Consider the following 105,066-nt stretch of genomic DNA (forward strand, 5'->3'; position numbering starts at 1 on the left):
GCCTCGTGGGCCAGGGGGCAGAGACTTGGTTTTATATCCCAAGATCACAGCCAGAAGGGGTCCTAGGCAAGGGAGGGGCCAGAGCGGGCCTGTGGCCTTGTCCAGGGCACAGGTGGTGAGGTGGCCCAGACCAAGGTCAGGGAAGGGGGTGGAAAGAGGCACAACCCACAGGTGAGCAGAGGTGAAGGGGATTGAAAGGCGCCCCCCATCCTTACCCATCAGGATCCTGGGGCCTGATGCTCAGACACTATTCCTTGGAGCCCCAGAACCCCCCAAATGGGACTCTCTGGAACCTACAGAAGGTCCTGAGGCCCAGACCTCTGTCTGGCCGAGCGGAGCAGGCAGGTGAGTGCAGCAGCCTCCAGGCCTGGCTCCCCAGAGCGCCAATTCCGAAAATGACAACGGGAGACCCAAGAAGAAGGTTGGAAAATGGGCACCTCGGCGTCTCCCTGCGTGTATTGCAGGGTTTGGAAATAGCTGAGATGAACGAGAGCCACAGGGAGGGGCGGCCCGCTGGGCAGGCAGGTGAGAGGCCCTGACACAAGCTGCCCGGGAGCTGCGCCACCAGGCAGGGAGCTCGAGCCAGGGCGCAGGAGGACCCCGGGAGGGGCGGGGGCAGGAAAGTCTGGGGACAGCAAAGGTACGTTCAGAGGAAGAAAAGACACACGTCAAAATGGACACACACAACACGGTGAGCTGTGGTGCGGCCGGGGATGTGTGTGTGTGAGATGCGGGCTTTGAGGAGCAATTTGACAGCCTCCGGCCCTCAGCCTGTCTGAACACCCCCCCTTCTCTCTTCACCCCCAACCACCAAAAAAAAAAAGAGAGCGAGAGAAAGAAGGAAAACAAAATATCTACAGTTGTCGAGACAAGAGGAGGAAAATAGAGGCAAACATCCGTAATTTTCTCTGTGGGGCTTTGCGGTAATTGAGCCATTTGGGTAAAAATAAAGGCAGCAGGCCGCTAGGTAAGAAGAGCTTTGCAATCTAAGAAGCTGGAATTATGCGTCTTGTGTCACTTGAAATCCCCCGGCCTCCCCCTTCCGCGGGCGACCCAAACCACTCTCCCTTTTCTTATTATTTTTTTAAGCACCCTGTCAAATGCAGTCTGCAGAGCGGAGAATTTCAGCTGTCACAACTAATTTCAATTTTTCCACGTGCTTCCCCCCTCGGGGTCCCGGGGAGGGGCCCGGCCAAGCCCCCTTTCCCTCGCTCGGGGATCTCGCATCCCCGTGCTCCTTTTATTTATCATTGTTGTTATTTCAAAACCAGATTTATATCATACGTTCGCGGAGTGTTTAAGGGCCTACGGTGTGCTCCTGTGGGAGGCAGGGTCCGGCCCTGCCGGGTCCCAGCTTCCCTCCCCCCACAGCAACCCCCACCCCACCTCCATGGCCCCCCCTCTGCCACCTGAGCCCGGGGACTCCCACCACTCTCTTCCTGGCCCCACCCCAGCCACCCACCCGGGAAAACCCAGACCTCAGACACAACAGTGGAGGCCCTATCAGTTCCAGGGGGACTGCGTAAGTCTCCTCAGTAGAGGGTCGGCCCGAGGGGGCCAGTGTCATCGATTGCCGGCACCCCTCCTGCCTCGCCGTGGTTTCCTTCATCTTCGTCTTTATTGACTTCTCAATTCATGCCTTAATTCAACGGGCATCGATCCAGGGCACCCTCTGTGTGCCGGTCCCGTCAGGGTGCTGAGGCACGTCCACTGCCCTGGGGGACATACAAGCTAATGAAGACAGAGGCAGGAGAGCATTTGACGTGCTGGCCGGCGGCTGGGCAAGGACAGTGTGGCCCAACGGAGGAGGGTCCCTTTGAGCTCGGCTGCTAGCTGTGAGGCCTTTGCCAAGGCGCACGCTTGAGCCGGCTTCCAGGCTTGAGGCAATGGCTGCTGCCTGCAGACAATGTGAGGAAGGGAGTTCCAAGCAGAGGGAACAGCGTGGGCAAAGGCTGATGTTAGGAGTTGAATTGTGTCCCTCCCCCCAATTCCTTCATTAAAGTCCTAGCCCCCAGCACCTCAGAGTACGACCTCATTTGGAAATGGGATCACCGCAGAGGGAAACAGACAAGATGGGATCGGACAGGAGTAGGAGGGTGCCCTAAACCAAAGTGACTAGACAGACACACACACAGAGGGCGAGGCCCTGGGGTGAGCCGGGCTGCTGTGAGCCCAGAACACCGGCGATCTGCAGCAAACCAGCAGACGCTGGGGAGGCGCAGAACGGGTTCCCCCGCAGCCCTCAGAGGGAAACCACCCCGTGGACACCTTGATCTCAGTCGCGTAGGCTCCGGGGCTGGGAGGCAATAAATTTCTGCTGTGGAAGCCGCCCAGTCTGTGGGCCTTTATTACGGCGGCCTTGGCAGCTGACATGCGTGGAAACGAGAGGCAACATGTTCTGAGAGGCGCGTGTCACCGAGCGAGGGGGTGCTTGGAGCAGGAGAGGGTGAGGCTGGGGTGCCGTGGGGCCGGGCCCTGCAGAACTGGGGGCATTACGTGGAGGGCCGTGGGCGTGGGGGGGGGGCATGGGAGCATTTTAAGCAGGAGGGAGGTGGGACTGGCTTGGCTTCCTAAAATGCACATGCTGCCTACAGAGAAAGCACGGGGGGGGGGGGGCTCTTTTCCTTCCCAGCCCCTTGTTTTCCTTTTCCGCACACACTCTGTAGGCTCAGCCTGGCCTTACTCATCAGTGGGCTCTGGGGCCCAGGACAGGGCCTGTCTCTTGTGGGCCACAAACAGGGCTTGTTGAGGGAGGAAACAGGTCAACAGCTCCTCCTTCCTTGGCGCCCCCCACTTTCCCCTGGTTAACGTCCTCACGGAGCGCTGGTATACAGAACACCAATAAACGAGGGGGCTGGGTGACTGTGTCCATGCTGGGCCACCCCCGGCCCCTCACCCCGCCCCGCCCAGCGTGTGAGCGCGGAGGCCAGCGGCCCTGGCTTGCTGACATGTCGGAGCTCCTGGGGAAGCTGAGCGACTGCACATGCAGCTGAGTGTCAGAGCCTCAGCGGCCTGCCTGGCTGCTCCCAGGCCCAGCCTGCTGGTCAGGGCGCACAGGGGAAGGGCCCGGCCGCTGCGCAGGGGCAGGGCTCTGCCCGCCCTTCTCGTGGAGCAGAAACTGGGCGGATGAGTCTTGAGTGCCCAGGAGCTCGGAGACAGCATCTCCACAGTGGCTCCACGGCAGCCCTGGGGGGCGAGGGGGAGCCAGGCCCCACCAAGCCCTGGGCTGCATCCGTGCCGGGACTGGAAGTCATTTGGCCGGGAAATCGCGTGTCCACAAGCCGGGCCCACTTGCGGCGCTGCACGGCCATGAGGGAAATCGCCCTAAATGTGAATCCACCTGTGAGCCTGGGGAAAGTGCTTTTGATGCTCCCGAGCGGAGAGCGGCAGCCCTTCCTTGCACAATGTTTTCAGCTCGCCTGCCTTCCAATCACTCCTAAATAACACGTTTTATGTGGCGTGACTGCGCGCAGGGGCCTGTTCCACCCTCGCCGGCAGTCAGAGCTCAGCATTGAACGCTGCATCTGTTTTTCATTTGTGATGAACAGAACGGGTCACGGACTCGCACAGCAGCTCTCCGGGCACCACGGCGGGCGGCTGACAGGCCCGTTGGCTCGGAGGACAGGGCAGGCCAGTGGCTGGGAGGTAGCGCCTCGCGTGGCAGTTCTGGGTTCAAAGCTTGACTCCGCCACTTCCTGGCTGTGTGACTTCAGGCTTGTTGCTCTCCCTCTCTGGGCCTGGTTGCCCCAGTTGCGGGAGAGATGAGAGAGTCTTTCCAGCCAGTGGTTCTCTAATCCTGATCCCCAGCAGGAACCAGTAGTGGGAGCTCTTGGCTCGCCCGCCCCCCCCATGACATTGGCTTTGAAGGTCAGCTTCTCTATTTGTACACCGTGCTCACAGTCCATGCTCACAGAAGCATCATTCCCAATGACCACAGGGTGGAAACAACCCCAATATCTGCTGATGGATGGTGGATACAAAAATGTGGTCTATCCAAACAACGGAATATTATTCAATCTTTTTTTTAAAAAAAGATATGTTGTTATTGATTTCAGAGAGAGGAAGGGAGAGGGAGAGATAGAAACATCAATGATGCCCGGCCAGGCGTGGCTCAGAGTTTGAGCGTCAACCTAGGATCCAGGAGATTGAGGCTCAATTCCCAGTCAGGGCACATGCCCGGGTTGCGGGCTCAATCCCCAGTTGGGGGCGTGCAGGAGGCAGCTGATCAATGATTCTCTCATCATTGATGTTTCTATCCCTCTCTCTCCCTTTCCCTTCCTCTCTCTGAAATCAATAAAGACTATATATATATTTATTTATTTTTTTTAAAGAGAAACATCAATGGTGAGTCATTGATCAGCTGCCTCCTTGGGTTTGAGCTCCAAACCCGGGCGTGTGCCCTGATCAGAAATCAAACCACGAGCTCCAGGTTCATGGGTCAACACTCAACCACTGAGACACACCAGCTGGGCTATTCAGTCTTAAGAAGGAAGGCCAGGCCGGTGAGGCTCAGTTGGCTGGGTGTCGTCCTGTGCACTGTAAAGGTTGCCGTCAGGGCCCAGGCCCGGCTTGCAGGCTCGATCCCCAGTCGGGGGCGTGCAGGAGGCAGCCGATCGATGTTCTGCTTTCAGGACGATGTTTCTCTCTTGCTCTCTCTCCCTCCTCGCTCTCTCTCTAAAACGTCAATAAAAACATATTTTTAAATAGAAAGATATGTCTTATATTTAAAAATAAAAGATGAAAGACAAACAAAGGAAGGAAATTCTGACACCTGAATCCTGAGGACATTATGCTAAGTGAAATAAGCCGGTCACAAAACGATAAATACTGTATTGTTCTCCACGTATGAGGTACCTCGAGTGGTCCGATTACTAGAGAAAGCAGAGTGGCATTGCTGAGGGGAAGGGAGGTCAGGGAGCTAGCGGTTAGAGGGCACAGAGTTTCAGTTTTGCAAGATGAAAAAATATTCTGGAGGAGAACAGTGGCTGTGATTGCAGGACACTGTGAGTGTACTTAATGCCCCCGAGCGGTGCATTTAACAACGGTTGGAATGGTGAATTCCACGTTATATATATTTGACTACAATTTAATTTTTTTTTTAAGTTACAAAGAAAACTCAGCTTCTTTTATAGATGTTGAAAGGAAGCAAAGAGGAGAACAAATATACAAGGTTGGGAATGCTGAAGGGAATACAATCATGGGGGCGATTTCAAACATCAGCGGAGGACTCTGCCCCCGCCGCTGTGGCTCAGTTGGCTAGAGCGCCGTCCCATGAACCAGGGAGTGGCAGGTTCAATTCTCAGAAGGGCACATACCGGGGGTGCGGGTTTGACCCGTTTGGGGCACTTGTTGGGGAGCAGCCAATCGATGTTTCTCTCACATTGATGTTTCTCTCTCTCCCCACCTTCCTCTCTCTCTCCCTCTCAATTTGAAAAACTGCCAACGGTCATGTTTCTCTGATGGTCCATCCTGTGTAGGAGCAGGCGCTGCTGTGGAGGCGCCTTGCTGCTGGGAGATCAGGCCAAGGCCGCCGAGATAAACCAGAAAATAGATTTACAGATTTACCTTGTTGTCAGCGGGAATTGCTGAGACCTCCGGAGAGAGGGGGAGGCTGTGTGGACCCGGCTGCCTGGAGGAGTCTTCCTTTATTTACTCATATATTTATTCATTCACACATGAACATAAGAGAGCACCCACCCTTTCTCCTTTGCTGAAAATAATGACTGATCCCCTGTTGTGTGCTGGGCACTCTCCCAGGCACCGGGCTCCAAGGAGAGCAAGCAGGCAGGGCCCCCACCCCCGGCTGGGCACCAAGAGGGCAGTGGGGACTGAAGACCCCTAACCTTGCCCATCAGGAGCCTCCAGTTCGGTTGGGGAAACAGGTGTGCAGGTGAATTTGCAAAGCACATCTTGGAATGTGACCCGCTTTCATGACCCTGGGCAGGGGCTGGAATAGTCACGGACTGCCAAGGATGGGGGGAGGGTAGTTCTGGGGTACGGTGGGGACAGGCTGGTCCTTGTTTATTGATGTGCGGCTCTATTATGCAACACATAAATGTCACAGAACAGCTCCGGCCTGCGTCCTGGGCCTCTCATTGTCCCCATGGGAGTCTAAAAGCAGGACTGGGCTCCCTGGAGACAGAGAGTGCAGGGTTCAAATCTGATGCCATTGCCGAGCAGCACTGTCTGGCCAGCCTGTACCCATGGTAAGTAAATGCATAAGCAAAATATGGTCTATGCATCCAATGAAATATTATTCAACCTTAAAAAGGAAGGAAATCCTAACACCTGCTGCAACACGAGTGGGACCTGGAGACATGATGCTGAGGGAAATTAGCCAGATTCAAAGGGATAAACAGTGTCCGAGTCCACTGGTATGAGGTCCCTGGAGCAGTCGAATGCATAGAGACAGAAGGGAGAAAGGTGGTGGCCAGGGCCTCGGAGAGGGGGAACCAGGGAGTTCCTTTTTACATGGGGACAGAGTTTCATTTCAGAAGGGTGAAGGAGTTCTGGGGATGGATGGAGGTGGTGGCCGCACAGTAATATGAGTGCACCCAAAGCCACTGAACTGTACACTTATAAATGGTTAAAATTGTAGTTCTTATGCTATATCTATTTTACCACAGTATGAAAATTTAACTTTAAATTTTATTTTTAAAATTTAAACTCATTAGTTCTCAAAAAAAATAAAAATTCTGTCAGCAAGGAGAAGGAGTCGCGAGAACTCATGTCCAGCGGGTGGGATGTGAGCCTTACTTGGAGGTACTGTCCACGCTGGAGGGCAACTGGCTTCTCCAGCAAAGCTGAGGCGGCACATTCCCTACCCACTCTCACCCCGGAGCAACTCCACCCCTGGGTATAAATCCTAGAGAACCTCTCCCGCAAGGACACAAGACAAGCTCAAGAAGGTTTGTTGCAACATCATTTGTAACAGAGAAAAAATGGAAACAATCTAAATGGTTATCCACAGGAGAAAGAATACATAATTTCTGGTTTATTCAGATAGTGGAACAATGGAGTGAAAGTAACTGAAACATGGCTACATATGTGAACTTAGATAAACCTCAGAACAACAACAACAACAAAGGCTCAAATTACAGAAGGATGCAGAGTCTGACACCATTTATACACTGTTTAAAGTATATGCACACAAGAGCAACTACTAAAAAAAAAACATACACAAGAATATAGCCAAAAAGCCAATAGATAAATCAAAATGGAGTACTAAAGCTTTTTCAAATAATCCCAAATAAGGCAGAAAAGAGAAACAGGTGACAAAAAAAGAGGGGACAAATAGAAAACAAACAGTAAATCGGTAGCCCTAAGTCAAACCAAATCAATAATTACATTAAATGTAACTGATCTAAGCACACCAGTTAAAAGGCAGAGATTGTCAGATTGGATTTTGAAAAATTTGTAGTTAAAACCTTCAAACAATAACAACAATAACACAAACAAAGCCTTCTGGGCCCAGATGACTTTACTAGCAAATGCTACAAAACATTTTAAGGAAGTAATAAGACAAACTGCACATAAGCTCTCCCAGAAAATGGAAGAGAAGGTAATACCTCCTGATGCATTTTATGAGGCCAGCATTATTCTGACACAAGCCAGACAAATACAAGTGAAAAAAACTACAGACCAATATCCCTCATAAACGTAAAAATGCTCAACAAAATATTAGCAAATCGAATCCAGCAGAGGGGATAGAAGCCAACAAAGGGGATAGTCATCATGAGTAAGTAGGATTTATTATGGGAGAGGCTGATTCAACATTTGAATCAACATTCAGTCAATTCATCATGTGAACAGACTAAAAAATAAAACCCTTATCATCTCAATAAATATGGAAAAAGCACTTGACGATATTCAACACTCATTCATGGTAACAGCTCTCAGCTAAAAAGGAATAGAAGGAGTATTCCTTAACTTGGTAAAGGATGTCTACAAAAAATGTACAGCTAGCCAGCCGGTGTGGTTCAGTGGTTGAGCGATTCCTGGTCAGGCATGCCAGGGTTGTGAGCTCGATCCCCAGTGGCGGGCGTGAGGGAAGCAGCCGATCAATGACTCTCAACATTGATGTTTCTGTCTCTCTTTCCCTCTCCCTTCCTCTCTCTGAAATCAATAAAAGCATTTTTTTTTTTTTTAAAAGTTAACTCAAAATGGATTAGTGCCAATAAAATGCCAGGCATTGTACTAGGCACTAGGGAGAGCAATGATAAAGGCAAGCACAGCCCCTGTCTCAGAAGAGGTTTTACCCCAATAGAAAAGACAGATAATAATTACATGGTGACTTAAAAAAGTTGTGATAAACATTAAGATGATGATGTCCAGGGTGTTAGTAGAACATATAACAGTGGACTTGAAGAGGTCTGGATGATCTTCCTCTTCTGTGGTCCAAGAAATAAGTGAGTTGCCCAAAGTTGGTCAACCAATAAAAGAGGGAGACCCAGACCCTTGTCTTCCTACTTAGGCATTCTGTGGTCTCTGGACCAAACTTTAATGTACCTTGTATTTGAGCCAATAATCCTGATTTCACTATTTATACTCAGAGTGAGAACCAGCTGGAATTTGGATGAATAAACACATGTGAGATTTTTAAAAATATTCAAAACACAAGTATCACTAAAATTGGGTCAGTGAAACCATCCCTGTTCCTGAAGGCCGATGACATATCCTTGATTTTTACGAGCATAGCCAAGTTAAAAGCATCAGCGCACCCAGGCTGGGCCACAAGCAGATGTGTTGGCGGGTGTTGGTCCCGCCTCAGGATAGCACAGTAACAGCAACAAGCCCAGTGCTTTCCTACATGGGTTGAAACCTTTTGTCTGCAAGTGATGCTCTTCAGTGTTGCAATTTTCCCGGAATTCTTTTACTTTCCCATAAGCTAGGAACTATTCTAACTCGGCATTATTCAATTTTAAAGAAGTTTCCTGCCTGGCGGGGTGTGGCTCAGTGGTTGAGTGTAGACCTAGGATCCAGGCGATCGGGGTTCGATTCCCAGGCAGGGCACATGCCCGGGTTGCGGGCTCGATCAGTGACTTTCTCATCATTGATGTTTCTCTCTCTCTCCCTCTCCTTTCCTCTCTTTGAAATCAATATATATTTTAAAAAAAAAAAAGAAGTTTCCTACGCGCCTGCCGTGTGCCAAACTTTAGGGACGCAGGGGAAAAGAAAACGCAGACTCTGCGCCTGAGGCATTAATTCCCAGTCTGGCAGTGAGGTCGTGAAGAATGCAGAACCGCTCTTGACGACGGGCCAGTTAACTGGCCTGGATGCTCACACCCATCCAGAGAAGTCGCACTGCATTTTACTTCTCTTCCCCTTCCTAAGCGCTTGTCTGCCTTCATAACCTCAAGTTGGGCATAAAATGCTTGACGACTCGGCTCTCCATTAAAACCCACCTCCTTGGCACCCTCCCTGCCTCCGACAAGGCGTGTTCAGCAGCCCCCAGGCCCTGTTTCTTTCCCGGGGGCGTTCGCTCTTTCTCAGGTCCACCGCCAAGGCTCAGGTGTGTCCCGCCCTGACCCGCCTTCTCTTGCCGACAGTCCCACACCTGGTTACTACGGCGCAGAAAAGGTCAGGCGTGCCCAGCAGCCCCCCGCCGCGCGGCCGGTCTCGCCGGGGCGGGCGGGGAAGCGGAGTTGGTCCTGCGGGTTTCCCGCCTCCTCGGACCGTGCACGAGGCCCGCGGGCCGGCTTTCCTTCCCCACCCCCGGCTGGGTCGCTAGGCAACCGCAGGTGTGGCGCTGGCCCGTCCTCGCGCAAACTGATGACGCCGCAAGCGCGCCGGCCCCGGGCGCCCCCCGCAGACCCCGGCGCTGAGTCGGGGGCGCTGCCCTGCGCCCGCAGCCGCCCTTTGCGTCCTCGCGGTGCGGCTTCCGAGCGCTCAGTCCCAACTTTCCAAGCCCAGGGCCGCTCCTGGGAGGGCTGCCAGGGGAGCCAGCCCTGCGCGGGGGCTGCCTCGGGAGGAGCCACGTGACTCCTCTCCCCGGTTCCCAGCGCCCGACGCCCCGACACCTGGAGCCCCACCCGAGCGTCGGGAGCCCGGGGCGGTGTCCCGGCCCCACCTGGACCAGGTCACGCCTGGGGAGGGCGGGGCCTCGCGCGCTGGCCACGCCCCCACTTCCGGCCGGACCGCGGTCACGTGCCCCGAGCGGTCCCGCAGACGCGGCTCCTCTCGCGTCGAGTATCCCGTCTTCCCTTCCGCCGGAAGTGGGGCGACTTTCCCTTTCCGGCTACGGGTCCCCGAGCGGAGGGGCGGCCGGCCGGGAGCGGAGCGGGGCGCGGGGCGGCCATGGCGGAGCTGGTGCAGGGCCAGGGTGCTCCGGGCGGCATGAAGGCCGAGGGCTTCGTGGACGCCCTGCACCGGGTCCGGCAGGTACGGCGCGGCCGGCGGCGCGAGCCCGCAGCCCGGGAGCCCGAGGCGGGGCCGGGCCGGGCCCGAGGGGAGGAGGGTCGGGCCCCGGGCGGGCGGTCGCCTCGGCGGGCTTGGCGGTTCCCGGAGCGGCCGAGGGCGAAGGCGCCACGCGGGGCCCCGGCCCAGCCGCAGCCCGCCGGCCGGGCGTCCCGGGCGCCTGCAGCCGCCGGGGAGGGTCTGCCCGGGGCGCCTGGCCCCGGCGCGCGAGGCCCCAGCCGGACCTGCGAGGTTCGCGAGGGGAGGGCTCGACTGGGGGCTGGCGGAAGGCCGCTGTCTCAGGCCCCAGTAGCTTCTGAAGACGGGGAAGCGTCGCCCTGGTTCGAGAGTATTTCGTTCTGGAGGGTCCTCTTGGAGAGGGGAGAGGGTTAAGGAGGTGTGGGTGGTCCCCGAGACGGGGACATTCATGATGGGCGACAGTTTTTCCCCTGTTGGGGAGAGTGGGATATGGACTCGTTCCAGCAGTGAAACTTACCATCTGACAACATCCTGCATTTTGTCCGAGTTAAAGAAACTGATTGTTAAGAGGTTGTTGCAAGTTGCCCTGCAGAAGGACCATGGGGCCTGCCTGCGCGGGCCTCCTGGCATGGTGCTCTGAGCAGAACGCCTTGCCTTGTGTGTGAAAGCGACGGGCAGGTAGCTTTAGCACCGCGCCTTCTGCCGAGTGCCTGGTGTTCGGCATCTCTTCCTGTTGCCTTGTAGGCGTACTGCCTGATATTTTACAGGTCGGGCTGTAACTAATCACTGCTTGATTCCTAACAAAGCCACGGGACCCATGGTATTCGATCCGCTTGGTCGCTTGAAGTCGGGGGTCTTTACATCTCTTTCCAGTATTCCGGGGGAGGGAGCCCTACGTGTTTCCCAGATACTGGCTTTTCGTTGTTATACTGACGCTCCTGTAGACATTATGTTGGGTCCCAGAACTTTCCAAACCTGTGGTTCTACCTAAAGTTTTATCTGATGACTTGTTACTTACTGCCTAGGCACCAACCGGTACAGCAGTGAGTATCCATCTTAGTTAGACTCGGGAGCCCACCAGTGGCTGTAGTGGATGAACTTGCCATCCAGATCCCCTCCTGCCGCTCCAGGCCTCTTACACTGCTCTCCTCAGGACAGGGTCCTGGACCTTGTTTCTCATTGGCTACTAATATGTAATGGCTTTCGCTCTGTGCTGATGTGTGACAGTCGCCTCGTTGGCCTTTTGTGCCCGGGAAGAATTATAGTCACTACCCTAAAGAGCTCAGATCCTCAGTTTGCAGAAGGCCCGTAGTTGAACATAAAATGAATTTTGAACCATTGGGAGGACGTTCTGCTTCTCTTGAGCCAATGGTTGGACTTGTGCTCTTGGACAACCTGCTTGAGGGAGGGAGACCCTCGCTGAGTGCTGACCCGATGTGGATTGTTGGAGCAGTGGTGTTGACTACTAGCAGAGAGAGCTTCTTTGGAAATGTTCCCAGCTCTGAAATGCACCACTGACTAGAGCAGTAATGAGCCCAATGGAGACACTCCTGTAAGTGCATGACTTCTGAATGTTAACCACTGGAGGTCGATACTATCTCCAAGGAGTTGATGGCCTTCAAAAACTAAAGAAAAAAACAGGTTTGTGAGTAATTTTAGGTTTATAGATTTACATTGGGCAAGAACAGAATGTTACAAGTCTAGAATATTGTACACGTATAGTAAAACTTACCTAAAAGGATCTTATATTATTTGGGTACCTGGACGATGGTGGATCTACTTCTCGCTTGTATACACAGCATGCTGCAGAGAGGTGATTCTTCCCCAACAGTGATTGAAAGTGAATGACAGTGTTATTTATTTAAATGAATGCAAAGCTCTCCCCCCTCACATATGTCCTCATAACACCAGCAGCAGTCTACACAGCCCTCATCAGTTTGTCTAGAGGATCATAACAGCATCTGAATTGACCCTGCTGGGATTTGAACCTGCAGTTTCTGTTAAGTCTGGTGCCTGGAGTCTAGCACCTAATCTACTCAACTTCCCTCCTAGCATCCAGAAACCTCCTTGTATAGCCTTTGAACTTTTTCCAACAAAGGGAGCCAATTGTTGCTGTTGGTGTTTGGCACAAATGGATGATCCAGCCATTCTGTAGGGAAGCACACAAGTGTGGAAATGTGATCTGATTCCGCCCCATTGATGAATATCTAATACTGCTGGGTACTGAAAAACTATCATGTTCTGTTCTGTCATTGGCAGGTCATTAAAGTACTATTTCTTCAACTTGTTTAGAGAGTGCAGGATCCTAATAAGGGTGGGATGTGGGCTCAAAGCCAAAATAGGTCATCCTGCTCTATGGCCACACTGCACCTCTACCCTGACTCTGTCTAGGTTATAAGGGGACCTCATGGAGATATGATGAGTAGAAAAACATCTGTTTTATTTTGTTTTCTAAACATGTAAAAATGTTAGAAAGCCCACTGCTGGTGGTTTAGTACCATCGGCCATCAAGTGCATGCACATTTGCATGTTAACAAGACAGTGTGTCCCCACTGTGTGTTAGAGGTTCCCCGCAGCCTTCCGTAAGCAGGATTTGCTGTTTGCCAGTCATCAACTAAACAGAAGAAATTGTCTGGCCAAACTGCTAGTGTTGTTTAGGACTTGAAGGTTCTGTTTTGATCTAGACTCAGTCGATGCCTCTATGTTGCATAACTCCAGAGTAGTCTATCCACGTAAATACAGTGTGATTGGTGCCTTGTGGAGTCAAGCATTATGTTGATTCTGCACCCAAATGATTGTGTGATGAAGCCACTGTAGAATCAATAGGAAGTAACCTATTCTTTACCAGCTCTGTTGTTTTGAAATATTAATTAGTGAGGGGCCTCAGAAATTTCACAGTACTCCAGAAGATGCCTCCCCGTGCTGTTGTTTCAAACTCAGCCTGAGCAGTAGGTGATTTGGCCCAAGTGCTGTATATAAGCACCAAATTTCCTTCAAGGGAAGGTGCATCCACTGTTAAAAGAAAAAGCCTCTGTTCGTTGGCTGCTTGGTACTCGCTGAGAGATTTGGCTTTTGCCTTCTTAATACATGATGTTTCTGGCTCATAAAGTCAAGTGTGCTGAGTGCTCAGTTTCAGTTACACTCCACTCCCCTGAGATCACCTCATACCTGTTCCCTGCTTCCGTAGCTCAAGTCACTTCGCCAGAGACTTACTCCTGTGTGTATGTTCCTTTTAGCTTTCTCAGACACTTGGCGAAAACCAGTGTCTACAGGAAACCTGGGGCTGCTTCTGTATCTTGACAGGACCCAGTAGAGTACCGTGCAAAGAGCAAATCCTTGTTACAGGGTTTTAGTGATGTGACCGAGTCCATTTGAGTCACCACACTTGAATGGAAGTGCTGAACCTCATGTTTGGCTTTAAAAGGTAGACACTATAAATGAACAATGTGTGTGCCTCTAAGGCTTTTCTCATTTCCAGCTGAGACTTCTTTATCTTTCTTTTAAAATCTGATGGCCCATGTGTATCATCTGAAAATGTGGTTCCTCTGAAGTCCCAGTTTTGTGCAGATACAAATTTTCCTAGACCAGAGTTCTCAAACAGAGGGCCCATGGGCTGGGGTGGGCTGGGCTGCAGGCATGCTTTGTTTTACCCACACCGTGCCGACACTTGGAAACTAGAACGATTTCACATAAAGGTGGAGGTTTCTAGCTTCTCTAGAGAAGACCTGGCTGCATTCTCCTGCATTTTGCCATTGCCACGTTCGGCAGGAGGCGGGCAGCCTCTCCCTCTGCATAGCATTGACTCCCTGGCTGCCGTCATTCCCACCACTTTGCTCATGTTTGCACTGTCCATTGGGGGTCCTGGATGGAGAGTTGGGCAATCTAAGGCTCCTACAGGCAGCTCTGTGACCTTGGGCTACCTAGGTTAGTCTTTCCCAACATTCGGTCTGCAGGCTGTTACTATAACTTCCATGGGGAATACAGGTTTAAATCAAGGTGAGTTGGCTCAGAGCCTTTCATGTGCTTGTGTGCTTTAGGGCCTGTAGGGCGTGGGTGTTCGTCGTGAGGATCCTGGAGGTAGGCCATCTCATGCCCGCTTCGTAAAACCAAAACCCGGCCTGTGGCTCGAGCTTCAGGAAATGAGCTGGGTAACTCACTGGTCCTCCAGGCCGTGGGCGCCCAGGGCTTTCACCTGGCGGATTTGAAATAGAACCTCGGCCGTGTTGCTTTGGCCCGTTTGCTTTGCGGTGTGTTCTACAGCAGCTCAACGCTGCGTTTGCATTCGTGTCGTCTTGTTACAGCAGCGATGAGGTGCGTAGGAACGTGACCCTTGTCTATATCAGTTAGCCTGTGGTGAAATTAGTTTCCTGTTGTTTCACTGCAGTGCCAAGAGCCTTTTGATGACGTTAAGTGAGGACTTGCTGTATTACAGGGTGTCTGTTCACACTTTCCTCTCCCTGGCTTTTCTGTGCAGTCCTTTACTCTTAGGAATGGTCCCTCTTGAAAGTGTTTTGCATTTGGAGTTTTGTTATAAAGGTACTTGGGGAAGAATAGCCAGCACTTGTATTGGAGGCATGAACTGCACTTTCATCCTGATCCCAGATGCTGACAAATCAGTCGGGAGACCGAGGAGTGTCAGTGGAAGCGATGGTGCGATTCGGGCTACCTGCCATGGTTTGGGGATCTGCGGAGTCCGAGGCTTCTTGCTGGATGCCAGGACAATGCAAAGATAAGACAAGTTTGCTGCTGGTTTTGTCTTACTGTGCACTAGGTCCTCACAGTGCCAGGTACAGTGTTCAGGACGGGGTTATGCTCCTCGTTTTATATTTGAACGTAAGCCCAAGGGAGAGGAGGCAGTTTCTCAGAGTCAGACAAAGACTGTATGCATAGTTCTTGGACCCTTGTCTTCTGCATTCTGAGAAGGACTTGGTTCCTTGCAGAGGTGGTTGGGTAGTTTTCCACCTCAGTGAGACATCCGCAGAATCTTTTTATTTTAATTTTTTTTAACCCTCACCCTAGGATATTTTTCCCATTGCTTTTTAGAGAGAGTGGCGGGTGGGGGCGGGAAGGGAAGGAAAGGGAACCATCAATGTGAGACACATGGATTGGTTGCTTCCTGCACCGGCCCCGGTCAGTGCCAGGGATCGAGCCTGCACCTGAGGTATGTGCCCTTAGCCGGATTCAAACCTGGGACCCTTCAGTCCATGTGCCGACTCTAATCACGGAGCCAAACCATCCAGGGCCTGCAGAACCTTTGAACAGAGCATTGAAGGGACACGGGTGGAATTAGATGGAATGGAGGGGAGAAAACTAACATGTCATCTTTGGGCTTTTGGGGGGGTACTGTGCTGGATCAGAACTTCAGCTGCAGCGTCGGCTGGTCCCCTTAGCATTTTGCCTACAAATGGGCTTCTCCATATTCATTTTAAATTTAGATATTTAATGAGTACCTTCTGTGTGCCAAGCACTTTGATATGCGTTAGGGAAGTTGTTCTTTAACTTTTTTGGAACATGGGCCTTTTAAAGACTCTTGAAAACTTTGGCCGTCTCCTCAGAAATACTTAATAGTTTGGTAGATGAATTCAGGAGGCTCTAAAGCTGAGCCCTGGAGCTCCCAGCTAAGGAATCTTTGTCCCAGGGTTCCCGAGGTGATTGAGAAGGTCCACTCTTCAGAGAGCTCCTTATGAGGAGACAGTGTAACCAGTCACCTGCTCGGTGAGGTTATGCTATTTAGAGCTAGGTTAGAAAGTGCTTTCTTTGCAATCACAGATAAGGGAGTATTTAATTCGCCCCAAATGTGAGTGGCGTGGAGTCAGGAAAAGCTGCTAAGAAGAGCTGATATCTTATTTGATTGGCATATAGAATTCCGTGTTTGGCTAATGCCGGTAAATAGGGCAGGGTCAGCCTGGCCCACCTCTGATGACAACTGTCGCTACCATTTGTTGAGCTTGTGTTATGCTCTGTGCCAGGCAAGCACTTTCATGTATTTCTCTCATTTGATGGCCATGCAATTCCCGGGGGTGGTGTAGTGAAGTGGTTAAGAGTGTGGAGTCAGACTCTACGAGTTCAAGTCCTGCCCCTTCACTGGCTCAATCACTGGACAAGTTGTCTGCCTCCTTTCAGCCCGTTTCCTCGTGTGTAAATGGAGGCCACTGATGGTGGTAATGATGAAAGGCAGCTAATGTTAGAGGTTAGGAGGTTACCCTTGGGAGGTGGGGTTGGGTAGTGACTGAAGGGGCCTGAGGCAGACTTCTGGGTCCCCGTGAGGCTCTGTGTCTTGATCTGGCTGCTGGTTACACAGGCAGTTTAGGATGTGAAAATCTAGGGCGCTGTAAACGTGCCCACCTGCTTGTCTGTGGCATGACAGGCTAGGAGGGCAGGCGCGGATCCTTGCAGGCGCTGCCGTTGTCCTGGGCGCTTTGCGTTGTTACTCATCTGCGCGGGTATGATTCCAGGCAGGCTCCACATCCCACAGGAGTGAGAATAGCAGCTGCCTGGCGAGGTCACCGTGACGGTCGCACGCGGGCAGCAGCAGGCTTTTGGTAGGTGTGCAGTGAGTTTGGTGACACGCTGCTGTCTTCACTGCAGCCTCCCAGGTAGCGGGACGCAGAGCTGGGACTTGCCCATGCACTGTGACTCCAGACCCTGCCCTCAGGGACTTCCCTTAGCCCCATCTCGCCTACTCTGGCCATGTACTGTTTCTTCCTGCCATGGGGAGCAGACTTCAGTCCAGCCCGCGCCTTCTCCAAGGCCCCAGCAGGCCACGCTGCGTCACTGTAGAGCAGGAGTTCCAGGGAACAAGTTCGGTTCCTGCTCCGGGGTGGTGTGAGCTTTCACCGCTCCTTGCCGGATCCATGGAAACCATCAGTAGCTGCATTGATGGCATGGACATAGTATGTGGGTGACTTGATGGCACGTGATGGCTTTGCCTGTTTCCATTTAGTATAAAGTTGTAATGAGTGTAGAGTTGTGGAAGTAGTCACAGCTTCCTATTTGATTACAACACCTGTCAGCAGAATTTTAGTTCTAAAAGGGTGCCTTGGGAGTAATTAATCGCCATGTTTAGGAACTTCAGATTTTTTTTCAAAAGGAACGAAATCATTATTGTGAGTGAAAAACTTTTCCATGTATTGAAGGTAACTGTAAAAATATATATATTCATCCATGCACCTTTCAGAATCACCTGTGTACTTGCATCTGTTTGGAAAACACTAGTTTAGTTCCTTTCTGCATGTCACAGGTGTGTGCACCAAGGGGCAAGGCCATTGAGGGTCTTGCCCAGGGCTATGCACTGGAAGAGCCAGCTGGAAAACCAAGCTCTTGACCGACTCCTGGTCCAGTGCTCCCTTCCTCCGCATTCCCACTGACTACTGGCGGGGAGATTAAGTTAAAAGTCTACCGCATTGATTTATATTTCATCTCTTACTATGCTTAAAATAGCCCAGGTAGTGAGATGACCCATTCTCCCCCACCTACCCCTAAAGGGGGGAAAGTAACTGAAGTCGTAGAAAATCAGTAGCAGAGTCCCCTCAAGGTCATGCTTTCAGATAAAGATGGAGTGGCCTTGGCTTTGTTGGAATATTCTGGCTTCAGTGACTCTCACTTTCTGGCCTGTGCCATGAACTGAGAGTGTACCTCACCTCCCTTAGCAGCTGCTGCTCAAGATGATCACTTGCGATGTGAGGAATTGCTTGAGGTCTGTGCACTGTGAATCACTAGGTTTTAAGTCCTCGAGAAGTGAAATGTGGTTAAGAAAGTTTTAGGTGGAGGAAAGGGAGGGAGCTTAGTGCTGTGTTTATAGATTCGATATTCAGGCGTACCTAGGCTTAAATGCCATTTCTGCCGCTTGCAAGATGTGTGACTGTGGACAGGTCACTCATCTGCTCCGAGCCTCACTCTTCCTTATCTTAGAAAAGGAACTAATAATACCAGCCTCCTAGAGAACCACTGTAAGGAATAAATGAGATAGCATGTTTAAAGTGCTCTTATAGTACCTAGCATGTAGTAAGCACTCATGAAATTTCAACTGGTTAATTTAGTAGACATTTAATACCATTTCTTAGAATAAGGTTACATTTATATGACGAGAGCAATACATTGTTTTTTATGGTGTATTGTAATATAATGCACAGTGTAATATTAATGTAAATTATGATACAATAGTATATGATAATGTTAAACTTGTATATAGCATTTGGTTAGCCAGAGTTTAAATGCAGTCTGTTGATTTCAGAGCTGCACATCTTAACCATTGGAAATTTCCCATGTTGTAGATACCTGAAGCAAACATGACTTAAGAACAAATGTGGCCCTGGCCGGGTAGCTCAGTTGGTTACAGCATCATACTGACGTGCCAAGGTTGCCAGTTCCATCTCCGGTCAGGGCACATGCATAGATAAGTGGAACAACAAAGTAATGTTTTTCTCTGTCTCTTCCCCTTTCTCTAAAAAAATCAATACATTTTTTAAAAAATGGATTAAAAAAACAAATCTGAAAGTCTCAGTCACATTTTTGGAAGAACACTTATTGATATCGATATTAGGAACATGGAACTATTGTGACACTTTTAGCATATTGACTTTGGGGGGAAAATAAGGAAGGCCAAGGACTCGGGAATAACATTTAGCTACTTTGGCAGGAAGGAAAAAGATCTGGAAGCAAGAGGCATCAGAAGGGAGCAGGGAGAGCGCCTAATGTGTAGAGCTGATGTTTGGGGCCCTGTCTTTGAGAGTGACGTCACATGCACACTGTTGGGGGACTCCACTGATAGTCATACCCTTTTGTGTTTTGGGGTCATCTTCATGTCTTCTGAGAATGCTTTGGTCTCTTTTTTTTTAAAAAAAAACCCAGCTAGGCCAATAATCTTGCATTCCCTTACATCGGCTATTGCCTGCTCAGTTTATTGTGGCAGACGAATTTTGGACACAAGCCCTTGCCATGTTCTCACCTTTCTAACCCACCTGCTTTACCAGCTGAGTCCTTACAGGTAACTTGTGCGTCTTAAGTAAGTAGCCAACCTCCACAAACTTAACAAATATGGGGAGCAAGCTTGCAAGCAGGTGGTAGAATGTTGTTAGGCAAGATTTATATGGCCTTTTAAGAGCAAATGGCCACTTGCCCTGAGAAACTTACCTTGGGTATAGGAGGTGGGGTTTCTGTCAGCAGTCGAGTATTTGGGATCAGCGAACTTTTTCTTTAAAGGTCCAAATAGTAAATTGTGTATGTGAATGTGTTTGTGCGCAGTGCGTGTGTGGCTTTGCACACTGTATGGTCTCTGTACAACTCACTGATAACAGATGGGTGTGGCTTTGTTCTCATAAAGCTTTCCTTACAAAAGCCGGTGGTTCACCAGCCATGGTTTGTTTACGCCTGGCCTAGAACACCTTCGAAATGGTGTTCCCACTCCAATTGTAGAATCTCTGGATTTTAAAAGCAAACGAGCACATTACTTCCCTTGGTAAGCCTTGTACTTGCTGCTGACCACCCTTCCTCTAAAATCCGAGCCCCTCACCATGACCAGCAAGCCCTGTGTGAACTGGCCCTGCCCACCTCTTGGAACACATCTCATTCCTTTTACGATAATGACTTGACTTCTCTTTGAGGATTACACCTACCAAACGTGCTCCTGCCTCAGGGCCTTTGTACAGCTGCTCCTCCTGCCGGGACAGCCCTTCCTCAGTTTTTTGTGTAGCCAGCTCCTGCTGATTATTTAGGTCTCAGGTTACATGTCACCTCAGTGTCCTGCCCTGACCACCCTATATGAAGTAGCTCTCCTGAGCTCTCTGTGTCATTGTCTTCTCTTGTTAGTGTCATGCTTATTGCCACCTGACCTGACCCGTTTGCTGTGCGCCTGACTCCCAGCCCACTGCTGACTCCAGAGGGCAGGGCTTGGTCCTTCACTGCAGGAACCCTGTGCCTGGAGCAGCCCGCACATAGTAGGCAGTCACTGTTGGTTGGGTGAATCGCCTTGTTTTACAGCCCTGGTGTTTGTGAAGTGCGTTTCAGTGGACAGAGCTCATCTGTCTTCAGAGTGTGGTGGTGTCTTTTCAAGAACCATGAAGCAAATGGTGTTATACCCAGAGGGTCTTAGGCAGAGAAGAAAGGGGCTTGCCCAGCATCACAGAACGGAGCTGGTAAATGAAGGGACAAGACCTGACCCAGGATGCCTGACATTTAAGTCTTCCCTTGCGTTTTCATAATTGTCTTTGGCTGTTGGTTTAAGGTAGTTTATCTCTCTGTCGGTCCCAGAAGGTCTCAGACTTCTGGGCACATTGGGAACAAGTTCAGAACTTCCACCAAAGATTTGCTCTGTAAGACAGGTGTGCCAGGCTTAATTCAGGGACTAGCATCATTTATTAAGAAGATCACATTTAATTTCCTAATAACAAAGTAGGTAAGTAAGAAGTTCTATGTAGCATTTGCTCCTGGGGGAAATTTTTTTTTTTTTTGCTTTAAAAAAATATTTTTATTGATTTCAGAGAGAGGGAAGGGAGAGGGAGAGAGAGAAACATCAATGATGAGAGTCATTGATCAGCTGCCTCCAGGAGCCTGCACCCGGGCAAGTGCCCTGACTGGGAATCGAACCAAGATCTCCTGGGTCATAGGTTGATGCTCAACCGCTGAGCCACACTGGCCAGGCTCTGGGGGAAATTTTTAATAGCTGTGTTCTGTTCTTTAATTGATAAATAATAAAAGTTGAACTAGCTCTCAGAGGATCTTAACTTTCTTGGGTGCGGGAACCCTTCTGCAGTAGGCTGGACAGATGTCCCCCCGCTGCACGGCCACGCAGTGAAGAGCAGCTTATTGCTTTATATTTATAGACATTATAGTTAATAGGGTGGAAGATTCCTCCAGGGTTGTCACTTGAGCAAACACAGCCTTGTAAGTGTTGTTGGGGAATTTGTCTCTTACAGGAGCCCTGTGATTAAATGTTTTGAGCAAGTTTCTCGTATTGCTGGCTGCTTTTTTTTCCTCAAATGCAGTACACCTGTATTTTAAGTGATGACTTAGAAACACTAATTTGCTTTTAAAAGACACATTTTTGGTACTATTTTAACTCTAAAGACATGTTATTATTAAGACTGAAAGGAAACTTCTTGTCTTACATTGATGCAGGTTGGGGGAGAATTGGGACAACAGCCCTTTAAATAGGACTCTTGTCTTTCCCTGAATATAGCCATGATTTGTTCCTGATCCTTAAATCTGCTTCGTTTTATAGATCGCTGCTAAAATCGATTCAATTCCTCACTTGAACAATTCCACGCCCCTCGTGGACCCCTCAGTGTATGGCTATGGCGTGCAGAAACGGCCCTTGGATGATGGAGGTAAGTGTCATCCCTGCCCTTCGCGTGGCAGCAAGCCTGGCGGTCAACTTGGCGTTTGTGTCAGCGTTTCCCTAGCGGCCCTCCCCCAGCATCGCTCTGCAGAGGGGTGGTTGCGGGACAGGTTCAGGATGATTTTTTGCAGCAGTGCCCCAGCATTGAACCCTCTTTTCCTTGATAACACGGGCATCTTTTTAGCTGGGCTCGTGGGTAAAGACTTGGGTTCTGAGCATGAGCTTGGAAGTAATGGACATGTGAGGGTTTTGTTGGATTTAGCCCTCTGTGCTTCCAGTGCACGTGCAGGAATTGAAGTTCCCACTTTTCACCAAAGGAAAGCTAAGTTTTGGTGTGAGCTGTGAGGCAGTTGTGGCTACATCTTGACGCTAAAGAGAGGAAAGGGCTGGTGGCCTTTCTCCACTCTGTCTGCTGGTGTTTCACCATTCCCATTCATGACAGGTTCTTTCTGGAAACGTTCAGTTTTCTGTCGTTCATTCTTTGTTGGTTTGTTTATATACTCGACTCCACCCCATCCCCAGATTTGAAACCAATAAGACATGCCTTCTACCAGCACCCTGGCAGAGCATCCATCATATGTGTTTCTGCAGAGAACTTGGACTTCCTTTATCTTATTTTGTCTTCCACAAAGTATGGCTGTAACAGGGATTGTGAAATAAACTGGATGGGACATGAATGTTCACATAGTAGATGGGCAGTGTCTTTTCCTCCTGTCTTGTCATCTGCATATGCATCCAACCACGGACATGTGTACATGTTTCTGTGATGTATTATTAAGTGAAAAAAATCAAGGTGTACACCAGGATGTATTGCGTCTTTTCCAAAAAAAGTGCATGTTTTTATGTACATAGAAAAAATGTAATTTGGTGCGACTGATTTTTCTCTGGTCTCCTTGGGGACTCTAAAGGGGGGATTGCCTTTGTTTTTAGACGGAGCCTTTTTGGAGTAATTATATAGATGCACACTGTGGAGATTTAAAGGGATAACGTCTGGGTGTAAAGTTCTGGTCTGTTTAAAAAAGTGGTTTATGTTTATGATCACACACACGGAAAGTCTGCTCCAGGCCATTGGAACCAAGGTGACCATTTAAACTGCTGCTCCCAAACAGTACCCCACGGTCGTCTTTTATTCGACTGGTGCTAGTGATTCCTTAGACCAGATATGACTGACTAACAGCATCATCTGCATCTTTGCCTTAGCAAAAGCTTTTTACCTTTTCAAGGCAATTATGCTTCTGCTCCTCCTATGAGACATGGATGGGAAAGTAGAACTAAGTTGTCTGGCTCTGAGCACGTATCTTGTTAATGGACAGAGTTTCTCTCGCCCACAATTCCAGAAATTGAGATCAATACGTTTCATAACTCTCAGCCCTGTTTTCACCTGCTGTGTGGGTCCAGTCGGAGTGACACGGCTCCCAGTGAACAGTATCCGCTGTGTCCTCTGCACGGGGACGCCCAGACACTTGCAAATGTAACTGGTGGCATTCTGCAGACATTTTCCTCCTGTTAATACTTTGCATGCCTATTTGAAAGAAATTAGGAAAAGGTTCTGAACTTAAAGAGACCTAGGGAGCCAGCAGCAGTAGCTAGTCAGTCACCAGGGAGTCCGGGGTCTCATCTGAAACTTCAGTTCATTGTCATATTGTATTTTCACCTCTTTTTGTTCTTGTTGACACTATTACAAATATCCTTCATTCCCCCCTTCTTTGTCTCCCTCCAGCCAGCCCCCTCCTCTTTTGAGAACCGCCTTTTGGGGACTAAGTCCTTGTGATCAGGAAATGAACACGGTTTCTCTCTTCTAAGTAGGAAGCCTGCGTACAGGGGTAAAGGGCTGAGAAAGGACCTTCAGCAGCCTGCTGGGCCTGGCATCCCTGGGTGCCCGTGTCTTACATAACAGGCTGTATCGGGAGACAGGAAATGCCCTTCAGGCTCTTCACGTTCTCATTTCAGTTGGGGAATCAGTCCTCTTTTTCTGAGCACTGTTTGAATAGCAGAATCACAGGAGTCCTTTCCTCAGTGTTGGTCTCCAGGTGTAGAGTTTGAGGGTTGCTGTTGAGCTTAGCGAGGACCCTGGGCAGGGGGGCCTGCCTTGGCCTCCTGTCAGCTGTCTCCTGACAGGATAGGTCACTGGGCCAGTTCTGCTCCCCTGAATAATTACGTGAGTTTACAGGTCCTGTGGAGGAAAGTGTTCATGTTTACCGACAGCTCTCTCAGGGTCACAGTCATGCTGTGTGTGAGATGAAAGTTTAGAAAAGCGGAGGCAAACAGCAGGCAGGAGTTCCGCCACCTTTTCTTTGCAGTAAAGATTCCCAAGGTTGCAGTCTTGTTTGTTTGGTTTGGCTTGGACAGGTTTGCCAGCTCACGTCTTTAGCAATGTGAACTTTCCAACTTTCCTGTGCATCTGGGTTCAGGAGGTTGAAGTTCAGCTCCCTAGGAGTTTTTTCAGGTGTTGCTTAGTTCTGTTTAAAAGTACTTCGACTCTTACATCGACCAGAAAAAACCTTAACACAGGTTTATTCAGGCCATTGAGATATGCAAACAAGCATAGGACTAGGAGGATCAGAATAGTGCCGGGTGGGAAGAGGAGGGGAAGATGTATTCCTGGGTGGGACGGGGCTTGCGGGCCATGTTCCCAGGCAGTTTTGCGCTGTCTGTGACGCGGCGGCTCCGGAGCCTGCCCTGGTGCCCTGCCCTCCAGCTTTGGGTCACGTAACTTTAACTGTTGGCATCTTCAGTCTTGGCACCCATGCTTTCTAACAGTCTTTGAGGTGTAGAGTCTCCAATTCTGGAATCTGCGTCTGGTGTCGGGTGTGGCAACCTTCCCATCCAGTACTTTCTTCGTGCCACAGCTGGAGCCAGTCTGACTGGTTCCAGTCCTCAGCTCTCAGGCCTGTGGCAGGTTCCAGTAACCAGGGAGGTCCAGGCTAACCTGCCTGCCACTTGCCTGCCCCTGGTCTCCCCCCCCCCCGTTCAGCACCCTGCAGCATCTTCACTTCTGTTCCTTCTCTTTGCTCTCCCAGAAACCTCTCCCCCTCCTAGCTCTTTACGTGGCTGCTTCCTGCTCAGTCCATAGGTCTCAGAATTGATAGACAAGACTTCCTCCTAGCAGCCCATCCTCACCCTCATCTTTTGAGTTCCTTCAGTGCCCTCTCAGGTGCCACCCAGCCTCTTTATTTTCTCGTCTCCTGTTCTCCCTTCTCTGTCCCCTCTTTTCTTCTCTTTTCCCCTCTTTTGCCCTCTTTTCCCACAGTCCCCTCCCCAGGGAATAATCACAGTCTGCTCTGAGCTCCTGAAGCAGTTCATTTGTCCCTCGGGGCACATGTCATTTCCTGCTTTATTCTGCAGATACCAGGTGCCTGCATCCCTCCGGCCTGATCTGTGTGCTCTGACCGTGGAGATGTTCTCTGTCTCTGCCGGTCTTGTAGCACCAGGGCATAGATGCTCATGCTTAATTCCCTTCCTTTGTGTCCGTGCTTAGCGTTCAGAAAATGTTCCGAAAAGTAAGCTCCACATTTAAGAGAATAGCATTAGCCAGTGGTTTAGAACCATGAGTTTCAGTTTAATCTAAATCGGGGTTTGGCACGTGTTTTCTTAAAGGACCAGATAGTAAATATTTTAGGCTTTCAGGTCTTATGGTCTCCATTCCACCTACTCAGCTCTGTCAGTTGGAGCTTGGAAGCAGCCATGGACACACGTAAACAAATACGCGTGGCTGAGCTCCAGTAGCTCCTTGTTTACAGAAATGGGCAGCTGGCCCTCAGGCTCAGTGTGCCAACCTCTGATCTCAAATCAGTCAAATGATTAACTGAAGCTTGTTCTTAATCTGCAGTTAGGGAGGTGTACTGAGGATCCCCCAACCCTGATTTCCTCAAACAAGTCTCCTGCTCAGGCTCCCATCTGACTGCCCTGATGAGGGAACGGGGGCTTTCAGAGGCCCATCCCAGAGCTGGCTGACAGGTCACTCTTGTCACCTGCTCTGTATTCCTAGGGGCGGTGAGAGCATCTTCTCTAGGGTTTTACCGGGGGGGAATTGGAGCTTTTTATTTGACTTGAACAAACCTTCCTCTCTTCTTGCCCTCTCTGTAGAAGGTGGCGCCACAGCCAGAACTTTGGTGACTACAGCTCTGTTTCTGCCAGTGCTTGGGGGGAAGAGGGGTGCACACAGTGACTTTGAAAACATGCCTCCTTTTCTATGAAGACCTCTTTGCTATTGCTGCAGAACCTTTTCAGATAGTACCACCTTCTCATTTTATCTGGATGATGTTTTGTGGGGTGAAGGAAGAATTTTGGGGTGTACTGTCAAATTATTTTAGGAAAATTGGAATATTTCTTTTTCCCCTTTTTTTAAAAAAAATTCCTTCTGCATTCTGCACACTGACAGATAAAAGAAAATGACTGAAACTTAAATATGAAAGAACTTTTTACAGTTAAAGCCACAGTTTTTTGTTTTTTTTTTTTTAATATATCTTTATTGATTTCAGAGAGAGGAAAGGAGAGGGAGAGAGAGAGATAGAAACATCAATGATGAGCAAGTCATTGATCGAGCCCGCAACCCGGGCATGTGCCCTGACTGGGAATCGAACCCCAATCTACTGGATCCCAGGTTGACGCTCAACTGCTGAGACATGCCCGGCCGGGCTAAATCCACAATTTTTTACATTTATCTTACATGCCCAGTGAAAAGTCACCAACTATTATGAAACATGACAAATTATATACTTTAAAAAGCCACGAAAAGATCTCATAAAAAATATATCCAGGTATGAAAGCACTCTGCTCTTGATGCTGTTGCGCCTGCCCTCCCTGCTGTGCGTGCCTGAAGAGCGCGCTGTTCCCCGGGAAGTGTGCTCCGTGCTCTTCAGCTGTCCGTTGTAGTCTCTGTCTGCTGCAGGGCTGTGTTCATGTAGCCACTGGGCAGGCCAGGGCCCCTTGGCAATCCAGTTCAGAATGCTTTGTAGGCAGTCGTGGGAGCATGGCTCCCACAGGCTCGTAACTATCCTGATGAGAAATTGGGGACTCGGGACACCTAGTTCTAACCCCAGCTCTGTTACTTAATGAGTTGTGCGCCTTGAGTAACTCGTTTTACCTCTCAAGGCCTCAGGTTCCTCATCTGGTGCTTGGGACCCCAAATCCCAACTCTAGGTGCCTTTTGTAAATTCCAGACTTTCAAGGAGGAATGAGGCATGCGAGGTGCCTGAGCCGGGTAGTATGAGAGCCAAGGTCTCGCTGCCGACTAGCAGGGGCATCCAGGCTGCCTGCAGCCCACACCACTCAGGCAGGAGCCCACAACTACCAGGGGCTCTACCTTGGAAAGAGAGAAAAAATGAATCTCAGATGTTGATACTTCCCCTAAGTGGAGGGTACTGATGGATGCTGCAGAGATAAAGAGCCAGGACCAAAGCTCAGTTCCTGAGAGGGGGAGGGAGTAGGAAAGCGGGGGGACAGGCCCCTTTTGAGGCAGGTAAAATGAACCAGGGCACTCTCAAGCAGCAGTTTTCAGGCTGGGTGACTGAAGACCTGCTGGGGGTGAGGTGGGCCGGGCAGGTTTAAAGCAGCCCTTTCCAGCTCTCCACCTCTGGGCACCCTCTTCCCTAGGGAGCCCTCTGAGACTTGTGTCTGCACTGGAGACACTCCTTTCCATGCCCTTCTCACTGGTATGTCACCTGGGGAGGTCAAATGCCTCAAAGGGGGTGAGTCCAGAATTCTGGGTGGGGAATCCCAGGGTAACAAAGCATGAGAATCTTGTTAAATACGGGAGTGACAGGACCTGGTTTTGGTTTTATCCAGGTGACTCATGGCAAAGGCTTATGCAGTCATCACCTCTCCATCCGTCCATCGGTCCATGTCAGGATTATACCTCACTGGGTGCATAGTAACACTTGTGTGAGTTGAGAAAGGAAGTGAGGCTCTTTTCCTTGGTGAAGTGTGATCTGACTGGTCGGCCTGACGAGTGGCTTAGCCAAGTAGGTCAAATAGTAGACATTTCCCACAAAATGAGTGGGCTAAGCCTGTTTGCAGCGATTAGCCTGGGGGAAACTTTAGATGTCAAAGTAAAAGGGAATTCCTAGTTTTTTCAAAATCCTTTTAGAAAATGTGATCCAGAGTGGCTTTCTGCCCTGGCTGGATGTTAGAACCACCTGAGGAGCTTTTAAAACGCACCTGATGCTGCAGCCTCTCTAGGAAACTTGTAAAACTCAATATGCACTTACATTCAGCCCACAGGTCCACTTCTGGGCACTTAGTCCCGCGAAAAGAAAACTTACACCAAAACCTATCCAAAATCTTCATAACAGCCCCAACCTGAAACAGCCCAGATGTCCTTCAACAGGTGATGGTTAACAAACGGGTCAGCAGTAAAAAGGAACAAACTGGTGACCCACACAACAGCCTGGCCGAATCTCCAGGAAGTTGTGCTAAGTGAAAAAAGCCAGCCCTAAATGGTTACGTGCTGTCTGAGCGCATTTATGTAACACTCTGAATGGAGAAGAGGTTATGGGTTTAGAGGTGGAGCGGTGGGGCCCCCGTATAGATTATGAGTAGATTGCTGCTGGAAGGACCTTGCACCTACACTCCTTACCGTGTAGCCAAGGGAACTGATGTCAAGAAATGGTCTGACCAAGGGCAGATACCTGATAAAAGTGCCAGAAGAAAGGCTTTGAACCTGGGGTCTCTGTTTCATAGGCCATAATAGGTTATGTTTGAAAATGTGGACTCCAAAGTCTGGTAGGTTAGGGTTCCAGTCCTAGCTCTGCCAGTTAACTGTGTGACCTTGGGTATATTGCTTAACCTCTCTGAGCCTCTGTTTCCTTACCTGTGAAATGGAGATAATATCTACTTTATGAGATTATCATCAGGATTATAACAAGTTATTTTCAAACTTACAAAACACTATTTACCACATGACAAATGCTCGTATTTCCACCAGAACTATTTAGTAAACGTGTTACTGTCTACTAAATATTACACATATCTTACTCTATATGGTACAGTTTGTTTTTTATTTTGTTTTTTAACAAAGCTGGTCATGACCCCCTAAATTAACTTCATGACCACTGGATTAAAAGAAAATAAGGCCTCGTGCTATGAATAGTATTGGAGACTGATTTTCCCTCTTAATTTTACTCCAGAGATCTTTGGGCCAGGCCTTTGGTAGGCACTTGAGTGGGAAGGGGTGCAGGTGGGGCTCCTCCACATCCCTGGAGTCCAGGTCAGGTTTCTGCTCGTCGCGGACTCTCTGCTTTCCTGGCTGGACCCAAGCGGCTTGTGGGCAGCGAGGACCTTGCTCACCATTTTGTCCCTGGGGCCTGGCACGGTGCCCCGCACCTGAAAGGCATGGTGGATACGACTGCACGTGGGCACAGGCACTCACCTCTGCACTGCTCTGAGGGGGATCACACCTCTCTCGTGGGTAAATGGGACTGGTAGCAACAGCATCTGCCCCTCGGGCTCTGGAGGACTGAGTGGGGTCATGCAGGTGCGGCCCCTAGAAAAGCACCTGTGTGGCTGGTGCTAGTCCTGGTCACTCACAGGAGCGTATTAAACTGCAAGTGAGGGGACATTATTGAGATAAACTTGAATTTGCTCTCACTTTTAAGAGCATTAATTTGCAGAATTGGTGACAGTACTTGGCTAGGGCCTTCAGCTGAACTTGGTGTGTCAGTGTTTGTGGCCCTGGGGAGAGAAGAGAGTTACTGCGTAGGACACAGGAAGCCTTTGTATTGTCCTTGGGAAAAAGCCTTTTAAAAACGCTGGGAAAACTGCAGAAATGGCTGCACAGCTTCAGAGTTTGAGGAGGCTGGACTCCAAGCCAGGGCACAGGAGGATTGTTTTCCAGACCCGAGGAGGAAGGCCCGGTGTATTTGTTTGCCAGCCCTGCAAAACAGCTGATGTTCCTCTCCCCGCCTCTCTCTCCCAGCGGCTCCCTCACCTGCCTCTGGTCCCTGCTGCGCGAGGCCAGCGTGTGGTCTGGCTGGCAGAGGCCTGAGGGGGCTTTTGTTCCTTGGGCCCTTTTGGGGAGTGGGGGTTAACTGTTACAGTTGATGTTTATTATAAAGTTGGGTGTGTTCCCCAGTGACAATTGGTTAGCATTTCTTTTGGGGGAAGAAAAACTACTTTCTCCTCACCGGTGGGTAAAACTGTCCAGCGGCCTTATTTTTTTCCAAAAATCATTGTTGAAATTGGCAGAGTATTAACTCCACAGAAAGAATGTCTCATGTTGTGGTGTGAATATTTTCTACGGGGAGCTCATTTTTCCATAGCCTGGGGGCTTCCCATCTCATAGTGTGCAAGATGAATGACGGTACACTTGGGCGCGGGCTAGCATTGGGCCAAGGGGAACCTTCGAGGCACGAGGAGCCGTTGTCCACCAGCAGGCACCATTAGGGGAAATAGCACTGATTTTTCAGCATTTTTTCTTTTTTGCAGTAAAATGATGGTAGTTACCATTAAATTGAGCTTGATAGGTGTTCCCATATGCCTCCCTCATTTAGCCCCTTCATCATGACGACTGAGCAGACCCCCCCACCCCTCTTGAGTGGAGTTGGACAGTATCAGTTTGCTGTGTGAGTGCCCGGTGCCCCTGCCGACCGCTGCTTTTCATTTGAAGGCACCAAATGGAAATGTGTTTGAAGGGAAGGCAGCTTTAAGGCAGGTGTTCAGCCTTGGGTGCAGCGGAGGGCAGAGACCAGTTAACCTCAGTGGTCACTGACTCCGAGTGGGCCTGGGTGTGAGCTGATCCTCCTTCATTGGTGCTGGGGCTCCCGCAGTTCATCTTTTGTGCAGTGGTGACCTGTGCACTTCTAATCTGGTTTGTGAGCACCTCCACTTGTCAGCAGAACAGCTGCCCATCAGAAGTGGTACCGTGCACGTGGCACCTGTGATGAGCACATTTCAGATGGCTCTTGACCAGGAGCCTTCTGCATGTTGTCCAGGCCTCATGGAGTTCTTTATGGCAACATTGCCTTCATTCTGGTTCTGCGGCCCTTCTGTCTGAAGGAGCTGAGGATCGTCAGCCTTTTGACAGTTCTCGCTGCACAGCACAGCTGGCCAGGAGCCACAGCCTGGCCATGGTGCTCTGTTTGGGGAACAGGTGCCTCTGTTCTATGTTCTCGTCATTTCCAGGCATCTTAGTTCCTCTGTCTTCAGCGGATTCTGTACCCAGGAGAAGAATTCTGGGCGGAAGCAGGGAAGCTGGGCCTGACCCTTCAGCTGGGGCAGCTAACCCAACCCGAGGGCAGTCCATCTGGACTTTTCTCTTTCATGCCCACCCCCTTAGGTGATGGGTCTTCCTCTCACAACATCCCGGCGCCGAGTGTGTGGTGAGGATTTCTTTCTTGAGCCGGTAGTTGTCCAATTTTTACGTGGAGTGGGAGTTGTGAACACCACCTGTCCTGAACGAGAGCATTTGTCGTATTCAAACTGGAAGTGCAAAAAGGAAGATTTAAGAGCCAGTGAAAAACAGTTCCTTTGTCCCTGAGCTAAGCAGGTTAATAGTATATAATGTCAGTGTTTGGCTGCAGACCATTATCTTGCTATTGATCCAGAAGAACTACAGTATTGACTCCATAGCTTCATTTACTTTTTTAGCATTATTTCTCTGGGCTCTCTCTTCTCTTTTTATTTATTTTTATTTCTTTTTAAGGAAATTAAAAAAAAAAAATGTCTTTATTGATTTCGGAGAGAGAGAGAGAGAGAGAGGGAGAGAGAGGGAGAGGAAGAAAGAAACATCAGCGATGAGGGAATCGTCATTGATCGACTGCCTCCAGCATGCAGGCATGTGTCTTGACCGGGACTCGAACCCAGGTCTCCTGGATCCTAGGCTGATGCTCACCTGCTGAGCCACGCCCAGCCGGGCTCTCTTTTCCTTTTAAATCAGCAGCATCTGGCTCCTTCCTGTGACCAGTTTCTGTCCAGTAAGAAAGGCAGGGTTAAGTTTAAGCAGAAGGAAGAGCAGCTGGGAGTCCTGTATTTCAGATGCTAAACTGAGTCACTGTTTCTGAAGTTGATGTTGATCCTTCCCACTATCATCTCCTGTCTGTCCCGCTTATAACTCCCAGTCATGGTTTTGAGCGCTCTTGTTGGCATATTGTGAGATCCACTCAGTTTCTTGTGATACCTTTAGGACTCGTACTTTCTCGTTGTCTGCTGACTGGGTTTCCTGGTCTGCGTTTGCCAGAAGAGAAACACCAAAGTCGTTTTGCTGATGGCGGTGAAGGAGACACTCGATAGCTGAAAGGAGGAACTGAAACAAAAAGCAGAGCTAAAGTGGTTTTGTGGGAATGTGATTAGAGCTGGTTTTCATAGTGAGAGGCCGATTGGCACTGTTGTCTCTGTGAAATGGGCTTACAGGCTGCTGTGGGGTCAGTACAGAGGCCCGAGGAGGAGGTGGCCAGGTCCTCTCCTGGGGGTAGGGAGCGTGGGGGCTGCCCCAGGGCAGGCAGGAGCTTATGTGCATGGTCTCAGGGACTGCAGCTGCTGTGGAGCCATCCTTAACAATGCTTCTGAGCTAGGGGGCAGGTCTTCTCCTTTGTTTTAAAAAGAGAAAGAAGGAACCCTCAATATCTTTGCATTGAGTTTGAATCCAGAGCAAGAGGGAGGGAGGAAGCGAGAGGGATTTAGGCAGCAGGATTTTCTCCCAGGCTTCTCAGCATGTGGACACACAGATCAATTTCTTATCCTGCCTTCAGCTGGACACTGGGTTAGAGACAGTGTTGATCAAGATGTCCCCTCCTGTTTCATATCATGTAACGCATTCATTTCAGCCATTGAGCCTAAATTACTATTTGCTTTCTCTCTGCCTTTCTTTTTTCCCCGTGAAACGGTAAGAACTGTGTAGGGATGAAGTTAGTTTATCCGTGCTAATGCTTTGATTTTTCTTTTCTCTTTCTCTTTGCCACAGTAGGTAACCAGTTAGGGGCCTTGGTACATCAAAGGTAAGCAGTGGGTTATGTTTTATTATTTATTGATCATTTCTAATTGTTTATTGATCCACCATCTGTACTAGAGTGTTAGAAAGTCAGAGGTTGAGAGTGTGAAAAACCATGGGCTAGATTTCAAGACTCAAGTTTTTTGTAGCAGTTTCCAAGACAGTGTGAGCTCAAAGGGTAAATGAATACAAGGCATTAAACAGCCATTAGTGTAGGTAAACTTAAAAGACTTCTAGATGTTGGAGCTGCTCTTCTGCCCCACATACATTTAATCTAAAATGAGAGAATGAATTTTCCCTCCTGTTTTGATGTTTCCCCAGTGCTTTATGAATTCTTAACCTCTTCACTTGAGAACATAGGTCCTTTCCTCAAGTCAAGATACAGTGTTTGGTCCTCAAGGAATCATGAGCCCGGGAGGCAGGGAGCCTGAGTTTCACCCCTTCCTTCACAACCTTCCCCTAAACACTGAGGATTAGAAAGATACAAAGACCTCTGGGCTTTAAAAAGACCAGTCTGCAAGAGGGTGTTTGTAGCCATAGTGTTACCTTTGGAAAGGACAGAATACACAGGAAACTGCCTCAGGTCTCCTTCATGGACATTCCTATAACATCTTCAGCCTTCACCAGCAACCACGCAGTTAGGTCCTCTCGTGTACTGTGCAAATGTTTTGGAGTTTCTAGAAATCACCAGGCATTAATCAATCAAAAGATTTATCCTGTGTTTTTTTTGTCATTTCCTTGTTTGTTTTTAATGAATTAAAGTAATTTAAATGAGGTTGTTAGTATCAAGTGTAACATCTTATTAGGTCATAATTAATCAGGATTTTCCTTTCCAAAATGTTTCTACTTTGTACATTACACAAGTTTCAGCCTTGCATTTAAAGTGGAGCTTTGTCTTGCTGGAGGCCCAAAACAGTTCATCTTAATATGAATCTTCCTCAGTGAGAATCCGCCTAAATTGTTCCTGAGTGCAGAGGAGCTGCCTGAGTTTTGTGACATTTCGTATTGTGATAGTGTTGAACCTCTTCTGGTAAATTTCCCAATATTTTCTGAGAATAGACAGCAAGCAGGCAGTCTTGTAGCTACACAGACAGGAACAGTGTTACCCTTCACCATGGTCAGGAAACACATCCCAACAGGGACCTACGCCTGCTGCAAGATGTGCTAGGCCAGCTGAGGCTTGGCACCTTCATCCTCAGTGTTACTGGTTAGGAAGCCCGGACTTGCCTGAGATTGGGGTGAGGCAGAGAGAATCCCTGGGAATATATAAGCCTGAGGCCGTCAACTCCACGGGAGTTGACGGGTTGCTCTCATCATGATGATAAGCTGACAAGTGCTACTTACGCCATTGCATCTCTTCTAAGTGCAGCACTTTCCTAAAACATGCACTTTTTCCCATTCTTTCCATGATGGGGGAAAACCCAGCTGTGCGAGAGATGTTTAAAAATGCTTACCTTTTTTTTTTTTTAAACTACTTGCATTTAGCTTCCTCCTAAGATAAATGTTTAGATTTAATTGCTTCCTGGGGTGTTGGGCAAATTGGATATTGTCCACAATACACTATATGGCAAATTTGAAGGTTTGTTTGAAAGAGCCAGTACAGTAGTTGTTTAAAAGAAAAGAAAGAAAGCACATAATGGATGGGATAGCATTTGACAGAAGTACCTTGCAGAGGAACTGAGGTCATTATTCTGTCCTGGTCAACACTGATTAGGCCTCCGCTGGATACTGGCTCCATTTGGGGCACCTCACCCTAAATGACAGAAATCAGAGGGAGGCCAGAAAGGAGCACAAAGATAAGGAAACAAGGAGTCTGAGAAAAGTTGGGAATTTCTGCGTCTAGAATGGACACTGGAAAGAATTCTAATCCCCCCTCCTCGTTCCAAGGGATCTTTAAGGGTCCTGGGATTGGTGACCATTGAATGCTTAGCTGGCTTCCGGATAGCTAGCTGTGTGAAGAGAGGCAGCTGTGAGTGGAGTTGACAGTTTTAATGAAAACCAGAGGTTTCTTTCTCTGACAGGTGATGGAGGCTTGGATCTTTTTTTTTTATTTCTTTATTTGAGAGTGAGAGAAAGAAACATTGACTTGTTCCACTTAGTTATACATCATTGGTTGATTCTTGTATGTGCTCTGACTGAGGGTTGAACCCCCAACTTTGGCACATCGGGTCGACACTAACCAGCTAAGCTGCCTGGCCAGGGCGAGGCAGAGACCTTTTCAAAGAGTGAGTGCCCAGGAGCTTCATTAGACGTGATCTTTGTAGGTGGTTGTGGACATGTTGGCCACGTTGGCGTGATTTCCTTTAAGGCTTTATCTTCCAACATTGCCAGAATGGGGAATTTGGGGAACTAAAATGGCTGCAGAATTCTCGTATATAGTTTCCCAAAATGTTCTTTGTTTTTAGGGCAGTAATAACAGAAGAATTCAAAGTGCCTGACAAAATGGTTGGATTTAGTAAGTATCCTCTTTCGCGCTGTCCCCTAATTCCTGCCTGCCCCTTTTATTTCCCTCCCAGTGTGAGCGTCCCCCCTAGTAGGTGCTGTAGCACAGTGCTCTGAGCCTCTGCACTTGGGTGTCCCTCCAGGCTGAGATCACCTGTGCACTACCCCACAGCCCGCTCTCCTCCCTCTGTCTGTGTTTCATACGATTGCTGTGGGCCCCCGAGGCCGACCTGACCTGTAGAGCCATGAGCCCCATGTGAATGTCCGTGGAGTTAAGTCACCCATGCATAGTTGAACGAGGAGTGGGGGGGCGCATTCTGACCCTGTTCAATCTGTTTCAGTTATTGGCAGGGGAGGTGAGCAGATTTCACGGATTCAAGCAGAATCTGGTTGCAAAATTCAGATTGCTTCAGGTAAGGGCTTCTGTTTTCATAGATCTCCCTCGGGTTGGTAGAAACTGGTATTTTGCAAAGTCTTCCAGATTCAGTACTTTGCTTGTTGCTAGAAGTGTAGAAACATGGTAAGTATATGTGATGGCTGTTTCTCTGCCCGTCTGGAGCTGGCCTCCCAGATGAGAACCAGAGCAGAAGCAGGCTTAGCCGAGGCTGCCCCTCTGACCTCACGGGTTCCCTCCCCAGCTCTGTGGCCCAGCGTGGCCCCACCCAAACACCTGCCACTCTAGACCTGTTTTCTGCACCAGAATGTTATGCCAGATACAGTGGGGCCTGCAGGAGTCCTGTGGCTTTGGAGTCACTCCTGGGGATCGCTTGCCCGCTCCCCAGGGTCAGACCCTCCCTGCTCATTGTGAGAAGAGGCCAGCTGGGGGCTCCGGCTATACTAGCACATGCCGAGCACAGCTCAGGACCTTTCCCGCTGAGTCCATTTGACTGCCCTATGGAGAGAGGCAGGTTGAGGGAGCAGAGTTTATATTTTATTTATAGTTGTATTATCTAATTGGAGGAGGGCGTTTGAACATTTGACTAGAGAAATGTTTGTCATTTTAAAAGATACTACAGTGTCTCGAAGGCAGTAACTGCTGTTTGCTATTTCTCTTTTTTGAGTAAGAATCTTAAGAGGCAATATTTTTATGAACATAGTATCCTGTGTGGTGTTGGAAAGTAAGACTTTCCTATCAAATGGCCGGAACCAGTTCTATGTGGATGTCACTGATGCGGGGGTGATGGTGCAGTAACTCTGTGCATACCGTGACATTTCTTATTAGCGTGCCTCAGAGCTGTCTGCAGACAAGTGACCAGTGAACTGCTATGCGCATAGAGGAGCTGAGGATAGCGAGTTAGGTGACTCAGGCACTTACTAGCACACAGTAGGTCAGAAGTGAAGCTGGAACTGGAAATTAGGACTAGCACACAAACCTCTGCTGCAATCCCCCACCTTCCCCTGGGGACTTGTTTCTACTCTGAGAGCCTTAGGGTAGAGCTGCCAGCTTAATGTTCTGTCCACGAGCGGAAGCAAACTGTCTTTTTCTGGGAGCCTGGGCTTCTGTGGGGCTGGTGTAGGTGCCAGCCCAGAGCAACAGCCTTCCGCAGAGGCAGGTGCATGGTTGCCTGATGCCCACCAACACACCTCACTTTCTTGGTTCTTCTTATAGAGAGTTCTGGGATTCCAGAGAGGCCCTGTGTACTTACCGGAACCCCAGAAAGTATTGAGTAAGTTTATTTTATTTACTTTTTCCTTTCACTCTTCCTCCTCCTTCCCCACATGGGGAGAGTGGAAGGGCAGGCTGTTACTGGACACTCGATCTGCGCTGCAGTCTGGCCACACGGCAGGTGCTTCTGTAGAGAAGGACTTAGGAGGCTGCCACACCAGGGGAGTTTTCCTCTTACCTTAAACACATAGGTATCACCTTCTTAAAAAACCCCACAGAACTTCTCACAGCTGTCAGAACACCTACTTTATAACCCAGGTGCTGCAAAGCGTACAGCGCCCCCCCCCCCCCCCCCCCCCCGCCCTAGTGCCCTCATGACCCTTCTTCCTCATCAATACTGCCTTTACCTGAGAGGGGTGGATTAGTGCGCCTGTCACGTTGTGAGCCATCGAGAATCCTGGTACCGAGCCTTTGCCTGGGGGTGGTCCCACTGTCCTTTTGATACTTGTGAGCCAAATGAATCGGCTCTTCCTGGCCACTGCTCCACTCAGGACCACATGGACCGGCCAGAAGGTGTTTCGACTTCTGGGATTCTTGTGACAGCCTGAAGACTAGTGCTGCATTCCTGCCCGGTACACGCGCTCAGAGCCCTGCACCGGGGGAGGCCTTGTACACTCAGGAGCCTCCTGGGGAAGGGGATGCCCAGCGTAGCTCCTGCTTACTTGCCCCTTTCAGTCCACTGGGCAGCGCTGCAGACGGGGGTAGGGCGCTTGAGATGATGTCTGGCTCAGTAGGTAGGGCTGTTTTATTGTTTCCATTTCTCGGGGAATCTGGATGAGTTTAAACTCTCTTGTTTGCTGTAACATTGAAAGCAGTGAACCAGAATAAGTGACTCTGGCAGGTGTGCATTACAGGGCAGGCGAGAGGGTTTTGCTGGAGTCCAGGCATTTCTTCCAGCACAGGTTAATCTAGTACACAAGCAAAATATTAAAACGCCGCTGGCTGAGAAGACAGGCTGATTCTGTGCACGAAGACTCAGGACCACGAAGGGCACCGTCTGTTTCCTGCCTCTTTCTTTCCTCTTCTCTCCCTGCTTCCTGTTGCATCCTAGGCGGATTGTAACTTGAGGACGAAACAATGTTGCTTTCTCCAGTGCGCCGGGCAGCCACATGTTCAGTAGCCAAATTGTTTTCCTATTAGAGGAACCAAAAATAGATTGTACCCCGGGATTTGAAGAATAAATAATGCAAGTCACAGCCAGGGGAGATTCTGGTGCAGAAAAGGAAATTGGCCTGACAGGTGCCCCCGGAGGCTGCGTGGTACAGTTTCAACGTCGTCGTAGCGTTCCCTCCTCCTCCCACCACCTCCAGCAGCACAGATAGCATCCCGAGGAAATGCAGGGCCCTGCACGTCCAACAGGAAAGCACGAAGCGGGTGTGTGACAGGAGCTGCGCCAGGGTGCTGCCGCCTTCCTTTTCCACCCTTTGAAACCCAACCAGTGATTCGTGCCTTAGCTCAGGTCACAGCAGTCTGATCGGCTGTGGAGGAGAAATCTGGAGTTGGGGAATCCAACGAGAACTACTAACCCTTGCTTTCTTCCCTCTTTTTCATACTCTCTCCTGCCCTTAACAAATGTCTGCTGAGTGTATCACGCTCTAGTCGGGAACCGTGGGCTGCAGAGGGTTCAGAGGTGGTCTCTTCCACCAGGCGGCTGGCAGTCTAACAGGAGAGGCGTGTTTGTGGAGTGAATGTGAGGCCCGAGCTCAGGCAGAGGGCAGGCTTGGAAGGGGCTGTGCCCGAGTGTTGGTCCTGCGTGCGTTGCTTTTAAATTCCAGCCCAGTAGCGTGGCGATGGCAGAGACCTCCCGGGTATGGGGACAGGCGCTGGCGCTGGACGGAGGGCTGCCTTGACTCCTTCATGTGTCCCCAGTACTGTTCCCCTCTCGTGGGTGCCTGTGGCATTCTTTTAATGCTGGTGTCCTTGTGGTTCTCTTCCTTCCCAAAGACAAGCCAAGCGGCTCCTAGGGCAGATTGTGGACCGTTGTCGGAACGGACCTGGCTTCCACGGCGACATGGACGGCAGCAACACAGTCCAGGAGCTCCTAATCCCCGCATCGAAAGTGGGCCTGGTCATCGGCAAAGGCGGGGAAACCATAAAGCAGCTGCAGGTACATGCACCCTGAGCAGAGGTCATCACCTTTCTTGCCGTGCTGGTTTGGGAGGTCTTGTCATAGCCCTGAGGTCCCCCAGCTGACTTGGCTGTGCTGCCACGGGCCTGAGTGCCCTCAGAGCCCCATCCACATGACTGCGTGGTTCCTCCATTCAACAGCTATTTCCTGAACACTTACTGTACCAGGCCTGACTCCAGGCATGAAGCCAATCCTGGGACCCTCATGAACTTGTAGCAACTGTTGTGGCAGTGAAGCTCTGTTACCATCACATAACATCTCATAGAAATACTGCGTCCAGAGCCAGCAGCACTCCCTTCATTAGTTGTGCGAGCTAAAGTGTGTGTGTGCACTTTTCAGAGGGCCCGGTCCTCGCCTGTGAAAGCAGGGAGGGCCAGCCTCGCATGTAATGAAGCTGAAGTAACACCCATTATTTTACATGTTAGTAAGACCCTCAGCCCTGAACCTGTCCCTGAGCAGATGCTCTGTGAACATTTGCTGCTAGTTTTGCGGCTGTACCCTATAACCAGATGCAAACTTCCATCGCTGAACAGAGTAAACAGTCACACTTGGTGAAGGGGACTGGAAACCTGCTTCTGTGAGTTCAGGTTAGCTTTGCTGCCAAATTAATTATGAGCAAACTTATTTCAGAGCTTTGCTCCTTTTGAAGTTGCAGGTCAGGGTTGTGCCCTGCCTTTGTACTCTCCTAGCCCATTCCTCAGACTGTGAATGCACTCTGGTGTGGGCTCGAGGAATTCAGGGTTTGGACTCGCAGAATCCAGATTTTGGCCCCACTCATCAGCTCTGGGGCAGCTTACTCTCCAAGCCCTCCAAGCCCTCCGAGCCCGGGGATGCAGCAGAGGCCCCACGCGGCTGTGCACAGGCCCTCACCAGGTGATGTTCCTGAGTGCTCAGCTGAGGGCCTGGCGTCTCATAGGAAGAGCTCATGTATTTATTTAGATGTTCTGGAGACAGAGGAGAGTGTGGAAAGAGGTTTCTGTCCCACTTGGAAGCTCTAGCATGGTTTGCACATCAGCAGTCTCAGGCCAGCTTCATGGCCAGGTCAGAGGGCGGTGCCTTGTGGTAGGTGGTACAAGTCTTACCATGGACGTGGCCCGGCCCCTGCAGTGTCTCGTGCCCTCCTGTACGCTCCTCCATGGTAGTGAGGGCTGTACCGGCGTGTGTGCCTCCACAGGAGCGGACGGGCGTGAAAATGGTCATGATTCAGGACGGCCCGCTGCCCACAGGAGCAGACAAGCCTCTTCGCATCACTGGAGACCCGTTTAAAGTACAGGTAGGAAGGACACTGGATCCCGCAGGGCCTGGAAAGAATGGAAAGAATCTAGGGTTGCGTTGCTCGATGCCAGAGCCACTAGCCACGTGGCTATTTAATTCAAATGAAGCGAAAATTGAGGCCCTCATTTACACTGGCCGTATTTTGAGTGCTTGAGGGCCACATGAGGGTGGTGGCTACTGTCCCAGGCATGTATGTTTGGAGCATTCCCGTGAGTGCAGGTTTTGTTAGATGGCGTAGCACTGATCAGATGCAGTTTTTGACTTGTTACGTGTGGTCAACTCAGACGCAGGCTCCCTTTGTCTTTTCTCTGCTTGTTCTCTCAGCCCATTTTTGCAAGAGCTACAGCTGGTGTGGGAGGTCAGCAAAGGTGCCAGCGTCCCATGAGGCATGTGTGTGCCCTCCTAACAGGTGTCCTGTGTTCTGAGCTCCTGGCCACGGGACAGTCCCATTTGCTGAAAGCAGTGAGGGGCTTGGTTTTACTTCACCTGGGTGGTTTTACCCTCCCGCTTTTGCTGTTAGCAGGAATCTAGCTCTTGCCGTTAGCAGGAATGTGCTTGACTGTGGGTGCAGGGCGTGTCTGTGCCCGTGAAATCCCAACACCCTTTTCCCTGCCCGCTGCAGCCTGCCCTGCCTTTGGTGCGTTTAGAGCTGCTCCAGGACTACGCTCCTTGGTGACCAGTCTGTCAGCAGCTGTTCTCTGTAGGAGTTTTGGGGCTTTGATGGAGTGGAGGTTACCAGCCTCTGGCAACACATTTCCCCCAGTTCTTAACACTTTCAATCTGCTGAACTCAAGTTGATATCAGTGTTGCTTTTTCAAGGCACAAATGTAGAACAGTGGTTTCAAAACAGGGTCAGGGCCGGTGATTACAATGGCTCCTTCCCTAAGGCGCAGTCAGCACTACAGCCCTTCACCCCTTCTGCAGCCCTCCCTCAGACCCTTTGAATGTGAACAGGTGGGCTTTTAAAGTCAGATGGCCTCTAACCTTGCCTCACTTGGCTCATCCAGCCCAGTGATGGGCTCCATGGGATGATATCGGGGACTCTTCGTAAGAAACTGCCTGAGAGTGCTGGACAACAGAGCGCCTGCCTCCTGGCAGCCCTCCCCGCTGCCTTCTCTTCTGGAACTTTTGGTTTTATCTGTGGTAGAAAAAAATACCCGAGCAAAGAGCTTATCTCATTGATGTTTCATGAATTTGCAGGAAAATAATTATAATGAAAGGTTTTTAGTGTTTTGTTTTGTTTTTAATGTATTCCACATTTTTTATTTGGGAGAAGCTGTTGTATTTAGGGTAAATTGTTGTTTGGGGTGTTTCTTGTTTCTCCAACTTTTTATTATGGAAAACTTCAAATGTCTAGAAAAGTTGAAAAGCTAGTACAGCAAACACTCCCCACCCCACCCCCCATATAACCTCATCCTGCCTCTCACTTTGCCCTTCGTGTGGGTGCATTTGTTTGTTTATTTTGCTTTACCACTTATAAGTAAGTGGGAAGTATTATGACTCTCCTCCCCTAAGTCCTACAGCAGGTATCTCCTAAGAATAAGAACTTCCTGCTATACAGTCAGGCCAGAGAAAATAGCAGTAACCCCATAATATCGCCTTGAGCCCGTCCATGTTCAGAGCTCCCTACGTGTCCTGAGACTTGTTGCTGTTTGGGGATGGGGGGAGGGTTGTTTTGGTTTGTTTTTTCCGGAACCAGGACCCGGTCTGGCTTCCCTCATTACCTTGAGTTGTTGGGTACAGTTGATTCTTAGCGCAGATTCCCGTGGGGCCGGGGCTGGGGCTGGTGTGGGCAGTGTGGACTGACAGGTGTGTCCTTTGGGGAGAAGACGCTGAGTGTGCCTTGGAGACAGTCAGGTCTAGGTAGTCTTGCCAGTCAGTAATTGGGGTATTTGAGCTCTGAATGCTAGAAGGTACTCTCAGGCTCCAGGGCTGGCCTTTTCCCTCTACCTTCCTGGAGCTCTTCTGTTATAGGACACCTGGTGTAAGGCCACCTTTCTCCTGGAACCTGCCCATAGAGCCCTGAGAAAAGCCCTTCCCTCGCTCAGGAAGGGTGTGCCGGAAACACCGTGGGGTGACAGGAATCAAGTTCAGACCCTGCACAAATGTGCTGACCCTACTGTGGCTTTCAAGAGGGTGGACCCTTATCTGGGCATTTTGGGCAATATAAAAACAGGCGTCATTTAAGATTTGATACATGCGACCCTTGTCAGTGGCCTGCCCCTATGCCATACAGTAAGTGTAGAAGGGAGTTCTCCCACAGCTGAGCACTTCTGAGTCGTCAAGCCCAACGTCCAGAGGGTGTGGTCTGAAATTTCACCTGCTGCCATGTCTTCTTTAGGATTTTGTTTTCCATAATGTCTTTTATCTGTGTCTGCGCAGCAAGCAAGAGAAATGGTATTAGAGATCATCCGGGAGAAAGACCAAGCCGACTTCCGAGGTGTGCGCGGCGACTTCCCCTCCCGGATGGGAGGGGGCAGTATAGAGGTACGCTTGATTGCAGGTAATAAGCAAGTGAGGTTAGGGCGCAGGTCCCAGGCCACACATCTGTTGGCTCTTTAACCTTGAGCAAGTTACTTCATTTTTGTTTTACCTGTGAGGACAGCCTGGGACAGCCAGCCGTAGTGAGCAGAGCCAGTGCGTGCTTTCCAGGGCCTGGGCTGGGCCGTTGCCCTGGTTCTGCAGTTTTACTTTGAAGCTAATCCCCTGCCCAGGTGAGGACCAGAGGCCACGTTTTCTTGGTGATATGTAGTGTAATTGTATCACACTTGGAAGCAGATTTATCGGGGAGGTGGAATGGAATCAGAATGTACCCTTGAGTGTGGCATTTTGATAGATGCCACAGTGTGCATAGACCTTGTAGACATGCTGGTAAATGAGCCAGGTACAGAAGAACAAATGCTGTGCGAGTCCACTTATACCCAGAACAGGCAGATCCGTGGAGACAGGACGTAGAACGGAGGTTACCAGGGACCGGGGAAGCAGGAGTTACTGTTTAAGGGACAGTTTTTTGGGGATGATGGAAGGTCTGGGGTGTGGACGCAGTGTTGTGAGTGTATTCAGTGACCTGAATCGTGTTTCAAATGGAAGGTGGCAGATACTGTGTTATGTGTAATTTACCACAATGAAAAAAATACTTTAAAGGACCACTAGTCTAATGAATGTGTATGATATGTTTATGCTTATTTCATAGAATTTAGGAGATAAATTTGTCACTTTAAGTTTTTTATTTATGTGTGAAGTTTATTCTTGCTTTACTTCATTTTTATAACTTTTGATCAAATCCCAGACTTACTGCATACATTTGGTGGACAGAAATGCAATCATTAACCACAAAATTGTTTTTAAAAGGGAAAAAATAGGCTTTATTTTATCCCTTCGAAGAATGCACTGTAACACACACACACACACACACCCCTTGAGGAAAGGCAGGCTTGCCCAAAGCGCTGATGAGGTTGTTTCTCATTGCTTAGGTGTCTGTGCCTCGGTTTGCTGTTGGGATTGTAATAGGAAGAAATGGGGAGATGATAAAAAAGATCCAGAATGATGCTGGCGTGAGGATTCAGTTCAAACCAGGTTGGTTTCAATTGTTTTCAAAAACCCTTTCATTAGAAAACACCTCCCAAAACAAGGCCTTTGTAAGTAGCCCCTTTGCCTATGCTCTTTTCTCTCCCCCTGCTCTAGCTCTGTCTCTTTCTCTCTCTCCTGTATTCTGTTACCAGATCACCAGCCTGGGTTTCCCTCGGCCCCCGTTTCTGTCCTTGGGCTGCTGGCCTAGTTGCCCTTGTTGTGCCCAAGGCTGTGGCCTGGGTTCCCAGGGCTTCCTCCAGACAGTCGCATTGGGGGGAATCAGCGTAGCATTTCCAGTGTGTAGTTTTGCCAAGTAAAGACTTGTCTTTAAATTTGTTACTGTGATTTCATAAAATTGAACACGACTTAAAGGCGTGAAAAAGGGCGAACGTCTTGAGTAAAGACAAGCTCTCTTCATGAGCAGAGTTGTCTACAGTGTTGCCGCTTCGTTTCCCTAAAGACGGAGAAACACGGGGGGCTGATCTGGGGGACTGTTGCCATAGCTCACTCAACTCTGTTTTCCTTGGTGTGTGTTGTTTGTTTTTGGTTTTGTTTCTTTAATGATACCTCCTCTAAACATCTGTAATTGCGTGAGTACTGGCACGGCCGTGCAAAAGACGTGGCCGTACACCTGTCCCTGCCAAGCGATGCCCCGAGTCTGGTAACGTTATTACCCCTTTGACACTGGTAGGAATAATCAGACTAACCCTTTGTCTTTTGTAAATTGGGCTTTCCTAATCCCACCTCTTGCCTTGTTCCACAGACGATGGCATTAGTCCAGAGAGAGCTGCACAGGTCATGGGACCCCCCGACCGATGTCAGCACGCGGCACACGTCATCAACGAGCTTATTCTCACAGCCCAGGTGGGTCCGGCTCTCGATTCGCCTCACTCGCCATAGGGGCCGGTGCCACATAGGCTCTGGGGCAGCACACAGCGCGGCCCCTCCAGTCATCGTGGGAACCGGTGCTGGTCAGTTATCTCCCTCCAGATGCACAGCCAGGGGCTGCTCTGCAGCTGTTTCTTTCCTGCTCATTTATTACTTTCTGCCTTTGTTGTCTTAGAATGTAGATTTTCTGATTATTTAACTATTGGTGGGAACTACAGTGCAGATCGCCAAGTTTCAAACAGTTGCATGTACTTAATTTACAACTATAAGCAGAACATCGTCTTAGCTTTAGAAAGCTCTCCAGGGCCCGTCCTCCAGGTCTGAACGCTGTCTTCATGCACTGGCTTCGGTGCACATCATTCGGCACGTGGGGGCCTGTGTGGCGTGAGCATCTCCACCTGCCCCGCTGCCGGCAGCTCTGGGGAACAACTGTAGCTGCCGGCAGGATAGGTTGGTGCGTTCCCCAGGAATACAGGGCTGAGGAAGCTTGAGAATGATGGGAGGTGAAGAAAGAGGCCTTGGAAATTGCTGCCTAGCTCTGCCATTAGCCGGGTGACCTTGCACGAGCCTTTGAACTTCTCTAGGCCAAGTAGTCTCAGCAGCAACCAGGGTTTTGCACTGGATGGTCCCCTAAGTCATTTGGGAGAACACACCAAAGTAGCACATTTTTAGACCCTGCCAAGATGTACTGCATCCAAATATCCAGGACGGGCTTGGGTCTCAGCTAGAGGTGCAGGCAGTTCTTAGGATTAGACAAGTTCCGAACAGTCTCTGATCTCCCATCCTTTTTAGTAGGGAGAGGCCATGAACCTAGAACGGTAGAGGCTGTGAGATGATGGGAGGCAGCCCTGTCCTTGGGACACTGCACACACAGCAGATGGCTGTGCATGTGTTTACCATGAGCCTCTAAGTCACCCGTGTACTATCATTTGTCCCATTGAAGCGGAGTGCGAGAAGATAGCCTTCCAGTTACCTGTCTTCTGCTGGTTAGATTTGGGTAAACATTCCGTTGTCCCCTAATCGACGTGGGCAGGTTTCGCCAAGCGTCTCTTCACCAGGTTGAACTGTTCAGCTTCTCCCTCCCATTGAAAGGAGCTCTCAGTCCCACTAGGTTTTCCCTCCATATTTAAAAGGTTTAAATGCTGCAGCTCCAAAGGGACTCGGGGCAAAGCCTGGAATGGGATGTGTTGCCCTCCAGTGAAGGGAAACTTCCTCTGTTCGGTGCTGGGTGTGGTTTTGCTGTCTGCGGGGGGACTGAGAATGAGTCCAAGCCTTCTCCAGCCCAAGACCCTGCGCTCCAGCCTGGCCTGTTCCCTCCCTCTTTGGGGGGTGGGACAACCTGTTTTTCTTTAAAATCCTCTTACCCTTTGTGCTGGTTGGATTGCAAGGTATTCTGACTCTCATGTAGCGGTATCTGAATTGTTCTTTATAGGAGCCTGGTCAGGGCAGGGTCAGAAGTCGTACATTGTCACTCTTACGTCACTTCAGATGGTCGTAGCTCTTCCCTAGTTTCTGGATTCTGGTGGGCCCCTCATGTGTCAGCCCCAGGAAAGGGCAGCCTCGCTGAGAAGAAAATCAACTTCTGACCCTGGAGATTGGCGCCCAGTAACGCAGCCCCAGGGAGAAGAGCACTGGGCTTCAGACCCAGGAGTTTATATCTGGCTGCCTGTTTTTTCAGGCTGTTTGTGTTGTTATGTAACCACATGCGTTTATCTGCACGTGCTCCGTAATTCACGTGTGATATTTGTAAGGTCTGTCTTTAAAGAGTACTTCACATCTGAACTGTGGAAAGATGCTTGGGCTCTGATGTGGTGTTGATTACATCCTGTCACCATCGCCTCCCTGGAGATGAAGGGTTGTGCTCGGGGCAGTGGCAGAATCCTCACATGAGCTCTGCTTCTTTCCCAGGAAAGGGATGGCTTTGGAGGCCTCGCAGTGGCCCGAGGCCGGGGCCGAGGCCGCGGCGACTGGAGCATGGGAGCTCCTGGTGGCATCCAGGAGATAACATACACGGTGCCAGCAGATAAGTGTGGCCTCGTCATTGGCAAAGGTAAGCGGCAGCTGCCGGGGTTTTACGTTCACTCCCTAGCTATTGACCTGAGAGCATGTGGGTCACATACCTCCATAGCATGATGTGGAAGCTGTTCGCTGCACTTGAGTGAAGGCACCAGGCCTGTGGCATCAGCTCCCTCTACAGGAGCCCATTTGCATGGGTCTTCTTGGAAGGGGCAGAGCATGTGCGCTGACCACATGGAGGGCACTCTGTCTGTTGAAGCTGCTTAGTTGTTGAAAAGGCTGAGTGTTTGTCGATGGGCTGATTAGAAATTAACTCGCTTCCGAGGAACTTAGAGGGACAGTTAAGATCATTTCCTCCAGTGAAGGTTGCATTCTGACAGGTGGGCCACTTTTTTCCTTACTGGATTTGGGTATGCGGTCTTCATTGACACAACATGTGAAAATAGATTTTATCTTTTCAACACATTTATCATGAGCAACAGACACTGCGTGGAGGGAAGTAAGAATTGATTTATTAGTTTCCAGGCATTTTAGAGAACATGAGGTAAACCCTCGCTACTGGCTGGGGTGCTCCTTCCCACCTTTCAGTGAGAAGCAAGGTGGGAACAGGCAGGTTTCTAGGCCATCAGGGCTGGCTTATCCGGGCTGGCCTCGCCTTGGAACCAAGAGGCGGGAGGCCGCCAAGAGCAGGTCTGTGGCTCAGCTTCTGTCTGCTCCACGTGGCCTTGGTGCCGGCAGGAGACTCACAGTCTTCTCCCCGGAGTTTCTCCAATTTCTGTGATCAGCAGGTATCCCTTAGCTGGAGGAGGGCTGCTAGCATTCCATGGCATGTGATTCGGGAATGTCTCCACCAACAGAAAGCTGAGACCGCTATGCACGTCCCCACGAGCTGGCGTGGGGGGAGCTCACCCTGCCGTGGACAGTGTGTGTTTAGCTCTTTCCAGATGTTTATCTCCTGTCTGTGTCGTCTTTGAGATGCTCAAAGGCGGTAGGAACAATGTGGGTTTGTTTTCAGTGCTGGCAGGGTGCCATACTGAGAAGTGTCTGATGGGCCTTGTTAGCTGCCCATGTGACAGGTCAGACACACTACCCAGCCCAGCACCTTGACTGCGTGAGTCAGTTCTGTTGATGCCCGGAGGACAGTGAGATCTAGGTCTCTGCCTGTGAAAGCTGTTTCATCAGCGGAGTTTTCATGTGAATGTGAGTGCCTGGACACTGGCAGAGCTGGCTTACTTCACTGGGACAGTCGCATAGTCAGTGAAACCTCGGTGTTCACAGGACAGCCTCTCAACTTTCTCCACTGCAAAGTCATCCTGAGTGATGCCTAGAGGAAAGTGTGACAGCAGAGGACACAGCCACTGCTGCTGTGTCCAGTGCTCCAGTTTGCGGCGTGGACAAGCCCAGGGAAAGTTCCTTTGGGGGGGTAGGGAGCTTTCTGTACTCACCCAGGGGCTGGATGTGAGGTGCTCCTCCTCCTTGGGAAAGATGTGGGGGTGAGGGAGAGGGGAGGGAGCCACACGCAGCCAGGCCCTGCTGCCCCTGCTCCGGCCCTGGACAGACGCTGTGCCTCCTGGGCCCCTGCTGGATTTCCATGATAAATACAGCAACAGTGACAGACAGTGCGGCCAGCCCTGCTCCTGTCAGCCAGGCCTTTTAGCAGGTTTGATTAATTGCTTTACGATTTCACGACCAGCCGGGGGGGCCACTGGTGGGTGGCTTCTGCCCCCATCAGGTGGAAGAATGGAGCAAGCTGCTGAATGAGTTATATAGACAGCCACCATGGGCCAGGCTGGTGACCTCATTTTGAAGAAAGATAAACTTAAATTAACTCCTTCTGGCCCCCCGTGCAGTTTTGTGGGGCCTCCTCACATTAGCATGCGCCCAAGGCCTCGGAAGAGGGGCTGTGGGGCTGCGGGGTCTCAGTCTCAGACACGCGCACCCTTTGTGCCCTATGCCACAGCTGAGTGGTGCCTGAGTGCAGGCCGGGGAAGGTCTCCGCCGAGCCTGTGCTCTTCGTTGCTCCCCAAAACGCTGTTGCCAAGGAGCAAAGTTGTCACTTTTCGTGGGGCAGGGATCTGATGCACCTGTGAGTGAAGGGCAGCAGCTGCGGGCCTGGGACTTTCTGCTCTAGTCACTGCTATTCCCAGACAAGGGTAGTTCTCAAGGTAGAACATGTAAGGACACTTAAACTATCACAGAATTTTAAGAAAATCATGAGCACAAGGTTTGCTCAGTTCTTTTATTAATTTACTTTAAAATTTAAAACCATCCTCTACTAAACCGGCACACTATCCAAGCCAGCGTTGAACAGGGCTTATCGGAAGGCCCCAGTTTCCTTCACCTGGTGTGAGCGCTGCTCTTACCGGCTTGAACTGCCTCCAGCAAGGATGCTAGACCTAGGCTCCAGTTTTGCTTCCTGAGCCCTGTGGAGTCCTGTGGTGGGGTGCGGGGTGTCCCCTACTCAACTTCCTTCTCGGCAGGTTGTTCAGCCCAGGCCTCCCCTCAGCGGGGATGCAGGGCAGGTGGTGTGTTTGAAGGGTTGTGGATGTGTTACAAGGAAATGACAAATGTCATGTGAGATTAGTTTTGGCTCCGGGCAGGGAGGGGTGACACTGAGACTGGCCTTTAGACATTGCTTTTGATAATTTGGGGCTCCCTGGTCCCTTGCACTGGATTTTTCACAGATTGTCTTTTTCCAACTTTGCAAAAGCTGCTGCAAGTTTCCCTTGTATTCTGGCCCCCCCTCAAATTGAGCAGAACTGATCTGTAAGTTCTGAGAGATTTCAGACGAAGAATAAAACTACTGTTACGCTGGTGGAGCTTTTGTTACGCAAATCTCATTAAGAGACTGGGACTGTCATGGGTTTTTCAAAGAGTCCAAGTAAATTTTCATTAGCCTGGTCCACCCAGGCCTCTGTGACCCCCATCCTCCGGCTGCCTCTCTGTCTAGACCTGTCCCCCCGACCCTCCCCATGGAGGAGGCAGGGACTTGAGAAGTGACAGGGTGGGATATTACAGGCCCGAGTGGGCTCCAGGCATTGTTGGGGCCTGTGGCTGTCTGTTTGACCTGCGGAGGGAGGGAGAGCAGCAGTGCGGTGGCCACGCCAGGCTGAAGGCCCCCATTGTGCCATAGAGGAGCCATCAGGTCGCTCGCGGCTCTTGTGCTGAGAAGGATGGGGAGTACCTTTTCCAGGCTGGGGTGGGAGCTGGGACACCGAGATGGAGACCAGCAGGGGCCACATGGTGTCTGTGGTGTCAGCCTGGCTCAGAGAAAAGGACCAGCTTCTCATCCTAAGTCTGGCTTTGCAGGTGAGAGCCCTGAAGTAAATAGAAGGCAGTGAGGAAATGCCCTCCCTTGTCTCCTGGAGCAGAGTATTGCCCAACGTGCGGGTTTGCCACCGTTACCACTAACCCTTCTGTCTCATGTCCTCCTGCCTGCAGGGGGTGAGAACATCAAAAGCATAAACCAGCAGTCAGGAGCACATGTGGAGCTGCAGCGGAACCCCCCTCCCAACACCGACCCCAACCTGCGAATATTCACCATCAGGGGGATTCCTCAGCAGATCGAGGTGGCCAGACATCTCATAGATGAGAAAGTTGGCGTACGTACAAGGTCCTTTCCCCACCTGGCTTACTAATAGCTGGATTTTCTGGTGGGCGTCCAAGGTACCTGTTTCCCCAGAGCCTTGTACCTCCTGTACCTCCTTACTCCTTGCATCATGTGCGGGCACCTCCCCTCACTTTGCTGAGGGGAAGGTTGGGGTCCAGGGGTACCAGGGCCAGGGCCAGGCCCAGGCGTGACGAAGGAAGCCTTCTGGCAGAACTCACCAAGGCCACCAGCTCAGGCCCTACAGCCGTGTCCCCTGCAGGCTTAGATGAGCAGCTGGGGCAGCAGCCTTCCCCCAGCACTGCCCCGGGACCCCCACTGGTGTAGCCCTGGCAGCCAGCCCTGCAGGCAGCTTTCATTGACTCTGGCTTTAGTTTCAGGCACCTCAAAGCAGATAAAGAAAGGGAGTGTTGATGGAGGACAGATTGGCCACTGCTCACCTCAAAGGGGACGTAGAATGGCAGAAAGAGCCATGGGCCAGCCTAAATTGACGGCAGAGTCAAGCAGGTTGGTCCCTACCCCCAGGGTGACATGCCAGGGCAAGTGTGGTGGTGCCAGTATTGGCTGCTGTGTGGTGGTATTGGTCACTCAAGGGGCAGAAGGCGTTTCTGCAAGTCAAGTCTGCTGTGGGGAAGGAAGGCTAGTGTGAGTGCCATAGGGGTGTCTTTCCTTCACTTGACTGTCTCCCCAAAAGCTGTGGTCTGCCTTGGGGAGCCTGGGCAGAGGGCAGAGATGCATCCGACAGGCAGTGAGAGTTCCCTCTGCGCCCTGACAGGGTACCAGTCTTGGAGCACCTGGAGCCTTTGGACAGAGCCCCTTCAGCCAGCCACCGGCCACACCTCATCAAAAGTGAGTCTTTCACATCAACCCTGACTGGATGAGGTCCTCCCTCCCAGCCACTTCTAGGGAGGGCCAGCCAAAGCCTGGAGTTCTGGGCGTGGGCAGGACTCCTCTGTACCTCTCACCATGGTCCCTCTGGCTTGTTGTAGCTCACTGACCAGTGTGGGGGTGAGAGCCTTCCCAGGAGCAGAGGGTCTTCTGGTTGCTGCCAGCATCCCTGAGGGCTACTCCCCATCCTGGGGCTGAGGGGAGATTTTGCAAAAGTCTTTCCATTGCTGGGTCCTCAGCCCTTTGACTTGATTTTTCACTCTGTCAGCACCTTTCCTCCAAGGAGCTCAGGGTGCTTCCCCAACATTGCTGCTAAAGTGAATGGAAACCCCCACAGCGCCCCCGTGAGGTAGGTGACCTGCTCTTATTCTGTCCCTGGGGTTCTCAGTCAGGACTAGGGTCGTGGTCACCTGGCCACTGCTAGGGGAACCATTGTGCTTGCCTGGGGTGGAGGGGGTGAGCAATGAAGACAGACAACGGGATAGGTGGGAGGTGGCCCAGGAGCGGAGGGGATGTGTGACCTACAGGAGAGTAAGTGGTACTTTCATTGTCCGCAGTGGTCCTCCGGCCTTTCTGACCCAGGGCTGGGGCAGCACCTACCAAGCGTGGCAGCAGCCCACACAGCAAGTCCCAAGTAAGTTTCTCCAAGGAGGTGGACTGTGCTACCCCTCCCCCACGGGCAGGCTCGAGGGGGTGATGGGCTTGAAATGCTCTCCTTCCAGCTCTGCCAACAGGCCCAGGGTGTCCCTTCCCAGGGATCCAGGGAGCCTTCTGGCCCATCGGGAGGTTTCTGTGCAGTGGCACTGGCCTCCAGGTGTGTGGGCACAGAGTGGGCTGCCTCTCTCCTCCTGGCCCACCTTCTCAGACCTTTCTCACCTGCTCTGTCCTCAGAGCTGTGGGTCAGAAAGGCCTTTGGACATTGCAGGCTGTGGTTTGCTGAGTCCCTCGGTTTCTCTTGCCTACAACTCTACCCCTCAACCTGCACTCTCCTGAGCAGTTTCCTGCTTGCTGGGTGCCCTTCCCACTCTTCTCCTTCGGCCACAAGGTGACCATCTCCCTCTCTTCCCAGCACCGTCTTAGAAAGGGACTCTTTGTGTCTCCTGAACTTTTCAGAAAGCATATATTAGAGAATTAGCTCTGCTGAGTGGCATCACTGAGAAAGCTGATTGCAAAAAGAGGAAGTTCTGTGGGAATCAAACCCATTCCCACTCTCCAGCCCCAGTTGCTTTAGGAGTCCTTGAGCCCTTTAGAGTCCTCATTGCTGGTGGAGCCCATCTTGGAAGCCTGTGAAACCAAAACAGAAACCTGACCTTGGGTCTCTCCAACCCTCCAAGGGCCTGTGATCTGTCTGGGAGGTGGTCTTCAGTGTGTCTGCACAGTGCTCACTGCATGCCAGGCTGCAGGGCCAGCGTCACAACTCTGTGCATGGGGACCACCTGGGGTCTGGGCTGCCACCTCTTTGCCCTTCAGCAGAGCAAAGTGCTGCCCTAGGACCCTGGTCAAGGTCACAGTTAGGTGAAACCTGCAGGGTCTGGAGACCAATGCTTTGCAGCCTCGGGCACATCCTCCCTTTGGGCTCTGGTCTGTTGTCTGAAATAAAGGGTTTGGATTTGATTTTTAAAGTAACAGCAAGCTCTGACCGTGTGAATGGCGAGCTCTGACAGTGCATGGACGGGAGCTCTGACAGTGCATGGACGGGAGCTCGGACAGTGCATGGTCGGGAGCTCGGACAGTGCATGGACGGGAGCTCGGACAGTGCATGGACGGGAGCTCGGACAGTGCATGGACGGGAGCTCGGACAGTGCATGGACGGGAGCTCGGACAGTGCATGGACAGCGAGCTCTGACTGCGTGAATGGCGAGCTCAGATACTGCATGGACGGGAGCTCTGACTGCGTGAATGGCGAGCTCGGACACTGCATGGACGGGAGCTCTGACTGCGTGAATGGCGAGCTCGGACACTGCATGGACGGGAGCTCGGACACTGCATGGATGGGAGCTCTGACAGTGCATAGATGTGGTTTTCCTTCCCTTCTGTAATATTTTCTTATGAAGCGTGTTAAACAGTATTTTAAAGAGCTTCACTGTGGACACCGGCACTCCACCCGAACCTACCATTCCCGTTTCACTAGGCTCACTTCATTCCAGAGCCTGTCCTGTTTTGTTTCCTCCTGTTCTGACAATTGGAGGGCAACCCCAAATGTGAGGTGACTTGGGCTGGGTTCACATTTGTCCCGTGGTCCAACACAGGACCTCGACTTGGGCAGTGTGTGTTTACACTGAAATGCCAGGGAGCACGTCCTCCTGCCTGAGGGACACTGACCCTGGAGGCTGTGGCTCTGCAGAGGCCGGCCTGCTGCTTGCCCACGGCCAGCCCACCAGGAGTTGGGAGGTGCCCGTGGTGAGGAAGAAGACACGGCAACGCCTGCTTTCTCGCCTCTTCTCACCAGCCTGCGTCTTGTGTTGAGCTTTGTTGGTTTACTCAGAGGACTTGGGAATTGAGAATTGGTTTTGGGCATTGAAATCTTTTTTGAAAGAGAAGCCCTGCTTGCCCACACTGTCCACGACTGAGGGAAGTGTTTGCTGCCTACATTCCCCACGCCCAGCCTTCCCCAAAACCAGGTCCTTCTGCTCCAAGCATCCTGGTCTGAGCTCCTTCCTGCCCTGGGGGTGGGGGGGGGCACTTCTCTCCTCTTTACCCTCCTACCTGTCTCTTTCCCTGGCCCACACCCAGACTGCCCACGTCCCCACACCCCAGTCCTCAGTGTGTCCACTAGTGGAAGACTTTGCTGAGAATGTGTCTACTGGGGGGGGGGTCCTTAGTGCGCTTCAGACTGGGTCTCACTGAGCAGCGACAGTGGAGGGGCCTCAGCAGGCGGGGACACAGCCAGCCTGGCCTTGGCAGAAAACAAGGTCCTGACTTGTCGCTGCGTTGTCTCTTGATGTATGGATGACTCTCCAACCAGCTGAGGCACCCGTCCAGGGCTCTCCCAGTTGTCTTTTAACACTCTTTATGTACCTGGGCAGGCGGAGGCTGCTCTGTTCCTACCCCGTCTTTACTGCACATGCCGCATGGAGAAGGGGCTGGTTAGTGTAGGAAAGCAGAGGGCAGGAGCAAGCCCACATGTCCCTCCCCTGCTCCTGCCCCAAAGGCAAAGGGCTGGCTTGTGTTGGGTGTGTGGACCTTGTCTCTGTCACCACTTTGAGCTCAGGCTCTGGACAGGTCCTCAAGTGTTGGCTACAGCTCAACCTGTGCAGAGGGAAAGCTGTCAGTCTCTGCACAGAAGGCCCAGTTCAGGGAAAGTGTGCTCGGTGCTATTTGGACTCTGTGTCCCATTCGAAGGCCCTTCCAGGCAGCTTAGATGACAGTCAGTGTGCCTTGGCTCTGCACACCCAGCTCCAGTCCCTGTTTAAAGGGGTGGAGGCTGTTCCGATGGTTGCCCTTAAGGGGCAGCAGTCTGTACAGCCCTTGCCTCGCAGGGTCTTGGTTGCACACACACCCCGGCCTGGGCAGAGACCCTCTTGGGTGTTGCCATATCTCCACAGCCGCTTGCTGCCACTTTCTTCCCAGGCCTCAGGGCTTGGAGCAGGCTCCAGGTGGGCATGGCCCAGGGTGAGCAAGCGAGTGCCCAGCAGGGCCTGCAGCCACCGGGCTGGCGCTGGGGCTGGGGAAGGGGAAGCGGAAGCCCGGAAACTGACTGCTTTTGTTCTTTGCACAGGCCAGCAGAGCCAGCCGCAGAGCAGCCAGCCCGACTACAGCAAGGCCTGGGAAGACTATTACAGAAAGCAGAGTGAGTCACTGGCAGTCCCACAGTCAGGTCCCCAGCCACAGAGCCCCTGCACTGGCCAGCAGCCCTCCTTGTCCACGGCTCCTTGTCACCTTTCTCTTTCACCTTCCCGTCTGCCCTTCTGTGTGTGTGTCAGAAGAGGTGTGGTGCAGCCATTGCCTGCCTCCACTTCCTCCCCTGTCTGGACTCCAAAGGGTGTGACACCTCCTTGGAGGACCAGGGACTGCTGTCCTGGTGCACTTTAGAACTGTGTGGCCAGGACGCAGGCCAGCCGCTTCTCGTTCCCTGCTCTCTTACCACTACCTGGCGCTTCCTGGCCATTTCCGAGCAGGTGAAGAGAAGAGCAATGGGGGACTCGGGGAAGGGAGCCTACGCTTGGAGAGGGTGGTGAACTGTTTAAGAAAATGAACCAGTCTTCTGTAAAAGGGCAAGGAACACTGACAACGTCAACCAAACCCCGGCGAGTCATTCCAGATGTGGACTAAGTCCTCGGTGTATGTTGCAGAGCTGCTGCACTGGGGGAGGAGGTCTCTCAGGTGGCTTGAGTCTGGTTGGAAGAGCTCAGGTCAGAGGCCATCAAAGAAACAGTCACCTTGTCACTGCGTCAGGGGGCAGGGAAGTCATCCTCACCTGGAGCACCTGCTAGAGGTCCAGGTGCCTGGTCTTCCCCAGATCTCCCAAATCCAGGCTCCCAGACACACTCAGGCCTGTGTTTCCAGTCCGCCATGGGACTGGCTACCCTGTGCAGTGCACGCACCCACGCCAGGCACCCTCTTCCCTCTTTTCTTGCTGGGAGCTGCTGGTCACGGGGACCAGTGCAGACCAGTGCAGAGAATTGGACTCTGAAAAGAGTCCTGAAAGTTGCAGGGGTGGAGCGGGGGGCTCCGAGCTGCAGCAAAAGGCTAACTGGGTTTTTTGCAGCCAGCACTCAGGTCCCGCCTCACTGATGAGAGCGATGGGCACTTGTTCCGATGCCTGCATCTTTGGGAAGGGATTTCTCCGAGCATCGTCCTTGTCCCCTCAGTCCTTCCCTGCCCCCAGTAAGCCTGTTTGTCGCTTTGTCCATCAGGTCACGCTGCCAGCGCTGCTCCTCAAGCCAGCTCCCCACCGGACTACACCATGGCCTGGGCGGAGTACTACCGACAGCAGGTCGCTTTCTACGGGCAGACGTTAGGGCAAGCGCAGGCCCACAGCCAGGTGTGTAGCCAGTGCCAGCCCTGCTGAGGCTTCCTAGACCATCCCTAACCTCCAGCCCTTCCTCCCGGGTTTCTGGGTGTGCCTGCGCCTGGGGCACGAGCCCCAGTTCTGGAGGGCCCAGCCCCTGGCCCCTCCTTGCCCCGAGAGAACAAGTTTGTGCCAAGTGGGAGAAGAATTGGTTGGGCAGCCCCTCCAAGAAAGTGCCCGATCTTCCCTCAAATCCAAGCTCCAGACTGCAGTGCTGAGTGGCACTTAGTTTCTCCCTCTGGGCCTCAGTTTCCCCAACTGTAAGTGAGAGTGCCAAGCTTAGATGACTGGGCGAGCTTCCCACTGTGGGTAGGGACTGTGGAGCTCACACCCCACTATTGCTCTTGAAGAGGGTGGTGTGGCCAGGCTGTCACCCTCACCCTCAGTCAGCAGTGAGAGGCAGGAGCAGGGCCAGCCCATACCCTCAGAAGGCTGGGCAAGGCAGAGCGCCAGATCTTCATCCTGCACAGAAACCTGGAGGGCTCTGTCCAGGCAGAGGCCAAAAACGGATTTCTTATTAGCGTAAGGAAGAAGGCCAAATGCTCCCACAGGGCGTATTTTAGGTGACCTGGGGCAGGTCGGATCCCCAGGGACAGCATGTCCAATACCCGAAGCCCTGGACCAAAGCTCATTGGCCACCTCACTGCCAAGTTGGCCTTTTGTGCCTGGGCACAGTAGAAATAGGTGTCCAGGCTGGTGGGTGACCGAGAAGTATCGAGAGCTCACTCACCTCTCTCCTTCCCAGTATCCCCTCCTGAAAGTGGTGCCTAGGACCTGTTCAGGAGAGGTTTTTTTCCTGGCCAGAGCCCCTCATGGGGAGGCCGGGGGATGTGCTGAGACACTGGCTGGCTTGTGTGTGCTGGCGCCTGCCGCAGAGCCAGAAGGGAAAGGGTGACCTGTCGTCTCCCACCGAGCCCTTGAGAGTTTGCTGCCACACGCTGACTTCTCCCCTTCCTTCCACAGGAGCAGTAGGACGGCGACCTGTCCACCCCAAAATCATTGTGAGCAAAAACCTGTTTGTAACAGAGGTTTTTAGATTTGCAAACCTTTTGATGAAGAACCTTTGTGTTGTTCTGTGAAACACTATATTTAGATTAACAGAATTTTTCTAAAAATCGGGAAATTAGTTACTAAAAATTGCTGATAATTTTTTTTTTTGTTATTTCAAATGTGGAAGCTCTGGGATTCTTTTTGGAGCAATATCTGCAAATTCGGGCACCAGAATGTGCCTCATAGCAGTGACATTTCAACTGGTGTGTTTTTGTTTTGTTTTGTTTTTTGCGTGTCTTTTTATTTACAGTTGTTTCTGTTGCAACAGAAAGTGGCTTGGAAGTCTTAGGTGGTATGTAACAAATTATTTTTAAAATTTTTTAAACAGTATTTAAATGTTCTTAAATGTGTCAATTCATTAAATGTTTTACTTCTAATTTCTTGTATCTTGGCTGTCTGGTTTTATTGCATTTTTTTAAAAAACTGAACTATTATGTATTGTAATTAATTATGTGAATTCTGAATTGAGACAGAGAATTGTATTGCTGTCCCGTCGGGGATCGGGAGGGGCATTTTGTAGGATTTGTATAATTTCTAGAGTTCTAAAGGGTAATATAAAATTGTGTTCATGTGTCTCGTATACGTTTTTTTCATGTCTCATTACCAGTTGCAATTGTGTATCTAAGACCTCCAAGCTTGTTTTAAAAACAAAACAAAAAACCTTTCTCTATCCTCTCAGAAATATAAATACTGTTATTTTTAATATTAAAAAGAAATTCGATATAACTTTTAACACTGTGGAACATTAAAAGGCATAAAAATGTAGTAACTATTTTTAATTCCGAGGTGTTCTTTGCTTTTTTCTTTTAAATATTTTTAATATTTGTCAAATTAACTAGATGAATAAATAAATCTAGTATTAACCACAATATGAATTAAATAATTTTGATTTAATGAAAGGGATGCTATGATTTTCAGTGTTTACTGTAGCGTTTCTTGTACAGATAACATGTATTTTTAAAGGAAAGAAAAACGGAATTAAAGCTATTTTTTCTTGCATTTTTAATTGACCTGGGGGACATTCCGTTTGAAATGTACTGAAGTTACAGTTTCTGGTTTTTTCTCCTTATAATGCTTGAAATGTCTAACTATTAAAAAAGGCAATTGGAGAATGTTATGCATGTTGTTTTAAAAAAAATTTTTATTTGACTGACAATTCATTTTACACTCTATATAATAAAACTTCCACAAGACACCTTGTGGGTGAAATATTTTGAGTCTGCTTCCATTCACTTTTCCCTCCCTCCGCCCCCTGCCCACTGCCCCTGCCCCCGAAATCCAAAGCGAGGGTTCTCTGCAGGTCACCTTGCTCTGTGTCAGCCCAACTTGGTGCACAGCCCAGGTTTCTAGCCCCTTCGTTAAGCTAATTTTATTATAATGGTTTCGTATAATTTGACAGTTTGACTTGAGAGATCAGCTGTGGTCAGCCCCTCCCTTTCTTACCTGTCACATCTAAGCATCTCTTGACGCGGGTGTGACTCGAAGTCAATAGCCGCTTCCTGGGGCAGAGGCGCCATCATCTAAGTGGAGCTGGAAGATTCATGGAAGGAGCCGTGAAAGAAGCTGCGATCAGGTCAGCGCTTTCCCGTAACTGAGTCAGCACGGCTCCCCTCACCCCTCCACAGCCTGCGCTTCCCGCCGCCTGAGAAATTAGGGCTGCTGGGCTCGGGCAGCGCACATGCTAAACCGAGCAGCTCCCACTCAGGGATGACACAGCTGTATTTAAAAAATAAAACGAAAAGAAATTAGGACTGGACTGGTCTTGGCCTGGTGCGCAGGCTGCCGCCTTCCAGGACGGCTTGGTACGAGCTTCTCTGGCTGCGGCTGCCTGTGGCCCGCTCCCTCCCCGCCCCGCCGCCTGTGGCTGTGTCCTGGGTGGCATTTGCTCCCGACCCTTGCCTGCTGTGGGGCACTGGGTTTCCGGGAGAGCTGGAAAGTGCCAGCAAAGATGCTCATATTGTTTTGTTGATTTCAATAAGGAAACAGAAAGGGGGGTGTCCTTACCCAGGGGTTTAAATTCTGAAGGGCCCTGTGGTGTCAGGACATGTTACAACAGTGGGCCCTGGACCAGGGTGTCAAGGAGTAAAGATGAGCCTCCAGCTCCTTTTCCCTCCTCCCTCCCTCCCTGGTCGTGGAAGCGATTGGCCTTGGACCCAGCTCCCCACTTGCATGTCAGCCACGCCCTGCCTCTGCTGCTGGCCCCCTGCGCAGCACCCCTTCCTTTAGAAGCGTTTGCTGGCTTCTCGGGGCTCCTGCTGCTCGTGCTTGTGTGTTTCCAGGCCTGGTCCTTTACCCCAAGCTGGGGGGGCGAGCATCTGTAGCTCCTTTAGGCCAAAAAGGGGTGTGGAGCAACCCATCTGCAGCCTGTCTGAGGCCCGTGAGAGCCGGAAGACAAGGAGATAGGGCATCTTTAACTACACCTCTAGAGAATCGAGTTGGACGTTGAGAAATTGAATAGTAAAAGCCACTTGAAGAGGGAGGGGTGAGCAAGAGGAGGGCATAAACGCTGATGATGGGGATGGGAATTGGGGAGGGCATTACAGACAAGACTTCCTTCTAATTCATCTTCCAAGCTCTGTGCCAAAACAGCATTTGGCATGGTTCACAGGGAGCGACTGTGTGATAATGAACCCTAAGGTGTCCCTTAATTGAAGACTGAGCATTGCGGTTTGTGCCAAGAGTCATAAATGGTGCAGGCTTGTGGGAGGGTGCATTTTCTTAAATGTATCGGTAAGTACAGATTAGCACTTGTCCCCAGTGAAATGCCCATACTATAAATTATGGAAATCTCTCTCTGATGCAACCTTTTATTGAGGGGGGAGGGGGGTGTAATACAGCAGGAGGCAGGGGGGAAAGTTTGCAAGCCTATGAAATTTGGCCTCTCATTAACATGGCGCCCACGGAGGACGGATTTCATCAGCAGTCTGCTGTCCTGGAAGCTAAAGTGCTTGAAATGTACCAAGTTCAGCGATTGTGTTCCATTAGGGAAGCTGCATGGTCATCACTGAAAGGACAGTCTGTGTGTTCGGGGCGGCAGCGGCGGGGCGGGTGCCCAGCCTGTCTTTGGAGTTCTTGCCCCACCTCCCACTCTGCGCCACACATGCTCACTTGGTCTCTGCCAGCTGCCCAAGTTCACTATTCAAGGACCCAGCTGGGCTGTTTCCAACCCACCCAAGAGTTTGGGCTGGGGGTGGGGAATTCTCCAGCCAGCGTGCCTCCGTCAGTACCCATGACCCACCCTGAGGTAGGAGGCACTGTCTTTGCAGTGTCCCCCTCAAGTGGTGACTGTCCATGATGTCCTACAGCCCCCACAGTAGGGTTGGCTGGGGCACAGATGGCACATTGCAGGGCCTGGTCCACGAGGGTGTTGGGACACCACAGACTCAGCTTCTAGCTGGCTTCAACGAGTGGTGCAGATTCCCGAGCCCCACTTCTGGTCTGCTAGGGCCCAGCTGGGGTTTTTTAAGATGGGCTAATGCAAATGGTCCTGACAGACTCTCAGAGATTAATGGCCAGAAAGTGGCCTGACACTCAATTCCGCAGGGGGTGCGGGCCCTGGGTCTGTGTCTTGTGTGGGGTGGAAAGGGAAGTGAAAATGAGCCGTGAAGACAATGGGAATCCTCGCTGGCCATAGTCCTCAGGGCCTCTTAGGAGCATCTAGGGAGTTCTGGCCCTTTGCAGGCATCTCCTTTGGGGGGGTCTCCACACCTTGGGGGGTAGACGGGACTGGTCTTACCATCTTACAAACGAGGGTTCAGGGTCAGGGGCTAAGTGTGTAGGAGCCAGTTCTGTGCCAAGTTCTATGTAGCACTTCGTCCAGGGGCTTCCGTCAAGAGCATAACAGCTGCCCACAAGGAGCTCGTGGTCAAGCATGGGACCCTGCAGTCACCACCAAGTGAAGTAGTTGACAGGACGGAGAAATGGCCCTAAAATTTAGTGTCATGCACCAACCACGGGCCAGGCCCTGTAAGTGTGTTGCGGTCAATCATGTTTTTTATGGAGAAACTATTTATACAATGGAATATTATAGCACAGGGAAAATAAATGGACTACCATTGCATGCTACAATGTGGATGAGTCACACAAAGTGTGGAGCTGAAGAAGCCAGAGTACATACTGTATGACTCCATTTTTATAAGGGACAGTGACAGAGGACAGGAGAGCAGTTACCTTGGACACACGTGCAGTGGTTGGGAAAGAGCAGGAGGGAGGCTTCTGGGCACTAGTAAGATACTGCAGCTTGGTCTGAGGGGAGTTACACGATTGATTTGAGAAAATTCACTGGTCTATACTTGTAGGATGTGTGCACTTTTCCATATATGTGTTATGAATATACTTCAATGTAAAGTTTAGTTTTAAAAATTGAGGATCTAGTCTGGTCAGTGTGGCTCAGTGGTTGGGTGTGGATCCATGAACCAAGAGGTCACTGGTTTGATTCCCAGTCGGGCACATGCCCGGGGTTCAGGCTTGATCCCCAGTAGGGGCACGCGCAGGTGGCAGCCGATTAACGATGTTTCTCCCTCGTTGATGTTGTTCCTTTTTAAAAAAAAAAAAAAGTCTTTGTTGATTTCAGAAACAGGAAGAGAGATAGAAACATAGATGATGAGGGTCATTGATCCGCTGCCTCCCGCATGCCCCTCCCCACTGGGGATGGAGCCCACACGGGCATGTGCCCCGACCAGGAATTGAGCTGCGATCTCCTTCCTGTGATCTCCTGGGTTGTAGGTTGATGCGCAACCGCTGAGCAGCGCCGGTAGGGCTTTCATTGATGTTTCGCTCTCTCTATCCCTCTCCCTTCCTCCCTCTGAAAATTAATAAAAACATTTAAAAAAAATTTTAATTGATGATCTATATAGTTTTCTCTTAAAAATGTGATCCATGGGTCTGACACTCAATCATGCGAGGTGCTTGTTAAAAGATGCAGGTTCCTAGACTCCACCCTGAACCTACTGAACCCAGCTGCCTGGGAGAGGGGCACAGGACTCTACATTTAAGCAAGCTCCCTGGGTAATTCTTATGTAGGCCGAGGTTTGAAAGCCATGCTTGTGAAAAATATTTAACAGCAGGAAGACAGCAGTTAAGAGTGGACTCTGGAGTCAAAATGCCTGGGTTCAAATCCAGCCTCTGCCATTTAATAGGGTCCCTGCAACCCGCACGGGTGCGGGGGGGCCGAGGCCGCGCGGGAGCAGCTCAGCCGCTGGACGGCCGAGGGGAGCAGACGCCTCTCAAGGGCGGCTCGTTCCTCGGGACCGTGGGAACCCCCAGGCTCCCCGGGAATCCCCCACATTGGAACCGGCCCACGCGCAGCTTCTGGAAGCAAACACGCCTCCGGGTACGTGAGGTCAGCACTGGCACCGAGGGCGACGAAGCCGACCCGGGCACCAGCGTCGCTGAGCAAGAGCCAACTCGGCTCGCATCTGCTTAGGCAACCCTGCCTCGTGTTTCCTTTTTCCGGCCTCTTCTCCTCTCCTTCTCCGGCTCCTCTCCTCGGAGGATGAACGAGCCCCCCACCCCTACCCCCACCCCCACCCCCACCCCGGGTGTTCGCGGCGCTCAAATCGCACCTGGTCCTGTCGGGCTCCAACGTGAGGACCGCAGCCGGCCAGGAACGTCCAGCCTCTTCCTTAGTTCCTCCGGTTTTCAGGCGCAAACCTGGGGCTCGGCCGAGGCCTAAGGCCCCCTCGCCACACCCAGGCCTGCACAAGCGCCTCCCGGGGCCCCTGACAACACACTCCCCCGCGTTACAGAGCTGAAGCATCCGCTTGCAGATGTCCAATGGACGGCAGGTGAGGACGCGACACAACACAAAGGCCGGAGGGCTCCTCAACAGCGCCGCAAACGGGGGTGAGCGCGGCGCCCCGCTGGGGACCCGGCATCTAGCCGAGCGGAACTCCGGCTTCCGGTGTGATGTACTGGGGGGGGGCACTTCCGCCCAAATCTGTCTCCTTAGAGGGCCCTGAGCGCAACTCATCTCCTTAGGCGCCCAAAGGCCTGCCACATGCACGTGAAGCCTGTCCATGGCTCACACCCATTTTATTTCGCCGTTTTCATCCGCGGGGAAGCACCGGCAGGGAGGGCAGCCGCGTGCCTCCAGCTGTTTCCGCCACGTGGGCCACCGGAACCGGAAATGCGCCTGCCCCAGTCACGTGCTCGGCCGCCATATTGGCTCTGGAGGCGGCTGGGACCGTGGGTCGGGGGGAAGGTGTGTGGCGCGGGCGCTGCTTCTCTGGGCTGAGTTGGTGTCCTGGGGGAAGGGCCCACGGTCGTGAGGGCAGGTGGGGGAGACGGCGGCGTCCACGAGGGAAGGCGGCGCCCAGGCCCCGAGCAGGGTGGCGGGGCTGCGAGCGTGGGGAGAGAGGGTGGAGAGGGGGTGTCTCCTGAGGGGACGGCCTCACGGGGCCCCAGGGGATCCTTAGCTCCCATATTGGCCAGCCCGCCCACTCACTGAAACATACGTGTAGCGCTAAGATCAGTACTGGCGACACTTCTGTGGGCATTCAAGGCAAGACGTTGAGTTGCCCGAGGCTCCTGTTCCTCCCTGAGGCTCCTGTTCCTCCCTGAGGCCCATGTCCCCCCCCCAGGCGCGTGTCCCCACCTGAGGCCCGTGTTCCTCCCTGCGGTGCATGTTTCCCCCCAGGTGCGTGTTCGCACCCAAGGTGCGTGTCCTCGCTCATGTTCCCACCCGAGGCCCATGCCCCCCCCCAATCGAGACAACTCTGCCTTCTTTTTTCAGCTCTCACACGGGAAGCCAGTGTCCTCGCAGAGCCACGCTTTCTGTTGGTACTTTTGCTGTTTACACAGCGCCCCACACACAGTGCCCCCCGGGGTCCCTAAGTGCCAGGACGCTGAGATGGGCCTTGCAGGGAAAATACAGTGTCAGGTAAGCTTTGTTTGGACACGAGCTGTCAAGCCCGTTGGCCGTGAGTTCAATGTTAGTGAATTGACAACATCCATTAAATAAGTTGTCTTTAAGTAGAAGCACAGGGGAAGCCAGGTTATGTACTGATAGAAGTCCAGATACCTTCTATTCATGGGGGTGCTCTCAGCTGCAACTCTGTTTAAGAAAAGGTTGACAATAAAGCTTGGGTGGTGACAGAACTGGGGTAATGATTTTGTTTCTCGGATTGATGTCATCCCCCTAGGTCACCTGAGCGTATAGGTGGACAGGTCCTTTCCCATCCCGGACTTTTCTTGAGTCAAGGGGGGATAACAGTCACCTGGGGAGTCCAGAGCCTGCCTGTTTTTTCCCTACTTGGGCGGCTGGCTTCCTCTGTGACAGGTCACATCTCTTCATGTCAGCTTCCCCTCCTTGAGAATTGGACCACAGCAGTGGTTTCCAAATTGTGTTACGCTGGGGTCAAGGGTTCCACAGTTGTTGGATTCAAATTCCAATAAAATACGGTAAATGTTTTTAAACATTTTAATTATAATTTTTTTTTTAATCCTCACCCAAAGTTATTTTTTCCATTGATTTTTAGCGAGAAAGAGACAAAGGGAGAGAGGAAGGGGGGGAGAAAGAGAGAAACATCGATGTCGATTGGTTACCTCCTACATGTGTCCTGGTGGGGACTGGGGATCACACCTGTAACCCAGGTATGTGCCCTTAACCAGGAGTCAGACCCTCAACCCTTTGGTGAGCAGGCCTGTGCTCTAACCACTGAGCAACACAGGCCATGGGTAATTATAATTTTCAATCTGCTTGTCTTTGTGCGAATACAACACTATCTTAATTACTGTACCTTTGCAGTAAGTCTTTCAGCTTTTTTGTTCTTCAGGATTGCCTTGGCTTATCTCAGCCCTTTGCATTTCCATCTAAATTTTAGAATCAGTTTATCAATTCCCTACACCCGACAAAAATGTTTTTAATCTGAGGTTTTTATTAGGATTACGTGGAATCTATTGATCAATCTGGGAATAATCGACGACCCGCCAATATTGAGTCTTCTAATCCATGAATGTGGTATATCCTTTCTTTAGTTTTTTTATTTCTCTCTATAATTTTAGTAGTTTTTAATACAGAGATTGCACAGCTTTCCATTTATTCATGGGTTATTGCTGTCTTGCTGTTAATTGAAAATGGCATATTTAAATTTTTCTTTTTCTTTTTTCGTTGTTGCTGGTTGTAGAAACATAATTTATTTTTATATAGTAACCAGATTCTACTGATCTTACTTAAATTCCTTTTTAGCTGTAATAGCTTATAGAGTCATATGGATTTCCTATATTAAGAATCATATCAGTCATGAATAATGATGATGCCATTTTTTCTTCCTAATCCTTATGCCCTTTGTTTCTTTGTCTTGCACTGGCCAAGACCACCAGTACACTGTTGACTGAAAGTAGTGAGAGTGGGAATCTGGTCTAATCTATCATCTCAGAGGGAACACTTTCAATAATTCACCATTAAGTATGTTTCTTGTACATACCTTTTATCAGATAAGAGAGTTTCTTTCTGTTTCTAGTTTGCCACAAGTTTTATCATGAATGGGTGTAGAAGTTTTCAAATACTTTTTCTGCATCTACAGAGATCATTGCACGAATTACCCCCTTTTTTTATTTTAATATAGTGATTACAGTGATTGATTTTCAAATATTAAACCAGCCTTGCATTCCTAGAATAAACTCACTTGGTTGTAATGTATTACCTATCTTTTTTATATATCATTGGATTGATTTGCTATTTTTGTTTAGAATTTTTGCATGTATATTCATGAGAATAGTTGGTCTGTAATCTATACCATAATATAACCCATTGAAGACTTGCAACATGTCGACTTGTGTTACTGGCTTCACTCGTCACTGTTCATATATAACATCAGTGTTCACATTCCTGATAAGGAATGTTCTAACTCTTGACTGGTATTTGAATTCAGGCCTGCTTGCAGGCATCTGCTCCAGTCAAATTGTACCAAAAAGTTCATTACTCTGTTCATTACTGAATTTCCTGCTTAGTTAGATGCCATTGTGCAGTTAACACCCACAATAATATGGCTGGAGCATCAGCTGTGGCCAAGGCACTGTGCTCCATGCTGGGGAGGATGGGGCAAAGCCACTTCTTGGCTCATAGAGCTTGCCTTCCAAAAGAAGGGCTTGCTTATGCTTGAGAGTGGTTACTTAATTCAACTTTGAAATGAAAAGCTCCTTCTACCTGTTTGCTTTGAATCTTTGGAATTATTTTTTTCTTTTAAAGTATATAACAAGATAAGCAGTTCAAATACTGTGGTCATTTACAGCTGCTGAATTGGGATCATACCCATACTGTGCAACTGATTTAGAAATAACTTGGATACTGAGGCTCATGTGAAACTGTCACTCCCAAAGCCCTTGTTTTGAATCTATCATCAGCCTCACTGCTGCCACTGATTGGCTATCTAGCAAGTAGACACTATCAATGTGAACTTATAAATCTGTTGCTATTTACTTTTCAGTGTATTTTTATTGATTTCAGAGAGAGGAAGGGAGAGAGAGAGAAAGAAACATCAATGATGAGAGTCACTGATGGGCTGCCTCCTGCATGCCCCCCATTGGGAATTGAGCCTGCAACCCAGGCATGTGCCCTGACCGGGAATCGAACTGCAAGGTCCTGTATCATAGATCTATGCTCAACCACTGAGCCATGCCGGCTGGGCTCTGTTGCTATTTAAATGCCACCTGTATCTGTTTTCTTTTATTTTCTGCAGTTTGAATATAGTATGCGTAGATGTGGTACTTTGTGTGTGTTTGTTTTTTATTGTTGTTTGTCTTGTTCTGGGGGCTTTTAAAAATTAGTATTATTTATCCTGCTTGGTGTTCTCTGAGATTCCTGGATCTGTGTTTGCTGCCTGTCATTAATTTTTGAAAGTTCTTGGCCATTAGTACTTCAAATAGTTCTTCTGCCCTGTCTCTGTTTCTTCTCCTTCTGGGATTCCAATTACATGTGTGTCACATGTTTGACACTGTCCCACAGTTATGGGTTACCCTGTTGTTTCTTTCATCCTTTTTTCTCCTTGCACTTCGGTTTGGGGCATTTCCATTGACACATCCTCAGGCTCATTGATTCTTTCCTCAGCTATGTCCGGTCTATTGATCAGCCCATCAAAGGCATTCTTCATTTCCATTACAGTTTTTGATTTCTAGCATTTCCCTGGATTCTTTCTTAGTGTTTCCACCTCTCTGCTTACATTACCCATGTTCTTGCATGCTTCCCACTTTTTCAATTAGAGCCCTTAACATATTAATCATGGTTACTTTAAAGTCCCTGTCTGAAAATTCCAGCATTGATGTCATATCTGAGTCTATTTCTGATCACTGCTTTGTTGCTTCAGAATTTTTTTTTTGTCTTTTATCATACCTTGTAATTTTGGTTGAAATGGGAATGTGTTGTATCAGGAACTGTGCTAAATGATTTGCCTAGAAGTTAGGCTGTGTGTAATTCTCACTGAAGCTTTAAGTGCCAGAGACTTCAAAGTCTCTTTGGGTGGGTCTCCGCTCTTGACTTTGGGCTCCCCTGAGCACTTCTCAGACCGAGTCTGAGTCCTGCAGCTCCCAGCTGTGATCTAGTGTTAGCATACTGGAGCCCTGCTGCTGTGGTGGTAAGGTACGGCAGATGGACAGCATGGTGGGCCAGTGGATCTTACCCCACACATGAAAGCTGTGGGGATAGGAGGACCTTCCAGCCAGCTGGAGAACCAGGATGGGAGGCTTCCCTCCTTGAAATCCCACAGAGAATTCTGTGACTCCAGCTGACATTCTGCAGTACAGCCTGGGTGTGGTGGACATGCCTGGCTTACTCAGGAAATAGTGTCTTGAAGATAGAGACCAGATGGGCCCTCCTTGGCTTCTCCTCAGTGCTCAGACAAGGCTGGCACACCACAAGCTCTCAGAAGATGCCACCTGAACAGATTCACCTTCACCTGATGTTCCCTGGGACCAGAAGCATCCAGGGCTGGGCTGGAGGTTTCAGGGCACTACTTACCTTTGCTCCATGCCCCCAAGCTCCAGGTCTAGCCTGGCACACTGTGGGTTTGCATTCAGCATTTGCGTAATTAAAATAAACATGTGATGATCTGAGAGCCTGGGGTGTCCCAAAAGCTCCAGAATAAATGCAACTTGTTGCTTGTTGGACATTTGGAGCAGCAAAAATTTCCCCTTCATTGTAACTACAGCTAATTTAAGTGGTCTGTCCATGAGCTTGTCTTCCCTGATTGTCCAAAGTTTGCTTCTGGACAGAGGAGGGGAGAAGTAGGCATAGGTAAAGGTAGGAGGAGGTAAATGAGTCTAAAATTAAAAGTCTTTATTGAGCCCAGTTTAACACACATTATCTGACACATCTACAGAATTGGGCTTGTGTAGGGGCACATGGATATGACAATACAGTGTCTGAGGGTTTTCTTCTCTGGCTGTAGAGAGTCAGGGAAGGGGTGAAGAGGAAGTGCACAGGTGTAGAGGGCTTTCATTACTCTCACTGGGCCTCAGTTTCCTCTGTTATAAAATAGGGTGGATGTTGGAACATATCTTGCAGACTTGCTATGAATTGTCAGTAGTCTACATATGCATGTGCATGACCCAGTGCTTGGCATGGGAGCAAAAAGGGGCTCTCAGCAGGAGCCATCACCACTGAATCCTTGGTGCTATTGGCGGTTTTGGAACTAGGACTGCAATGATGATAAAGGTGCCAGAGGGTTTGCAGTGTGGATGGCATATAGGCTGGAGGCAGGGAGGCCCAGGCAGTCTGAGGCCCTGGCTGAGGCAAATGGGAGGGAAAGAAAGGCCTTGAGTGGGCCCAGCCTCCTGCATTGGGGCCTTCTGGCTCTTACTTTCAGGTCTGAGGACATGTTGTCCCACTTACTTGTGTCGACTCAGGTGGGGGCATTTGTAGCTGGGCCTCAGCATCTCTTTCTGCACCTTTACTGGGCCCCAGGGTTTGGAGGATCTGGGCTCCCCTAGCCTACTAGCTCTGCCAGGTTGATAGCAACAGGAGGTCCCCAGATGCCACTTAGCTGGGACACAGGCTTCCTTGTGGCACCCAGAGAAGGTAGGCAAGTCCAGAGGCCTCGCTGTCCTTCACAGCCTGTTCGTGCCCTCATGCCTCTATCCGTCCCATTGTTCGTTCGCTGGCTGAGCACCCACTGTGTGCCAGGCCCCAGTGCTGGCCTTGGAGACAAGGAAAATTAGCGCAAGGTCCCTGCCCTTGAGAAGCTCCCGGACCAATCACCATGCTGCTGAGATGGGTCAGAAGGGACCACAGATTTCATTTCTGCACACCTTATGCCTAATTTCTCCACAGCAAATGAAAGCTGCTTCCCTACCCATTGGAACAGCCTCTTGGAGTTGGCAGGCAGTGCACAGGCCCACCTGTCATAGGTCCATTAGCCTTAGCAACCCCAACCAGGGGCTGTCCTGGACAGTGGGTAAGGCCTTTTCCTGGAGTCAGGTTGCCTGGGTTTGAGTCTCAGCTATGCTCTTTGCTCACTGTGTTGTTACCGTGGAATGTCAATGAAACTTTCCCTTTCTCCTTCCTTCCTCGATTGTGATGATAGGGCCACAGCAGCCATTTTGTGAGCATGAGAACAGAGGGAACCTCAGGCCTCTCATCCTTGAGCTGCTGAGCCAATGGCCACAGACACATACCTACCTCTGTAGTCTTTTATGTGAGAAAATAAACCCCTTTTAAAGCAGCCCTTGAGGCCTGGTTCACTGTTGCTTGGGGCCAGGATTGCTCCTGAATGAGACACTTAACTTTTCTTCTTCTGAGAAATAGGAAAAATTATAGCAGCTACCTCAGTGTGTTGAGTGAGGAGAGATTGAGAAAATCCTTGTGAAGTACCTAAAAGTACTGGTATTTAGTGAATGCCTAGCAAATGTTAATTTTATTATTATTATTATTAGGGTTTTTTCCTTCCAATCACTCTTTTGTAAGACATGGACCACACTCTTTAGCATACTGGTCAACTTCCTCAGCATATGGTTTTCCTTTTCAGTATCCCTTTGTAGGCAGTATTTGGTACCCACCTTTGTTCATACTTTCATATTTCACAAATTTCCAAGCATGGCCATGTGTTAATTTTTAAATGAAATGACTTGCTGGTATTTTCATATATCGAGTATGTTCACTATCCAATGAGTTTTTCATGCATTATGTATTTTTCCCTCATGACAGCTCTCCCAGTGGAGGTTCTACAGTTATCCCTGTTTTGCAGATGAAGAAATTGAGGCTCAGAGAGGGGGACGTAGGTGCCTTGGCTTTCAGCAGTACCTACTGGAGCCAGGACTGGACTTACATCTTCAGGTCTCTTGGGCCTAGAGTGTCTCCTGATGGGCTCAGGAGACCTGTACATGTGGAGCTGAGTGTCTTTGGAGAGGGGGCAATAATAGGAATGACAGCCCCGGGTATCCCTTCAGTGTGAGCTTACTCACCGGGCATATCAGGCCTTGCAAGACAGGCAGAGTGATTGTTTCCACTTCACAGTGAAGTTGAAGCCACTTGGACAAGAGTCCTCAGAGGCTGGCCTAGGAGAGGCTGTTGCCACCTCTGGCCCCACGGGGATGCACCCCTGCACTTCTGGAGACTGGTCCGAGAGGGCAAGGACTGGGTCTGCCCTGGTCACCCTGGTGCCCCCAAGGCCTTGTACAGGGCCTGGAACACAGTAGGTACTCAATAAGGATCTGTTGAACAAAGGAGCAGCCAGAGCCTCCAGGATTCCCTGAGAAGCAGGTGATGGTGTAGGTGGCAGCAGGTCGTGGTGGGGAGCAGCAGAATTAGGGCATCACTCCCCGTGGCAGCCCCCTCTGCTCTGGGGAGGTGAGCAGGTGGAAGAATGCCAGGTAGGAGCTGGGAGGCAGGAAGTAGGAAAGTCCAGGCAGTGGGGATGGGGAGGGGGGAAGACCAGGCAGGCTGAGTGTGAGGTGGGAAGGGCCTCAGGAGGGAGAAGCGGGTGTGAGTGGTCGGAAAGCTTCCCTCGGGCTGCTCCTAGACTGGCAGGAGGGGGCGGGGAGGGGCGCGCCCCCCACTCCCCCCACTCCTTCCCTCTTCATCCTTCCTGCTTTCTCCGGCCCCCCACCTGTGTCTGAAGCACCCCCACTCCCTCTCCCTGCCTCTCGGCCAGCTCTCTCGGAATCCGTCTGATTTCTTCATCTCCCGGAGGCTTGTGTCTCCATCTCAGACGACGATTTTCATCTGGATCCTTCCATCGCGGCCTCTCTGCCTCAGTCTCCCTCTCTTTCCGCCCCCTCTGCCTCCAGAAGCGTGCGCCCGTCTCCCGGATGCCGAGCTTTCCAGCGTCTCTCCCCTCTGTCCCGCCGCATTGATCTGCCGCGACTTTGGCGCTGGCCTCGGAACCCGGGGCCCCGGGCGGGGGCTGGGGGGGGGTGGATTCCGGGAGGCGCCTGGGCTCCCACAGAGGCTCGCGTGCCAGTCCCCTGCGGGCCACGGAGCAGGCTCTGTGCCGAAAGCGTCCGACGTGGGCACCCCAGGGCGCGCCTTTGTCTCTGCGGGCCCGCAGGCCAATTAGCTTGAGGGAGGGCGCTGTCCCCACGCGCCGTGTTGCCGTGGCCTCTCCGCCCGCAGACCGCGGCCGCCCCGAGTCCTGTCCGTTGAAGCCCGTTGGCGGCCCCCGCCCGCCCCCACCCAGCGCCGCAGCCGTCGAGCCTTTGTGCGCGCCGGCTGTGGACGCCCTGGAGCCCAGAACCGGCCCGGGAGCGGGGAAGTGGGGACCCACGAGAGGAAGACATCCCCCTAGGCCAGGGCGGGAATGGGGGCCAGGAAGATGTGAGACCCTGGCAGCAAGAGAGAGAAATGGGAGTGGGGAGCCAGGAGGGTGTGAGGACGCCTGAGGGGGGCTGGAGTGCAATCGAGGAGGAGACGGTGCGCGCAGGGCAGGGGGGCGAGGAGGAGGAGATGCCGAGGTGTGGGCGCGACGGGGCGAGCGGGCGGAGTGGGGAAGCGGCGAGGGAAGGCTGGAGCCCCGCACGCGGCAGAGAGTGGGGGTGCCTGGCGGGAGCAGGGAGAGCCGGGGAAGGGGTGGAGAAGCCCCAGAAGCAGCCGGATCACAGGGCGCAGGGGCCCCGTTCCTGCCACAAGGTTGGGGCGCAGGGGGCCGGGGCGCATCCGCATCCACCGCCTTTTCCTCCTCGGGCTCATCCCGGCCGATCGATACCTGCGCGGAGCCGCCCCCGCCGCTAATATCTTTTTAATGAGTTCGCGGGGCTTAGAGCGAGCGCGATCTGCCCTCCAGGGTGGATTTTCCCCCAGCAGATGTTTGGTGAGGAGGAGGCTAGTGGGGGCCCCCGGGAGGGACACAAATCTCTCCCTCCGAGGGCAAGGGCAGAAGACTTTCTTCTAAAGTTCAAAAGAAAGACCGGCTTTCACTCGGCCCCCAAAAATGTATTTCCCAGCGGACAATGGGCTCCTTTCTGCGCCTCCGAGGGCCAGCGGGGCGGGAGGAGCGGGGACCGTGCGCCTGGGCCCCCCCGGCCGCCTCGCGCCCTCTCCACCGGGGAGCCGGGAGCCGGCCTTTCTCCCGAGCGCGGTCCGGCTGGGACACTGGCGGGAACGAAAGCGCCCTGCGGGGCCGGCCGCGGGCCCGGGGACCCCTCCCTCTGGGCGCCGGGCCTCCGGGCGCGGCCCCTGCCTGAAGGGCGGCACCGCTGCCTCGAGGGAGGTGGGACGCTGTCTGGATTTAGGCCGCGGCCCTCGTCTCGGAGCTCCGGCCCGCGCCGTGCAACAAGTAGGCGTCACTCGGCGCGGTGTCCGCGGGCCCCGAGTTCCTGTTACCCGGCCGAGGCCCGGCCCGCCCAGGCCGGTGCCGCCCTGCTCCCCGCCCCGTGTCCCCCAGTCCTAGGGTCCGTCGGCCTGCCTCAGCCTCCCTCTCCACTCCGTGGGCTCGGCGAGAGGGGGAGACGGGCCACGAGGATGACCTCCGAAGAGCCGCGGCCGATTGATTCGTTCTGCCGGAGAATGGGGGCCCGGGCGGCGGCAGGGCGGCGGCGATAAAGATGTTCTCTCCGCGAGGGGGTGGGGACGCGGGGCGGGAAGCGGGCCATTCACTCCTGGCCCGGCCCCTCGGGAAGCCCCGCGGAAGAAAGGGGGCCGGGGCCTATTCAAGCCCTACGAGCGGCCCACAAAGGACAGATATACTGGGGGCCTCTCTATTAACGCCCATGAATATTAAAGAGATGGCAGAGCGGCGGCCCGGGCGTGGGGGGGGGGGGCAGCGCCCGCGCTCGGGCCCTGCCGGGGCCAGCGCAGGGGCTTCAGTACCCGCGCGCCGCGCCTTGGCCCCGTGGAAAAATATACCGTTCATCCGCGGAGAAACCCCTGAAGGTGCAGTTTTCTCCCTCGCAGTGTCAGCGAGGGGAGATGAAAACGCAGGGTTCTTGGCTCCCCAATTTCAGTGGGCCCTGAGACTTGGGCTCTTCCTATGGGACCCCCTTCTCCTGGAGCCCGATCCAGGTGGGGCTATGGCCAGACCAGAAGCATGAAATTTGACCTTACGGTGGAGACTCGTGGGGCCAGCGGGCGCACGAGTTGGGAGGCTGTTCTGGGCTCCGAAAACACCCCACCCCCAGCACCGCTGGACTTGGGGAAAGGAATAGGGCTCCCTGGCGGTCATACCCCTCGGTCCTTTCACCTTCTGACCCCTAGCTAGGGTCAGGACCCAAATGTTGCTCGCCAGAGGGCTTTTCTTAGTGAGGTGTGGTGCGGAATTGGCAAAATCCTCAGGGCTTTCAGAGGGAAGTCAACTGACCCGAAGACACACAAGGAGAAAGAAACCTCAGTTCACAAAGTACAACCCAAACAATTGCACAGAAGGGACACGGTAGCCTAGAGGAGAAGGGCCAGCCCAAGAGCGCACAGAAGCCCTCATCCGCCTTGGTCTCCCAGAGGCCTTGAGGTTGGCGGCCGGGCTTGAGAACTGAGCTCGTGGCCCCTGGCCGAGCTCCCCGATGTAGTCTCCTCTTCTCCGGGGTGCATTTCCTCCTCACCAAGTCTTCGTAGAAGCAGGGTCCCCAGTGTCGGTGTGGCTCCTGTGCCGGGACCCTGCCTGCCCCTCGGCTCAGGCCAGAGCCAGTGTGACAGCTGGAGGCCTCTGGAAGGGACCCTAATCCGCGGGCTGCGCGCTCTCCTCCGCTGCGCTGCCCTCTGCTGGCCTAGGCCCGAAGGTCATGCCTTCTGCCCGCTGCAACCTCTCCAGGGTTCAGCCAGGAGGCCGCCGGGGACCCTGGGTCTGAAAAGCCGGGGGTTGCCCAAGTCCTTAATCTGCTACCGGATGGGGACCCTGGGATGGTGGAGATCACTGGCCAGAACCCAGCATGCAGAGGCCAGGAATCCAGGGCTGCCAGGTGTGAGGCTGTTTAGCAAAGGCCGGACCTCCTTGGTGGAAGGGGATCTTTGCCAAGGGTCCTGAGGCCGACTCCTGGTAGAAAGGCTAGGAGCCTCTCCACCCAAGTTTCCACCCTGTGGAGGCCTGGAGAGTCGGCTTCCTCGAGCTAACGCGGTTCTGTTAATGGAAACTGAAATAACGGGTGGGGAAAACCTACTGAGGAGTTCTGCAGGTGGAGGAAGTGTCCCCAAGTCTCCCTCCCTTGTCTGGCGCTGGAATTGGGGACCTGCGACTAATCCCAGGAGTCAGCAATGCCTGCAGGAAGCTGTGTCCTTCCCGCTGAGGCTGTGGGCTCAGCAGCTCCGGGTCTGCGGAGAAAGACCAAGAGAGAGACGGCGCTGGCACTCCCTCCCTGCCTTGGAGCCTCCTAGCAGAAAACCTCCTGGCAGGATGGGGAGCAGAGGAGTCGGGAGGAAAGGGGAGAAGGTGGAGGCTGGAAGAGAAAGGGGTAGAAGGCGAGAAGGAAGGAGTGGGGGATGCAGCGCTTTCCCGGGTCGCACCTGAGCAAAGGAGCGGGGAGGCCTGACTCAGTGTCGGTAGCTCGGGGGCACGACTGCTGCCGCTCAGTACAGGGAGGACCCCTCTCCGTCTCCCCCGCATCCGGCAGGAAAGCCTTTTCCGAGCAGCCGGGGGCTAGTGTGGATCTCCGTCTGCCCTTCCCGACCTAACCCTCCCGGGGCCAGGAGCCCATTGGCGACCCGACGGCCACCACAACCCCACCAAGCGGCCCTGTCCGCCCGGGACGACTTCGCACCGCCTGCGCGGCGAGCGGGGGACTGCAGCACCCGTTTGACGCGAAGCGCCGGCGGCGGCAGCTCCGTCTGCGCAGCGGAATCAGCACGGACCGCGCTGGGCCTGCGGTTCCCGGGCGACTGCCGCGGTCCCGGGCGTGCAGCCCCGGAGAGCCCTGGGTCGGGCCAAGGAGCTTGGGACCCGTCCGGCCGGGCCCGGCGCAGATCTGGCCTGGACAGTGGGCGAGCACGGGGCCTGCGCCCGAGGCCAGCGTCCCCTCGCGCCCGGTCCAGTCCCGGGGTCCGAGCGAGCCTCGCCGAGCCCCCTCCCCAGCTCCGTCCCCTCCTCGCCCGGAGGCGGGCCGAGCCTCCCTCCCAGCCGGGCTTCCCGAGGGGAGGGGGGGAAGGGCCGGGAGGGGCGGGAGGAGCGGCGGGGGGCTGTGGCGGCTGAGGCTCCTCGAGCCAGGCAGGGTACGAGTCTGTCCGACGTCAGGGCGTCATTAATAACCAATTAGGAGGGTCACTGAGGCTCCTATAAAGGCGCGGAGATTTCGCCAAGGCGAAGACCGCCCCGGCCGGTGTGCGGGAGGCCAGCGCACGTCCGAGCCCCTCGCCGCTGCCGTTCCTCTGCAGCCACCCGCCCGCCCCCGCCCCCGCCTCCCCCCGCCTGCCGCCCTCCGCGCCTCCTCGGCCGCCCCCACTGCTCGCTCCACCGCTTCCTCTCCGCCTCGCTCCCCTCGCTCACTTTCCCCAGCACCCCCGTCTCCCTCCTGCACCTCGGCCTCGCCCTGCTCCCTTCCCTCCCGCCGGCCTCTCGCTCCTCGCTCCCCTCTCGCCCCCGACCCACCCCCGGGTCTGCTCGCCGTCCGTCCCGGCGCGGCGCGGCGCGCCCCGGGCTGCCCATGATGGGCTCCGTGCTCCCGGCCGAGGCCCTGGTGCTCAAGTCAGGGCTGAAAGCTCCGGGGCTGGCGCTGGCCGAGGTCATCACCTCCGACATCCTGCACAGCTTCCTGTACGGCCGCTGGCGCAACGTGCTGGGCGAACAGCTCTTCGAGGACAAGAGCCACCACGCCAGCCCCAAGACAGCCTTCACCGCCGAGGTCCTGGCCCAGTCCTTCTCCGGCGGTGAGTCGCGCCGTCGAGGCCGGTCGCGTCCCCTCCTCCGGGCCGCCCTCGATTCCCCGCCGGCGACGCTCCGGCTGCCGCAGAGACGCGAGGCTCTGAAGCTGCTGGCGCCGCCCTGGGCGTTCCCGGGGCCCCGCGTGCCTCAGTTTCCCATAAGACGACTCGGGGCGCGAACCGCTGAGGCCGGCGGGGCGGAGGCCAGCTCCCCACCCGGGGCTCCGAGAAGGCCCGCGCCCCGCCGCCCGCCCTCGCCCCTTTGAGCTGGCGGGTTCCTGGCATTTAAAGCCTTACTAGGCGTGTAATAGCAGTTGACTCAGAAAGAAGGGGTTTTAAATTCATTTAGTTAACTTGGGCTTGACCCGCGAAAGTTCCCACTTAAACCGAGAACTTTAAAAGGCAGCGGGGGCTGGAGAGGGGGCGGAGGGCGGACAGGCGGGGAGAGAGAGCCGCGGAGAGGGCGAGGGAGAGAAAGAGCGAGAGGAGTTTCTTTTCTTAAGATGTCTCAAGTTCTTATTCGTCGTTCATCAACCCGCAAACAATATCCCCCCCGCGCCGGCATCTCTGCCGTCGCCCTCTCTTCCCCCTGTACGATTTCTGTTCCTCCTTAATTTACCGTGCAGACTAATTCCACTTCCATTCACGCTATGTCAACCATCTAATCCCCGCTTTTTGTAAGGGGAATTCCTCGGCCCCTTTTAAACAAGTCCCCTCCGCATTGAGCTACAATTTACTGCTACAGCATTCTTCCAGGGCTAATGAATTTAGAATTAGCAATTTCTTTCGAATGGAGCCGAATGAATGCAATCACTTTAACAGCGTGACAAATTGCCGGCTGCGCCGCAACGGACACCGTTTAACCCCCCCTTTCAGCCGGCCAGCTCGCCGGGTATTTTCCCAGGTAGCTTAGAGGGGAACCTTGTAAGACATGAAGGCCGCCCCTGTGCGTCTCGCCGCTCCCACACCCGCTGCCAGGCCCAGCAAGGGGACCCCGGGGGATTGCGGGCGCCCCAGCTCTTCCAGGCCCAGAGAGGCGACTTCAGGGCTCATCTGTGTGGGTTAGGGAGCCGCCCTTCCTGGCATCCCGGGTCCTAGGTGCATGGAGGGACACAGGCGCGGCCCAGGGTCACACAGAGAGCGCAGAATCCCTCGTTTCTTTTGAGCCCTCTTGGCTTCGCAGTCCAAGGCCTGTTCCCAGCACTGCCAGCCCATCCCGGGAATGGGGCCTCCCGCACCCCGAAAGGAGTCAGAGTCCCTGACCGCACCTAGGCGCCTCCGACAGTGCCCTGTGCTCCACGCAGATGCGCAGTGAGCTCAATCCAAGTGGCCGGCGGAAGAACCCAAACCTGGACTGGGCAGTCTCAGCTTGGCCATCACGTCCTCATGGGAGCTGGCCTCAGTTTACCCATTTGTAAAACCACTCACTGTGGTTGGTTCAGTCGTTCTTAAAACTTTTCCGGGGTGAGGTCAGGGGAAATTGTGGGTCCTTTGAGAATTCGTGGAGAGACCAAAAAAATAAAAATAAAAATCTAGAAATAAGCCTCAAAGCACCGCTTTCAAGACACTGAGGGTTCCTGGGTTGCAAACAGAGGGCACGTGGTCGCTGAGCCTCCACAGCCCCCTTTCCCCAGCCAGGGCACTCAGGGGCATCACCCAGGAGGTTTTGGAGTTGCTCAGTGGGCAGGGCCAGTGGCTCCTCAGGCACTGACCCTGCCCCCCTGCCCCCCTGCCCCCTCCCCTCTGGCTGCAGAGGTGCAGAAGCTGTCCAGCCTGGTGCTCCCAGCAGAGGTGATCATCGCGCAGAGCTCCATCCCGGGTGAGGGCCTTGGTATCTTCTCCAAAACGTGGATCAAGGCGGGCACCGAGATGGGCCCCTTCACAGGCCGCGTCATTGCCCCAGAGCACGTGGACATCTGCAAGAACAACAACCTCATGTGGGAGGTAGGCCCTGGCTGGGAGAGGGCGTGGTGGGACCTCCGGCTGCCCTGCAGCTGCTCCTGTCCTTGCTGGGAGCTGTGGCCATTCCCATTGGGACCCTGCCGCTCAAGGCGGAACCCTATGCACCTGGATCCCCCCAACCCGCCCCAGTAGCTTCCAGGTCCCCAAAGGCTTCATTCAGGAAAATCTGACCCTCTTTGCTCTGGTCAGCTCTAGGGAGCAGGACTGTTGTTGGCTCACTTCACAGAGGGGGCACTCTGAGACCCAGAGAGTCCATATGGCTCCCAGGCCTTGCCACTTGCATTTCTCCTTCATCCAGAAGCTGTATGGAAAGTGACAAATACTGCACCTTGTCATAGGAGCAGGAGGAAGGAAACGGAGTGGCCCAGAGGCCTCTCCTAACCTCACCTCCTCCCTCCCCTGGAGGCCCAAGCCAGTGGTTACTTTCTCTACTTGTTGCTGGGCTAGGAAGTTAGGATCCAGGTTGACCTCTGAATATCCTTGGCAGCTCCCACAAAGGGGCTCAGGTGGGGCCAGGTGCCACAGTGAGCTAACCTGACCTCTCCAGGCTCCTGTGTACCTTCTGTGGTTGTGGCTAGTGCCCTCCACTGCTCTGGGGAGCACCTCTCCATCCCTGGAGAACCAACTGGATGCTGCTTTGTTCTATTGGTGATCCCTTGGAGACCCTTTTTTTCCTGGGGATGGAGAGGACATGGCATTTGGAAGGAGCCTGTGGGACCCAAGAGACTGAATCCCTGTTGGTCACTTCTGGCTAGCTGGCCTCAGGCAAGTCACTGTACCACTCTGAGCCTCTCTTTCCTCAGCTAGAAAACTGAGATGGTAAGAGCTATGTCCACTTCCTGGGGCTGTAGTGAGGATGGAGAGAGAGTGTGTGGATGTGCCTAGCATGGGGCCTGGGCCTGGCACACCCAACACAGCCCTGCCTCACCTGGTCCCTGATTCACCTGTGTGCAGGTGTTCAATGAGGATGGCACAGTGCGCTACTTTATCGATGCCAGCCAGGAGGACCACCGAAGCTGGATGACCTACATCAAGTGTGCACGTAATGAGCAGGAGCAGAACCTGGAGGTGGTCCAGATTGGCACCAGCATCTTCTACAAGGCCATCGAGGTGAGTGTGTGCTGTGTGTAGGGAGCAGTGGAGCAGCTGGGTGGAGATGTGGGGCAGCTGTGTTTGAGGTCTGTCGCGGATGGAGGGGCACTGACACCAGCCCAGCCGGCCCTGCCCAGGCTGTAGGGCTGAGGCACACGCATCACGGTCTTCAGGAGCCTGACCTCCAGGCAGTCTTTCTGCTGTAGATCAGAAGAGATGAGACTTTTGACATGATACCATTGTGAATGTCATGAGCACCTCAACAGGGAGACCCCTGGGTATCTGCTGAGGGGTTCCTGGGATTCAGAAGCCACAGAGATCCGGAGAGCAAGACACAGGCAGGCAGCCCAGGGAAAGCGTCTGAGTGGGGGAGGCGGCTGTGCCTGCACCGTTTGAGCTGCGCGTTGTCCCTCATTCTGCATGAGTGGGACACCGATGACGTGCATCATGCCTAGTCTCAGCCGTCACATACTGAGCGCTCTGGTGCCAGGCTTCTCCTCGGTGCCATATGTGCAATGTCCTATTCAGTCCTCATGGGTTTAACCCACAAGGGTGGTTTCTATGATCGCTGCAGTTTACCAACAAGGAAACTGGGTCTCAGTTGGTGGCAGGCAGACTCAGGAGCTCTCACAGGGCATCAGGGACAGCGTTGACACTAATGCCTGTGCTCGGCAAAGCTTCTCAGAGGAGAGAGGAAGGGAGAGATAGCAGACAGATAAAGATCACTTCCCGTGGGCCAGTGGAGGGGAGCTGAGGCAGGCCCAGGGCATGAGAAGGTTCAGGAAGGCGGGAGAAGGAGGTGGTAGGGCAGAGGCAGACAAGCTGCCGGGCAAGCTGCCTGGCCTTCTCGGGGGTGGGGCCATTTCCCCCACGCTTGTCCGGGCTGCCTGCTTGCAGGTGGGGAGAGGCACAGTGCTCCTTGGGGTGGGCTGGGCTTGGTTGAGTTTTTTGGGTGGTCTGAAAGAGCCTCTCCAGAGTCAGAGAATGGCTTCTTGTTGGTCCACGCTCCATTTTCTCCTTGGGACTCAGAGCCCCAAGTCCTTCTAAGGCCTGAGGGGCTTTGGGGCCTAACAGCTTCTGGAATTGAGGCCCGGTTGTTCCTAATAACGAGGCTCCAGGAATCTCCTACCGGTGACCTCAGAGCAGTGTTTGCCTGGTGTGGCAGGGGAGTGGGTCCCAGCTGAGGTGTGGGGCGGGGGACCCTGGGAGGGCCAGGAAGTGAAGGATAAGGAAAGGTGAGCTTTCCTACAGAGACCGGGGTTCAAGTGAGGTGGGTCGGTGTAAGGTAGTGTGATGAGGACTGAAGGTGGCCCAGGCCCAGGCCAGAGGTTATTCCTGTGACCATCCAGCTGGGCTGGCACCCTGTGAGAGCAAGGGTTCCCCACCAGACATCCTAGAATCGGCCGCAGGTGTAGTTGAACCCCACTTCTAATAGAGAGCATCCTCCCAGATCCTCACCCCTCTCACCCTCACACACACCCCCTCACATGTGTACCCTGCTACCCAGCCATCCTGATACAGATGAGCCAGGGAACACACACTCACGCCATTCCTCCTTCCCACGCAGACACACGCACACGCACGGAGGAAATAGACTAGGAATGCCTGCGTGATTTTGGCAGAAGGGTTTCTGACTTGGGAAGACGTGGGGCTGAGTCTGTCTCACTGTGCATCGTCTCTCATCCCGCTGAACAGAGCCAGGAAGCGTTAATAGACACTTATACAGAAATTCTGAGTTAGAGGACAAGGCAGCTGAAGACTATCTCCAAGGAGGGACCTGGGTTTATGAGATTTTTTAAAAGTCACCTACATTTGATCAGGAATTTAAGCTGGTAAATGAAGATCAGGAACAAATCCTATCACGTATGATATTGATGGCTGGAGAGCACCAATCTGGCCATGAATGCTCTAGCTTTGGAGAGTTAGCCCGTCTACGAAGAAGGGACTGCTTAAGGGAGGGGCAAGGAAACACAGAATATCACCCGTTTTATTTTATCTTTATTTTTTTATTGTTTCTTAGAGAGAAAGGGGGGGAGAGAAACATCGGCTTGTTGCTCCACTTATTGATGCATCGTTGGCTGATTCTTGTACGTTCCCTGACCGGGGATCTAACCCACAACCTTGGCGTACGGGACAATACTCCAGCTGAGCAACCTATTTTATTTTTACTAAGAGAAGTTGGGCACATTTTTCTGTAGTGACACTTTTCTCAGATTGTGTTGCAATGTCAGATTCCACCTGCCAGACTGTGTTCCGGGCCTGTGTGACCGTCGTGCGGCAGGTCCTCGGCCGGAGCTCACCCAGCTCGTCTAGGCTCCACCAGAAGAAACTGCTGCACCCAGGCACTCCCAGGTGCTGCCCTTCCCGTGCCTGTGAGAGTCAGCCAGGGAGAGGGGCCTCCGCGCGATCGGTTTTCTTAATCTTTCTGTCACTCAGAACTATTTATATTTCATAACAGTAACCCATTACTTGCCCCCAAAATGGGAAGGAAGATCTTTATTCAATAAGCGGAATATGCTACTGCTGCTCCAAAATTTTCCACAAATAGAAAACTCCAGCCCTCCAAACAGAGACGAGGTGGGGGGGTCTCCGGGCCAGCAGTCGATGGAGAATGCGCAGGCCTGTTTTGCATCTGGCTTTATCTATCTGCCGGCGTGTTATTCCTGGGGCACCCTCCTTGCTCATTTCAACCAGGAAGAATTTACTATAACCTCAGGTGCCTAAAGTGACACTTCCAGAAAGTTCCCAGCCCATAGCAAGTGGGAGCTAAAGGTTGAATGAGTAGTTCTATCTGCAGGTGAAGAGGGCTGAGTTGAAAGGGGAACATGTGGACCCAGTTCTCCCAGGCAAACAAAACCGCACCCCCGCAAGCAAGAGCTTTGACTCCCAAAACTCAGCACAAGGAAAGGACGGAAGAGTAAGTTACAAAAGTTTCTTTGGATTTGGGAACTGGGAAGAAAATGCCCAGTGTTTCCCTTCCCTGTTTTTTTGGCAAATTACTGTGCCCTGAAATGTGGGCTTTTTCTTTTTGCTACTTTTCATTTCAGGCAGTCGAGCTTTATTTTTCCCGGAGCCCCATCTCCTTTTGTTGGCCCTATGACGACAGCACTGTTTCCTTTGGTCTTGTTGATCAGTGGGTGCAGTGAAGGAGCTCTGACTAATAACAACACTCCCACCCGGGTGAGCCTTCGCCACGTGCCGGCACCTTGCTAAGGCTTAGCAGCTTCTTAGAAATGGAGCCCTCTCGGCCCTGTAAGGTGCTCTCCTTCACTATCCCCACTTCAACAATGCTGAAACTAGGGTCCAGGGAAATCTCAGGAGGTTGCCAATCTGTGATTTGAATCCAGGCCTGTCTGACCCCAGAACAGAGCCTTAGGTCACCGTGCTGTGGGGCCTCCCTGGCCAATATCTGTTTGCTGGAACTCTATTAATTGGTGTGTCGGGACATCTGTGGTACAATGGAAATTGATGTTCGTCCAGATGACACTGAGATCCTTCTAGACTAGGGCTTCTGTGCCGCCAGGGGAAGGGGAGGGCAGCAGAGCCTCCTGGGAGCGTGTTCAGTAGTGTGGCATGAATTTGTATTAGGAAAACAAGCCCCAAACCCCGTAATTTCAATTTATAACAAAAATTCTGAAATGTAAATGGGGCAGGACAAAATTTGTGGGCTGATAGGGAAGGGTGAGAGGCGTGAGTTGAGAGTGTGTGTAATTTGTCAATAAAAGACTCAGGCACTGATATTCTGCCCCCAACCCCCGCCCCCAGTCTTGCTGATGTGGATTTTAGGGTATATGGGACTCAATTGCTTTGGTAATTGCTGATGTGGATTTTAGGGTATATGGGACTCAATTGCTTTGGTAATTGCTTGGTTGATTGCATGTCCCGAGCCAGTCCCTGCTCCCAGAAAAGTGAAAAAACAGCTGATTCTGGTTCTCTGAGCCCCAGTGGAGAGCCTTGGCAGGTCCAGGCTGGAGTGTTGGCCTTAAAGAAACAGCGCTAGTGAGAGGACTAGGAGGCCTGCAGGGGACTGTGGCTGGCCTTTGCTGTTAGTCAGTTGGCTGGTGGGAAACTGGGGGCCTCTGGACAATAGTACCAGGATCTCAGGGAAGAGGCTGCCTGTTCTCCCCTGGTCTCCTGGTCTTGATCTCCGGTTGTTGCATTAGGGGTGCCTGGGAGCAGGCAGAGACCAGATGTCCAGGCCAGGGGCCGCCGCTGGCTTCCCAGGGCTTTGAAGGGCTGAGAGAGACTCAGTTCCCAGAGTCTGTGCAGGCGAGGCTGCCTTGCCTGGCGGGACTTCAAGAGCTGGTGGCTTCTTACTGTCTGGGGATATGTGTCATTCTCAATTCCAGTAGGTTCTTCTTAATAGATTCTTTCTCTTTAAAAAAATTTTTTTTGTGTATAAAAATAGTATGAGAGCGGCTTATTATAATATATATATTTAAATATGTCTTTATTGTTTTCAGAGAGAGGAAGGGAGAGGGAGAGAGAAACATCAGTGATGAGACTCATTGATCGGCTGCCTCCTGCAGGCCCCCCACTGGGGATCAAGCCTGCAACCCAGGCATGTGCCCTGACGGTACTCAAACCTCAATCTCCTGGGTCATATGCTCAACTGCTGAGCCACACCAGCCAGACTAATTATTATATTTTTAATCAAATGCATCATGTAGAAAATGGAAGTCACTCTGCCCCATCATCTGCTCCCCATGAAATTAAACAGCATTTGTTCATTGTCTCAAAATGCCATCGTGATTGGGCATCCAGAGTGGGAGACAGACCTACTTTTCATTATATACCCTTTTATGTGTTTACACATTTTTGTCTGTGGGTCCACATCACCGTTTTAATTTTATAATTAGTTTTAGTAAAATTACTTCAGTACATTTAGAAAATTGATTTTGGAGAAAGAGGAACGGGGGAGAGAAACATCGATGTGAGAGAGAAAGATGGATCAGCTGCCTCCCGTATGGTGCATGGGATGCTCCAACCGAGCCACACTGGCCAGGGCTAATCTTAGTACGTTTAAAAAATGTTAGTAAGTAAATGACTCACCGGTGTATTGAAACAGTCAATATTGAAGCTTTTTTGCACCATAATATTCAAATTTTGTGCAGTCTTGGAGTTGGTGGTACCTCATTCATCACCACCATTTTTGTTGTTATATTTAATAATAATTGTTATTGTCAACTAAAATGAAAAGGCCAGCCCTGGCCCGTGCGGCTTGATTGCAGGTTCCATCCCCATCCCTGACCCTGGCACCTGCGGGAGGCAACCAACTGATGTACTGATGTGTCTCTCCCACATCAGTGGTTCTCTCTCTCCCCCCTCCTCCCCTCCCTTCCACTCTCTCTAAAAAGCAATGGAAAAAATATCCTCGGGTGAGGGTTAACAAAAAATAAAAAATAAATTTAAAAAATTAAAAGACCAGTGTTGACTTAGGTATTTGATTTCCAAACTTCGAGTGTGGAGGTGGAGATGCGGCTCAGGGTGACATCAGCAGGGGAGGGGGGCTGGCTGAGCCTCCCATCCTGGTCTGTGCTCTGCGGGTGGGAAGTGGCACCATAGCCGGGGCTGGTGTCTTTGGGGCCTGCAGTGAAGGCAAAGCCACGGGTCAGGGCTTTACTGGTGCCAGGACGCCAGCCAGCGGCCCAGCGCCACCCTGCCTGCTCTGCCGGGATGACTGCAGGACTTTGATGCGCCAGAGACTGCTGCCAGCTTCTCTGAGAGGCTGGCAAGCTCTGGAGGGGGGCATCATAACAAGCTCTCCCGTGTATTGATCGTGTAAAGAGCTTTGTATGCCTGGCTCCACTGAACCCTGACAAGCACCCGGTGAGGCCAGAGCAGTGGTGCTGCCCTGCTTTATGGCTGAGGAAACTGAGGCCCAGAGACTTGCCCAGGGTCACATGCTAGCAGGTGGGGGGCCCGAGTAGACCCCAGCATAGCCTGAGCTGGAACCCTCTGCATGCTGTCTCCTGAAGGAAGGGGCTCGTTCAGACTGTCTGCGGTGGAGCTGGTTGTGTTAGAAAAACCACGGTGGATAAATGTTGGGTTTTGTCTAAGAATTGAAGCCAGGGGTTGGGACAATGTTGGAGGTGACTTACAATCAGAGCCTTAAAGTTGGGGGATCCCAGAGACCCTCAGCCCCCTCATTTGAGGCAAAGTGACTTACGAGAGGTCACCCAGGACCTGGTGACAGGCCCCATTTGTACTGTCTCATGGCAAGTGGCATCCTTCACTATGAGCTTATTTGAAATATTTTAGTTCCAGCCTCCTCTTCTCTGAGGGGCTCATAAAGCCTCTGTCTTCACCGCCCGTTTTCCAGCAGGGCCTCCAGCTCTGACCCGCTGGCCTCTGGGGAATGGCCATGACTATGAATGACCAGAGAGGCCACCGGCACTTTCGCTGTGGTGCCTGCTTCCTTTGAGGCAGCACCTCTTTTTCCTTGGGTTCACACTGCACTTGGTTCTTCCATAGCCCTGTCGTCTGAGCTGGCGTGGCCCCCTCTGCCTGTTCTCACTCCTCACTTACCCTGAGGCTCGTGATGTGCTTGGGCCCTGCAGCCGGTCGAGAAGGGGCACTGTGACCCCTGGCTGAGTCCTAGGAGGGCTCCGTCACCTGGGCTCCTCGCACAGTCCTTCTCCCACCCATCTCTCTTTGTGTCCCTCGGCTCCCAGGGAGCAGAGCTGGGTGTGACTGTCTGAGAGTCTTCCCAGCTCTGCCTAAAGGAAGGTGTGCAGGTTCTCAGTATGGTGGGCCAGAACCACATGGAAGGGGTGGGCCTTCGCCATGACCACAGAGACCAAGGGAGGGCCCTGCACTGCTGTCAGACTCCCCAAGTGGAATCCATCTGATGCTTTGTGCTTCCCTAAAACAGGGCCCACCAGGAAAATAAACCAGCTGTTGCCTAGGGCTGTCCATCTTTCTCTGGACAGATCAGAATGACCCCCTGGGGGGGTGCCAAAGCCGGCTCTTCTGGAGGACTCAGGAGGGTGATGGGCTGTCCCTCTCTCATCTGCTCTAGCTGGCTGGGGCCTGAGGGTTCCCGGCTTGGCAGGGGTAACTGGTGGGTCCCTTGAGATGTCTCGGAGTGTGATGTTTATGGTCAGCCCCACTCAGGAGTGGCCTTCCACAGCTCCTGGGATTGTCACTGCAAATCCCCCCTCCTGATGACCATTTCCCTGGGGCAGGTCTTCCCCTGGGAGCAGCGGAGCCCTGTCACCATCTGTGCAGGTCTATGTCACAGACCTGGGAACTCGCACAGTGGATTTTAGTAAGGCTGAGCGGCCAGGTATTTGCTCAGGTGGAGGTGTTCATCCACCCGAGAGCTTCTCTGTAGTGGCTGTCGGGGCCATAAGAGGGTGGTAGTCTCCTTTGAGCGAGCCAGGGAGCTAGGCCTGGGAATTCCTGTTGACCAAGGATGGAGTATATTCTTCAGAGTTCAGTTTGATCCGAGGAGGGATGGACATAACCTTAACCCCTTCCATTCTCACAGCACTCACATTTACAAAGCCCTGCAGAGCCCTGTGATGGAGGGAAGGGCCATTATCAGGCGAGGTGTAACCAAGTACAATAGGGCACCCCGCACCCCACGCTCCTTGGGACCATCCAGCTCAGCCCTGCAGACTCCAGGCCTGGCTGACTCTGGTTCCGCTTAGTAAGAAATGAAAAGTTTCCTAACTTTTGGTCCTCTGTTCCTTCTGCTTGCTGTGAGCTTCCATCTGTTGCCATCAGCCTGGGAGCGCCTGCGTGGCTGGGAGGCCACTCTGATCCCAGCAGATGGCAAGAAACCTGGGCAGGGAGAGGGGAGCAGAGCATCCCAGGGTCCCCGTGTTTGTGCACCTTGCTGGAGATGGCTTGGGAAACCTGACCCGAGTGGCTTTCTTGGGGCTGAGACTGGAGCCACATCTCCATGGCAGGTGCCAGGGTAGCTGCCGCCTACCTGTGAGGGGATGTGCAGAGCTCTGCCCCAGCCCCCCGCCCCACACTGGCTGCCTCCCTGACCTCCTCCTGCCTCCTCCATAGATGATCCCCCCTGACCAGGAGCTGCTGGTGTGGTACGGGAACTCGCACAACACCTTCCTGGGGATCCCCGGCGTACCTGGGCTGGAGGAGGAGCAGAAGAAGAACAAGCATGGTAGGTGTTCTCCACAAGGCCCGTGACCAGGGCCCCACGGAGCCGTGCGTGTGGTGAGGAGGCTCCTGGCTCAGCCTCCAGCACCATTCAGCGCATGGGACCTGCTGGTTCAAGGAGGCTGCTGCCTCTGGAGCCACCATCATGGTCCAGGCACGAGCGGAAGGCAGTCCTCCTGGTCTCTGGCCAGAACAGCCTGGGAGCAGGTGGTGGAGGTAGAGGTGGAGGTGGGCCACCAGAGGCAGCCTGATTGGCAGGGGGAGCACGGGGCCAGGCTGCAGGAGCCTGGGTGAAGTGCCAGCTCTGCTGTGCAGTCTCGGGAATGGCTCTGTGACTCAGTTTCCCCATCTTTAAAGGAAGGAGGTTGGGAAAGGTGATCTCTGAGCTCCCTGCCAGCCCTGACACTCTGTGCCTTTCCCCGCTCTGTGGCCGGTGCCCAGCCTGGCAGAGTAGGCGCTCAGTGTGAACTGTTGAAGGGAGGCCAGCAGGGTGCCTTTGTGTGTGAGGTGGGGGGCCGCTGTCATCCTGACAGACCATTTCCTCAAGACCTGTTTGAGCCCAGTATTGGGCTGTTTTGCAGGGTTATCCCACTCCGGGCCTCCGAGTCCTTGTGGATGTGATTCTCACTTTTAGAGGATGAACCTGAGGCTCATGAATTTATGGAGCCCTTATTCTGCAAGCAGTGTTTACAAACAGTAATTTCTGTAGTCCATAGAGCAGGTTGAGGGCGATGCTATTGCTCCCCTGGTTCAGAGGTGGAGAAGGCGAGGTGCAGTTCTCTGTCCACAGTAGGCACTCAGTAGATGTGTGTGGGGTAAGTGAAAGGAATTTTTTGAGGGGTGGGGGAGTTGTAATAGTTAGGCTTACGGAAGGCGGCTGAGGCCGGTGCTTCCTTCCCACGCGGGCCCAGGCAGGTAAGGGCTCAGCACAGAGTGGTCTTCAGTAGCCGGCAGCTTTTGGTGACGGGCTCCTGTAGTCGTGCAGAGCCCCGGGAGTTTAGGAGGCTCCCATTTTATAGATGAGAAAGTCGAGGTTTGGTGAGGCTAAGTCACTGAGTCTCACAGCGTGGTCTGGAGCCAGCTCCTGTCTGACCCTAAGCCAGGGCCCTTGCTACCTCCTCCATCCCCTGCCAGTGCTGCCCATCAGATGCCCCGGAACCAGCAGTGGACTGGAGGTGGGCGGATCCCGGAGAGGAGCGCAAGCGTGGGGGACGTGGGAGTAGGGGGGCGTGGGCCCCGGGCTTCCGAGGCGCGGTTCTAACGAGGCTGCTCTCTCTGCCCCATCTCCGCCTGCCCCTTGGACCCTGCTCACCCTCCCCTGCCCGGGCCTGGCGGCCAGAGGACTTCCACCCGGCCGACTCAGCGGCGGGCACCGCGGGCCGCATGCGCTGCGTCATCTGCCACCGGGGCTTCAACTCCCGCAGCAACCTTCGCTCGCACATGCGCATCCACACGCTGGACAAGCCTTTCGTTTGCCGCTTCTGCAACCGCCGCTTCAGCCAGTCGTCCACGCTGCGTAACCACGTGCGCCTGCACACGGGCGAGCGCCCCTACAAGTGCCAGGTGTGCCAGAGCGCCTACTCGCAGCTGGCCGGCCTGCGCGCCCACCAGAAGAGCGCGCGCCACCGGCCGCCCAGCGCCGCGCTGCAGGCGCACTCGCCCGCGCTGCCCGCGCCACACCCGCACGCGCCCGCGCTCGCCGCCGCGGCCGCCGCGCACCACCTGCCGGCCATGGTGCTGTGAGCCCCTGCCGCGTGCCGCGCCCGCGCCCCGCCCGCGCGCCCCCTCCGTGCCCCTTCCCGCGCCGGCCGCGCCGAGGCTCCTGGCCGCCCTCCCCTCGGACTGGACCTCGGGGCCGGGGTGCGCTCCAAGAGGGAGCCCCAGGCACACACATTCGACCCGTCTTTCAGATGAGGACACTGGGGGACTACGTTCCTTCCCTGGGCGCCATCCATTGGTGGCAGCTGCTCGGCCGCCGCCTCTTTGGGTGGGTGGTCCCCAGCCCGGCCTAACCGCCGAATCTCCTTCCTCCTGTCGAACCGGCTGCCAAGGCTGCCAGCCCTCGTGGGTGGCAGGAGAGGGGAATGAGTCTCCGAGGGCCCTAAGAGGGGGAAGGGACCGCTAACTCCCGGGTCGAGAGCTAGGTTGGGAATGGAGGGACGGCGACCTCCCTGTCTCTGTGTGGCCTGGCGTTCGCCCGTCTGTCTCCTCCTCCTGCCTCTTGAGACTAGTGTCCTGCAGTGTCTGGAGTCACGGACACTACCGTGGGAGCTGGGGCTGCCCGAAGAGGCCCCGACAGACCTGCAGTGCCCTGGGGAAGGGTGTCTCCTGCAAGCCCCCCCCACCCCGGCTCCCTGGGGATGGATGAGCCGCGAAAACTTTGCAGTGTTGAGAGAGTGCAGGCAAAACGGAAATCCGCTGTGGGACCCCGGCAAGGCGCTGCCGCTCTTTGGGCCTCAGTCTCCCTTTTCCTCTTGTATAAAATGAGAGAGTTGGACCGAGGCCCCCTCCCCTTCAGCCCTGACACCGTGCTTGGGAAAGGGACGTTTTCCTGCCGGTCCTCGCCACACTGCAGCAAGAGGAGGGCCAGACTGGATTGTCTGCCCGGAAAGCCCTTCCTAGCTGTGCGGGACGGTGGTGGCGGCGGTGGCGGCGGTGGCGGCGGTGGCGGGGAGGGGTCCGCCCTGCTCGCCCGAACTCTCCCTGCTCCTTCGCAAGTTTCCCCGAACTTGACCCTGGGCGCCCTCTGGTGTCATCTCTCCCACCTTGCAGTCATTTACCAGTATTTCCAGGGGGCGTTTTGTAAGATAAAGAAACTATAATGATGTTAATGAAAAGTATAAAATGTATAGAGTTTTCAAGAAACTGTGTTCTACTTCCAGAAAATGGTCACTTTAACTTTGTAAATATTTACCTAAAATGATATTTACAAAACTGTGATATATATTATTTGACTGTATATGTATAACTGTAAATACATTTGTACCTCTTGTATTCAAAAATAAAAATTACTTGGAGCATTTATCACTTAGCATCTGAATGTACCGACACTTCTGTCTACATGAAAAGGAAATATGGAAAGTGCCTGGGCGCTGGAGGGGGGAGGAGTCGTCCCATTTACCGTTGTGCCATCTGTATGGAATAATCTTTCTGTCACAACGGATTGTTAGCTCCCAAAGAGATGGCCACGGTGCAAAGCAACCAGAAATCTCCGAAGGGGCTGGGCTGACTCCTGCTTTCCAGCTGACTTGCAAATATTAGCATCATGTTTTGTGACTTCCCCAAAATTTTTACTTCCTTTTATCCCCCCCCCTTCATGGACAATTTGAAGGAATTCAAGCAGTCAGTGAGGGAGGCCAAGATGGCCACCAAGTGCCCTCTCAATGCCTAGAATTCCCAAGTACTTTGGGCATCTATTTCAGACCCTCCCTGAGGAGAACCGAAGAGCAGAGGGGTCCTCGGTGCAGGCCCAGGCCCTGGCTCCTCCCTCCTCCCTCCAGGGGAGGCATGACACGGGAATGTGAGTTCACACCTGTGCTCCAGCACATGCCAGCCAGGAGGGTGTTACTCTTTCAGGCTACTGGCCACCTCAGGCACCCCCCCCCACCCCGGCATCCTCATGTAGCCATGTGTGCACCTGCACACACACCGGTATCTACTGGAACGCACACAGGCCATCCCCTTCAGAGCTTCAGGTGTGTACCCCCAAAGATCGCCATGCTTTGGAGGATGGCAGCCTGGCAGGCGGGGGCATGGGCAGAGATGTACATTTAATGTGTTCATTTGCATGTCCCATCTGGGGTTTCCTTCCCCCGCGGCCAGTGCGGGACGTCACCCTTGCTCCTGCTCCCCCCCCATCACAAACCTTGCCCTTCCTTTGATACCTCACCGCTAGGCTTCTGATGCCTCTGGCGGCCCCGCATTACCATCCTCCCACTGCAGCCCCCACCCAGGCCTCTAGCCACAGCGCTCTGCCCTGAAGCCATTCCCTCTGGACGCAGATTAAACCCTCCTGGCCCGGCGGCCCTGCCGCTCTGACAGCCATGCTGGATTCCTAACGAAGGGCCGAGAAGGCCGCGGCCCTGGGTAAAAATCTAAACAGCTTTTTTCTGTAAGTCCCAGCTGCAGATCGCAGGAGCTCAGCCGTGTCCGGAACCCACCTGGTGGCAGCAGCGGCAATTGCAGACCAAGTGCGTCTAATGACGGGCTGCTACAGACGCTTCCCCCTGCTGGAGACACGGGGACGAGCCGACCCGAATCGTGGTGAAAATTTTGCTCTGCTCACAACCCTCTAGAGTCTAGAGGCAGGGCACACCCCCGGGGCCACACGGGGAAGCGGTGGGGACAACTAGGGGCGGAGGAGCGAGGAGGCAATGTGGACAGAGCCTTTACTACAGTTTCCACGGGAAGGAGTGGGCGAGGCAGAGCGAGCAGCTGCAGGACCGGCTAGTTTGAACAGTTTCAGTGGGCTCTGAGCCCCGGGCGCTGCGCCCAGCTCTCTAGTACCTGGCCTTGGAGTGATTAGGGACGGTGGATAGTGGCACAGAGTGTGAGACTACTGAGGATTATTCCAGACAAGGTGGTCAGGGAAGGCTTCCTGGAGGAAGTGATTTTTGGGCTGAGACCTGAGTGAGGAGAAGCAGCCAGCCACACAAGGACCTGGGGGAAGAGAACTGCATGCAGAGAGGGGTGGTGATGAGACTGACCGAGGGGCGACCAGTGCTTCCAGCTGTAGTGTGGTGAGTTGGGGAGCAGGTTAGGAGGTGAGTGACGTCAGAGATGGGCAGGGGCCAAAATGATGAGTTTGGATTTTATGCTCAGTGTAAAGCGAAGCCACCAGAAGCCTTCTCAGCAGGGAAGTGGTTTAAATTGATCCTGTGTTTAAAAGCTCCCTTTGGCTACTGTATGGAGATTCATTGGTAGGAGGAGCAGACACAGAATTAGGGGGATGAGCTAGGAGGTGACACCCAGGTGAGAGATGAGGTTGATCGTTTTGGGGGGGTGGTCTTGGAGATACACACGCGGGGAGGTAGATGGATGTGTGGGAATCCATGAACGTTAGGTCTGATCAGTCATTAAAATCACTGAGGCAGTAAAAACACACACTCCGACTTCTGGCCCCCACCACTGTAGAACCTCGGCGTCCAAGTCTGGGCTCAGAGATCTCTGTTTCTAACAAGCCCCTCTGGGATGTGACTCTGTTGCCAGGTGCTCGCTGTGCTGTCTCCGTGGTGTGAAGAGAGGACCACCAGCACGGAGTCTGGAGTCTTGGCTTCTAGTCCCAGCTGCCGGTCTGTTGTTGGACCTCAGCGACCCTAAACTACCGTCAGGGACAGCAGTGCCTACCTTCCAGATGGGCCGAGTGTGAGGACCAAGTAACACGACGTTTATACAGTACTCAGCCAAGGACCAGGCCCTCCAGAAGGGTCGGTGAGGGTGCAGGCTCCGGGGGAAAGCAGGTGCAGCTGGCAGAAACATCAACCCTGCCACCACCTGCTGTGGGCATTCTAGTCCTTTTTGGACCTTGGTTCCCCCCTTCTGTAAAAGGGTATGGGCAATAGACTGAATGTTTGTGTGCAACCCCCCTCAGATTCATATTTTGAAATCCTGACCTCCACGGTGATGGTATTAAGAGGTAGGGGCCTTTGGGAGTTGATTAGGTCATGAGGGTGGAGCCCTCATGAATTCAATTAGTGTCCTTATAAGAGACCAGAGAGCACTCCCTCACTCCCTGAGCCATGTGTGGACACAATGGAAAGACAGCCATCTGTGAACCAGACACCGGACACCGGACATCGAATCTGCCAGTGCCTAGATCCGGGACTTCCCAGCCTCCCAAACTGTGAGAAATAGATTTCTGTCGTTTATAAGCCACTCGGGCTACGGTATTGTGTTGCAGCAGCCCGGACAGACTAAACAGTAGCCATAATCCCCCTGTGACAGGCTCTGTAAATGTGAGCGCTGTGCGAATGGGAGGGGTGAAGGGTATGTCCATCCCTCTTCCGATCAAACTGAACTCTGAAGAATGAATCGCACCCTGGGCCAGCCGGGATTCCCAGGCCTGGCGCCCTGGCTGGCTCCAAGGAGGCTACCGCCCTCTTACGGCCAAGGCCGGACTCAACAGAGGGGCCCTTCTCTCCCTTTCTTGCAGTCAGGAGCTTTGTTGCTTAGGTGAAAGAAATGATGTCTTTTTTGGAGATTTATCAAACAATTAGTCTGATGGGTCTCCAGCAGGCGGCAAGCCTGATTTTGAGGACGCGGTGAGTGGGGCTGATGCAGCTTATTTCCTCTAACCCTCTTTAGGGTCCACGTGCGTGAAGAAGGAGCATCTCCCATCCCGAGGCTTGTGGTGACTGCTGCGACCCGTGCAGGGCAAGGGTGGTGGGGGTGGGGAGAAGGGGCGGGGGCATCGCACCCGTTCAACAGGACGGGCAGGTAGAGCCTCACGTGCATCGTACACCTGTCCGTCTGTCCGCCACGAGTCCTCGGGGCAGCTCCTGGCACACACGGCGCTCCATGCACGTGGAAGGAAACACAAGCGAAGGTCTCCCTGTTGCGTGTGCACTTGCCCTCCCTGCCGCACGCACCTGCCTTGCAAGGCTTGCTTGTTTCCTTAGCTGACTGCACAAAAGAGAGTAAATCAGCGACTGTGGAAGCGCCGAAGCAGCACCCAGAGCACCGCCTGGAGGTGCAGATGGCGGCGGCCGTGAGGCCGGATAGCGCGGTGCTAGGAGCGCCGAGGGCGGGGCTCTTCTCTCTGTCCCAATAATGTTCTCCGTAGCTCCCGCCTCCGGACCTGCGGTGGAAGGAAACGCAGAGGTGCGTTTCCCAACGATCTCTAGCCACCAACTGGATGATGACGACGAGCCCGTGTGAGTAAAAAGTCCCAACACCATCCAACGTGGGGTCTTACTCCACGGGTGCAGATGTGCCCGTAGTAAAAATGGCTACTCCGCTCCTTCCTTCCCTTAAGTGAAACTAGTTGTTGCCAGTAGTAATCATGGCCGCCAGACCGTGAGTTCCCATTGGCTGCCGCTCTGCGCCCCGCCTCCGAGCGGCGGCCGGGAATCGCGGCGCGGGTTCTCGCGGCGCTTAGCCGGGCCGGGCCGCGCCTGCGCAAGCGTTTGGCGCCAAGATGGCGATGGAGATGAGGCTCCCGGTCGCTCGCAAGCCTGTGAGTGAGAGCCTGGGCCGCGAGACTAAGAAACACCTGGTGGTGCCGGGGGACACGATCACCACGGACACGGGCTTCATGCGGTGCGTGGGGACCCGGGGGCTCGCGGCCTCGAGGGGGTGGTTGCAGGGCTGTCTGCACGTGGCCTGCAGGCCGAAACGGGGGCCTCGGTCCCCAGGTGTTAAAGCCCCCGCGGGAGCCGCAGCACATCTCACGGGCATCGCTGGCTTCTCCCTGCATCTTGTGTGACCCCCCCCCCCCCCGTGTGCGTTTGTCTCAGCCCCTTGAACCTTTTCCCTTGCTCGTGGGAGGCCTGGGAAGCCCGGGAGGGTTAGGAGCTGGGGCCTCGTGGAAGGGACGGTGGGCGTTCCCTGCCGCCGCCTCCCTCCGCGTCACCTCCTAGCCAGGCGCACGGTTTCGGAATCAGTCATTGTTTGGGCTTGGGGCAAACAAATGTTTTGTGCCCCCAAATATACACCTTGGAACCTGAGCGCAGGACAGTGTGTGGTTAGTTAGGAGGGCGGTTTGGGTTCCAGGCCTCCTGCCATCACGTATGGGTTGTGCTACCTTTGCAAGGGCAGCCGCCTCATCTGGGAAATAATGATAACAGTAACCGTTGGGTAGGGTATTGAAGATTAAATGGGATCGTTAGGAAAAGAAGCAAAACCCACCATTATATCACCATCGTACATAAACAGTAGTGGTATTTCATCTTTTTTGGGGGTGGGGGGAGTGCACATGTCCATAGAAGAGGGCTACAGCACTTACAGAATTGCCCTTTAATCTTTTAGTTTGAGCTTATTGGATCCTGGAAAATCTTGAGATTCAGTCCTTCGTTCACCCATTTAACATATGTTATGCATGGACGGGGTACAACAGTAGACAAAGTGGACCTCTGTCCTGGTGGAGCTTATGTTCAAACAGGGAGAGACAGATGATAAACAAGAAGCACAACAAACAAGTTATTCAGGATGTTTGGTGATAAATGCAGTGGGAAAAAAATTTAAAAGTTGAGTAGGGTAAGTGGAGTGTGTTTGGGAATATGCTGGGGATGGTAGCAGCGGGGTGGGTGACTATTTTAAAGAGGACAGTTGAAGTAGGCCTGATGGAGAAAATGGCATTTGTGGAGACCTGAGTAAGAGGAGGGAGACCCGAGGTGTCCATGTAGCTTTCTAGAGTGGGAGTGTTGTAGGCAGAGAGAGCAATGGGCAAGCACTGAAGCCCCCCTCGAAGGTAGGAGGAGCCTGGTAACTTGAGAAGTACATTGTTCTTAATGGGAGAGGTTGGTCCCAAGTGTTACCTGGTGTTCCGTTTGTCTTCCTCTTGCACCAGGGGCCATGGAACTTACATGGGGGAAGAGAAACTCATTGCGTCTGTGGCTGGTTCCGTGGAAAGAGTAAACAAGCTGATCTGTGTGAAAGCTTTGAAAACCAGGTGAGAACAGAAGGTGTGTATTCTCTTTCTTGTGGCATTCTCGTTGCACAACCAGGTCCTTTATGCAGCACCATACCTCCCACCCCCACCTGTCTGCCCCGTCATTCTGTAGGCCTAGATTTGGAACGTGTAGACAATTATAGGTAAGTTTGGGTGTCAAGGGTTCCCCCTCATTACCTGACCTTTCCAAACCTTTGTTACCTCCTCTGTAAAAGGATAGTGTCACAACCTACCTCGTGGTTTTTAATAGACCTCACTGAAAAGGTGCACGTAAGGTACTCAGCACAGGGCTCAGTAAAGGCTAACCCCAGAAAGGAGGCCAGTGGGTTGGGACAGAGTGAGCAAGAGAAAGAAGCTGAGGTGGTGGTCTGCCTGCCTTGTAGCTGTGATAAGTATTTCGACTTCCACTTGTGTAATCGAGGAATCCACTGGAGGGGGTGGAGCAGAAGAGGGACATGATCTGACTTCTGTTTTAATAAAATCACTCTGGCTGCTGCGGGGAGACTGGAGGGGGACAGGGGCAGGCTTACAGAGACCGATTAGGGGACTCTTACCAGCCGAAGTGATGGTGGTGGCTTGGACTAAGGTGGTAGCAGCAGAAGTGGAGAGTAATTCTGTGTTTATGTTCTGAGTGTGTTTGTCATGAAAAGGTGTGGGGGTTTGTATTTTTTGGTATTTTCTCTATACAGAACTGTGTCTGTGAGTAGAGATTGTTTTACGCTTTCCTTTCCAATGGGATGCCTTTTATTTTCTGTGTATATTTTGAAGGTAGAGCGGGATCTGCTGCTGGACTTGTCCTAGAGCTGTGAGGGGGGGGGATTGATTTCTATCTCCAAGACTCCTTAAGGTTTTTGGCTTGAGCAGCTGGAGGGATGGAGTTTACTGAGATGGCAACCACTGGGGAGGGTCAGTTGGTGAAGCAGGAGGGGGGCTGCTGGAAAGCTTTGTTTTAGGTTTGTTACATCTGAAAACGCCCATTATCCTGCCTACTAGAGATGTTGGGTAGCCAGCAGTTGACTAGAGTGTGGAATTCAGGGGAATGGTATAGTCATCAGTGGTATTTAAAGCCTTTAGGTTGTATGAGCTCACAAGTGAGTGTGGGCTGGAAAGAGAAGAGGTCCAAGGACTGAGCCTTCAGCATGGACACTTGTCATTAGAAGAGGGATGAAGAGCTAGCAAAGGGGCCTGAGACGAGCAGCCGGGGGGTGGGAGAGACAGTGGGTAGACTGGTTTGGGTGGCGTCCTGTCTCAGTGTCCTCTCTCCTTTCTTGGCTGATGCAGAGCCCATCTGTGTTCCAGAGCCCACCAGAAAATATCCTGTGCTTACCATTGTCATGTTAACAAAACAGAGGTTCAAGCTTAATAAACTGCTTGTAGTAAATGATTAAGAATAGTTAACGGGCCCTGGCCTCTGTGGCTCAGTGGTTAGAGTGCTTGCCCATCCACCAAAAGGTCGCTGGTTCGATTCCTGGTCAGGGCACATGCCCGGGTTGCAGGCTCGATCCCCATTCGGGGGCGTGTAGGAGGCAGCTGATCAATGACGACTCTCTCATCATTGATGTTTCTCTCTCTCTCCCTCTCCCTTCCTCTCTGAAATCAATAAAGATATTTTAAAAAGAAAAAAAGATCCGTTCTCTGAAAATGAAGCAAACCAAGGCTTTAAAAAAACACACACGAAAAAACAAAAAATAGTTAACGGAGACTATGCATGTAGGAACGTTTGAAATGATCAGTTCCTGAGGATAAGTCCGAACAGCATAGTTATGTGAATTCACTAATTGTGGTGCCTGATCAAGGCCCTCCTCGTTTCACTGAAATCTTAAATGGCGCTTGGTTTTGTAATAAAGTCTTTTCACTGATGGATCCCCTTTTGTTTTGTCTTTCAGATATAATGGTGAAGTCGGTGACATCGTAGTGGGGAGAATCACAGAGGTAAATCAAAGGCGTATTGGTGTTTACAGAGTAAAAGCAAGCTGGTGATTTAACGAATGGGATACTCATTCTTTGTGGACGAAGTTACTTGGACGAAGCAGCCATTGCCTTGGGCTCTCATTTGTGACTGGGATGTGAACAGTTGGCTTGTTACATTGGGGGTTTCTGGTCACTTATGTTGTGAGGTTTGCCCTTGGATTATGTGTCCAGGTGTGGGGTTTCTGTTTCTAGGTTCAACAGAAGAGGTGGAAGGTGGAGACCAACTCCAGGCTGGATTCAGTCTTGCTTCTGTCATCCATGAACCTTCCCGGAGGAGAGCTGGTAAGGGCTCCAGCGTGGCCTGTGAAGTGTGCTGCCGAGAGCTCTGCTCTACACCAAGGTTGCCCCATTTACTCCTGTTTGTCTGCTCTGAAGTCTGCTGCCCTGATGTACACGTACACGTAGGCTTTTCACTTGGCCCAGGTCTCCCAACGTAGGCAGCAGTTGGTGTATGGTAAGATCTAGAGGCGTCCGTGGGGAGGAGTCCCAGAAGGGAGTTGGGAGAGAAGCTCTCAGAGGCTCGGTGCTAATGGTTTTTCTTCTTTGGGCACATCAGCTCTGCACGGTGGACTTGTTCCTTGAAAAGTTATGTTTTGTGTTTCGATTAGATTCCACAAACCAAGTGGCATTTGCTTATTCCAGGCAACTGCAGCACCTAGGCTGCAGCCTTTTGTAAAATGCCACAGTTTCCCTTTACCTTCTGCCCAGCATATGTTCAGAGAGGCTTCCTGTGGTAGGTTCTGTGGAGAAAGCAAGACAAAGGAGGCTTGACTGAGTTCCTGAAAGCTTACAGACAACTAAGGATGCAGATAACATGCGAATACCTGGCAGGCGAAAAACAAGCGTGGGGTTGTACAAAGAGTGGTCGGCTTCCGTGGGAGAAGCTCATAGGAAAGATGGGCACAAGAGTTGGTCCTTGAAGGATGGATAGAATTTTAGTGATGAACTCAGGACATCTGAGAGAAAGGGGAATGTGTGAGCAAAAGACACGGTCAGGCTGGAGGTGGCCGCTCCTGCAGGAGGTGGGAGGGCTGCCGCCAGGGTCAGTGGGAAAGTAGGCTGGGCTAGATACAGAGCGTTCGAATATCATGTCTGGAGTTTGAGTATTTTTCAGAGGCGGTAGAAGGAGCACTGGGAAGGTCGTAAGTGGTTGTCACTTGTTTCCTCGAGGGGCACAGGTTACTGCACTAGTGTGTGGGTATTGTGGCTGCCTTCAGGGGTCTCGAAGTGAATGAGAAAAAGGCAGTAGAGAGATCTCTGGAGGAGCTGACTTCAGTTTCACGTCTGTGTGTATTTCAGAGGAGAAGATCTGCGGAAGATGAGCTGGCGATGAGAGGTTTCCTGCAGGAAGGGGACCTTATCAGTGTATCCTGCACCCGCACCTCAGCCCCTTTATGCTCTGCGTGGAGCCAGGAAATGGGGCTGGAACTGTCTGTCTCCCATGGGAGGAACATCGCAGTCCTAGATCGAGTGTTGGGCTCTCTTGTAGCCTTTCTCCAGCTCCTTCATCCAGGCTACTCTCCAGTCCTTGTTCACATCTGGAGCTGCTGAGTCATTCCTTTGAGTCTCGTAACTAATGGTCGCCCATGCTTTAAGCTAGACTCAAATTTTCTTAGCTACGTTAACTTTTATCCCGGGGAATAGAAAAAGTTTGTTCATATCAAGATATTCATGACGTGGAAGCGGGGGGGGGGGGTTAGGTTACAGTGATGTCTTCCGGGTCCAGGACTGCCGAGTGGGACTGTTGGGGTGGGAGGAAAGGATGGAGAGGTGGGGTCAGGGACTGGAGGCAGGTGGCATGAAGACGTTTGTTCCTTCATCACCCTGGCCAGGCTGAGGTCCAGGCAGTGTTCTCTGACGGAGCCGTTTCTCTGCACACGAGGAGTCTAAAGTACGGAAAAGTAAGTTGGCTCCTGCTGTTCCTGTTTGCTGACCCAGACTTCGTTTCCGAATCCTCAGAGCAGTCTGGGATTCTGACCTGGAGAAAACCCCAGAGTTCAGGGTTACAGGCTGGCATCCCACTAATGACTGCCTCACAGGGTCATGGGCTGGTAGCATTGTAGTGGATACAATTTTCACCCTTTTTCTACTGAGGAGGAGGCTCTAGCAGGAGCCCCTGTGACCGTGGGCCCTGAGGCCCTGCTGTGTGCTCTCTCCCTGAGGGCGCTTCAGCTTTGCATTGGGCTATAAGAGGCCGTCCTTGGAACAAAGGGAGGTCGTGGACTAATGAAACAGGACAGTCTAACTCTTAGACAGATATTCAGTCAATAAAATGGCTATTATTACACCCTTGGTCAGTCCCCTAGCCCAGTGTTACCCACCTCATGGGCAAGATAGGTGGTCGGGGTCAAGGTGCAACCTGACAGTGCTCCTTGGTCTGCAGGAGGCTTGGGCCCACGTCCTCATTGGCTCCAGCTTCTCTACCAGCCAGCGCACCAGCCCTGGATTAGAATGTGGGGATGCAGAGGAAAGTGGTGGAGAAGGGTGTTGAAAGGCACCTGTGGGCTATGTCAGCAACCTGCGCACCCAAGGGTGTTCTGAATAATGACTGTGTGCAGATGGTGACCAGCAGTCGTTAACAGGAAGGACCCTGGCTCCACTATAACTAGGACACGTGCTCTGTTATCCACTTTTCCTTTCCTTCATTGATGACCTCACAGTGACTTAATTTGTGATTATTTCTCTAGCTAGGTCAGGGTGTTCTGGTCCAGGTTTCCCCCTCCCTGGTGAAACGACAGAAGACTCACTTCCATGACTTGCCTTGTGGGGCCTCAGTAATTCTCGGTAACAACGGCTTCATCTGGATCTACCCCACCCCTGAGCACAAGGAGGATGATGCAGGGGGCTTTGTTGCAAACCTGGAGGTACGTGGACACCACGTGGCTGCTGCATGGAGTGGGGCGGAGTGGTGCTCAGCCTCCACTCTGCTTCTTGGTGGGTGGGGCCTGCTGTGTCTGTTGCTGTAACCTGTTAGTGTGAAGTGTTTCCTGAACACTGTATTTCCCTCTTTCTGAAGAGATGAAATCAATGGATGACAAAGTTATAGGGTGGTAGCTGAAGAGCCACTGAAGAAGCCATCCTACTTTTTAATCCTCACCTGAGGATATACTTTTTTGTTTTTTAAAATATGTCAATTGATTTGAGAGAGGAAGGGAGAGATAGAAACATCAGTGATGAGAGAATTGTTGATTGGCTGCCTCCTACACACCCCCTCCCGAGGGTTGAGCCCACAACCCGGGCATGTGCCCTGACTGGGAATTGAACCTCGATCTCCTGGATCCTAGGTCGCTGCCCAACCGCTGAGCTGTGGCGGCTGGGCTTTTTTTTTTTTCTGTTTGAGAGAGAGGAAGGGAAAGGGAGTGAGAGAAACATCGACCAGTTTGCCTCATACGCACCCTGACCAGGGATGGAACCCAAAACCTGGGTGTGTGCCCTGACTGGGAATCGAACCCATGACCTTTCAGTATATGGGATGACATTCCACCCAGTGAGCCACAATGGCCAGGGCAGGAAGCCACCTTTTTAATCCTTGGTGTTAGCAATTTGATTGGTGTGGAGTCTCAGAGTGATACCAAGTTATAAGTGATTTCTGCGATTTGGTGTGACTTTTCACTTATTTTGGTCCTGTTTCTATTTCCCTCTCCTTTCCCTTTGCATCCTCCGGTAGCCCGTCTCCCTCACTGATCGAGAGGTGATCTCCCGGCTGCGGAACTGCATCGTCTCGCTGGTGACTCAGAGGATGATGCTGTATGATACCAGCATCCTATATTGCTATGAGGCATCCCTTCCACATCAGGTACTCCAACCAGGGCTTCCGTTTCCTCATTGATCTATAAGCAAATGTCACGTATTTATCAATTTGCGCCAGTGTTTTCTCAGTGATGGCAAGCACACCCTCCAGAGACCTTTACCACGCTCATTGGTCTGAACCGGTTGGGTGGACAGCCTAAATGTCTGGTAGATCTTTCTCCAAGATAGTTGTAATAGTCTCAGTGTCTAGTGTTAACCTAAGGGTTTGGGGGCATGAAGGTGCCAGGTAGGACAAGTTTATGACAACAGCCCTCTGGACTTCATCTTTCCCATTCCAGTTTCAGCTCCCTTTTTAGTGAGTGCTGGAATATCTCTTTTCTTGTCAGCTGTATCCCAGAGAGTCTTGCTGATTCATTAAGCTGGTTCTAGTAGATCCCATCTCGTAATGCTTAGCCTCTAACAAATGAAAGAAACAGAAGATTTATGTTAACCATGCTTGGTTTCTGCACTTTGCCTGCCTTGATGGTCTGCTTGTGGTTGGTTTCTTCTCTGAACAAATACCTTTTCCTTTCTTTTTCAGATTAAAGACATCTTAAAGCCAGAAATAATGGAAGAGATTGTGATGGAAACGCGGCAGAGACTTTTGGAACAGGAGGGATGAGGAGGAGCCTCTGAAGGACAGGACTGTATACCTGACTGGAGCAGCTCTTGAAAGTGAAGAATCTGGTTTGTGGTCCTGCGTGTGGCACAGCAAAGATCTGGGACTGGGAAACTCATCATGGACCTGCGTCGGGCTGCCTCCAGCCCACAGACCTGCATTCTTCTGTTCCAAGGCAAAGCCTGGGAGAGGTGAACTGTGCCACCTGCCCCTTGGGCTGCCTGCAGCTCCCCAGCACTGGGGGTGGGTTTGGGTCTTCAGAAGTAGGGGGTGTTCCATTCCAGCCAATGGACTCCCATCCTGGAATAATGTGGAGAATCTTTTGTCTTCTACTTACCATCAGTTCACAAAACACAATGCCCCATGAAATTGCTCCTATAAAAAACATGGCCTCTTTGACCCCAGATTGTCTGTTTTGGCTTCCATCCCCACCTCTGCAGCACAAGCACGGCATTGAGGAATGTAGTTGGTCAAGTTAACCCAGCAGTTAAACAAGGGTAAAGGGGACCAAGCGGCCTTTTGCTGGGTTGGAATCTTATTTCCCATTGCATGTTCCTACTAGTGATAGATTCAGTTGCATCCACACCAGGGTGCCTTAATCTGTCCTGCTTTTGAGGGTGATTTGTAAGAAGTTGAATTATTGATAATAGAATGAATGTTTTGAATGTTTGGATAAACATGAAATCAAAATGGAAAATGGAGGTGGGATAAAAGTGGTTTCCTCCTTTAATTGAAGTAGCAGTGCATTAACTTTTTTTTTTAATTGACTTTTAGAGAGAGAAGGGAAAGAGAGAAGGAAACATTGGTGTGAGGAACATCGATCTGTTGCCTCTTGCACATGCCCCAACTGGGGATCAAGCCCACAACCTGAGTATGTGCCCTGACTGGGAATGGAGCCCGCCACATTTTGGTGTAAGGGCCGATGCTCCAGCCAGCTGAGCCACACCTGCCAGGGCAAGATGCTGAAGTTCTTACTGAGAAATGGTCAGATTCTTGTGCATTGGTTTGCCTGATGTCTAAACAATGGTTCCCTGATTTAGATTTTGGGAAACATTTTTAAAAGGCACTGTTTCTGTTCTTGTGTTCTTTGTAATACTTGGGGGCTGAGTACAGTTGAAGGAGTGCTTAGCAGATATAAATTCTCCTGCCAGAGGCCCTAACTACTCTACTTGGGTTACTTAGTAAAGTTTAAATCTGGGATAGTTTCCATGGTAGTAATGTTGAACACTGCATTTGACAATTTTTAAATACAGTTTGGCTTTTTTTCATTAGATGGTCTATTTCTTGTTTATAACATTTAATAGACACTTTATCTCATTCTTTTTCTGTCTCAAGTATTAGTTGTTTTGAGGAGTTTGCAGACGACTGAATATTCTGTAGGCTGTGTCGTGTTTCTTAGATTTGCTTACCTGTCATCTTTTTGAGTGCATGTGCCAGGCCATATGCCCCTTGAGAGGAGGGAATGAGAAAGGGTGGGAGCCTGAGTCCCTGGTTCAGTTTGGTTTTAACCAGGGCCATATGTAAGCGTATTGAAAGTTACCTTCTCACTGATCTCTCCGAAGCTGCCAACCTATGTTGTTCATTCAGTATCTACTTAGAGGGAAATAACAAAGGGCTGAAAGCACCTTTCAGTGATTATTTTCTGTGGCCCACTAGAGGGCGTCCTTGTTAAGTGTTATTACAGTGGGTGGAAAATGGAAAAAACGGAATGGAACAAAGGTAGATGAATCACATGGGTACTGAGTCCCTTCAGCAGCTTGATGGGTCTGACTGTCAGGCATTTCCTGGGCTCTGGATTCTTGTTTTAAGTCCTCAGAAGTATTCTACAGTGTTGTACAGGGAGTAAAAAGGTATAGTGCACCTCTAGAAATACAGGTCTGGGCTTGGGGGTCACCTAAAATTAGAAAATGGAGATTTGGGATAAGCTTTTAGATTAAGTGCAGCTGGCCTCCAGAGTGACTTTCATAAAGCATTTCAATCTTTGTGGAAAACAAAGCAAGACCTCACTTGATCCTCACGATAACCTTCTAAAGTTGGCAGATATGACCCCACTTATAAGTGAGGAAAGGGATTCAGAGAATTAAAGTGGCTGGATTAAGCCCACTAGCACCTGTGAATGAGGACTAGCTTTAAGCTCTAGAGAGGTATCAAAGGAGTCCTTCAGAGAACGGGCTGGACTGATTGAGAAAGGATGTGGGTCTGGAGATTTTATTCCAGCATTGAGACATACTTTGGATTGTTACTCATTTTGCTCATTGCCTGTCACTCCCTCTGTGTGTGCTCTTGGAGGACAGCTATGAGTTGTCATCCCCACCCTTCCCCTGCATTGCACCCTAGCACCTAGAGCTGTGCTTGACACACAAGGGCTCAATAAATGCTTGTTGAATGAATCTTTAGTTTAAGAAGTGTGTGTTAAAAAGTTATTTGCCCACTTTTAAGCTAGAGGATGAAGAATGAAGATGAGCAGGAAATGGTTAAAACACAAGTAGAAATAAAAAGAACGCAAGTCTC

At 52.1% G+C, this 105,066-nt stretch overlaps 3 protein-coding genes across 4 annotated transcripts; all 3 read left to right on the top strand.

Moving 5' to 3' along the window:
* The first annotated feature begins 10,201 nt into the window (after positions 1–10,201).
* FUBP3 (far upstream element binding protein 3) lies at positions 10,202–58,385 on the top strand. Of its 2 annotated transcripts, none has more exons than XM_081150960.1 (19): positions 10,202–10,380; positions 21,593–21,698; positions 32,607–32,640; positions 35,039–35,088; positions 35,417–35,488; positions 36,685–36,742; positions 38,686–38,848; positions 40,044–40,142; positions 42,527–42,631; positions 43,618–43,720; positions 44,478–44,578; positions 46,511–46,652; positions 50,060–50,220; positions 51,001–51,074; positions 51,382–51,462; positions 51,671–51,747; positions 54,832–54,903; positions 55,970–56,097; positions 57,088–58,385. In XM_081150960.1, exons 1-19 carry the CDS (start codon positions 10,297–10,299, stop codon positions 57,094–57,096), a joined length of 1,719 nt encoding a protein of 572 aa, XP_081007086.1. In that variant the 5' UTR covers positions 10,202–10,296; the 3' UTR covers positions 57,097–58,385. The 2 variants fall into 2 exon arrangements, with proteins under 2 accessions (XP_081007086.1, XP_081007087.1); XM_081150961.1 differs by having other exon boundaries at positions 10,226–10,380; positions 32,610–32,640.
* A 17,782-nt stretch (positions 58,386–76,167) lies between these two features.
* On the top strand, positions 76,168–89,311 carry PRDM12 (PR/SET domain 12; the record flags this gene model as incomplete). Its single annotated transcript, XM_081152044.1, has 5 exons — positions 76,168–76,390; positions 78,138–78,328; positions 79,301–79,456; positions 87,461–87,572; positions 88,908–89,311. The coding sequence occupies 5 exons, from the start codon at positions 76,168–76,170 to the stop codon at positions 89,309–89,311; spliced, it is 1,086 nt and encodes a 361-aa protein (XP_081008170.1).
* A 5,367-nt stretch (positions 89,312–94,678) lies between these two features.
* On the top strand, positions 94,679–103,877 carry EXOSC2 (exosome component 2). The gene is made up of 9 exons (XM_081152392.1): positions 94,679–94,825; positions 96,075–96,176; positions 98,063–98,108; positions 98,340–98,429; positions 99,447–99,512; positions 99,980–100,048; positions 100,835–101,011; positions 101,815–101,943; positions 102,478–103,877. The coding sequence occupies exons 1-9, from the start codon at positions 94,704–94,706 to the stop codon at positions 102,556–102,558; spliced, it is 882 nt and encodes a 293-aa protein (XP_081008518.1). The 5' UTR covers positions 94,679–94,703; the 3' UTR covers positions 102,559–103,877.
* Positions 103,878–105,066: the final 1,189 nt, after the last annotated feature.

Source organism: Miniopterus schreibersii (assembly GCF_964146895.1).
Source record: "Miniopterus schreibersii genome assembly, chromosome: 11".
In the NCBI taxonomy this organism is placed as follows: domain Eukaryota; kingdom Metazoa; phylum Chordata; class Mammalia; order Chiroptera; family Miniopteridae; genus Miniopterus; species Miniopterus schreibersii.

What these genes read in the sequence shown, in the direction of transcription:
- FUBP3 (XM_081150960.1), top strand. Translation starts at nt 10,297, where the DNA reads ATGGCGGAGCTGGTGCAGGGCCAGGGTGCTCCGGGCGGCATGAAGGCC. An exon ending in GGGGCCTTGGTACATCAAAG is followed by an intron (nt 32,641 to 35,038) that starts GTAAGCAGTGGG and finishes CTTTGTTTTTAG; the next exon opens with GGCAGTAATAACAGAAGAAT. An exon ending in TGACAAAATGGTTGGATTTA is followed by an intron (nt 35,089 to 35,416) that starts GTAAGTATCCTC and finishes AATCTGTTTCAG; the next exon opens with TTATTGGCAGGGGAGGTGAG.
- EXOSC2 (XM_081152392.1), top strand. Translation starts at nt 94,704, where the DNA reads ATGGCGATGGAGATGAGGCTCCCGGTCGCTCGCAAGCCTGTGAGTGAG. An exon ending in TAGTGGGGAGAATCACAGAG is followed by an intron (nt 98,109 to 98,339) that starts GTAAATCAAAGG and finishes TTCTGTTTCTAG; the next exon opens with GTTCAACAGAAGAGGTGGAA. An exon ending in ACCTTCCCGGAGGAGAGCTG is followed by an intron (nt 98,430 to 99,446) that starts GTAAGGGCTCCA and finishes TGTGTATTTCAG; the next exon opens with AGGAGAAGATCTGCGGAAGA.